Raw genomic sequence first — 113,449 nt, forward strand, 5'->3', positions numbered from 1 at the left:
GCTCCATATGTTCGAGCATAAAATATCTACAAATAATCTAAATCTCTCAATCTAGGTGTACTTATGAAGGGCCCTTGTTCCTCTATCCATTGATTTAAGTTTTATATCAATAGTTCCAGTAATTGGGGAAATATCAGCAAAAGAAAGTACGACTTGTTGTCCAAGTGCTTGCTATTTTAGCGTAATTCTGACTTTCTTTGCGCTATACGTGTGCTGTCCCGCTGAGACAAGGCTCCACATGCTCGAGCATAAAATATCTACAAATAATCTATATTTGTCAATCAAGGTGCCATTATGAAGGGCACATGTTCCTCTATCCATTGATGTAAGTTTCATATCCATACTTGCAGTACTTTGGGAAATATCAGCAAAAGAAAGTGCGACTTGTTGTCCAAGTGCTTGCTATTTTGGCGTAATTCTGACTTTCTTTGCGCTATACGGGTGCTGTCCCGCTGAGACAAGGCTGCATATGTTTGAGCATAAAATATTTACAAATTATCTAAATCTGTCAATCTAGGTGTCAGTATGAAGGGCACATGTTCCTTTATCCATTGATGTAAGTTTCATATCCATACTTGCTGTACTTCAAGAAATATCAGCAAAAGAAAGTGCGACTTGTTGTCCAACTTCTTGCTATTTTGGCGTAATTCTGACTTTCTTTGCGCTATACGGCTGCTGTCCCGCTGAGACAAGGCTCCATATGTTCGAGCATAAAATATTTGCAAATAATCTATAATTGTCAATCGAGGTGTCAGTATGAAGGGCACATGTTCCTCTATCAATTTATGTAAGTTTAATATCCATACTTGCAGTACTTTGGGATATTTCAGCAAAAGAAAGTGCGACTTGTTGTCCAACTGCTTGCTATTTTGGCGTAATTCTGAGTTTGTATCCGCTATACGGGTGCTGTCCCGCTGAGACAAGGCTCCATATCTTCGAGCAGAAAATATCTACAAATAATCTAAATCTCTCAATCTAGGTGTCAGTATGAAGGGCCCTTGTTCCTCTATCCATTGATTTAAGTTTTATATCAATAGTTCCAGTAATTGGGGAAATATCAGCAAAAGAAAGTGCGACTTGTTGTCCAACTGCTTGCTATTTTGGCGTAATTCTGAGTTTGTATCCGCTATACGGGTGCTGTCCCGCTGAGACAAGGCTCCATATGTTCGAGCATAAAATATCTACAAATAATCTAAATCTCTCAATCTAGGTGTACTTATGAAGGGCCCTTGTTCCTCTATCCATTGATTTAAGTTTTATATCAATAGTTCCAGTAATTGGGGAAATATCAGCAAAAGAAAGTGCGACTTAATGTCCAAGTGCTTGCTATTTTAGCGTAATTCTGACTTTCTTTGCGCTATACGTGTGCTGTCCCGCTGAGACAAGGCTCCATATGTTTGAGCATAAAATATTTACAAATTATCTAAATCTGTCAATCTAGGTGTCAGTATGAAGGGCACATGTTCCTCTATCCATTGATTTAAGTTTTATATCAATAGTTCCAGTAATTGGGGAAATATCAGCAAAAGAAAGTGCGACTTGTTGTCCAACTGCTTGCTATTTTGGCGTAATTCTGAGTTTGTATCCGCTATACGGGTGCTGTCCCGCTGAGACAAGGCTCCAAATGTTGGAGCATAAAATATTTAAAAATTATCTAAATCTGTCAATCTAGATGTCAGTATGAAGGGCAAATGTTCCTCTATCCATTGATAAAAGTTTCATATCCATGCTTGCAGTAATTAAGGAAATATCAGCAAAAGAAAGTGCGACTTGTTGTCCAATCAAGGTGCCATTATGAAGGGCACATGTTCCTCTATGCATTGATGTAAGTTTCATATCCATACTTGCAGTATAAAAAAATAAAAAATAAAAATAATCTATATCTGCAATCTAGGTGTCGGTATGACGGGCACATGTTCCTCTATGCATTGATGTAAGTTTCATATCCATACTTGCAGTACTTAAAGAAATATCAGCAAAAGAAAGTGCGACTTGTTGTCCAAGTGCTTGCTATTTTGGCGTAATTCTGACTTTCTTTGCGCTATACGGTTGCTGTCCCGCTGAGACAAGGCTCCACACGTTGGAGCATAAAATATTTAAAAATTATCTAAATCTCTCAATCTTGGTGTCAGTATGAAGGGCACATGTTGTTTTATCCATTGATGTAAGTTTCATATCTATACTTGCAGTACTTCAAGAAATATCAGCAAAAGAAAGTGCGACTTGTTGTCCAACTGCTTGCTATATTTTGGCGTAATTCTGACTTTCTTTGCGGTATACGGGTGCTGTCCCGCTGAGACAAGGCTCCACATGTTCGAGCATAAAATATCTACAAATAATCTATATTTGTCAATCAAGGTGTCAGTATGAAGGGCACATGTTCCTTTATCCATTGATGTAAGTTTCATATCCATACTTGCAGTACTTTGGGAAATATCAGCAAAAGAAAGTGCGACTTGTTGTCCAAGTGTTTGCTATTTTGGCGTAATTCTGACTTTCTTTGCGCTATACGGGTGCTGTCCCGCTGAGACAAGGCTCCAAATGTTGGAGCATAAAATATTTAAAAATTATCTAAATCTGTCAATCTAGGTGTCAGTATGAAGGGCACATTTACCTCTATCCATTGATGTAAGTTTCATGTTCATACTTGCAGTACTTCGGGAAATATCAGCAAAAGAAAGTGCGACTTGTTGTCCAACTGCTTGCTATATTTTGGCGTAATTCTGATTTTCTTTGCGGTATACGGGTGCTGTCCCGCTGAGAGAAGGCTCCATATCTTCGAGCATAAAATATCTACAAATAAACTAAATCTCTCAATCTAGGTGTCAGTATGAAGGGCCCTTGTTCCTCTATCCATTGATTTAAGTTTTATATCAATAGTTCAAGTAATTGGGGAAATATCAGCAAAAGAAAGTGCGACTTGTTGTCCAAGTGCTTGCTATTTTGGCGTAATTCTGACTTTCTTTGCGCTATACGTGTGCTGTCCCGCTGAGACAAGGCTCCAAATGTTGGAGCATAAAATATTTAAAAATTATCTAAGTCTGTCAATCTAGATGTCAGTATGAAGGGCAAATGTTCCTCTATGCATTGATAAAAGTTTCATATCCATGCTTGCAGTAATTAAGGAAATATCAGCAAAAGAAAGTGCGACTTGTTGTCCAACTGCTTGCTATTTTGGCGTAATTCTGAGTTTGTATACGCTATAAGGTTGCTGTCACGCTGAGACAAGGCTCCATATGTTGGAGCATAAAATATTTAAAAATTATCTAAATCTGTCAATCAAGGTGCCATTATGAAGGGCACATGTTCCTCTATCCATTGATGTAAGTTTCATATCCATACTTGCAGTACTTCGGGAAATATCAGCAAAAGAAAGTGCGACTTGTTGTTCAAGTGCTTGCTATTTTAGCCTAATTCTGACTTCCTTTGCGCTATACGGGTGCTGTCCCGCTGAGACAAGGCTCCATATGTTGGAGCATAAAATATTTAAAAATTATCTCAATCTGTCAATCGAGGTGTCAGTATGAAGGGCACATGTTCCTCTATGCATTGATGTAAGTTTCATATCCATACTTGCTGTACTTCAAGAAATATCAGCAAAAGAAAGTGCGACTTGTTGTCCAAGTGCTTGCTATTTTGGCGAAGTTCCCACTTTCTTTGCACTATACAGGTGCTGTCCCGCTGAGACAGGGCTGCACATGTTCGAGCATAAAATATTTAAAAATTATTTCAAGCTGTCAATCTAGGTGTCAGTATAAAGGGCAAATATTCCTTCATCCTATGATGTAAGTTTCATATCCATACTTGCAGTACTTAAAGAAATATCAGCAAAAGAAAGTGCGACTTGTTGTCCATTTGCTTGCTATTTTGGCGTAATTCTGACTTTCTTTGCGCTATACGGCTGCTGTCCCGCTGAGACAAGGCTCCACATGTCGGAGCATAAAATATCTAAAAATAATCTACATCTGTTATTCCAGTTGTCAGTATGAATGGCACATGTTCCTCTATCCATTGATGTAGGTTTCCAATCCATACTTGCAGTACTTCGGGAAATATAATCAAAAGAAAGTGCGGCTTGTTGTCCAACTGCTTGCTATTTTGGCGTAATTCTGACTGTCTTTGAGGTATACGGGTGCTGCCGCACTGAGACAAGGCTCCACATGTTGGACCATATAATATTTAAAAATTATCTAAATCTGTCAATCTAGGTGTCAGTATGAAGGGCAAATGTTCCTCTATCCATTGATGTAAGTTTCATATCCATACTTGCTGTACTTCAAGAAATATCAGCAAAAGAAAGTGCGACTTGTTGTCCAACTGCTTGCTATTTTGGCGTAATTCTGACTTTCTTTGCGATATACGACTGCTGTCCCGCTGAGACAAGGCTCCATATGTTCGAGCATAAAATATTTGCAAATAATCTATAATTGTCAATCGAGTTGTCAGTATGAAGGGCACATGTTCCTCTATCAATTGATGTAAGTTTCATATCCATACTTGCAGTACTTCGGGAAATATCATCCAAAGAAAGTGCGACTTGTTGTCCAACTGCTTGCTATTTTGGCGTAATTCTGACTTTGTATCCGCTATACGGGTGCTGTCCCGCTGAGAGAAGGCTCCATATCTTCGAGCAGAAAATATCTACAAATAATCTAAATCTCTCAATCTAGGTGTCAGTATGAAGGGCCCTTGTTCCTCTTTTCCATTGATTTAAGTTTTATATCAATAGTTCCAGTAATTGGGGAAATATCAGCAAAAGAAAGTGCGACTTGTTGTCCAACTGCTTGCTATTTTGGCGTAATTCTGAGTTTGTATCCGCTATACGGGTGCTGTCCCGCTGAGACAAGGCTCCATATGTTCGAGCATAAAATATCTACAAATAATCTAAATCTCTCAATCTAGGTGTACTTATGAAGGGCCCTTGTTCCTCTATCCATTGATTTAAGTTTTATATCAATAGTTCCAGTAATTGGGGAAATATCAGCAAAAGAAAGTGCGACTTAATGTCCAAGTGCTTGCTATTTTAGCGTAATTCTGACTTTCTTTGCGCTATACGTGTGCTGTCCCGCTGAGACAAGGCTCCACATGCTCGAGCATAAAATATCTACAAATAATCTATATTTGTCAATCAAGGTGCCATTATGAAGGGCACATGTTCCTCTATCCATTGATGTAAGTTTCATATCCATACTTGCAGTACTTTGGGAAATATCAGCAAAAGAAAGTGCGACTTGTTGTCCAAGTGCTTGCTATTTTGGCGTAATTCTGAGTTTGTATCCGCTATACGGGTGCTGTCCCGCTGAGACAAGGCTCCATATGTTTGAGCATAAAATATTTACAAATTATCTAAATCTGTCAATCTAGGTGTCAGTATGAAGGGCACATGTTCCTTTATCCATTGATTTAAGTTTCATATCCATACTTGCTGTACTTCAAGAAATATCAGCAAAAGAAAGTGCGACTTGTTGTCCAACTGCTTGCTATTTTGGCGTAATTCTGACTTTCTTTGCGATATACGACTGCTGTCCCGCTGAGACAAGGCTCCATATGTTCGAGCATAAAATATTTGCAAATAATCTATAATTGTCAATCGAGTTGTCAGTATGAAGGGCACATGTTCCTCTATCAATTGATGTAAGTTTCATATCCATACTTGCAGTACTTCGGGAAATATCATCCAAAGAAAGTGCGACTTGTTGTCCAACTGCTTGCTATTTTGGCGTAATTCTGACTTTGTATCCGCTATACGGGTGCTGTCCCGCTGAGAGAAGGCTCCATATCTTCGAGCAGAAAATATCTACAAATAATCTAAATCTCTCAATCTAGGTGTCAGTATGAAGGGCCCTTGTTCCTCTATCCATTGATTTAAGTTTTATATCAATAGTTCCAGTAATTGGGGAAATATCAGCAAAAGAAAGTGCGACTTGTTGTCCAACTGCTTGCTATTTTGGCGTAATCCTGAGTTTGTATCCGCTATACGGGTGCTGTCCCGCTGAGACAAGGCTCCATATGTTCGAGCATAAAATATCTACAAATAATCTAAATCTCTCAATCTAGGTGTACTTATGAAGGGCCCTTGTTCCTCTATCCATTGATTTAAGTTTTATATCAATAGTTCCAGTAATTGGGGAAATATCAGCAAAAGAAAGTGCGACTTAATGTCCAAGTGCTTGCTATTTTAGCGTAATTCTGACTTTCTTTGCGCTATACGTGTGCTGTCCCGCTGAGACAAGGCTCCATATGTTTGAGCATAAAATATTTACAAATTATCTAAATCTGTCAATCTAGGTGTCAGTATGAAGGGCACATGTTCCTCTATCCATTGATTTAAGTTTTATATCAATAGTTCCAGTAATTGGGGAAATATCAGCAAAAGAAAGTGCGACTTGTTGTCCAACTGCTTGCTATTTTGGCGTAATTCTGAGTTTGTATCCGCTATACGGGTGCTGTCCCGCTGAGACAAGGCTCCAAATGTTGGAGCATAAAATATTTAAAAATTATCTAAATCTGTCAATCTAGATGTCAGTATGAAGGGCAAATGTTCCTCTATCCATTGATAAAAGTTTCATATCCATGCTTGCAGTAATTAAGGAAATATCAGCAAAAGAAAGTGAGACTTGTTGTCCAATCAAGGTGCCATTATGAAGGGCACATGTTCCTCTATGCATTGATGTAAGTTTCATATCCATACTTGCAGTATAAAAAAATAAAAAATAAAAATATTCTATATCTGCAATCTAGGTGTTGGTATGACGGGCACATGTTCCTCTATGCATTGATGTAAGTTTCATATCCATACTTGCAGTACTTAAAGAAATATCAGCAAAAGAAAGTGCGACTTGTTGTCCAAGTGCTTGCTATTTTGGCGTAATTCTGACTTTCTTTGCGCTATACGGTTGCTGTCCCGCTGAGACAAGGCTCCACACGTTGGAGCATAAAATATTTAAAAATTATCTAAATCTCTAAATCTTGGTGTCAGTATGAAGGGCACATGTTGTTTTATCCATTGATGTAAGTTTCATATCCATACTTGCAGTACTTCAAGAAATAACAGCAAAAGAAAGTGCGACTTGTTGTCCAACTGCTTGCTATATTTTGGTGTAATTCTGACTTTCTTTGCGGTATACGGGTGCTGTCCCGCTGAGACAAGGCTCCACATGTTCGAGCATAAAATATCTACAAATAATCTATATTTGTCAATCAAGGTGTCAGTATGAAGGGCACATGTTCCTTTATCCATTGATGTAAGTTTCATATCCATACTTGCAGTACTTTGGGAAATATCAGCAAAAGAAAGTGCGACTTGTTGTCCAAGTGTTTGCTATTTTGGCGTAATTCTGACTTTCTTTGCGCTATACGGGTGCTGTCCCGCTGAGACAAGGCTCCAAATGTTGGAGCATAAAATATTTAAAAATTATCTAAATCTGTCAATCTAGGTGTCAGTATAAAGGGCACATTTACCTCTATCCATTGATGTAAGTTTCATGTTCATACTTGCAGTACTTCGGGAAATATCAGCAAAAGAAAGTGCGACTTGTTGTCCAACTGCTTGCTATATTTTGGCGTAATTCTGATTTTCTTTGCGGTATACGGGTGCTGTCCCGCTGAGAGAAGGCTCCATATCTTCGAGCATAAAATATCTACAAATAAACTAAATCTCTCAATCTAGGTGTCAGTATGAAGGGCCCTTGTTCCTCTATCCATTGATTTAAGTTTTATATCAATAGTTCAAGTAATTGGGGAAATATCAGCAAAAGAAAGTGCGACTTGTTGTCCAAGTGCTTGCTATTTTGGCGTAATTCTGACTTTCTTTGCGCTATACGTGTGCTGTCCCGCTGAGACAAGGCTCCAAATGTTGGAGCATAAAATATTTAAAAATTATCTAAATCTGTCAATCTAGATGTCAGTATGAAGGGCAAATGTTCCTCTATCCATTGATAAAAGTTTCATATCCATGCTTGCAGTAATTAAGGAAATATCAGCAAAAGAAAGTGCGACTTGTTGTCCAACTGCTTGCTATTTTGGCGTAATTCTGAATTTGTATGCGCTATACGGTTGCTGTCCTGCTGAGACAAGGCTCCATATGTTGGAGCATAAAATATTTAAAAATTATCTAAATCTGTCAATCAAGGTGCCATTATGAAGGGCACATGTTCCTCTATCCATTGATGTAAGTTTCATATCCATACTTGCAGTACTTCGGGAAATATCAGCAAAAGAAAGTGCGACTTGTTGTTCAAGTGCTTGCTATTTTAGCCTAATTCTGACTTCCTTTGCGCTATACGGGTGCTGTCCCGCTGAGACAAGGCTCCATATGTTCGAGCATAAAATATTTAAAAATAATCTATATTTGTCAGTCGAGGTGTCATTATGAAGGGCACATGTTCTTCTATCCATTAATGTAAGTTTCATATCCATACTTGCAGTTCGTCGGGAAATTTCAGCAAAAGAAAGTGCGACTTGTTGTCCAACTTCTTCCTATTTTGGCGAAGTTCCCACTTTCTTTGCACTATACAGGTGCTGTCCCGCTGAGACAGGGCTGCACATGTTCGAGCATAAAATATTTAAAAATTATTTCAAGCTGTCAATCTAGGTGTCAGTATAAAGGGCAAATATTCCTTCATCCTATGATGTAAGTTTCATATCCATACTTGCAGTACTTAAAGAAATATCAGCAAAAGAAAGTGCGACTTGTTGTCCATTTGCTTGCTATTTTGGCGTAATTCTGACTTTCTTTGCGCTATACGGCTGCTGTCCCGCTGAGACAAGGCTCCACATGTCGGAGCATAAAATATCTAAAAATAATCTACATCTGTTATTCCAGTTGTCAGTATGAATGGCACATGTTCCTCTATCCATTGATGTAGGTTTCCAATCCATACTTGCAGTACTTCGGGAAATATAATCAAAAGAAAGTGCGGCTTGTTGTCCAACTGCTTGCTATTTTGGCGTAATTCTGACTGTCTTTGAGGTATACGGGTGCTGCCGCACTGAGACAAGGCTCCACATGTTGGACCATATAATATTTAAAAATTATCTAAATCTGTCAATCTAGGTGTCAGTATGAAGGGCACATGCTCCTCTATCCATTGATGTAAGTTTCATATCCATACTTGCAGTACTTAAAGAAATATCAGCAAAAGAAAGTGCGACTTGTTGTCCAACTTCTTCCTATTTTGGCGTAATTCTGACTTTCTTTGCGCTATACGGCTGCTGTTCCGCTGAGACAAGGCTCCACATGTTGGAGCATAAAATATCTAAAAATAATCTCAATCTGTCAATATAGTTGTCATTCTGAAGGGCACATGTTCCTTTATCCATTGATGTAAGTTTCATATCCATACTTGCAGTACTTCGAGAAATATCAGCAAAAGAAAGTGCGACTTGTTGTCCAACTGCTTGCTATATTTTGGCGTAATTCTGACTTTCTTTGCGGTATACGGGTGCTGTCCCGCTGAGACAAGGCTCCATATGTTCGAGCATAAAATATATACAAATAATCTGAATCTTTCAATCTAGGTGTCATTCTGAAGGGCTCATGTTCCTCTATCCATTGATGTAAGTTTCATATTTATACTTGCAGTACTTCAAGAAATATCAGCAAAAGAAAGTGCGACTTGTTGTCCAACTCCTTGCTATTTTGGCGTAATTCTGATGTTCTTTGCGGTATAAGGGTGCTGTCCTGCTGAGATAATGCTCCATATTTTCGACAATAAAATATCTAAAAATAATCTCAATCTGTCAATCTAGTTGTCATTCTGAAGGGCACATGTTCCTTTATCCATTGATGTAAGTTTCATATCCATACTTGCAGTACTTCAAGAAATATCAGCAAAAGAAAGTGCGATTTGTTGTCCAACAGCTTGCTATTTTTGCGTAATTCTGACTTTCTTTGCACTATACGGGTGCTGTCCCGCTGAGACAAGGCTCCATATGTTCGAGCATAAAATATCTAAAAATAATCTATATTTGTCAATCGAGGTGCAGTTTTGAAGGGCACATGTTCCTCTATCCATTGATGTAAGTTTCACACCCATACTTGCAATACTTCGGGAAATATCATCAAAAGAAAGTGTTCGAACATAAAATATCTACAAATAATCTATATTGGTCAATCGAGGTGTCAATATAAAGGGCACCTGTTCCTCTATCCATTGATGTAAGTTTCATATCCATACTTGCAGTACTTCGACAAATATCAGCAAAAGAAAGTGCGACTTGTTGTCCAACTGCTTGCTATATTTTGGCGTAATTCTGACTCTAGTTGCGCTATACGGGTGCTGTCCCGCTGAGACAAGGCTCCATATGTTAGAGCATAAAATATCTAAAAATAATCTATATTTGTCAATCGAGGTGTCAATATAAAGGGCGCATGTTCCTTTATCCATTGATGTAAGTTTCATATCCATACTTGTAGTACTTCGGGAAATATCAGCAAAAGAAAGTGCGACTTCTTGTCCAAATGCTTGCTATTTTGCGTAATTCTGACTTTCCTTCCGCTATACGGGTGCTGTCCCGCTGAGACAAGGCTCCACATGTTGGAGCATGAAATATCTAAAAAATAATCTACATCTGTTAATCCAGCTGTCAGTATGAAGGGCACATGTTCCTCTATCCATTGATGTAAGTTTCATATCTATACTTGTAGTACTTTAAGAAATATCAGCAAAAGAAAGTGCGACTTGTTGTCCAACTGCTTGTTATATTTTGGCATAATTCTGACTTTCCTTGCGCTATACGGGTGCTGTCCCGCTCAGACAAGGCTCCACATGTTCGAGCATAAAATATATACGAATAATCTAAATCTGTCAATCTAGGTGTCATTCTGAAGGGCACATGTTCCTCTATCCATTGATGTAAGTTTTATATCCATACTTGCAGTACTTCAAGAAATATCAGCAAAAGAAAGTGTGACTTGTTGTCCAACTGTTTGCTATTTTGGCGTAAATCTGAGTTTGTATGCGCTATGCGTGTGCTGTCCCGCTGAGACAAGGCTCCATATGTTTGAGCATAAAATATTTAAAAATAATCTATATTTGTCAATAGAGGTGCCATTATGAAGGGCACATGTTCCCCTATCCATTGATGTAAGTTTCACACCCATACTTCCAGTACTTCGGGAAATATCATCAAAAGAAAGTGCGACTTGTTGTCCAACTGCTGGCTATCTTGGCGTAATTCTGACTTTCTTTTCGCTATACGGGTGCTGTCCCGCTGAGTCAAGGCTCCATATGTTCGAGCATAAAATATCTAAAGATAATCTATATTTGTCAATCGAGGTGTCAATATAAAGGGCACATGTTCCTTTATCCATTGATGTAAGTTTCATATCCATACTTGTAGTACTTCGGGAAATATCAGCAAAAGAAAGTGCGACTTGTTGTCCAACTGCTTGCTATTTTTGGGTAATTCTGACTTTCCTTCCGCTCTACGGGTGCTGTCCCACTGAGAAGAGGCTCCACATGTTGGAGCATAAAATATCTAAAAATAATCTACATCTGTTAATCCAGTTGTCAGTATGAAGGGCACATGTTCCTCTATCCATTGATGTAAGTTTCATATCTATACTTGCAGTACTTCAAGAAATATCAGCAAAAGAAAGTGCGACTTGTTGTCCAACTGCTTGCTATATTTTGGCGTAATTCTGAGTTTCGTTCCGCTATACGGGTACTGTCCCGCTGAGACAAGGCTCCATATGTTCGAGCATAAAATATCTAAAGATAATCTAAATCTGTCGATCTAGGTGTCATTCTGAAGGACACATGTTCCTTTATCCATTGATGTAAGTTTTATATCCATACTTGCAAGATTTCAAGAAATATCAGCAAAAGAAAGTGCGACTTGTTGTCCAATTGCTTGCTATTTTGGCGTTATTCTGAGTTTGTATGCGCTATACAGGTGCTGTCCCGCTGAGACAAGGCTCCATATGTTCGAGCATAAAATATCTAAAGATAATGTATATTTGTCAATCGAGGTGCCATTATGAAGGGCACATGTTCCTCTATCCATTGATGTAAGTTTGATATCCATTCTTGCTGTACTTCGTGAAATTTCAGCAAAAGAAAGTGCGACTTGTTGTCCAACTGCTTGCTATTTTGGCGTTATTTTGACTTTCTTTGCGCTATACGGGTGCTGTCCCGCTGAGACAAGGCTCCATATGTTCGAGCATAAAATATCTAAAGATAATCTATATTTGTCAATCGAGGTGCCATTATGAAGGGCACATGTTCCTCTATCCATTGATGTAAGTTTAATATCCATACTTGCAGTACGTTGGGAAATTTCAGCAAAAGAAAGTGCGACTTGTTGTCCAACTGCTTGCTATTTTGGCGTAATTCTGACTTTCTTTGCGCTATACAGTGCTGTCCCGCTGAGACAAGGCTCCATATGTTCGAGCATAAAATATCTAAAGATAATGTATATTTGTCAATCAAGGTGCCATTATGAAGGGCACATGTTCCTCTATCCATTGAGGTAAGTTTGATATCCATACTTGCAGTACGTTGGGAAATTTCAGCAAAAGAAAGTGCGACTTCTTGTCCAACTGCTTGCTATTTTGGCGTAATTTTGACTTTCTTTGCGCTATACGGGTGCTGTCCCGGTGAGACAAAGCTCCACATATGTTGGAGCATAAAATATTTACAAATTATCTAAATCTGTCAATCTAGGTGTCATTCTGAAGGGCACATGTTCCTCTATCCATTGATGTAAGTTTTATATCCATACTTGCAGTACTTCAAGAAATATCAGCAAAAAAAGTGCAACTTGTTGTCCAACTGCTTGCTATATTTTGGCTTAATTCTGACTTTCTTTGCGCTATACGGGTGCTGTCCCGCTGAGACAAGGCTCCATATGTTCGAGCATAAAATATCTAAAGATAATGTATATTTGTCAATCAAGGTGCCATTATGAAAAGCACATGTTCCTCTATCCATTGAGGTAAGTTTGATATCCATTCTTGCAGTACTTCGTGAAATTTCAGCAAAAGAAAGTGCGACTTGTTGTCCAACTGCTTGCTATCTTGGCGTAATTCTGACTTTCTTTGCGCTCTACGAGTGCTGTCCCGCTGAAACAAGGCTCCATATGTTCGAGCATAAAATATTTACAAATAATCTATATTTGTCAATCGAGGTGTAATTATGACGGGCACATGTTCCTCTATCCATTGATGTAAGTTTGATATCCATACTTGCAATACGTTGGGAAATTTCAGCAAAAGAAAGTGCGACTTGTTGTCCAACTGTTTGCTATTTTGGCGTAATTCTGACTTTCTTTGCGCTATACGGGTGCTGTCCCGCTGAGACAAGGCTCCATATGTTCGAGCATAAAATATTTACAAATTATCTAAATCTGTCAATCTAGGTGTCATTCTGAAGGGCACATGTTCCTCTATCCATTGATGTAAGTTTTATATCCATACTTGCAGTACTTCAAGAAATATCAGCAAAAAAAGTGCAACTTGTTGTCCAACTGCTTGCTATATTTTGGCTTAATTCTGACTTTCTTTGCGCTATACGGGTGCTGTCCCGCTGAGACAAGGCTCCATATGTTCGAGCATAAAATATCTAAAGATAATGTATATTTGTCAATCAAGGTGCCATTATGAAAAGCACATGTTCCTCTATCCATTGAGGTAAGTTTGATATCCATTCTTGCAGTACTTCGTGAAATTTCAGCAAAAGAAAGTGCGACTTGTTGTCCAACTGCTTGCTATCTTGGCGTAATTCTGACTTTCTTTGCGCTCTACGAGTGCTGTCCCGCTGAAACAAGGCTCCATATGTTCGAGCATAAAATATTTACAAATAATCTATATTTGTCAATCGAGGTGTAATTATGACGGGCACATGTTCCTCTATCCATTGATGTAAGTTTGATATCCATACTTGCAATACGTTGGGAAATTTCAGCAAAAGAAAGTGCGACTTGTTGTCCAACTGCTTGCTATTTTGGCGTAATTCTGACTTTCTTTGCGCTATACGGGTGCTGTCCCGCTGAGACAAGGCTCCATATGTTCGAGCATAAAATATCTACAAATAATCTATATTTGTCAATCAAGGTGTCAATATAAAGGGCACATGTTCCTCTATCCATTGATGTAAGTTTCACACCCATACTTGCAGTATTTCGGGAAATATCAGCAAAAGAAAGTGCGACTTGTTGTCCAACTGCTTGCTATTTTGGCGTAATTCTGACAATCCTTCCGCTATACGGGTGCTGTCCCACTGAGACAAGGCTCCACATGTTGGAGCATAAAATATCTAAAGATAATCTACATCTGTTAATCCAGTTGTCAGTATGAAGGGCACATGTTCCTCTATCCATTGATGTAAGTTTCATATCTATACTTGCAGTACTTCAAGAAATATCAGCAAAAGAAAGTGCGACTTGTTGTCCAACTGCTTGCTATATTTTGGCGTAATTCTGACTTTCCTTGCGCTATACGGGTGCTGTCCCGCTGAGACAAGGCTCTATATGTTCGAGCATAAAATATCTAAAGATAATTTATATTTGTCAATCGAGGTGCCATTATGAAGGGCACATGTCCCTCTATCCATTGATGTAAGTTTCACACCCATACTTGCAGTATTTCGGGAAATATCAGCAAAAGAAAGTGCGACTTGTTGTCCAACTGCTTGCTATTTTGGCGTAATTTTGACTTTCTTTGCGCTATACGGGTGCTGTCCCGGTGAGACAAAGCTCCACATATGTTGGAGCATAAAATATCTAAAGATAATCTACATCTGTTAATCCAGTTGTCAGTATGAAGGGCACATGTTCCTCTATCCATTGATGTAATTTTTATATCCATACTTGCAGTACGTTGGGAAATTTCAGCAAAAGAAAGTGCGACTTGTTGTCCAACTGCTTGCTATTTTGGCGTAATTTTGACTTTCTTTGCGCTATACGAGTGCTGTCCCGGTGAGACAAAGCTCCACATATGTTGGAGCATAAAATATTTACAAATTATCTAAATCTGTCAATCTAGGTGTCATTCTGAAGGGCACATGTTCTTCTATCCATTGTTGTAAGTTTTATATCCATACTTGCAGTACTTCAAGAAATATCAGCAAAAAAAGTGCGACTTGTTGTCCAACTGCTTGCTATATTTTGGCGTAATTCTGACTTTCTTTGCGCTATACGGGTGCTGTCCCGCTGAGACAAGGCTCTATATGTTCGAGCATAAAATATCTAAAGATAATCTATATTTGTCAATCGAGGTGCCATTACAAAGGGCACATGTTCCTCTATCCATTGATGTAAGTTTAATATCCATACTTGCAGTACGTTGGGAAATTTCAGCTAAAGAAAGTGTGACTTGTTGTCCAACTGCTTGCTATTTTGGCGTAATTCTGACTTTCTTTGCGCTATACAGGTGCTGTCCCGCTGAGACAAGGCTCGATATGTTCGAGCATAAAATATCTAAAGATAATCTACATCTGTTAATCCAGTTGTCAGTATGAAGGGCACATGTTCCTCTATCCATTGATGTAAGTTTCATATCTATACTTGCAGTACTTCAAGAAATATCAGCAAAAGAAAGTGCGACTTGTTGTCCAACTGCTTGCTATATTTTGGCGTAATTCTGACTTTCCTTGCGCTATACGGGTGCTGTCCCGCTGAGACAAGGCTCTATATGTTCGAGCATAAAATATCTAAAGATAATTTATATTTGTCAATCGAGGTGCCATTATGAAGGGCACATGTTCCTCTATCCATTGATGTAAGTTTCACACCCATACTTGCAGTATTTCGGGAAATATCAGCAAAAGAAAGTGCGACTTGTTGTCCAACTGCTTGCTATTTTGGCGTAATTTTGACTTTCTTTGCGCTATACGGGTGCTGTCCCGGTGAGACAAAGCTCCACATATGTTGGAGCATAAAATATTTACAAATTATCTAAATCTGTCAATCTAGGTGTCATTCTGAAGGGCACATGTTCTTCTATCCATTGATGTAAGTTTTATATCCATACTTGCAGTACGTTGGGAAATTTCAGCAAAAGAAAGTGCGACTTGTTGTCCAACTGCTTGCTATTTTGGCGTAATTTTGACTTTCTTTGCGCTATACGAGTGCTGTCCCGGTGAGACAAAGCTCCACATATGTTGGAGCATAAAATATTTACAAATTATCTAAATCTGTCAATCTAGGTGTCATTCTGAAGGGCACATGTTCCTCTATCCATTGATGTAAGTTTTATATCCATACTTGCAGTACTTCAAGAAATATCAGCAAAAAAAGTGCGACTTGTTGTCCAACTGCTTGCTATATTTTGGCGTAATTCTGACTTTCTTTGCGCTATACGGGTGCTGTCCCGCTGAGACAAGGCTCCATATGTTCGAGCATAAAATATCTAAAGATAATCTATATTTGTCAATCGAGGTGCCATTACAAAGGGCACATGTTCCTCTATCCATTGATGTAAGTTTAATATCCATACTTGCAGTACGTTGGGAAATTTCAGCAAAAGAAAGTGTGACTTGTTGTCCAACTGCTTGCTATTTTGGCGTAATTCTGACTTTCTTTGCGCTATACAGGTGCTGTCCCGCTGAGACAAGGCTCCATATGTTCGAGCATAAAATATCTAAAGATAATGTATATTTGTCAATCAAGGTGCCATTATAAAGGGCACATGTTCCTCTATCCATTGAGGTAAGTTTGATATCCATTCTTGCAGTACTTCGTGAAATTTCAGCAAAAGAAAGTGCGACTTGTTGTCCAACTGCTTGCTATCTTGGCGTAATTCTGACTTTCTTTGCGCTCTACGAGTGCTGTCCCGCTGAGACAAGGCTCCATATGTTCGAGCATAAAATATTTACAAATAATCTATATTTGTCAATCGAGGTGTAATTATGAAGGGCACATGTTCCTCTATCCATTGATGTAAGTTTGATATCCATACTTGCAGTAGGTTGGGAAATTTCAGCAAAAGAAAGTGCGACTTGTTGTCCAACTGTTTGCTATTTTGGCGTAATTCTGACTTTCTTTCCACTATACAGGTGCTGTCCCGCTGAGACAAGGCTCCATATGTTCGAGCATAAAATATCTACAAATAATCTATATTTGTCAATCAAGGTGTCAATATAAAGGGCACATGTTCCTTTATCCATTGATGTAAGTTTTATATCCATACTTGTAGTTCTACGGGAAATATCAGAAAAAGAAAGTGCGACTTGTTGTCCAACTGCTTGCTATTTTTGCGTAATTCTGACTTTCCTTCCGCTATACGGGTGCTGTCCCACTGAGACAAGGCTCCACATGTTGGAGCATAAAATATCTAAAGATAATCTACATCTGTTAATCCAGTTGTCAGTATGAAGGGCACATGTTCCTCTATCCATTGATATAAGTTTCACACCCATACTTGCAGTACTCCGGGAAATATCATCAAAAGAAAGTGCGACTTGTTGTCCAACTGCTTGCTATCTTGGCGTAATTCTGACTTTCTTTGCGCTATACGGGTGCTGTCCCGCTGAGTCAAGGCTCCATATGTTCGAGCATAAAATATCTAAAGATAATCTATATTTGTCAATCGAGGTGCCATTACAAAGGGCACATGTTCCTCTATCCATTGATGTAAGTTTCATATCCATACTTACAGTACGTTGGGAAATTTCAGCAAAAGAAAGTGCGACTTGTTGTCCAACTGCTTGCTATTTTGGCGTAATTCTGACTTTCTTTGCGCTATACAGGTGCTGTCCCGCTGAGACAAGGCTCCATATGTTCGAGCATAAAATATCTAAAGATAATGTATATTTGTCAATCGAGGTGCCATTATGAAGGGCACATGTTCCTCTATCCATTGATGTAAGTTTCACACCCATACTTGCAGTACTTCGGGAAATATCATCAAAAGAAAGTGCGACTTGTTGTCCAACTGCTTGCTATTTTGGCGTAATTCTGACTTTCTTTGCGCTATACGGGTGCTGTCCCGCTGAGACAATGCTCCATATGTTCGAGCATAAAATATCTACAAATAATCTAAATCTGTCAAATTAGGTGTCATTCTGAAGGGCACATGCTCCTTTCTCCATTGATGTAAGTTTCATATCTTTACTTGCAAGATTTCAAGAAATATCAGCAAAAGAAAGTGCGACTTGTTGTCCAACTGCTTGCTATATTTTGGCGTAATTTTCACTTTCTTTGCGCTATACGGGTGCTCTCCCGCTGAGACAAGGCTCCACATGTTCGAGCATAAAATATCTACAAATAATCTAAATCTGTCAATCTAGGTGTCATTCTGAAGGGCACATGTTCTTCTATCCATTGATGTAAGTTTTATATCCATACTTGCAGTACGTTGGGAAATTTCAGCAAAAGAAAGTGCGACTTGTTGTCCAACTGCTTGCTATTTTGGCGTAATTTTGACTTTCTTTGCGCTATACGAGTGCTGTCCCGGTGAGACAAAGCTCCACATATGTTGGAGCATAAAATATTTACAAATTATCTAAATCTGTCAATCTAGGTGTCATTCTGAAGGGCACATGTTCCTCTATCCATTGATGTAAGTTTTATATCCATACTTGCAGTACTTCAAGAAATATCAGCAAAAAAAGTGCGACTTGTTGTCCAACTGCTTGCTATATTTTGGCGTAATTCTGACTTTCTTTGCGCTATACGGGTGCTGTCCCGCTGAGACAAGGCTCCATATGTTCGAGCATAAAATATCTAAAGATAATCTATATTTGTCAATCGAGGTGCCATTACAAAGGGCACATGTTCCTCTATCCATTGATGTAAGTTTAATATCCATACTTGCAGTACGTTGGGAAATTTCAGCAAAAGAAAGTGTGACTTGTTGTCCAACTGCTTGCTATTTTGGCGTAATTCTGACTTTCTTTGCGCTATACAGGTGCTGTCCCGCTGAGACAAGGCTCCATATGTTCGAGCATAAAATATCTAAAGATAATGTATATTTGTCAATCAAGGTGCCATTATGAAGGGCACATGTTCCTCTATCCATTGAGGTAAGTTTGATATCCATTCTTGCAGTACTTCGTGAAATTTCAGCAAAAGAAAGTGCGACTTGTTGTCCAACTGCTTGCTATCTTGGCGTAATTCTGACTTTCTTTGCGCTCTACGAGTGCTGTCCCGCTGAAACAAGGCTCCATATGTTCGAGCATAAAATATTTACAAATAATCTATATTTGTCAATCGAGGTGTAATTATGAAGGGCACATGTTCCTCTATCCATTGATGTAAGTTTGATATCCATACTTGCAGTACGTTGGGAAATTTCAGCAAAAGAAAGTGCGACTTGTTGTCCAACTGTTTGCTATTTTGGCGTAATTCTGACTTTCTTTCCGCTATACGGGTGCTGTCCCGCTGAGACAAGGCTCCATATGTTCGAGCATAAAATATCTACAAATAATCTATATTTGTCAATCAAGGTGTCAATATAAAGGGCACATGTTCCTTTATCCATTGATGTAAGTTTTATATCCATACTTGTAGTTCTACGGGAAATATCAGAAAAAGAAAGTGCGACTTGTTGTCCAACTGCTTGCTATTTTTGCGTAATTCTGACTTTCCTTCCGCTATACGGGTGCTGTCCCACTGAGACAAGGCTCCACATGTTGGAGCATAAAATATCTAAAAATAATCTACATCTGTTAATCCAGTTGTCAGTATGAAGGGCACATGTTCCTCTATCCATTGATATAAGTTTCACACCCATACTTGCAGTACTCCGGGAAATATCATCAAAAGAAAGTGCGACTTGTTGTCCAACTGCTTGCTATCTTGGCGTAATTCTGACTTTCTTTGCGCTATACGGGTGCTGTCCCGCTGAGTCAAGGCTCCATATGTTCGAGCATAAAATATCTAAAGATAATCTATATTTGTCAATCGAGGTGCCATTACAAAGGGCACATGTTCCTCTATCCATTGATGTAAGTTTCATATCCATACTTACAGTACGTTGGGAAATTTCAGCAAAAGAAAGTGCGACTTGTTGTCCAACTGCTTGCTATTTTGGCGTAATTCTGACTTTCTTTGCGCTATACAGGTGCTGTCCCGCTGAGACAAGGCTCCATATGTTCGAGCATAAAATATCTAAAGATAATGTATATTTGTCAATCAAGGTGCCATTATGAAGGGCACATGTTCCTCTATCCATTGAGGTAAGTTTCACACCCATACTTGCAGTACTTCGGGAAATATCATCAAAAGAAAGTGCGACTTGTTGTCCAACTGCTTGCTATTTTGGCGTAATTCTGACTTTCTTTGCGGTATACGGGTGCTGTCCCGCTGAGACAATGCTCAATATGTTCGAGCATAAAATATATACGAATAATCTAAATCTGTCAATCTAGGTGTCATTCTGAAGGGCACATGTTCCTTTATCCATTGATGTAAGTTTCATATCCATACTTGCAAGATTTTAAGAAATATCAGCAAAAGAAAGTGCGACTTGTTGTCCAACTGCTTGCTATTTTGGCGTAATTCTGACTTTCTTTGCGCTCTACGAGTGCTGTCCCGCTGAGACAAAGCTCCACATGTTGGAGCATAGAATATTTACAAATTATCTAAATCTGTCAATCTAGGTGTCATTCTGAAGGGCACATGTTCCTTTATCCATTGATGTAAAATTGATATCCATACTTGTAGTACGTTGGGAAATATCACCAAAAGAAAGTGCGACTTGTTGTCCAACTGCTTGCTATTTTGGCGTAATTCTGACTTTCTTTGCGCTATACGAGTGCTGTCCCGGTGAGACAAAGCTCCACATATGTTGGAGCATAAAATATTTACAAATTATCTAAATCTGTCAATCTAGGTGTCATTCTGAAGGGCACATGTTCCTCTATCCATTGATGTAAGTTTTATATCCATACTTGCAGTACTTCAAGAAATATCAGCAAAAAAAGTGCGACTTGTTGTCCAACTGCTTGCTATATTTTGGCGTAATTCTGACTTTCTTTGCGCTATACGGGTGCTGTCCCGCTGAGACAAGGCTCCATATGTTCGAGCATAAAATATCTAAAGATAATCTATATTTGTCAATCGAGGTGCCATTACAAAGGGCACATGTTCCTCTATCCATTGATGTAAGTTTAATATCCATACTTGCAGTACGTTGGGAAATTTCAGCAAAAGAAAGTGTGACTTGTTGTCCAACTGCTTGCTATTTTGGCGTAATTCTGACTTTCTTTGCGCTATACAGGTGCTGTCCCGCTGAGACAAGGCTCCATATGTTCGAGCATAAAATATCTAAAGATAATGTATATTTGTCAATCAAGGTGCCATTATGAAGGGCACATGTTCCTCTATCCATTGAGGTAAGTTTGATATCCATTCTTGCAGTACTTCGTGAAATTTCAGCAAAAGAAAGTGCGACTTGTTGTCCAACTGCTTGCTATCTTGGCGTAATTCTGACTTTCTTTGCGCTCTACGAGTGCTGTCCCGCTGAAACAAGGCTCCATATGTTCGAGCATAAAATATTTACAAATAATCTATATTTGTCAATCGAGGTGTAATTATGAAGGGCACATGTTCCTCTATCCATTGATGTAAGTTTGATATCCATACTTGCAGTAGGTTGGGAAATTTCAGCAAAAGAAAGTGCGACTTGTTGTCCAACTGTTTGCTATTTTGGCGTAATTCTGACTTTCTTTCCGCTATACGGGTGCTGTCCCGCTGAGACAAGGCTCCATATGTTCGAGCATAAAATATCTACAAATAATCTATATTTGTCAATCAAGGTGTCAATATAAAGGGCACATGTTCCTTTATCCATTGATGTAAGTTTTATATCCATACTTGTAGTTCTACGGGAAATATCAGAAAAAGAAAGTGCGACTTGTTGTCCAACTGCTTGCTATTTTTGCGTAATTCTGACTTTCCTTCCGCTATACGGGTGCTGTCCCACTGAGACAAGGCTCCACATGTTGGAGCATAAAATATCTAAAAATAATCTACATCTGTTAATCCAGTTGTCAGTATGAAGGGCACATGTTCCTCTATCCATTGATATAAGTTTCACACCCATACTTGCAGTACTCCGGGAAATATCATCAAAAGAAAGTGCGACTTGTTGTCCAACTGCTTGCTATCTTGGCGTAATTCTGACTTTCTTTGCGCTATACGGGTGCTGTCCCGCTGAGTCAAGGCTCCATATGTTCGAGCATAAAATATCTAAAAATAATCTAAATCTGTCAATCTAGGTGTCATTCTGAAGGACACATGTTCCTTTATCCATTGATGTAAGTTTTATATCCATACTTGCGAGATTTCAAGAAATATCAGCAAAAGAACGTGCGACTTGTTGTCCAACTGCTTGCTATTTTGGCGTAATTTTGACTTTCTTTGCGCTATACGGGTGCTGTCCCGGTGAGACAAAGCTCCACATATGTTGGAGCATAAAATATTTACAAATTATCTAAATCTGTCAATCTAGGTGTCATTCTGAAGGGCACATGTTCTTCTATCCATTGATGTAAGTTTTATATCCATACTTGCAGTACGTTGGGAAATTTCAGCAAAAGAAAGTGCGACTTGTTGTCCAACTGCTTGCTATTTTGGCGTAATTTTGACTTTCTTTGCGCTATACGAGTGCTGTCCCGGTGAGACAAAGCTCCACATATGTTGGAGCATAAAATATTTACAAATTATCTAAATCTGTCAATCTAGGTGTCATTCTGAAGGGCACATGTTCCTCTATCCATTGATGTAAGTTTTATATCCATACTTGCAGTACTTCAAGAAATATCAGCAAAAAAAGTGCGACTTGTTGTCCAACTGCTTGCTATATTTTGGCGTAATTCTGACTTTCTTTGCGCTATACGGGTGCTGTCCCGCTGAGACAAGGCTCCATATGTTCGAGCATAAAATATCTAAAGATAATCTATATTTGTCAATCGAGGTGCCATTACAAAGGGCACATGTTCCTCTATCCATTGATGTAAGTTTAATATCCATACTTGCAGTACGTTGGGAAATTTCAGCAAAAGAAAGTGTGACTTGTTGTCCAACTGCTTGCTATTTTGGCGTAATTCTGACTTTCTTTGCGCTATACAGGTGCTGTCCCGCTGAGACAAGGCTCCATATGTTCGAGCATAAAATATCTAAAGATAATGTATATTTGTCAATCAAGGTGCCATTATGAAGGGCACATGTTCCTCTATCCATTGAGGTAAGTTTGATATCCATTCTTGCAGTACTTCGTGAAATTTCAGCAAAAGAAAGTGCGACTTGTTGTCCAACTGCTTGCTATCTTGGCGTAATTCTGACTTTCTTTGCGCTCTACGAGTGCTGTCCCGCTGAAACAAGGCTCCATATGTTCGAGCATAAAATATTTACAAATAATCTATATTTGTCAATCGAGGTGTAATTATGAAGGGCACATGTTCCTCTATCCATTGATGTAAGTTTGATATCCATACTTGCAGTACGTTGGGAAATTTCAGCAAAAGAAAGTGCGACTTGTTGTCCAACTGTTTGCTATTTTGGCGTAATTCTGACTTTGCTTCCGCTATACGGGTGCTGTCCCGCTGAGACAAGGCTCCATATGTTCGAGCATAAACTATTTACAAATAATCTATATTTGTCAATCGAGGTGTCATTATGAAGGGCACATGTTCCTCTATCCCTTGATGTAAGTTTTATATCCATACTTGTAGTACTTCGGGAAATATCAGAAAAAGAAAGTGCGACTTGTTGTCCAAATGCTTGCTATTTTTGCGTAATTCTGACTTTCCTTCCGCTATACCGGTGCTGTCCCACTGAGAAGAGGCTCCACATGTTAGAGCATAAAATATCTAAAAATAATCTACATCTCTTAATCCAGTTGTCAGTATGAAGGGCACATGTTCCTCTATCCATTGATATAAGTTTCACACCCATACTTGCAGTACTCCGGGAAATATCATCAAAAGAAAGTGCGACTTGTTGTCCAACTGCTTGCTATCTTGGCGTAATTCTGACTTTCTTTGCGCTATACGGGTGCTGTCCCGCTGAGTCAAGGCTCCATATGTTCGAGCATAAAATATCTAAAGATAATCTATATTTGTCAATCGAGGTGCCATTACAAAGGGCACATGTTCCTCTATCCATTGATGTAAGTTTCATATCCATACTTACAGTACGTTGGGAAATTTCAGCAAAAGAAAGTGCGACTTGTTGTCCAACTGCTTGCTATTTTGGCGTAATTCTGACTTTCTTTGCGCTATACAGGTGCTGTCCCGCTGAGACAAGGCTCCATATGTTCGAGCATAAAATATCTAAAGATAATGTATATTTGTCAATCGAGGTGCCATTATGAAGGGCACATGTTCCTCTATCCATTGAGGTAAGTTTCACACCCATACTTGCAGTACTTCGGGAAATATCATCAAAAGAAAGTGCGACTTGTTGTCCAACTGCTTGCTATCTTGGCGTAATTCTGACTTTCTTTGCGCTATACGGGTGCTGTCCCGCTGAGTCAAGGCTCCATATGTTCGAGCATAAAATATCTAAAAATAATCTAAATCTGTCAATCTAGGTGTCATTCTGAAGGACACATGTTCCTTTATCCATTGATGTAAGTTTTATATCCATACTTGCGAGATTTCAAGAAATATCAGCAAAAGAAAGTGCGACTTGTTGTCCAACTGCTTGCTATTTCGGCGTAATTCTGACTTTCCTTCCGCTATACCGGTGCTGTCCCACTGAGAAGAGGCTCCACATGTTGGAGCATAAAATATCTAAAAATAATCTATATCTCTTAATCCAGTTGTCAGTATGAAGGGCACATGTTCCTCTATCCAATGATGTAAGTTTCATGTCTATACTTGCAGTACTTCAAGAAATATCAGCAAAAGAAAGTGCGACTTGTTGTCCAACTGCTTGCTATATTTTGGTGTAATTCTGACTTTGTATGCGCTATACGGGTGCTGTCCCGCTGAGACAAGGCTCCATATGTTCGAGCATAAAATATCTAAAAATAATCTAAATCTGTCAATCTAGGTGTCATTCTGAAGGACACATATTCCTTTATCCATTGATGTAAGTTTTATATCCATACTTGCAAGATTTCAAGAAATATCATCAAAAGAAAGCGCGCCTTGTTGTCCAACTGCTTGCTATTTTGGCGTAATTCTGAGTTTGTATGCGCTATACGGGTGCTGTCCCGCTGAGACAAGGCTCCATATATTCGAGCATAAAATATCTACAAATAATCTATATTTGTCAATCGAGGTGTCATTATGAAGGGCACATGTTCCTCTATCCATTGATGTAAGTTTGATATCCATACTTGCAGTACGTTGGGAAATTTCAGCAAAAGAAAGTGCGACTTGTTGTCCAACTGCTTGCTATTTTGGCGTAATTCTGACTTTCTATGCGCTATACTGGTGCTGTCCCGCTGAGACAAGGCTCCACATGTTCGAGCATAAAATATATACGAATAATCTAAATCTGTCAATCTAGGTGTCATTCTGAAGGGGATATGTTCCTTTATCCATTGATGTAAGTTTCATATCCATACTTGCAGCACTTCTGGAAATATCATCAAAAGAAAGTGCGACTTGTTGTCCAACTGCTTGCTATTTTTGCGTAATTCTGACTTTCCTTCCGCTATACGGGTGCTGTCCCACTGAGACAAGGCTCCACATGTTGGAGCATAAAATATTTAAAATTTATCTAAATCTCTCAATCTTGGTGTCATTATGAAGGGCACACGTTCTTTTATCCATTGATGTAAGTTGCATATCTATACTTGCAGTACTTCAAGAAATATCAGCAAAAAAATGTTCGACTTGCTGTCCAACTGCTTGCTATTTTGGCGTAATTCTGACTTTCTTTGCGCTATACGGGTGCTGTCCGGCTGAGACAAGGCTCAATATGTTCGAGCATAAAATATCTACAAATAATCTGTATTTGTCAATCGAGGTGTCAATATAAAGGGCACATGTTCCTTTATCCATTGATGTAAGTTTCAAATCCATACTTGTAGTACACATGTTTGAGCATAAAATATCTACAAATAATCTAAATCTGTCAATCTAGGTGTCAGTATGAAGGGCACATATTCCTTTATTTATTCATGTAAGTTTTATATCCATACTTGCAGTACTTCGGGAAATATCAGCAAAAGAAAGTGCGACTTGTTGTTCAACTGCTTGCTATTTTGGCGTAATTCTGACTTTCTTTGCGCTATACAGGTGCTGTCCAACTGAGACAAGGCTCCACATGTCGGAGCATAAAATATTTAAAAATACTCTAAATCTGTCAATCTAGCTTCAATATGAGGGGCACATGTTCCTCTATCCATTGATGTAAGTTTCATATCCATACTTGCAGTACTTCAGGAAATATCAGCAAAAGAATGTGCGACTTGTTGTCCAACTGCTTGCTATTTTGGCGTAATTCTGACTTTCTTTGCGCCATACGGGTGCTGTCCCGCTGAGACAAGGCTCCACATGTTCAAGCATAAAATATATACAAATAATGCAAATCTGTCAATCTAGGTGTCATTATGAAGGGCACATGTTCCTCTATCCATTGATGTAAGGTTCATATCCATACTTGCAGTACTGCAAGAAGTATCAGCAAAAGAAAGTGCGACTTGTTGTCCAACTGCTTGCTATTTTGGCGTAATTCTGAGTTTGTATGCGCTATACGGGTGCTGTTCCGCTGAGACAAGGCTCCACATGTTAGAGAATAAAATATTTAAAAATTATCTAAATCTCTCAATCTAGGTGTCATTATGAGGGGCACATGTTCCTCTATCCATTGATGTAAGTTTCATATCTATACTTGCAGTACTTCAAGACATATCAGCAAAAGAAAGTGTGACTTGTTGTCCAACTGCTTTCTATTTTTGCGTAATTCTGACTTTCCTTGCGCTATACGGGTTCTGTCCCGCTCAGACAAGGCTCCATATGTCGGAGCATAAAATATTTAAAAATTATCTAAATCTGTCAATCTAGGTATGAATATGATGGGCACATGTTTCTCTATCCATTGATGTAAGTTTCATATCTATACTTGCAGTACTTCAAGAAATATCAGCAAAAGAAAGTGCGACTTGTTGTCCAACTGCTTGGTACATTTTGGCGTAATTCTGACTTTCTTTGCGCTATACGGGTGCTGTCCTGCTGAGACAAGGCTCCACATGTTCGAGCATGAAATATTTAAAAGTTATCTAAATCTGTCAATTTAGATGTCGGTTTCAGGGGCACATGTTCCTCTATCCATTGATGTAAGTTTCATATCCATACTTGCAGTACTTCAGGAAATATCAGCAAAAGAATGTGCGACTTGTTGTCCAACTGCTTGGTATATTTTGGCGTAATTCTGACTTTCTTTCCGCTATGCGGGTGCTGTCCTGCTGAGACAAGGCTCCATATGTTCGAGCATAAAATATCTACAAATAATCTATATTTGTCAATCGAGGTGTTATTATGAAGGGCACATGTTCCTCTATCAATTGATGTAAGTTTCATATCCATACTTGCAGTACTTCAGGAAATTTCAGCAAAAGAAAGTGCGACTTGTTGTCCAAGTGCTTTCTATTTTGGCGTAATTCTGACTTTCTTTGCGCTATATGGGTGCTGTCCCACTCAAACAAGGCTCCCCATGTTCGAGCATAAAATATCTAAAAATAATCTATATCTGTCAATCCAGGTGTCAGTATGAAGGGCACATGTTCTTCTATCCATTGATGTAAGTTTCATATCCATACTTGCAGTACTTCAGGAAATATCAGCAAAAGAATGTGCGACTTGTTGTCCAACTGCTTGCTATTTTGGCGTAATTCTGACTTTCTTTGCGCTATACGGGTGCTGTCCCGCTGAGACAAGGCTCCACATGTTCAAGCATAAAATGTATACAAATAATGCAAATCTGTCAATCTAGGTGTCATTATGAAGGGCACATGTTCCTCTATCCATTGATGTAAGGTTCATATCCATACTTGCAGTACTGCAAGAAGTATCAGCAAAAGAAAGTGCGACTTGTTGTCCAACTGCTTGCTATTTTGGCGTAATTCTGAGTTTGTATGCGCTATACGGGTGCTGTCCCGCTGAGACAAGGCTCCACATGTTAGAGAATAAAATATTTAAAAATTATCTAAATCTCTCAATCTAGGTGTCATTATGAGGGGCACATGTTCCTCTATCCATTGATGTAAGTTTCATATCTATACTTGCAGTACTTCAAGACATATCAGCAAAAGAAAGTGTGACTTGTTGTCCAACTGCTTTCTATTTTTGCGTAATTCTGACTTTCCTTGCGCTATACGGGTTCTGTCCCGCTCAGACAAGGCTCCATATGTTCGAGCATAAAATATCTACAAATAATCTATATCTGTCAATCTAGGTGTCAGTATGAAGGGCACTCGTTTCTCTATCAATTGATGTAAGTTTCATATCCATACTTGCAATAATTGGGGAAATATCAGCAAAAGAAAGTGCCACTTGTTGTCCAACTGCTTGCTATTTTGCCGTAATTCTGACTTTCTTTGCGCTATACAGGTGCTGTCCCGCAAAGACAAGGCTCCATATGTCGGAGCATAAAATATTTAAAAATTATCTAAATCTGTCAATCTAGGTATGAATATGATGGGCACATGTTTCTCTATCCATTGATGTAAGTTTCATATCTATACTTGCAGTACTTCAAGAAATATCAGCAAAAGAAAGTGCGACTTGTTGTCCAACTGCTTGGTATATTTTGGCGTAATTCTGACTTTCTTTCCGCTATGCGGGTGCTGTCCTGCTGAGACAAGGCTCCATATGTTCGAGCATAAAATATCTACAAATAATCTATATTTGTCAATCGAGGTGTTATTATGAAGGGCACATGTTCCTCTATCAATTGATGTAAGTTTCATATCCATACTTGCAGTACTTCAGGAAATTTCAGCAAAAGAAAGTGCGACTTGTTGTCCAACTGCTTTCTATTTTGGCGTAATTCTGACTTTCTTTGCGCTATATGGGTGCTGTCCCACTCAAACAAGGCTCCCCATGTTCGAGCATAAAATATCTAAAAATAATCTATATCTGTCAATCCAGGTGTCAGTATGAAGGGCACTTGTTCCTCTATCCATTGATGTAAGTTTCATATCAATAGTTTCAGTAATTGGGGAAATATCAGCAAAAGAAAGTGCGACTTGTTGTCCAACTGCTTGCTATTTTGGCGTAATTCTGACTTTCTTTGCGCTATACGGGTGCTGTCCCGCTGAGACAAGGCTCCACATGTTCGAGCATGAAATATTTAAAAGTTATCTAAATCTGTCAATTTAGATGTCGGTTTCAGGGGCACATGTTCCTCTATCCATTGATGTAAGTTTCATATCCATACTTGCAGTACTTCAGGAAATATCAGCAAAAGAATGTGCGACTTGTTGTCCAACTGCTTGGTATATTTTGGCGTAATTCTGACTTTCTTTCCGCTATGCGGGTGCTGTCCTGCTGAGACAAGGCTCCATATGTTCGAGCATAAAATATCTACAAATAATCTATATTTGTCAATCGAGGTGTAATTATGAAGGGCACATGTTCCTCTATCAATTGATGTAAGTTTCATATCCATACTTGCAGTACTTCAGGAAATTTCAGCAAAAGAAAGTGCGACTTGTTGTCCAACTGCTTTCTATTTTGGCGTAATTCTGACTTTCTTTGCGCTATATGGGTGCTGTCCCACTCAAACAAGGCTCCCCATGTTCGAGCATAAAATATCTAAAAATAATCTATATCTGTCAATCCAGGTGTCAGTATGAAGGGCACTTGTTCCTCTATCTATTGATGTAAGTTTTATATCCATACTTGCAGTACTTCGGGAAATATCAGCAAAAGAAATTGCGACTTGTTGTCCAACTGCTTGTTTTTTTGGCGTAAATCTGACTGTCTTTGCGCTATACAGGTGCTGTCCAACTGAGACAAGGCTCCACATGTCGGAGCATAAAATATTTAAAAATACTCTAAATCTGTCAATCTAGCTTCAATATGAGGGGCACATGTTCCTCTATCCATTGATAAAAGTTTCATATCCATACTTGCAGTACTTCGGGATATATCAGCAAAAGAAAGTGCGACTTGTTGTCCAACTGCTTGCTATTTTGGCGTAATTCTGAGTTTGTATGCGCTATACGGGTGCTGTCCCCCTGAGACAAGGCTCCATATGTTCGACCATAAAATAACTACAAATAATCTATATCTGTCAATCTAGGTGTCAGTATGAAGGGCACGCGTTTCTCTATCAATTGATGTAAGTTTCATATCCATACTTGCAGTACTTCAAGAAATATCAGCAAAAGAAAGTGCGACTTGTTGTCCAACTGCTTGCTATTTTGGCGTAATTCTGAGTTTGTATGCGCTATACGGGTGCTGTCCCGCTGAGACAAGGCTCCACATGTTGGAGCATAAAATATTTAAAAATTATCTAAATCTTTCAATGTAGGTGTCATTATGAGAGGCACATGTTCCTCTATCCATTGATGTAAGTTTCATATCTATACTTGCAGTACTTCAAGACATATCAGCAAAAGAAAGTGCGACTTGTTGTCCAACTGCTGGCTAATTTGGCGTAATTCTGACTTTCTTTGCGCTATACGGGTGCTGTCCCGCTGAGACAAGGCTCCACATGTTGGAGCATAAATTATTTAAAAATTATCTAAATCTGTCACTCTAGGTGTCAGTATGAAGGGCACTTGTTCCTCTATCCATTGATGTACGTTTCATATCCATACTTGCAGTACTTCGGGAAATATATGCAGAAGAAAGTGCGACTTGTTGTCCAACTGCTTCCTAATTTGGCGTAATTCTGAGTTTGTCTATTCTATACGGGCGCTGTCCCGCTGAGACAAGGCTCCACATGTTGGAGTATAAAATATCTACAAATAATCTAAATCTGTCAGTCTAGGTTTCATTATAAAGCGCACATGTTCCTCTATCAATTGATGTAAGTTTCATATCCATACTTGCAGTGCTTTAAGAAATATCAGCAAAAGAAAGTGCGACTTGTTGTCCAACTGCTTGCTATTTTTTCGTAATTCTGACATTGTTTGCGCTATACGGGTTCTGACCTGCCGAGACAAGGCTCCACATGTTGGAGCATAAAATATTTAAAGATTATCTAAATCTGTCAATGTAGGTGTCATTATGAAGGGCACATGTTCCTCTATCCATTTATGTAAGTTTCATATCAATAGTTGCAGTAATTGGGGAAATATCAGCAAAAAAAGTGCGACTTGTTGTCCAACTGCTTGCTATTTTGACGTAATTTATTTAATTATTTTGACGTAATTAAAAATTATCTAAATCTGTCAATCTAGGTGTCATTATGAAGGGCACATGTTTTTCTATCCATTGATGTAAGTCTCCTACCCATACTTGCAGTACTTCGGGAAATATCTGAAAAAGACTGTTTGAACATGCTGCTCGACTCGACACAACAGTGTGTGAAGAAATTACAATGATGGTGTTTCTCGGTAAATAAATGCGAATTCCGAGCTTTGCAAATATGTTTCTACATCCTGACTCCTTTGAAACATCATGCCAACACTATTAGCAGTTCTGTTTAGTGGAAATTGCGAAATCATGCTTATCTTTTTATATGCATCCTTGATGCCTTTAGGAGTAATGCATAGTTGTGTGAAAACATGACTTGTTTATTCTATGTTGGAATCAGAAATACGTGGATAAATGACAACATTTGCAATATTTGTAACGAAGACATCATGAAAACTGAATAAAATATTCCTTTATTACAAAAACCAACTAATACTCTGCGAACATTAAATGAGTTTCGGACAACCAAAGGAAGTTAAAAGACAAACTTACTAGCTTTTTAAAAGAAATATTTTCATTTCATGCGCGCAACTTGTGGGCGATGTCTACAAACAGCCTCCTGATCGAATGGTGCATGTCGTGCCCTTACAGCAAATACACAAGTTTTGAATGTAAAACATGACGTTGCATAAATCGTCACCGTTTTCATGAAGAGGCAAATTGGCCCCTCATGATTTTTTTTGTTCAAATTTATGTTTTTTTTTTGGAAAAATCAACCAGGCTCGTTTTGCAGTTTTCGAGAATCACTTTGACTCCGGAAATGTATAAACATACAACAACTTTCGCACCTCACACGCGCCATGTCAAAAGCGTGTACTTGTCACACAAATTTTATAGTTTTTTATGAACAGATTTTAATTGACTTTAATTGACTTAAATGCGATCGTCTCAAAACCTCGGTTTTTACTCTCCGGTGAGACGTCTATATCTTTGTAAGACTGTGACAAAATGTGCCTATTCATTGTGAGCTACAGTAATATGAATATATAGCGTCCCAACAAACCATGTACAGAGCTTACATTTAGTACCACACTTTGCATCTAGGACTTCTTCTCATATAGCTCCCAAGTGGACAGTTGAACGCACTTGTGAAGTCTTCGTTGTTTTGCAAAGGACCAATGACTCTACCATAAAAAGAAGGGAAACGTCTTTTGTCAAAAACAAAAGCTCACAAAGCTTGTGACATGTGACCTGTGCCTGTGGTTACAAAATAATTATAAATCAATTATTTATGTTATTTGAATGAATATTAGGGGGTGTGTTGGTGGAGGTATGCGGATGATTACCAACCTGAAGCGATTAGGACTGTGCACCCCGAGTTTAACCTGTTGGTCTGCCCCTGCACGCGTCGTTACACCGCACCACACCTACAAGCACAATCAGATGCTTTAAAGATCAGTCACATTGGAAATTCACAATTTGACTTCTTATGAAATTTAGTTACATCTAAAACAATCTATTACGTAACTGACGTCAAATGCACGAGTTGAAGTTCTCCTTCACATCAGGCACAATGAAACCAAAATTTGTCAGGAGCATCCAACTGTATCTTGTTTTGATGACGTCACACTGCATCGTTTATACGACTGTTTCGTTATTTGCGGGGTGAACGCGCCTGCGTGCGTGAGTGCTGTGCTTGCTCGAACCATAGATATCAGAAGAATCAAAAACTAGATCGGAATTGCGTGCTCGCAAGCCATTGCTAGTGCAGAGAATTTCTAGCTGTGCATGGACGTGGTAAAAAGTCACGTGAACAGGGCGACGGGTAATGGGCAAAACGCACTCTAGAAAAATGAAGCAAAGATAAAAAAAAAAACTGTACAATAAGTCTACATAGCACATTTTTTGGTCTTTTGGCATTCATTATATGCAGCCGATACTGCCATTTAATATTTAAATTCGATCCCTATACATGTATGTTACGGTATATATCAAAATATACAAAATAGGGCTTAGTGTAAATCTATCTTTCCTTTGTTTTACACAAGGAAATGTACACAAAAAATCTGTGAAACGGAGGGCCAAATCTAAGGTTCTTCTACTAATACTGTAACATCTCATTCTGTACAACGAACTTTTGCACAAGCGCTATATAACATTCTGTGTTTTTATTGAGTGTTGAACTTTTCTGCTAGGCATAAAATGTGAGCATACGGTATATTATGTGAATTTTAATTAGCAGTGTCACGACAATTCATCCCAGAAGTTTAAGTACACCGGCCAATTACATGGCTTGAAGTGCACCACAACTGAAAACGAAGCTTTCGGATCATTGTTGTACTCAATCAGGATTGCTTGTTGATCTCACATTGGCCAGGCCATGTTCACAAGAATAAAATCACAACAATGATAAGAAGAAACACGAACTAGTTTTCATTATGTTGAGGATCAGAACAAAAAAGCTTAATGAATGTCACTTAGACTGTATAGGTTGGATGCTGTACGAGTGGAACAAAGACTACGTGAGTATGGAGGCTTTGCTGCACCAGTTTTGCTGGAACACAGCAGAGTACAATGATGCAATGGGGATTTATTGTCTTTTGAAAAGCACCAGTTTGGAGTACAGTCGTCTGGTTTTATTTCCTTCAATGGTATGATCTGATTTTCAAGTATTGATCTGCCACTTGCCGCATCAGATCAATTCCGTGGCTGGCCTCACCAGTCAGGGCATCCCAGGCATGTTCCGAGGAAAGGTACCCATTACTTCCAACCATCTCCTGAACTGTGCGACATACCATTACGGAGAGCAGGGGCATTGAAGAGGGCCGCTTGCTGTCATACAGGCAAAACACCCTCTGCAGCTTTGCACATATGCACTACTAATACGTCTCAAGATAGGTAGATAAGGCCCCGTTATCCCTGAGATTTATCAGATGAAGATCTAAGTTGGGAGCCAGACCGATCGATTGTAGCAAAAGGGAATCCACGCACTTGACGCACTGGATCATTATGAAACCTGTGAGTGTGACCGGAGATAGAATAGCGGATGGCATAGTGGTTGAAGTATCAGGCGCTTATAAGGCAGTACCGAACTCACCATTCCGGTGTCATCTTGGCTTGTTGCATTGGTGTTGGAAGATGGGCTAATGTAACACTTCAGAAGTTGTCTATATGCATGTCTGTTCTGTGAAGCATCCCCAACGTAAGTTAAAAACCTTTAACATGCATAATAGGTTATAAATGTCTCACCTGAACTGTGCGACGGAGGAATTATTGCTGTGTCGACCTCTGCCCCTAATAGCACCAAAAAATTTAATGTGATCTTGGCTGCATTTATAGGTTAGCAGGTAACTGGAAAACAAAAACCCAACTGATGGGATAAGTTGAATTGCTTATATGACGTATTAAGGGCTAAGTCACATCAAAATATACCTGACCTAGGTACAAACACAAGTTGACGAGGTACCTGAGGTTGGTGCTGACATATGTCAGAAAACATGCCAATATGATTGATCTGTTGTTCACAAGGAAGCCAATTATTGCTGTTTTGCGAACAGTGGAACGCCATCTTTATCACCGAGTTTCATCAAGTGGTTGTTAGCCCCCTCCAGAAATGGTTGCCACAGATGTTTATTTTGTAGTGCCTTGAACCCCTTTGCAAAAGGATTCTTTACATTGTAGATATCCAACCATCCACAAAACACATACGCTTCCAGTTTAGAAAACTTAAATTTGATGTACATGTCAATCGTTGTAAAGAATTTGACGGTTGCCTCGCAGTTATGAAAGTCCCGGTGTCATAAATCTCTCATAAACTCCAAGCTCGTCGCGACAGAATTACTAAAAGTATGCACTGCCAGCGAAATCTTCACTTTTTTCTTTCCAAGTGGATATGAGCTGAAAGACATTTGTTTGCTACTCTTAGCCCTTCGTCGTGTTGGGTCTTTTCGAGGCTTTCAAGAAATTGCCAGCAAACTGATGTGAAGAAGAAAACACGAAATACTATTGCACATGGAATGCATTTTGACAATCGATCATGGATTTTGACAAACGTAAATAGTAAATCTTGCATGAGCATGAGTAAAACATTTAAGACATACAATATGAAAGAATTTCACCGTCAAGTAACACTTTCCACGAGGCAAACAAATTCCGCATCCACTTCAACATGTGACAGGCATTAAGTATAAACCATATTTTGATGTATGGCTCGCAGGGATGTGGAAACCATGGTTGAATACAACATTCAACGATGAATGCATCCTTGCGCCAAGAATTTTAACGGTTGTGAGGTTAGCATCAAATCCATCTTCTGCATTCCGAAGAGCCGAAAATGAGAAATAAAATTAACGTTCATTTGACATGACGGAAAGCTCGTCAACACTCCTCGACATGTTTAATTGCACATTTTCTGTTTTATTTTTTGGGGAGGGGGGTTGGACCTAGTAACCTACCAGTCAGGCAAACGACTGTTACACCAACATACCATAGGAGACACAGGGCCTCAGTAATGAGTTTAGCCTGGGTGTTTGCACTCTTTCCCGTTACAGTATTAATGGGTAACTTCCAGTGCCTATTCACTGCCACAACCATCAAGACAACGCACTGCGTAGCAGGCTGGGAGCTCATGCTGATTGTACCGTAGGTCTTCGTACCATGAAGGATAACATAACATGAAACTGGAATCTCAGCACAGCCCTTTTGTCGTGTGTGTGATAGAGGTCGATTGCATCTAATTTCGAAGAACAAGCATAATTGCCTACCCCACATATCTTGACCCGTCAAATTCTATCTGCTGTCGAGTGCTCATTCCATCGATCATGAGACCCACAAGTGTCTCGCTGTTAGAAGATTCTTGCTTCTCCTTTTTGCTGTTGAATGCCTTCTGGGGTTAATCCGGGGTTGGAGTCGGTCTTAGCTAACCAACTCCTAACTCTACGTACCGTTGGGAAAGGTACTGTTTTTCTTATAATTTCGTAATCTTTTGTCGAGCAGTAGTAAAGGTTCAATACAAAGTTCCTTATCTGAGGGCCATATGGTCGATTAGAGTTGGAAGAGATGAACTTTTTGCGAGTTCAAAATGCAGGTTTGTGAACTTTGACTGGATTAGTTGAACCTTGTCATCGGGAACAAGTCGTTCCTTTTTCAGACTGCGAACGATGTCCTTCACAGATGCAAACTTGGTTGTTAGCTGCAGGTTTGCCCCTCTGGAACTGCTTGTTTTCTTTCTCCAGCTGGGCGATTCGCTCCTGAGCTTGCTTAAGAATCAGCGTTTGAGGATGCATGCATGTTCAGCCATCAAGTGCTCGGGGGAGCCAGACTCCTTATCAGAGACGGGTCTTCCACAGGAGGGATTTTCGTCTTCTTCTTCTTCTTCTTCGTTGGTGGATGATGTCCAAGCTAGAGACAGTAATTTGGCTGGCAAAAAAATGACAGTTAAAGAAGGAAAACAGTGAAACTGCAAACTTTATTCCATGCTTACGTAAACATCAAATCGCATTACTTAACTAATGCGTTATTGCAAAGTACAAATTTTTATACGGGTGTATCAAGGATATTATGAAAACGACAGTTAACAGGGATGGTAAAGAACATTTGGACTGCTTGCTAATGCCTCCCATAAGCTGCGGGTTACCAAAAATATAAAGTTTAATCAGCAGAGGCTGGCAAGAAGCAAGTAAGTTGGATCGAGGTCAACAACTTGCGCATTTTTACTCAATAAGAAAACTCGAACTTACTCATGAAAGGTCAGTTTTCCTTTTGACTGTCCTCCTGGTTCTTGTCTTAGATTGCTACTGTGGGAAATTGGTGCAGCTCAATTGGCCACTGTTATTTACCATAAAACTTTATTCAGATCGCCACAATCAAAGCATTTTCTGCGCGAGAAGACCGGCACGAACGAAGCTTAGTCAAGTTAGTGGAGGCAGAGAGGACGTTCATCACGCTAGTATTCTGCTTACTTAGGATTTTAACCCTGTTCATGTGACCAATGGCCGCGCCCTGGCAAATGCGCGTATTTTACACGCTCCCGATCTAGCCGTTTATTCTTCCGATATCCATAGGCTCGAACTTAACGGTGAACTAAAAGAGATCGACTTGGATTTGCTTTACATCTGCTCTGTTTTACATGAAAAATAATCTAAAGAAACAAAATGACGATGAAATTGATATCGATCGATCATAATTCACACGTTGGACATTTAAAAAATATAATCCACGTTAACGACTGGATTGTTTTCTGTAAATCCAGAAACATCCATTCTTATTTTCAATATACACAAGCCCAAAGGCCTCAAAATTCTGTAATGGGCATTTTCCTCTTTCACTTTATAAAATTTGCATTGACACTGGAACTTCCAACTGCTTCACCATTTCATCGCAAGACAAATGTTTGGCAGTATACAGCGTCCTTGTTTACCTGAAAGAAGAATTAGAGCGCTTTTTGTCACGTTTTGAAATCATAAATCACTCCAGAAAAGTACAGCTTTTTTTCTTTTTTGACATACCTGTGCATAGGATAAGAAGAACATTTGTTCATCAGTGAGATTCTGTAGTCCAGGAAGCTGTTTCCGTACATAAGGTGCGTTATCTTCGTAAGCCTAATTAAAATGGGAAAATATAAGTGCAGGTGACTTTGAGACAACAGTTTATGTGTCCTGGGCTTCTCTCTGTGTTTAATTTTTTGCCGATATATGTTGATTCGGATTTGTCATTTCCATGAACAGCGGGTTGGAAAAACTGTGCTCGTACTTCCTTCCTTTTGGGATTTCACCAACCGAACCAAATTTTGACTGTGAGCTGACCTTGGGGTTGTTTGGGGGGGTCACCCAATTTTTCCCCCGGCTGTGCTATTACCTTGTACGCCTCTCTCAGCCCGCCATTATCAGCAGTGTTTTCTGCCTCAGTCCGCTTCCCGTTTAACTGAAGGAGAAAGGACATGTAGCTGATCTTGTTTTATGTTTCGTAACTCCTACGGTTCAGGGAATACTTGTCATGACTGTCCAGTGATGTGACGATTGGGTTAGGCGTAATGAATAAAAGACAAATGTTCGAAATTTTACTCCATGACAATACTCGATATGCCATTCATCTAATGGTCAAATGGAGCATGATAAAGCTAAGCTTAGATTTAAAGGTCAATAACTTCAACGTGTAGTGTATGCAACCCCTACAGTCCGTTTCATGGAATCCATACCCTAATTAATATCTTACATTTTTGCCGTTCTCGGGAATGACGTAGTCGGAGTACTGGTCCACCAAACAATTGGCTGCCTTTACGTAATCTAAGACAGACATGTAGCTCCACCAGACTTTGAAGTTTCCGTCTTTGTCAAAAAGTCTCCCTAGTAAAAAAAGAATCGATATCATACTACAGTGAAAGGCTCGGTTTATGAACATATTTTCAAAACGTAGCGATTCTAATTCACTGTCGACCCATACTGTGCCAGTTAGCTGACCGTGTCGGCTCATCGGCTGACCATTTTTTGTTATACGTCATCGAGCTTTCCGGTATGGCTGCTAATCGGTCAAAATTTGAAGGTTAGGCCTAAGAGGAGCCGTCCAGTGTTATAAATCGCCATATCTGCTCAGGTATCAAAGACGCTTGTATACAATTCAAACGGCTAATCCAGTTACTGTGTCTACCGTACCGCAGACTAAAGGGTCAGTCTACCTCCTGACTCTAGTCTGGGGTTGCGTGTACCCCCGTGGTTGGGTCCGAATTAATCGGTTATGACTCGAGATAGCATGCGCGTCTGTTAGTGGAAGCCGCTGGAGGAAGCATCTGCACTGTAGGTATTTCCAGTAACGAATTTAACGTATTGCGGACACTATATGAGGGCGCTGTTCGTGGGCAGATCCAGAACCATTTTTGGGGGGAGGGACAAAATTCGGGATTTTTTTTCATGTAAACATGGCCTATTTTAAGGGATGGAGCTACATTTAGGGGCTTTTCACACACTTTTGGTGAGGGAAATGAAAATAGCCCCCCCCCCAAAAAAGAAAACTTAACTCTCATTATTAACAATTATTTTCAGTTCCTTTGGGGACATCTCCCCTGGAAACGCCCTTTGGCTGTTTGGTTTGGGTAGGGTTTTTCGTATTCAATCAAACATTTAATTTCTGACTTCAAACAACGGTCTCTTATTGTCTGTCCTAACTCATACTGCAAGTGTGACTCGCTGCTCAGTGGAGCAAGTTTTAACTATACCTTTGCTGTCGAAACCATGTGTTATTTCGTGCCCGATAATCGCTCCAACGCCTGCATAATTTGAGTACCTGTGTGGAGAAAAGTACCACGAGGTATTTTTACAACAAGACGGCAAGATTTGAGGGATTCGGAACTAACACCTCCCCATGGAACCCATTCCGCACACCTACTCCTCCACCGGCGAAAATTGTTTCCAGGATGTATTTGAAAAGCGATTTGAGTGTGTGAATGTGTACTTAGAGGGGAACTGAGCGCAGAAGGGTGCCAAACGACAGCACCCTCATTTTCTCCATGCCAGCGGCCCGCCCAGGAGGAGGGTGAGAATTATATATTCCTTCCTATCTTTCCAAATAAGACGATGATGACTAGTCCTCTCAAACACATACCACGGCAGGTCCGGATGGTAGACGGGTGGTTGGAGGATACCAGCCGGGATAACTGAGGAAATAAATTAAAGATAAAAAGCCAAAAAGACCGTCCATATCAATTTGGATTATGTTTCTTACTGATTTGTCTCTCTAAAAAAATGAGTCAAGGGGTGATTTAGCAGATGTTAAAAATAGAGTGTATAATGTCTGTAAACAGTACCTATTCCGTTGTCCAAAAAACTGTAGAAGGCGTTTGTATCAGCTGGTGCAGTGTAAATCCACCTGTTATACAAATGTAAAAAGTCAAAGTCGGTGAAGGCTAACTGAATCTTCTCTCGGCAGGGAATGTACTACATGTCTATACCTTGGCATTTCCAGTTTGTCTCAGGCTATAGATGTTTTTGAAGGTAATTTACTTCAGGGGAGCACAGTGACATATAATTACGTTAAAAATGTTTTCAATTATGTTGCAGCGTTTTCTCAATCATAACTTTGAATCATATGATTTTGACACTGTTAGAAATGTTAGAATCCGATGGGACGAAAATCGTACACGTTCTTGACCTACGCCGCGTTCATTATGCCAAAATATTAACATCCAGCCTTTTGCTCTGCGGGACAAACTGCAACCATAAGGGTTCGATCTTCCTGCGCTATGTTGGTTCCCATTATGCCTTACTGAGTAGAGTCAGTTGGGGGATGGAACGAGGCTGGGTTAGAAGAATTCCCACCAGCCCGTATCTTCTTTGACGGTGAGGGTGCACTTCAATTCGGGGGTGATATAGTCAGCTTCTATTTATACTTGACGCTTTCAAAATACGAAACGCCAGTTCTTAAATCCAGCTGCAAACCCAAAATTACTGTCTTTTCTCGAAAATATACCATATTCACAAAGCTAAAGCTTCTGCGGGCTAAGTTCCAAGCACTAATCTTGAAAAATAAGAGTACATGCGCATAAGAGTACATGCACAACTGACGAAATGTCTATTCCTTAACGGAACTTGTGCAGCAAAGATCAAGTTAAGGCCAGTTCATACTTAAAGCAAATGCGAAAGCAAAACGACTTTGGCGTCACTACAAATTTGCAACAAAATCTGTTAAACTTTTACGAATTTTACGAATATTTGATCTGACACTTACAAGGATTTATCGACAGGGAGTCGCAGGCTGCCAAGTTTCCTCTGCGCTTCCCTCCTGAGATAGTTTAGAAAATTGATGAAGTACGTGTTGCTTGTGACAACTAGCTGCAAGAAATGATGCAGGAAAAATGTTGATTTTACTCTGATAAAGATCGGCTACAAGGAATTTGTTTATAAGTTAGTTGGGTTTGCAGACAATTCAATACAGGAAACAAATTGTAATTTGTAAATACTATGGATAATAATATAACTGACTCCAATCTTACTACTTGCTCTTGTCTTTTTTGCTACATAACTATCGGTGTTGAAACAGATAGGGAATATTATCGTGCGTCCAAGCTTACCAATCCGTGTGTGTAGTTAAAAAAAATTAACACCATCAAAATTTGCGATGAACAATAATACATACATCGGCAGATTTGGCATCGAGCGTAGCGTTAACCTTCAACCAATCTGGGTAGCCCACGTTGACCTTCATAGCATCAAGCTGTGTTAAAGAAAATGCATACACAGACTTGATCACAGCTGAAATGTACGGTGTGCAACGCCCAACCTTCTGGAGTCATTACTGAGGCTCCTTTTTCAGTTGGACAGGATTTTCTTTGTCACAAACCATAAAAAGGGTGTGTCCCTGTCCTCGGTGGCTATTCTATTATCCTCGGCAGTAAGTATAAAATGCATTTCTGCGGTGATATAGCAAAACACACTGTGTGTTCTAATTAATATCTTTTTTTTTGTTGCGTGTCTCTTCCTTGGTTTTTGCTTTCCCGCTTTTTTTTCTTACTTTCATTTATTCCCCAATCCCAGCCACCTGCTAAAAAGCATCAAAAATAGTGTTTTCGTAATCAGTGGTCCCAATTTTCAACAACCTTGGTAAATGGCTACATGGCTAACAAAATATTTGCGCGTAGAGCAGTAAGTACCTTTTTCTGGGTCTTCGCCCTGTCACTGTAAGACAACCAACTGACCCGCTCCTGCATGGCCCTCAGGGCTCTCCTAATGTTACTAATTATTTGCTCTATCTGGGAGAAAATGCGGTTGAAAAAAATGAGAATAATAGTAATATTTATTCATAATGCTACACAAATTTAATTTATACGTTTCATAAACAATAGAAATGCAAATTTCATGTGCCACAACCAGGTGCTTTGTTTCCTCTCTATTTTTTCAAGGGTGTACAGTCTTCTTTCCATGGAGTCACTAGGGTCGTTCTCTTCTGTTTCCTTCCTGGCGTTATCTCTTCTTCATTGATATGACCGTGGCTATATGTGTAACTGCATGATGTTGTTGCTTCCTTGCTTCCACATTGCTCCACTACCCTACCTCTCTCTTGGTGTCTAGTGTGAAGTATTCGTCCACGTACATCCTTCCAGTAGCAAATGGTAGCACGAGATTGGTTTCATCAGTGCAGTGCATCCAACGTGCACGAGCCTCCGAGAGCCCAAACGTAGCATGTAAATACTTCTGATAGATTCTGGTATACCGGTCTCCAAGAGAGGGCACCATTACGCTCACAAGTCGCCAGATCATATAGTTTGCCACCACCCTACCGTATCCGCACAAGAAAAAAAAAGCTCTCTGTCTGTCTCAATGACTGTGTGAGGCTTGATAAACCAAATGACTGTTTTTCAGTGGGTTCAAATTCTCGTTTGTGTCCTTTTTTTGAACCGTAATCTACTAATAATGTAACTCATCCAACATAATAGTTTGTTTCTGAGGAAAACTAGTAGGCCCAGGAACATTACGTGAAGGGCGATTGGCGAGATATCGGTGCTAAGTGATGCACAACTCGTGATTTTTATATCAAGGAATTATGCTAAAAAGTATTAGAACTTCAACTTTTCTGATAATACCATTCCTCTTGCAGGCAAAAAAAGTTCAGTTCTGTCATGTTTGTGTGTGAAGCACAATTACATTTTGACATGAATGTTTAACCACTTGTCCAAATATATGTACGACACACTGTTAATTGACAACTGTTTCTCTTTTTAGCCGATCGATATAAATAATAAATATTATTCACCTGTGACTCTCCGACCCCAACATTGTGTTGACAAGGTAAAGATAGGATGGGTCAACGACGACGATGGGTTCATTTCCCAAAACGGGTGGCTGCACGCTTGATGGAATGAGATGATGGTAGAGGTTTGCCCAGTTGATCTGCAAGGCAGAAAGGATTAGTGAGGCTGGTTGGTATAGTATAATGTTTTGTACTCGAGATAAAAGGGCCACGCTTAAGTCCTTTGCTCGCTTTTGTGCTCACTTGTTTTCTTTCTTTTAAATGGAGTGCCCAAACTTTCGTAATCCCGTACCCCCTTCAATTCTTTTCCGCTTGAATACGATTTCATGTTAAAACGTCTGGAGAGTAAGTTACAGCTCTCACTGAAAAGTCGACTAAGCAAAAGGGTCTCATTCAACAACCAGAATTAAAGGCCATAACTGCAGTGGCACAATGCTCGCGGACAAAGTTCCGCCCGCGATACATGCTTCTTTAGCTATAGAGTGTCGTGATTTGTCGTTAAATGCACCTGTGCGTCACGCTAAATGTGCGTGTGAGTGCAGTGCCTCCGCATTGTCCGGACATTGGTCTATGGACCTTTCCGATAAGACGCCGTAACTGCAGTGGCACCACACTCACACGCACATTCCTCGGCATGACGCGCGCGTGCATTTGGCAAATCACGACACCCCATTGGTCGAAGAGGAACGTAACATGGGCGTATCACCTGTCCACGAACGTTGCCCCGCTAAAAAGTAAAAAGGGATGCTGCAGAAAAGGTAATTTCCAAAAATTAAGCAAGAATGTGTGCTCTCTTTTCCACCATGTTATTCGTTATAAATGAGTCATTTTAGCGGTAAACCTTTGTGTAATATAACTGAAGCTCCTCCAGGGTTGTTATCTCAGGTACGTCTCTGGTAGTGGAGTAGTCAGCGTGCTGTGGGGATAAAACCGCGTTGGTACTTTGAGCCATACAATTGGGAAAAAGCAGTTGACAGAATTTGCATACAAACTGGAAAAACCGACACAGGGCAAACTTCAAAATGGAGACACTTCAGTAATTTTCTGATTCATGGGCGTAAATCACGGGGGATCGGGTTATATATCTCCACTTTTAAGGTGAGGAATGGGCCATTGAATAAAAAAAATCTAAGCAGTTTGTGAAGAATATTAAGGATTTCCCAGCGACTAAAATAACTGCAAATAGGTAAACATTTTTAAAGCCATAAATATGCCATTCTAATGAAAAGATTTTGTATAAATTTGATACACATTGCAGATATATATTTTAATCATGAGCATCGCCCCCTTTATACGTATACCCACCCCCGCTTTTCAAATTTCTATGACCAGGTAAGTCCTCCCTCCACCTTTCCCTTTCCCCCACCCCACCAATTTCCAATTGGCAGCACAGATTTACGCCTGATCCTATTGGTGGTGCACAGGGCCAGTTCATCCTTTAAGACAAAATGTCACAACCAAGGGCATTTGGCGCACGAAAAATGTTTACAGCAAAATACGCGGAGTTGAAATGTGTTCATTTCCACCTATTATGCACAACACACATATTGGGTCTGATTTCCAGTTTTATGGCGTTTATGTTGACTTTCGCAGTATGAATGGCCTTGGCATGTCCTCTGAACTCAGTAAACACATGCTATTTATTGAATTAATTAATTTATTTATTTATTTATTGGGTTTATTTATCCCAACATGTTACTGATAACGAATCACTGCCCATTGTGGGTGAATGCGATGTGTAAGTTAGTTTTAATGGACATGATAAACGGTCTTTTATGACAATTGATTTACACATGCATTGGATCATGATCAAGAAAGAGTGTTGTAATCTTACCCGCGCTAATGTCTTCTCGAACTCAAGCACATCGCTCATATCTTTCCTTGCCTCCGTTTGATCTCCGCCCAGAGCCACGGCAATGTCAACCATATACCGGAGGTAGGCTGCTCTTTGCTACAAATAAAAAGGCAATAGATTGTGCAATAAAATGTTTGCAAATACGAAAGCTACGACGGCGACGGATATCGGGGAAAATTGAAATTTCTGTCTCGAGTTGATGAACACCCTCAGGCACATTAAGAGAAGAAAGACCGGTTTTCCAACCGTGCTCGTACAAGAGCTCATATTGTATGATCACAGAACTGTTCTGTTCAGTGGTGCATGCAGGATTTGTCGTAGCGGAGTGGCTCTAACCGGGGTTTAGCCCCATATAGCTCATGAGAGAGGCCAAAGAGGACTGGGATACGGTTATATCGAAGCTAGTAAGCTAATATCTACTTATCGGTATATACTGTATCATAAAGAAAAAGTTCCGAGCCCTCCCCGCGCCACTGCGAGGACATGCCTGACTAAGCCTATGCATAGGTATATTGCATGACATCTTGGCTTGCATAAAAATCTGCATTGGATGCAAGGCTTTGCCATTTTAATTAAGGACCCGGGCAGAGAGAAAGACAAGTATGCATATGTGAATACAAATAAAACCAAACAAAAACGACCGGCGGCAATATTACACTTTCAAATTCGCTGAGCAAGAGCAGGTGTCGGCCAAAGTCGTCAGAAAGGTTCTCCGGAATCTGTCAAAGTAAATTAAAAAAACAAATAAACTGGTTACCTCAAGGAACCGCAAGCACACAACTCGGTACACACTGTAGCTCCATTTTATAGCCCCCCCCCCCATGGTCGTGCGACTTGGTGTCCAGAGATCCAAAATGAACATGTTGGTCGAGGTTGGGACTAATAGTCACCACATATAAAGACAGGATCACATTCGGTACACGATTAGTGAAATCACTGATATCTGATATCAGTCTGATATCTAGTGACTTAAATAAATTATTTCCACATCTCGGCACCGTGGTTCAAGTTGATCCACGGTTTTTGAATTTACCCCAAGAAAACTTGGTCCGATTAAGTTTCATGTTTCTTACATCTAATGATGATGATGATAACGACTAAAGAGGAAAATACAAGCGGAAACGATGGGCGATCGGAGATTTCCAGAGAAGAACCCAACTTATAGGAGGAAGCGATCAGGCTAAATTTTAGATGATTTCTTACCAAAGTGGACGATAGCTTCCGCTTGTTTGAAAGAAATTCAGAGGGCGCAGTGAATGCCGGAAATTTAATCTATCATGGATAGATAAAGAATACAAAATAACATGTTGTATGATTTGACATGCCCTTTTCTCTCTTACAATAATTATTTCACTACTGCATTATATTATGCACGTTAAATAATGTTACCCTTTCATTGAGTTAGTGCTAAATACGATAATTGTTTAGTCTGGCATATTTCTTTTTTAAAATACACAAGTCTCTTTTATCCTAAATACACAAGGTTTTTCTGAATTCCTCGAAGCTGTGGAAATCACTTTTTGACCAAATGTATCAACACTTAGACTACTATGTGTGCAGTTGTTGCAATTCACACGCTGCCCACCACGAACGCTTACACGGTGTTCCGTTTGCACCAGAGTAAGTACACAGTTGGGTTCTAAGCCAATCGGCGCTTTTTTTAATAGTGCGTGCGCGAGTATGCGCCTCCGCCTGTTTGGTTGATTTTCGACAGTAGAGTGAACGAAATGAAAGTTCTTCTTTGCTGAGTGCACTTTGCATTTTTATTTACAAAAGTGAAACAGTCTTGGAAACAGGAAATAAGAACAGAATGACGTAATTTGGCATTGCTCCAACAACAGAATATACCTTGAGAATATGTTCTCTGCTGTTACGAATATTTGTGTGGACTCCAGTTGATATGATCGCATTTATGCCAAACTGGGAACTAAGAGTTGCCCACAATCTCTCAAAGTGGTAGGAGCTTTCGAGCCAGTTACCGCCGGGCTTTGATCCGAGGACAGGCCATCCATGGACGGAGTCCAGAACGTTGATCAGCGGGGTGGCTCCCAGACTGTTAATGGTATCTGCAATTTTTTGTATCAACTGGATTACCTTCTTTATTAGAGACAGTGCAAGGAAATTTAGCTTCAAACTCATTCGATTAAGGCGTTCTGGTTTGATATTTTAAAAGAAATTCTTTGATTCATTATAAGGTAGATCTAGCTTTAAATTATACAATAGAAAATTGAAATACACGGCAGAATCGCGTTAACCGGTACCTTGGTCAAGGCATGCATTGTAGTACTTCCGGACTTGAGAGAATGATGCTGGCTCGTTTAGTTGTGGATCTCGCTCAATCAGTCCTGAATGTGGCAGATGGGAAAATGTGGCAATTCCAATAGAGAAAGAGAAACACCATAGGCCGTCGTTTATGAGTGCTTTATATGACTATCTATCTGACTGTTTAATTACAAATTTGCATGGTGTCGCTTAGGGCACGTGCATTCATCATTTTCGATATGGCGCTCATTTCATGTTAACTGGCTGCGCCTTGAAATATGCGTAGCGTGCGTGTCTTGCACAGCTCTCTCGAGTTCTCTCTGTGTGTTCTGTCTGTTCAAAAATGCAAGAAATGGCTTTTGTGCAAATTTATGTGCTCAACACATACGGCCCATCCAGCGTCAGAAGTTGCGTTGATGTTCTTTTTTCCAGTTAATTTTACACTCAAGGGAATCGGCAAATTTCAACAGTGTGAGGTTATACCTCTGAGCTTTTCTTGCAAGTCATCATGGAGCTGGGAGAGAATGCTGACACGCAGCTTGTCGCCGGGAATTACTTGTCGCTTGTTCCATCCTCCGCATGCGTAGTCAAAGAAGTTCTGGCATGGATCCTGGCTGCTATCCACGCTGCTCTGAACGAGAATGGCTATAAAAGAAGAGTACTCAGCCAATGACTAAAGGAACTATTCAGCATACATACGATTTACAAATGAAACGACCAGTTTTTTCACATAGTGTAATTAAATCGGCAACAAGTTTATCAACATTGTCTCTTCAAAAAGGAAAGGTACCTCTGCAGACTTTTAGTTTCTATTTTATACTGCGTGCGTGGGTGCACTCTGTAGAACGGCAGTTGATTCTCAATGTTTTGGCTAATGTTAATCAGATATATTAAAGTGACGATGCTACTATCTTTGTTGCTAGTGTAGCATTGGATTTTTTTGGCCAAATGTATGTCATTGTTGTTTTACCTAATGTTAGTAAACTGCAGTGCAGCGGGTAATGGTATCGGGTGGGTGGAGCACTTGCATGAAACTGTAATTATTACAGAGTAACTATACGTGATCTTACCGGATTCGTTACACTGGGCGCTAACGCAGGTGAATCTGATGACTGACCTGTGTCTGATTGTGAAAAAAACTTCCGGGAAAAAAGACCAACAAATTTATTACGTACTTAAACATTATCTTGGGATTGCACAAGGTCACTGACTCTCGCTAGCACTGAGACATTTTCCAGATATTTTCGTTACCAAGCTTGAAGAACATGAACTAAAGTCTGTGACGCTAGCCTCGGGTTTCGCATCCGTCTCGATATACAAAGATGTTTGAAACAAGAACTAGTCTTTCAAGTGAAAAATACAATAAATTTGTTGAAATTAATGACTACCACAAAATATAGCAAATAGATAAAAAAGTGTCAAATACTGTTAGACTTTTGAAAAGAAATTTAAATTTTTCCAAAGTTTTCCCGAACATTAAGTCCTTGAAAATGTTTCAAAAATGTCCTAAAGAGCAACCTTTTGGTCTTCTCAACAAATATTTTGGAACGGAGTCTTGGCAGTTTGTGCCATATTTATTAATCTCAAAATATGGAAGGCCTGACGTTTTGATCCTTGCTGAATCTTTCTCAAAGGCAAAATGTGTTTATTAATTAAAGTTGTGAATGACGTACCAGCTCCAACTACAAAGAGAAGAACCACTGCTCCAGCTATGATTATTGGCCATTTCCACGGATTCCTAGACACTGTTTCGTCATCAGCTGGTATCACTACGCCTTGGGAGCTCGTTTGCTCTTCCGTATCTAGAGTGCTTAAGGTATCGGTATCCATACTGCTCGTGCCGATCATATTGGCACTGTCAGTGCTGAAATCGACAGTTCCCATTTTTTCCCTGAACAATACACCAAACAAGCGAAGACTACAAAACATCACATTTAAGCGGCAAATTCTAGGTCAACTTCAAGATCAGTGAAGTTGACTAGATCTTTCCAGTCAAAATTATTGACTGAAAAAATTTAGTCATTTGAATTTGATTTACATCCTCCTATGTTTTCCAATTAGTCAAAAATGTTACATTTAATAACAATGAATTCCATACTTCACGTTTAATTTATTACAGTTTCCAGTTTTCGAAGGATTTATTAGTCCGAAGGATCAATGATAAAAAACACTTAACAGTACAGATTTTACTCTTTCTTCCATAAACCCCTATTCCTTAATGAATTGCATTGAAGCTCATTAATTCACAACTCTGCTTATTGTGATCTAATATCGATCTCACTATTAACGCTACAAATCGCTGAACTTGTAATAGAAGATGGGAGCAGTACATGCAAAAGGAGGAAGTTTTTGGCATTGCATATGCACCTTTCATACAAGAGGAGCTGTTATAATTGCGTAAAACGATCAACGTCTTCGCATTGTAAAAGTAACTCATTATGTCATGTTTTTCTCAGTTACTTGTTTAATTCAATTATTTCAATTAAGAGACGTCCAGAATTACTACGTTACAGGTTAAACTGTAATGGACTATCACGTACCTGCAATGTAATCACGCAGTGTGGGTGTCAGCAGGGGTCTTACAATGGCGCTAATGTAAGAAGTATAAAAGTAGCCTCGGTGAAATCTCGAAATGACCGTGCTAAAGGAGGAAACTACCCGTTTATAACTGACAAATGTATGGGCCAGTGTGAAATGAAGAGAAACATACTTCATTTTCACTTTCACACGTACAGTCTTTCCTACGAGATGTGATACGTGAGCAATGGACCCATTTCTGCAGTATATTTACCTTGAGCCAGACAAAAGTGAAACCATTTCGATTGACGTACATTTAGCAATGGCTGGCTGTACCCGGCAAACCAATAAAATGCTAGATACAAAGTAATAAATTGGTATGCACCCAAGCATGTCAAATATTATAGGCTTCGGCGTTCATCCTTCATCCTTTAGAATGCAACGCTGAAGAGTCGAGCCGCAAACTACTCGACTTGCACTGTTTTAAGTGCAAAATTCATGTTGCATGAGGGAGAGAAGTAACATCGAAAATCCTTTTCTTGTACTCCGCTCTGCAGAAGTCACCACACAGCGCTCATTCCATGACATCCAAATCATGAACTGAACGTTCCATAGTTTATTTAGCCATTGAGAAGTGAAAGGAAGAATGCAAGTTTCTTTTTTTTTCTTTTTTCTTTTTCGTAATGGATCTAAAATCTTCAACATAAACCTTGTAAAATATATGTAGCATTCATTTTCAAAATATTCCCAACAAGACGTGGTGAAGCAAGGGTATCTAAATTCATTAACAATACATCATTGATAACGCATTCACAAGTAAGAAATGCATTTTATTGATAACAAAGCAAGACAAACTCTGTTTAATCACATTATTTCGTATATTGAATAATAGAGACGACTGAATTCTTGTTAATACGAATATATACGTTTACTGCTAGTTTGTCAGCATCCATATTCCATGTTATATACAAAGACAATAAGAACTATATTTATCTCTTATTGGTGAAATATTGGGATATGCATCATCTACTGAAACTATTAGTGTCTTATCCTACTCAATCAATTTTTCTTATGTCTCGGCAAACCGTTTTTGATAGACTTGGCTTTTTGCGAATGCTGTTCACAAAATTTTAGAAACGTCTCTTCACAGGGGTTTGGGTTTAAAGGAACTCTATGTGTACAATTTAGTTTGTGTGAGTGTAAAACAAACCTGAAATATGACCCTCCTTAACTAACAGCGATGTTAACATTTTAAATGCTTCTCCGATTATGACAGGGAAGCGGGGGACATTTAACATTTTCACGGTTTTTGCTGTATCTTCGTTGCTACCCTCATTGGCCGAAAGTAAGGTGTTTCCAAATAAGCTTGCTTGTAGGAATTTTCGCTAAAGTTACTTTTAAAAGATATGTATAGTATGTATAGGGTACGAGTAATTTTTAGATAGTGTCCTTCCTTCCCAATCGCTCCTTTAAAGCTGCGCCGATTTACTTCGTTACCAGTTTGGTGTTAATACATGTAGAGAAGTTTTAAAGTGGACAAAATGGACCGGTTTACTTTCAAAAAGAGACTTTCAGTCTTGAGGGGTGCTTTTTCAAGCATCCATCTCTAATTTGCTAAAGGTTGTCCGGGCATAAAATTATTCGTAGTGAAAAAACAAGTCTCATCTTCACCAGATGCCTTATCGTCCGTGCCAACGCAGTCCATGAAGCCTTCGATTTTCATCACCTCGAAGGTGGGGTTCTCAACTTCTGTGTGGGACTTCTTCATCGAGTTTTGCAGCACGTGGTAGTATGACCTCGGTCCTTTACCCGTTGACCCCTTGGCTTCCTCCGCATCAAATTGGATGGACTCTTCGCGGCTGATTGACATCAAAAACGGGAAAGGAAAATATAATAGTTCTCGTGTCTCCAGGGAAAGACATCATGAAACAGTTGCAGAGTTGTGGCTTATTTTTAAGTGTCCTATTTCAGAAACATTAAATGTGTATTCTTGTTTAATCAAAAGTCTGCTTATTCAGACCGTATTCCTGAAAGGATTTGGGGGGTTGGAATAACGAATGTATACCAACTTACTTGTTCATGTGCCATCTTATTCCGAAGCCAATGCTCAAGACAACAAGAACAAACACACAGACGCCGACGACTAGGTACCAGTTGGATTGAATCCAGCTCTGTACCAAGAAAAGATCAAATGACATTTTCAATTTTAAGGAAGATTAAGGAATTAATTTTAAGGAAGCAAAATATTTGATTTTTTTCAAAGAATATGTAACTAGTGTTGCAAATAACCTGAGCGGGAAACCTTTGGATTTTCTTAATCGGTCCCTTCACGGGAAAAAAAGATTATATGAACTACTACTGCTGTTACCTGTTCCTCGGATCGGGGAATAGCCTCACCGTAGTAAACCTCGTAGCCAAGGTCTTTGTCTATCTCGTCCCGGTCTGCCTCCATCATCTTCTCCTCAACTGTGATTCTTGGGAGGTAGTCATCTCCTCGCTTGGCGACGTACGTGACTTGTGTGAGCGCTTCCCTGGGCAATTTCAAATATGCGTGTTAGTAGTTTGGATGAAACATGTGACAACATTTAACCCTTGCCCCACAGAGCCAAACTTCAATAGAGTTACACAAAGCTGTTTGTAGTTAGGTTCACCTGAGACGTATATAAGATAAATTTTAAATCTTCTTCTGGGCACCGATTGTCCAGACTGAACAGTCTTGTAATTTCCACACCGGATGTATTTTCCCCGCGGTAGCGTATCTGTATAATTTTTCCCCTGATTTTTCCCTGAAGATACGATCTAGTACAAAAATGTAACGTACGCTGCCTGTACAGAGTCTTTGAGTTGATGCTCAAGTGTCCAATTCATCGATCTTACCCTGTGTTAACGGCAGTGTAGTCTTCTAGCTGCACAATATCCACAGCTACGTCATCAACGCTGCGTCTGAGAGGTGACAGTAAGATCTGCAGTACTCCTGCCATGTTTGTTTCAAACTTCAGTTCGTTGACTTTACCAATGAGTATGATAATGCAGCCGTAAATTTTCAACTCTGAAAGCATCAGTAAGAAGAAATCGTGACCCAACATGTAAATTCCACAAGTACATGTAACAGTTATAAATTCATCGTCATTTCCAGGTGTATTTTGTTAAAGTCTGCAGAGAAACACAATTATTTTGATAATGCGTGACTGCTCAGGCAAGTCATGATTAACTATACATACAATCTATGGTTTCAGATTATGGCTTTCATTTTGTATGACATGGGTTATGAACAAGGTTTGGCATGCACAATCGATAATGAATAATAACTCCACTGAAACCTGCTCTGTAAATAAACCTAGTGCTTCATACCATCTTGTAGAAGTAAAGTAAAGGTCACATTGCTTGGTTGTGACAGTTAATATTGGACGAACGATAAATATTTGCTCAACCATGCCCGCCAAGGAAAGAAACCACGTTAACTTCTTGTTGAGCAATGTTGCAGGCTGCCAAAAAATGTGCTAAATTTACCACTGCACGTTTGAGTCTGAATTCGGTCACTTATCCTATTCGGGTCCAATGATATGAAACCACAGGTCCAATAGTTGCCTTTAATGTCAGGAACAGTCTCATTCTTCTTCTCTGCCGCTATATTTAAAGACCTTATCTGATAATTGGGTGACCTGTTGATGCCGTGGATGTTATGTTATAATAATAGCAGCAAGATACTTTTAAAAGTCTTACCAACACCACAGCTGTCTCCATAATAGTCGTCGAAACAAGTGCAAACGTAGCCAAGTTTGTTGTCTTTGTCTGTTTCACAGGTACCGTGCTTACAAGGTGACAGAGTGCAAGGATTGTCCACGGGATTCTCACAGTGTTTGCCCTCATGGAACGGGTCGCACTCGCAGCTGTGGAGGTAAAATGTACTCCAGTGGACCTTTGTCGTACAACAAACACAGTACGGGTGCGTGTGCTCTTTTCATTCATAAACATAAATGCAGAAAGATTTCCTCATCTTTGAGATACCTTCCGCGCAAAGTGAACATTATCCACAATTAGAATGGGCCGTCTCAAACACTCCTTATTTTATTTGAATTGCTCCACAGTGCTCTGGTCGATGGATTATTAACTCCTCTTAGGTCCGAGATTTTGGAACGAGAGGAGACCAGGAACTAAATTCTATGGGATAATGCACAAAATTCCATGGAAAAACCATGGTAGCAGGAACTGGATTTTGGAATGTAGGTACAAATTTTACCTGAATCCGTTCAGTATCGGAAGACAAGATCCTCCTGAACAGGGCGAGCTAAAGCAGAAGTCTATCTGCCTGCTGCAGTTATCACCCTCGTACCCAGCCTCGCATTGGCACAGTCCATCCTCACAGGCGCCATTCACACATTCCGGCTTTACAAAAATCAAACCAATTACACGTCTGAGCATCGTTTCAAAGAGTACAATATATATTTTAAGTACTTCTAATGTTATACAGTATATTAAACCATAGACCTATTTTGAATATAGTCCAATTACTGTAACTATATTCTCACAACATAATCTTTCCTTACCATACATTCACATCTGTATTGACCAATTCCGTCCTCGTCAACGCACGTGCCATTCAGACACGGTGAACTGTCACACGCGTTGATCAGATCCGCACACAGTATTCCCTCGTAGTCAGGCAGACACTCGCAGACGAACTCGTTGACCTGATCGAGGCACGTACCGTGCACGCAGGGTGTGCTGGCACACTCGTCTCTCTCAATCTGGCACAGCTCACCCTCGTATCCCGGCCAGCATTCGCAGGCGAACCCATCAACCTCGTCGACACACGAGCCATTCCGGCACGGGGAGCTAGCGCACTCGTCTGTGTCGATCTGGCACAGCACACCCTCAAACCCAAGCTCGCACCGACAAGCATACCCGTCCAGTTCATCTACGCATGTGCCGTGTGCACAGGGTGAGCTCCCGCATTCGTTGGTCTCAAGCTCACATGTGACACCCTCGTAACCCGCCGAACAGTTGCAGAAGAACCCGTCCAAGAGGTCAACACACGTGCCGTTGACGCAAGGGGAGCTCAGACATTCGTTTATCTCCTGCTGACACAAATCACCCTCGAACCCTGAGGAACAACTGCAGGAGAAGCCATTGATGAGGTCCACGCAGGAGCCGTGCATGCACGGCGCACTGACGCATTCATTAATGTCAGTCTGGCATCTTTGTCCCTCGAAACCATCTGTGCAATTGCAGAAGAAATTGTACGGTCCTTTATCGACGCACGTCCCGTTCACACACGGCGCGTCGGCACAGTTCTCAACCTCGCTATCGCAGAGTGTGCCTGCGAACCCAAGCTCGCACATACAGGTGAAACCATTAAGACCATCCAAACAGCTTCCGTGTACGCAAGGTAAACTAGCGCACTCGTCAGTCTCAGTCTCACACAGGCGACCTTCAAAACCGGCGGTGCAGTTGCAGCGGAACCCATCTACCAGATCAACACACGTGCCATTCGCACAAGGAGAGCTATCGCACTCTTGGATGTCATTTTGGCAGAGTGTGCCTTCAAATCCTGGCAGACAGATGCAAGAGAAGGCGTCGACGTCATCAACACATGTTCCGTGTACACATGGAAAACTGCCACACTCGTCAATGTTATGCTGACACCTCTTCCCCTCGAACCCAGGTGTGCAGTTGCAATGAAAACCATTGATGGCGTCAAAGCATGTACCATTTAGACACGGAGAGCTGCTACATTCATCAATGTCAACCTCGCACTTTGTCCCCTCGTAACCAGCACTGCACGTACAGAAGTACCCGTTTATGTAGTCGACACAGGTGCCGTGCAAGCATGGATTACTCGCGCATTCGTTTGTGTCACTATCACAAAAATCCCCTTCGTATCCCTCCGTGCAATTGCACGAGAATCCATTCACCAAATCAGCACAGGTGCCGTTCACACAAGGCGAGCTATTACACTCATCAATGTCATGCTCACAAAGTGCCCCTTCAAAGCCAGGCGTGCAGACACAGGAGAACCCGTCAATTTCGTCCTCACAGAAACCTTGCAAACATGGCGTGCTTTGACACTCATTTATTTCGTTCTCACAAAGAAGGCCATCGTAGCCTGCCGAGCAGTTACACTGGAAGGCACCAACTAGGTCCACACAAGTACCATTAAGACACGGCGAGCTGTCGCACTCGTCCATTTCATGTTCGCAAGTTGGTCCCTCGAAACCAGGAGTGCAGGTACAGGAGAACTCGTCAACGTGGTCCACGCACGTACCGTAGAAACACGGAGAACTGGCACACTCATCCTTGTCAATCTCGCACAGGATGCCCTCAAAACCAGCGGTGCAGTTGCAGACAAAGCCGTCGACAAGATCGACACATGTGCCGTTGAGACACGGGGAACTGGCACATTCTTGGGTCTCATACAGGCAAAGCTCACCCTCATAGCCAGGACTGCACGTGCAGAAAAAGCCAGCTTCCAAATCGAAGCAGGTGCCGTGAAGACAAGGAGAGCTGGAGCATTCGTCAATGTTGATCTGGCAAAGGTTTCCCTCGAACCCAGCTGAGCAGTTACAGACAAAACCATTGACGTGGTCGACACAAGTGCCATTCAGACAGGGAAAACTGGCGCATTCGTCGATGTTCAATTCACAGGTCATCCCTTCGTAGCCAGGAGAGCACGCGCAAGAGAAACTGTCGATCAGATCCACACACATACCGTTTAGACAGGGCGAGCTAGCGCACTCGTCAGTGTTGTATTGACAGTGCTCTCCTTCGTAGCCAGGGACGCAGTCACACGAAAAGCCATTGGCGTGATCGGAGCAGTTGCCATGTAGACAAGGCGTGCTGGCACATTCATCTGTGTCTACTTGGCAGAGAATTCCCTCAAACCCAGCCGAACAATTGCAATGAAAGCCATTCAGCAAGTCGACACAGGTGCCGTTGTAACAAGGAGAACTATCACACTCATTCGTCTCAAGCTCACAGTCTTTGCCCTCGTAGCCGTCCTTGCAGGTGCATCTATAAATGAATTTTAAAATAAAATACACTGCAATCAATCCTTTCACACCGATCCTTGATACAAGACCAACACAACTCAAACTTTAGGCAAAACGTTTGCCAGCATCAAAGAAAATGACTATGTCATGGAATATTTGAATTAAAAAAGTAAACCCACCCACCTGTAATCGGCTATTAAATCGTGACAAGTTGCTTCGTTCGTGCACGGACCACTCGCGCACTCGTCAGTCTCTACATCACACATGTTTCCTTCGTAGCCCTTGTCACACAGGCAATGAAACCCGTCTAGTCGGTCCACGCACGTGCCGTTGTTCGCACAAGTTTGGTTGATGCAAAAATCTATGTCAATCTGGGGAAATTATCGTGTATATAACGTTTCGGTTTTTTCTTTTTCTGAGTGCTTTTCTTTTCTTTCTTTTTTACAATAAACCCTTTGTTCAATTTCAAATCGAATGAAATGCTCTGATTTTGAGCACCAAAATAACTATGTTCTATTTTGCAGATGATCTTATTGTTTTTAAGTGAGTTACAGTCGTCCATATTTGAGAGAATAAAGTGATAGACTGACAGTATAGTGTCCTAATTTCATGCTATTAATTGTACCTCGCACAGTTCGCCAAAGTAACCAATCCCACAGCTGCATTCAAAGTAACTGAGGTGATCGACACATGTTGCATTGTTCTCACAAGGACTGCTTGCGCATTCGTCCGTTTCCACCTGGCACAGAGCCCCCTCCATCCCGGCCGGACAAAGACAGTGGAATCCGTCCACCTGGTCAACGCATGTTGCACCATCCCAACAGGGACTGGGAGAGCATTCGTCGATGTCCGTCTGGCAGTGTTCCCCCTCGAAGCCGGGCGCGCAGCTGCAGTTGAACCGACCCATCCCGTCGATGCAGGTGGCGTTGTTTCGACAGGGGCCGCTGGCACACTCGTCGATATCTGCCTCGCAGCGGTCCCCTTCGTAGCCGGTCAGGCAATCGCAGGTGAAGTTGCCGATCAGGTCGACGCAGGTGGCTCCGTTGAGGCAGGGCCGGTCGGCACAGTCGTCCATCTCGCATAACTCGTCCACGTAGGTGTAACCAGGGAAGCAGGAGCAATTGAAATACCCCAGATAGTCAATGCACGTGCCACCGTTCTTACAGGGACCAGACTCGCAATCGTTTATGTCCACATCACAGAGACGATCTGTAATTTTGATTGGGGAGGACACCTGTCTTAAAAATTGGATATTGTTTTATTAATCCTACAATGTTTCTAAGTTTATTTGTAAATAAGAAATTGAACGGAATGATTTCTGTGGCATCTGTGGTGGTACTGGTGTTTCAGCTTCCTACTCCTGTCAACGCACACAAAATCAACACACATATTTACTTCTTTGTCCCCATACACAGTAACGTGCTGACTAGAATAAGTAAAATATCTTGGCACTAGCCTGTACCTTTAAATAATATTTTGTAATGGTTTTTGAATGCTAGGTTTTGAACTCTTAGGGTTAATGTCTAACCATATTTTGTCACAGTTTCATTTAACACTGCACATAAGGAGTTTTTAATAAACTTTCCCGAAAATATCATCCGCACATTTTCTATTCCATTTTCACAATTTAATGGTCCTGTTTGGTGAGTCATTTTCCATCGTTCCATCCAGTCTAAAAATTAAATCTGGGAGCTAAAAAGTAATAAAAGTACAAATTTAAGGGTTAGACCTTACCAGTCCAGCCGATTTCACAGTCGCAAAAGAATCCTCCATCCTCATTAACACAGACACCATGGACGCAAAAGGAATTCAGGCATTCATTGATATCTGTCTGGCATGTATCCCCTGAAAAAAGCACTGTTTAATAATTTTCTTGTAGCGAGCATGGTTCTTACAGATGAACATATTGTCCTCTCAGTCTGGCATTCACTCTGACTTCATAGTAGCATAGGGTAACAGGTTTATTCATCTCAAGTCAAGTGTCAGTTTGAATAATAAAAGAACGAAATCAGGCAAAACTAGACGCTAACACTAGGCTTGAGAAAAACGTCATTTAAATTTGGGTCACTTTAATATTTTAGCCTCCGAAATGGATTACAGCCAACCCTTAATGAAAAAACGGGAAGTAAACTCGACTTCATAAAACTGTAGTACAAATACGTGAAGTTGTGAATAAGTTTTCTGTGTCCTAGGAAAGTCCAGGCGATGGGGTCAATGAATTTTTTTTATGAAAAGAAAGCCCACTCGTCGTAATCTACTACGCAGTTAGCACGGGGGGGAAGTCCAGGTCGAATTTTAGTTTTTAATTCAAAAAGATCGCACTATCGCAATGCACAACGACGGCCTGACGCGGCGCATCGTATGTGTATAAACGTACTGACAAAACGACGACGGTGCGACGTGACGGCACGACGCAAGGGAGCCGTAGTGCCACCACGTCGTCTAGTTGCGTCGCCCTGGAAGAGGCTAGAGAGAGAGGCAAAAATGTATGTCGTAAATAGTACACCATACAAATCAGCTCAACACTTACAATGAGCCAATTGCGAGTTAAATTTGAATAAAATCTGGTACACTGAGTTCTTTAAAGTCACGTGAACATAACAACTTGAATTTTCCATACTAAAACCACTATTGCTATACCTGGTGATTTGGGAAAAGCTTTTGCTTTTGCTTAGTAACGTTAGAGACGACTTGCAACAATACACCGTTCTCAATGGATAAGAACGGCACAAAGGAACCAGTCCATTCCAGAGATGGTGGTCGCTATTATACCCAGCAAGAAATGAGACCGAGGGGTACCCCCCAACATGTCCAATCCCTATACACATTCCAGACTATTGTTACTTAACACATCCCCCCCAAGATGTCTAAAAGGAATTCCCCAGATTCCTGCGAGACAATGACCAACACAAAGCAGGGGGGGTTCTCTCCGTCTCATACCTTGCTGCATATGGTCGCTATGCAAAAGCTTGCCCCGAAACACAAGGTATAGCAACAGTGTCTTTCATCTGGCAAATTCAAATTCTTATGTTTGTGTTCAATCAGGTAACTCAGTGTACCAGATTTTATTCGAATTTAACTCGCAAGTGGCTTATTCCATGCATGATTAGTTCGTGCATAGTGTTCAAATGCATTAAGTCTGTTGTTTTTTCGATAAATTGTCTAACGTAAAATTCTCTGAAAATTTTCATCTGAATTATACTAATACGAGATTCTTCTTTACATGAATTTTTTCTGCGACAGATTTTTGTGCCTCCTATAAATATGTCCTGAAAATTTACTTTCATATAACCTGCAGCTATTTCTACCTGTCCAACCCTCTGCGCAGTTGCAGGAAAATTGATTGCCTAGGTTGTTACATGTGGACCCATGAAGACACGGTGTAGACTGACATTCGTCGATATCTTCGGTGCAAGTATCTCCTGTAAGACGTTGCCATATAACAGCCAAAAAAGATATTCTTAATTAAAATTGAATGTTTGTCTTGTCTATTTGTTTATAAGAATCACTTAACAATATTAAAGACTACATAACAGGTGCACAGATACGGGCTAAAGATTGACTCTTGCTAGATTATCCCAATTTAAAAAGCCTTTGGATTATAATGAAGTGCGATGAAAATGAAGTTAAACCTGATACCTTCCCAGCCATCGTAGCAAATCTTGGCTCCTGTGGTGGCGTCGCAGGTATAATGGCCATTCTGGTTGTCCGTAGGGACACAATACACGCTGCAGTCGGACGTGTAGTAGTTCTCATTGCAGTACACCTTCACTCCATATGTGAACCTTCCAATGTGTGGAAGAAGTGGGCAAAGAAAAATACACCGAATTTCCCCGGGAATTTTTTTTCCTACCACAGGGAGTATGTTACTCTTGTAACAAATTTACATAATGTAAAAAAATCGAAAATTTGTCAAAGATTCGTCAACCACTTCAATTAGACTTGATTATACATTTTCATTAGAAGTTAACTCCTATTTTCTTCATTTCATTAAGGAAAACCCGAAAAGCTCGCTTTCTTTTCCATTGACTAGAGTTAATTCAGTTTGACCCTGTTTTTTTTTTCGAAGCTATAGGCATGCCTTAAACAGTAATTGTATTGATTAGGCATATAGCAATAATAATTTATAGCAGTGTGCTATTTAATAGTCGATTACTGAAATTCTGATTTTAGAAAATAAATTTATCTTTCCCCAGTGGTCGCAATTCGAATAGAAGTCTAATTTCAGACTTCCTTTTCAGATAGTCGGTGATGTACATACACTGAATGCGTCCCCATGGTATATACTACCGACTGGGCACCAGACTGTGAAGCAGAGGCGCTTTGGGTGATATCCTTGAAATCTTCTTCGATTTTATCGTCATCGTTGCTGTCTTCATCCCAGACCTGGAGCTTAACTCGCATTCCTCCCTGAATTAAATGTTTCAAAGAAGTATACTTATATAGCGAGAGGGAAAGAATAACTCACAATGAATGCATAGCCGGCAGGGGTGTGAGTTTATTTAACGTTTCGAGTCGGTGATTAACACTCTTTTTCAGGAGTCTATCGGTCCATCGTGTGTAAATGTGGGTGAGATGACTTATGGTTTTATGCAAGGAAACAGTTCTATTTTGTCAGAGATGGTATTTTAGAGACCTGGGCAGGTTTTGCTTATCGTCCTTTCGTAAACACTACTCTCAGGGTATAGATTGCTTTCTACGTGTGTAAGAATCACTGTATTTTGTTGATAAACCAACATCATTATTTGCATTACCCAAGCATTTGCTCTCAAGTACATGATAATAATTTCCCAAGTCTTACCAAATTTTTTTTTTAAACGCATCAGGTGTTGGATCTAATATTCGAAAGCCACTTGTGGAAGCATCACGTTTAAATCGCTGGCTAAGGCTTCATTTATTGAGCTCCCAGAAATCGTTAGTGTTACTGTCTGCAGAATTCGAAAGTTAAATTGTTCCTACCTGCCAGCTAGCGACACTTGTTTCCCGGGGATTGTGAATGTTGTTGGGTATCATTGAAGGGAAATCAAACTCATCGTCGTCGCCATATACTACAGCAGTCTCTATTGTTGTTATTCCACAGTCACTGTAATCATTCGATCTGCATTGCCATTGATATAAACGGATTCAAGTACAGATTATCTTTCCGTGACTGTACAACAGCATCACTTTTTTCCAATACCGTAACTCGCAAGATTGGGCCCAATTTCATGGCGCTGCTTACCTCAAGCAAAAAATCGGCGCTTACCGTAGCAGAAAATTCTGTGCTTAAGGCGAACGTCTTTCACAGGTTAGCGAGGAGTTGTACGTGGCTTGTGCGCATGCGTACATCCCATAACTAAGGATTCTGTGCTGAAAGGGTTAGCACAGAATTTTTCTGCTGGCGCGGGTAGCGCAGAATAGAGATCGTAATCGCCGAATTCAGCGGTTAGCAGCGCCCCAGCAGGTAGCTAAAACAAGTGGTGTATCCAACGGGGAGCGGGGGAAATACAAAATAAAGGATGTTGGGGCAGCGAGTAAGGTTTTTGATATTTTTTCTTTCCAAACATTACCGGTATGTTGGGAAACGTCGCATTCACTTTTGAATATGCCCCCCGTAAAAGCTGGATACGCCGCTGCCGAAAACCCAGCCACTGATTCTCCATCATTTCTGTTATAGATGCATTGAGTTTCACTTGATTTCGTTAAGATAATGGCAATTTGTTCTCAGTCTCCAACACTTGTAGAGGTTTTACACACCTTCTCAAACGAACTACTGTATAACCGTTGAGAATAACGTGTACCAAGCATGTGGTATTAAGGGCGTTATTTGGAGGTATGGAGTGGTCCCCGCCCCCCAAAAGTAATGCAAAAGCCATAAAATTTCCGACAATGACAAAAAGGGAGGGGCAAATTTTACGTTTTGGGGGTCCTGTATGATTTTAAAATGCAGCATCCAAATACATTGTACTTAACTTAAACATTCGTTATTTGAAAATGACTGTGATTGCTTATATTTTATAAATATTTGTTTGAGGTACGTCTGTCTAATGAATTTCTATAATTCTTTTCGAAGGTTTGTTCTTCCCAATTATTTAATCCAAGTATACAATATGTTTTTGTAATAATTGTGTAAATATAGGTTTATTTGTTTTCTCTAAAGATTTCTGCCTGCGTACATTAGACTCGAAAAAGCAGAACAAGTATTCACCCGGGAAGATCGTCGAGGCAGACGATGAAATAGTTGTCACAAGATCCACAACTCCAACCGGGATCACAGCAGCCGCCAGCCAACTCCGAGTGATCAGGGTTACTCCAACGCTGGAACTTGAACTCCACGGTGGCGCTGGATCTCACGAGGGCGAATGCCTGAGTGGAAAATGCATCAAGGTAATAGCTCTCTACACTACAAAAACTGTGGTGATAAATTACGAATTTACGTTAAATAAAGCAAGTCGCCTCAGTCAAGTCACACTAACGGCAAACTTCAGTAAATAAAGTGTGTAAAGATATTTGCAAGCTACCGCAGAGGAGAATTTCTACCGGCCTCTCCTTCAACATCCAGAATGTTAATGTCTCTATTCCTAAAACAGCTAAAGAAGTGAAATACAGATCCTTCTGTTGAGGAGAGGTAGTCTTCGTAAGGTTTCATTTGTCCGATATATGCATACACTGGACGATGCTAAAACATCAAAATAAGAAGGAAACGAACATCCATTGTGAGTTACGGCGAAAGACTCTCAAGTCCATATCAAAGAAATGTCAAACTCAAGTTGACGACTGTGGCGGTTTGACGGCCTTCAGTAATCACTTGATATTTTCCAACAGTGGATTTTAAAATTACACAAGTTGTCCCTGTTTAGTTCACGAACATCCTGTAGTTCAAACATAGCGCCCATCTCAGAAATTAATGCTACGTTTTCATCAGTACGTCCGTGACTCTTTAAATTCAAATACTGACCTGCACAGATACCCACAGAACGAGAAGGTAAAACACAGAGCCCATTTTCTAACGTGATATGGTATTCCGTCTGTGGAACCTTGTTCAAGAGTGAATTCATAAGCGTTCCTGCTCGAATCCAATATAAATTGCTCCTTCCTGTTATTGCAAAACACGTTTTAGAAAGTCCGGAAAAGTTTTTATTTACCAGCTGTATGAAATAGAGATGCCACTTGGAGGTTAAAAAAACTTTTATGGTTTATGCAAAGCGGCTGGCTTGTAAAAAGCTACTCAACTGCCCATATAATAACTTGGTTTATGACATTATAGGCTCTCATAGAAATATTGAAGAGGTGCAGGTGGTTTTCTTTACCCTTCTGGACAATTGATTTTTCACAGTGTTTGGGATATGATAGATTGCTACACTTAAACCGAATACGCAATAACAAAGGGACAAGGCCTTAGTGACAAGGCCTTGGCTTGTACTGTCGGTACATTTAAATTTTTATCAGGAACTCAGATTAGAACATGACTCGATTTTCTATTTATACGCAAAGACCATTTTGTTTCTAATTCTGTCTGGCGGGAGACAATGCAACCACTGATGAAAACTCTGGAAACGAACCAAAAAAATGGACTTCCTAAGTAATTTACGAGACATGAGTTATTTCTAACAGGTTCGTGAGGGTAGGCTGTTCTAAGTTGTTAAAGGGGTTTCCGTGAGCTTGAAAAGCAAAAGAGAATATGAGAAAATTCTTAGGGGAAAACTGCGAAAAAGGTTAACCCGTGTCCACACTTCAGTCAAAACAAATGCATATTTTACGGATGGAAACAAGATTCTTTGGGCAAAGATTCACCCGTGGGGGAATATCAAGGCTACTCAGTTCTCTTATCAAGACATACACTAAAGGCATGTCGTTTCGGGAGCTCCGTATTTGACCTGTGTTTTTATAAGAGTTCTCAGAGGTTTACAGTATTGTTGCTATGACAAATGTATCTCAAGTAAACACTTCCTTGTTTGGCCTTGAAATGGTTTTGTGCTGTAAAACGAAGATTTCAGCTCAAGGTCCGATGGAGAAGTAAGCACGAAGCGATATTATTGAGCATATTTGAACTGGGATCATAAATCATGTGACAGTCAACGTGTATTGTTTTGAAGAGAGGCTGCCAACACAAAGCAAATGGCTCTTGTGCTTTTAAGCTGATACCAGTTTTGGCAATGGTGATCTGGATGTTCTCCACTTCACCGTTATACAGTACTGGGTCTTGATAATATGGATTGCCTATTCTTTGCTGTTTTTCTAATTTTTCAGGTAAGCCCTCCTTAAATTATTCTTATTATCATCAACACCACCTCTGTTGAAGTTCTCATCATCACGTTTGTTGTTTTCACCCAAATCACGAGCATTATACTGCAACCCCAGACTCCCCATCAATTCCACCATGATCAAAACCGTCCCCGCCACCACCCCTTACATCACCATCTATTTTCATTACAGCCATCCTAGTATCAATGGCATCACCACATCCACCCTCGTATCCACCGTCATCCCCATCAACACCACCCCCATCTTCACCATCACAACTGTTGTCGTCCTTTAACCAGCACAACCACCTTAATCATTTCTCTTAACGTTATGCATTGCATTGTTGTATATAAAATAGCTTGCAAAGGGAGCGATGTGCAAAGAACAACCATTCGACTGCAATCACTATGTTTTTCCAGCTGGTGTAGCTGGTTTGGTAATCGGTAATAATTTATTATTTGAAAATGATTTGTAATCTGTCTGTCTTGTGTGACAACTTTAAAAAAATTCGGTTTGGGTCATCATTTTTGTGGTGTTGATATTTTCTTTTGAATAAAGCAACAAAATTGCCCATAGTCCAATGACCGGGGGACTTCTAAGTTTAACAAAAATACTATCAACTGAAAAATGATATTTGCATGCAGCTAATAGGAGTAACCTTGCCAGTCTTTTTCGCAGCTTCGTTGACAGCTTCGGACATGCGGGGGGGGGCTCATAATACCACTAAGGGGAGCACGTCACAAGAGCAGTAGATACAGATTCAATGCTTATGGTTTTTGCTAATGGGGGAAAGCTGCTCTTCGAGGGGGATTCCGCCCCCACCCTTAGCGACGGACCAGCGTTTGTTTTCTCTCAATATTACAACTCCAAAACATGACACCCTAACATTCTCCCTTTGCATTTTCTTTTTTGGCATGTGGGCTCCATTCTCTGATGTCGTTACAACAGAACTTTGATTTATTTCTTTGAAAAGGATTTCCAAAAAAAATTTTCTGGTTGTGACATAACCGTCAAGTAGCACATAAAGTGAATCATGCTATTTGAAGACCCTTGGTGAATTACATAGAGCAGCTTACAAGGACAAACACTGACATTTTTGGAGATATTTGCACATTTGCAAAACTATGGCAATGGTCTTATCGCCTGTTCGCTAAATTGTCAAGGCTGAGAATTCTACAATTCTATCCCTAACGAAACCCAGGTTGATACCCACTAATGTCTCTCAGGGCTATATATTTTATACTAGACGAACCTTAGGATTTTGACGATACACACTTTCACATCACGATACGCCTATATAGGAACAGAGTAAAAACAGCGTACGTGAGAACAAAAAAAATAATTTAGCTCATTACAGTTTAACGCCACAACAGGAAAGACAGTGCCATAATGCCTAGGGCGCAGTGTACAAGTCTCCAAAGTTGTTTATAAAAATGATGTTATTTGAGTCATTAGTTTTTAATTAAGAAATTACGAAAGTGGCCGTCCGCTGCTGACGGATTTGGCTTGACCCAGGGATTTTTATCATACAGTTCCCGAGCACGGACTTTAAGCACAGAAATTAATCCTTTTTATAAAATTCTGAATTAAGACAAGTCTCCATTATAGATATCATTACTTCACCGAAGGAATTTACGGTAAAAGCACCTTATTTTGCATACCGTCATTTGAGTCAAAATTTGAAAGATAAGTCCCAAAGTTTCTCTTTTCAAGGTAATCCGTTTTCGTGTTAAACTGTCAACGATAACAGCCAGGCGCGATCTAGGAGTTAAGGATCAATTACTGAGAGCAAAAGCATAATTACAACCACCCGTAGAGCCTCAATAAAGACATTTCGCCGCAAAAAAATTGTTTTTTATTCGTGGCATGTAACGCAGATGCCTCTCCAGAGATACGTTATGCTATACGTTATTGCGTTTTGCTTAGGTACCATTTCGCGATAGATACCTAGTGCAACGTTGGAGTTCAAATTCCAGAGATGGAGTAATCCGTATCTTTCGGAGTATATGACTCCACTGAGACCGGTTGCTTCAGTTTGAAGTAGATTCATAAATTTATCACCATAGTTTCTGTAGTGTTGAAATTTATACCTTGATGTATTTTCCATTCAGGCATTTGTCCTCGTGAGATCCAGCGCCACCGTGGAGTTCAAGTTCCAGCGTTGGAGTAACCCAGATCACTCGGGGTTGGCCGGCGACTGCTGTGATCCCGGATGGAACTGTGGATCTTGCGACAACTATTTCATCGTCTGTCTTGACGATCTTCCCGGGTGAGTATATTTTCTGATTTGTTGAGTCTTACATATGCAGGCCAATATCTTGAGGGTAAATAAATAAACATGTTCTTACTTTTGCGAGACACGATTATGCAGAAAACAGAGTGATCTTAGATTAGATGACGGGTCAATAACTAGTAAAAAGGAATGACTAATGAAATGAAAACTAATGACGTCGAAAGCGTATGAGGGCCACTTGCAAAAATATTTTCGAGATACTGGGTCGTATGAATAAAAAGTAGCATTTGATTTTACTACCATTTTTGAAGCATTTACTCGTGTTTGTATGAATAATAATGAAGCAAATGCTTTTACTTTAGTGTAATTGCTAAACACTAAAGATATTTCCTTTTTACTCTTTAAGCTTGTGCTTGACAATAAGCAGTTGCTATATTTTGTCTGAATAAAAATACGTTCTACAGAATTGGAGTATTTACTGGACATTTTTCAAGACTGGGTCAGGGCAAGCTTGAAAACGAGGAGCATTTACTAATGTCCAATCTGGCAGCGTTCGTGCATGTCATTCGAAAGGAAAAGCTGTATACCTTTAGGAGGGAATCTCAAGAAACCAGATGCAAGCAATTGTACCGATTTGAGAGTGGCAGAGCAATTTTCTTCATCAAGGTTTTTGCGATCCAAATTACTGGCATCGTGCTTATCTGCCATGCTGAGGTCTCAAAATACAGCACCGTGCTGCACTGTGTGTGTCTGTATGTGCAGACAGTGGAAGCCCAATTGTGCAAAACCGTTCGGCTGTGAAGTCAGCCACAAGCATAAAGCATTTGCTAATATTTGCTAAACAGTAAAAGAAACATTTTATGCATACAAATTCAAGCAATTGCTTATTCTTAATGCTTTTACTTCTCAGTAAATGCTTTTGCTGTTTGCTTGAACTTCATAGCATTTGCTAGTTTTTATTCATACGACCCATTGTCTCGCCGCGGCGAGTTACTATCTCGCTGCAGCTAATTAAATCGTTGAATGTGTATCTCGCCGCGGCGAGTTATAAGATCTTGCCGCGACCTCAAATTGATATCCCGCCGCGCCGCAACGAATATTTCAAAAGTTTCAAAGTCCTATTCGGTGCAGTGTTTTCAAATTGCAATTGAAACGAAAGGGGATGTTACATTTCATCGAAGCAAACATTTCATCCATGCAAACACAGAAGAAAACAAAAGAAATCGCTTTTGGGGTATGAATTTCCATATCCGCAAGTATAGACTACTTTGATTCCCAGGTAGGCTACCTGTTGAAAGGATTACGGTGCCTTTTCATTTTTATCTTAAATAATCCTATTTACATGAGCACCCTGAGGGGGGCCCTGAAAAGAACGGGAAAAAACAACAACAAAGAAATGAAAATTAAAAAAATGAAATAGAACTTATTTATTTGCTTGAGAAAAAAAAAGAAAATCGAAGCTCTTCCAGCAGGTAAATGTTATTGTTTTAACTAGACGGTCCCCCCCAAAAAAAGTCTGGCGACGCCCACGCATATATTTTGAGCCAAAGCGTGTTGCCATTTCGGACCAAACCTCCATGCTGATATCATTCTAAGATTGAAATCTGCTATGAATTAGGAGATTTCTTTAGGCAAAAATAAAAATGAAGTGAAATTGAAGGGAAAACTACCATACACTTTTCCATCAACTGGGTTGAAATCCCCGGCCTCCTTGACCTCACATCTATGCGTTCATTTGTCACAAACCACCCACACTGTGCATGCAGGGTGCTGGGAAGGGCAAAAACGTAACATATTTCTGTCGAGAACTTATTGGATGGAGTCTATATTATTTAACATCTGAACACGGGTCCACACTTCTGGCTTGGTGCGCATGACAAGTGTGCGCTTATATTATATTTGGTTTAAGTGTCCAAAGCTGTGAGGTATTTCATGCGTTGTGTTTTAAAGCACTGTTTTGAATCTCCCACTTTAAGTACAATAAATTAATAAATTTTGACCAATGAAAGTTCAAACTTTAATAATAACTGTCAAGTCCGCTTGCTTGTGTTTGGCATTAGGAAAATGTAGGAAGGATTTAAAACAGTTTTCCCCTTATCTGAATGTGGAAATTCACATCACAAAATAACACGGCCAGAGAGTTACTCGCCGTGGCAAGGTAGTAACTCGCCGCGGCGAGATAGTAACTCGAACAAAAATTTTTGCCAGTGGCCCTTATACGCTTCCGTAGCTTGGTATACGTTGCCTTCAATGATTATAGCAATAATTGTTCGTTTGGGGATTGATTTTAGGAATGTATAGAACAAGTATACAACCACCAAAAATTTTGCAGAGGTAGAATTGCCTTAAAATTATTTTAGCCAGTGTAAGTGAAACCAAAAACATTGTTGAAAACTGTTAATTTTGGACAGAAACTATTGAGAATCAATGTTGTTTTACGTACCTGTACAGCAATGTTTAGTAGGAAATGCATTTTACAGCTAAAATCATAGCATAGGTCAACGTTAAACGATACAACAACGTCGCCATGTATTAATGAAGGATAATCTATGCTTGAATCAGTTTATGTCAATGCAAATGCAGATCTGGTGATTTCAATGACTGTGGAATCAAATCAACAAGGACTGATGTAGTATTTGATGACAACGATGAGTTTGATTTTCCATCAACGATACCCAACAATATTGCGAATCCCCAGACAATAAGGGTCGCTAGCTGGGAGGTAGGAACAACTTGACTTCAAAAATTTCCCCCACAGTGACACTGACGAACTCGAGTGGCTTTTTGAATACTGTCATTCTTTTTTGTGAGAGTGTAAATGAATCGAAATATTTAATGTTTGAGCCAGCAATTTAAACCTGGTGCTTCCAGAACTGGCTTCTGATCTAAAAACCGCTGAAGGGTGTTGATTTTAGTATTTATTTGCAATAAAATAAGTAATGGAGAGGGAATTTGTTTAATACTATGTTTCACTATAAAGTTAATTTCGGACTTGCAACGGAATACTGTGGCTGTTACTTACAGTGACTGCTACCTAGACCATTCGAGGAAGTACTGGAGAAGTGGATGACAGAAACTGGTCTAAGTCGTTAAAATACTGCCCATGTTAATTGCTGATTTCTCTTCAAACAGTAAACCTGTAAGTCAACTCACCCAAGCATGCATACACACTAGTTTCCTGAAAAGAGCGGTTTTGCCGACTCCAAATATTGAATTAACCTACACGTACATCCCCATCCAGTACTGCACTGGTTATGAGTTACCCTCCCTCTTTAGCTATATGAGTCTAGGTGTTTTGAAAAATTCATTCAGGGAGGAATGCGAGTCAAGCTCCAAGTCTGGGATAAAGACAGCAACAGCGACAGTAAAATCGAAGAAACCTTCGAGGATATCGCCCAAAACTCCTCCGCTGCACAGTCTAGTGCCCAATGGGTGACATACACAATGGGAACACACTCACAGTAAGTGTGAAATAGCTTTTATGTGTTGTCCTCACGTCGGCGTATATTAATTAACAATGTATACTCACTGCTTGACGGGTGGGACTCGAACCCACGACCACCTGCTTACTGCTGCAGACGTCTTAACCACTCGACCACCGATATTGCCGGGGTCGGTTGGCCGTCCAAGTCAGATGTAGCAGAGGTACCGCGAAGCCATTCAAAATGAACTTTGCGTTGGAGAGATGTTAATTTTTAGTATGGGTTTTGCAAAACCCATTGACTCGGAAATAATTTTTGAAAATCAGCTTTCAGTGCTTCCGTGTTTTACCTCCCGGTTGTTGCGAGTTTCGCGAACATTTTTGGAAGCTGCCATGCTACTGCGGGAATCCTACCTAAGCGCCTACGAAATGCACAGACAAGACAGCTCAAGGTACGTACGTACTGCACTCAACATGGTGACGAGTCTGCAGGCCCAAAGGCAATGACTGTAAAGGGTAGCAAGAACCACTGTAGGAGTTTTCCTTCGCATCATGCCGAAAGCAGCCGAATCGTCCAGAAAGGTTCGGGACTTCGGGCTTAACACCGTCAGAAAGATTGAACGCTTTATAAACGTAGATGCTTTAGAAATTTGGATGTTTCTGAATTCGAATGCTTTCCGTGCTTTCTCAATTGAAATGCGATTTCGGGTAAAATGCGTGCGCAGAATGACAGCTATACGTTGGGAAAGGTGTTCCAACTTTAAATATATAAAAATACATTCAATTTTTTAAAAACGCGTTCGATTTTGAAAAAAGGTATTCCGTTTTGCAAAAGCATGTTCCAATCTTTTGACCCGAATGCTGCTTCGTAAAGTGCGAACATACCACGACCCTAACAAGGATAGGCACCTATTCTTTGTCACACACCTGACCACGTGAATTCAATTTGGGTGTTTTCTCACGGCTCGAAACAAAGTACTGGGGCTTTCAATACCTAAAGTTAGTTTCAATCTCTCATTCTACTTTACAGTTTCTTTTTCCAAGTGAGGGTGTACTGCAACGCTAACTACTATACTTCAGACTGCAGTGAGTATTGCGTCCCTACGGATGACCAGAACGGCCATTATACCTGCGACACGATCACAGGGGCTAAGATATGTCTCGATGGCTGGGAAGGTATCTGGTTTCTACAACGTGTTTCGATATTTTGTTTTAAAAGCATAAATATTTGGAGGAAATGCGTTTCTTATCTGTTGTTCCAGGACTTATGTCTGTGTCTAACGAATTTATTTATTTATATATTCATTCATTCATTATTTATTCATTTATTAATTATTCATTTAAGTAATTGGCTGCCTTTGGGACGTTTTCTTTCTGAGGATTATGAAAAACTCCAATTCGCTCTCTCTCGGGATCCAAACGTGAATGCGCCATTCGCATTAACCGGTAAAAATGTAACTATCATTGCTTTCGTAATTGTCCAGCTGTAAGCGTTTCTGTTTGTGCTGGAAAAATCAAACCCGAAAATTTAGTACAATTTTGTTGAAATTGAGAACTTTATGCTAAAATTGCATAAATTCAAAGCTCGAGAGTTTAGCAATAATGTCTTTAAGGCTACTTTAAGGCTTTAATCGCCAAACTCGAAAACCGAATCACTGGTTCCCAGAGCTGCTTTCAGTTATACGCTCATTGAGCGCAACACATCTTGCAAAATATCTTTGTTTTCTTCCACCAGGCGTTTTGTGTAATCAAGTCATTGAGGTTCTTACGTCAACCACAGCACTAGCTCCAAACAGCACAGTGCTGAGGACAATGAACACGTGGGCACCCACAGCGTTAGCACTAAAGAGCACAGTGCTGGGGACACGGAGCACGCAGGCAGCATTTGTTGTTACTACTCAGATAAGCCTCACAGAGAATTTTGTAAGCTTTACTTTTTTTCTCTTTTTGAACTTAAATAGGTGATTATCCCTATTTCTTTATGCACTTCATTACATGAAAGCGTTGTAAACAGTAAATAAACTACAACGAATCTAAAGGCATTGACAAAAATCATCATTGAATTAAAAGTCACAAATAATTAATTTTCCATTATTTGTCACCTTTACAGTCTAGCGGAGTCGGTCACTTCGCCTATTTGCCACTTCACCCACGCACCGACTCACACAATATTTCGCTTGGTAAATATTACATGCCCTGATTTCAGAGGCAGGTAGGCCTGTGATCAACAGCAAATCTCCGCATTCTTGAACAGGTTTATTTCGTGCAAAAGAAGTTTGGAAAGCATGATTCTGTCACAGTGATACGAAGTTTCGCAGCAGCGTGCACTAAGGCCTCATAAAAAGGGGGAAACTGGGTGCTAGTTCTGTGAACTAGCTCCCTGAGATATTTTTGAAGTTTCTGATTATTTTATGTCAGGTTGTCAGAATTTGGAATATACAAATGTTGTCGCTGAAGTGCCTCAGGCTTCCAGCCATTTGATTCTGTTCTCGCTATGGGCGAAGCGCCCGCTTTTCGTTTTGCATCGGTTTACATCAAATAAAACCTCAACAGTTTGAAAATCCACTATATCCTGGTATAGCTATTTTTTTTCTTTCCTAGGAGTCAGGGTGGGTTTTGGAGGATTTGGGTAATTGTTTTTATGTGTCATCCTCTCTTTTGAATTTTGCCAAACGCCATGAGCAAAAGTGGCACGCGGGCGGTGTGCCCAAGTGGCCAATGGACGAGGTGGTTAGGGTGAAGTGCTCCATGGGAAAAGTTAAATAGGTGAAGTGACTGTAAATCAGGTATTCTGGGTTAGAAATCCATCCCGATGGTATTGATATACCACAGTATGGCAAACACCAAAATCTACCCACTCAGGATATTTTAGAAATTAACTTTAAGAAATGAAAACCACGATTTGATTGAATCTGCCTACATTCACCTTTGTTACTTGTATCTATAGAGCTGGGTATCCAACCACTGGTATATCTTCCCAGTGTTATTTCTGGTGACAGTTGTAGTAGTGACCGGTGGTCTCATTATCAGATTTAAAAGGAATAAAAAGAGGTAGGTTCAATAAATCTTCGATTTATTTAGATAAGTCCTAAATTGGAGCTCAACTGTTTTGAATTGGTGGTTTCCAAGCTTCGGCGCAAGAGATCAGACATTGTTTTCCAGCAAAGCATGCTTTAACGTCTATACAATTGAAGTAGAAATCAAAGCAGTGTTGTATTCGAGTGCATCCCAAGTCCTTTCAGAAGTCCCTTCACAAGTCCAGTCACAAGTAACAGAGTGAACATTGAAAGCAAAACATTGTCACAGTTCGTTTGAATACCTTATGAATTGGCTGAAGACTGAATGACTTGTGATTGACTTGTGATGGACTTACAGAGACTTAAAGGGACTTGTAATGGACTCTGATACAATACACTGAATCCCGGTTGTGGCTGCACCGAATGGCGTTTGATTCGCCTGACTTTTCGTGGCATTGAAACGCAAACTCAACTATATCATCTTCTTCTTATCCATTCAGAAAAAGGAATGTTATTTGTCAAAGAAGAAGTTCAAAATACCAACAAAGTAATTTGAATTTCATGCGTTTGACTGAGTTCAAAAGCATCGATGCTGACAAGCCGAGGCAAGGGGGGAGCGAGAAACTCCTTGATTTCGTCTCTGGCTAACAGGTGGTCTTCCGTTATCAATGAATGTGCTACAGATTTCGTATTCCCATTCGCGAATGGTGCTCTGGACGTAATACTGGGTCTGCTAATTGCTTCAAAGTATGTACAACTAATGTGGTTGTGGTCGTCCATTATGAATAGCATATGTTGCGTTGAAACATTCAGAATGCTACACTTGTCGCCGTTTTTTCTTTTTTGTAGGATTTTTTCATGTAATTCTGTGGTATTTCGACTTGGCCAAAGCACACGTAAACCTAGACGTGCTGATTTTTTTCAGTTCCGTTGTAGGTCGTGGTGAATCTGACAAAACGCAAATACAAGTCGATGCTGACGATGCGACCTGCCTCCGCTCTGCATACAAGGTTGGCAACCAGGCGGTAACTGACGAACACGATAGTTCAGTGTTCTGCGAGGTTGACTCGGAAGTTCATGCCGTTGCTTATCGGGTTAAAAGTGACGGTGTTCCCGTTTCAGTCGACGCAGTGTACGAGGTGTGCCCTCCGGAGGGCGGGGACGAGCCCGTGTATGAGATGACTTTATGAACAGCAAAACCGCAGTCGTGCTTGTTATTAATAATAGTATACGTCCAGGGCCTTGTTCAAAATTCGCCAAGTTTGGGAAAGGATTTAGTAGCATCTTTCACTTGTCAATTGAAATAAGCGGAGAGTTTGGTATTCGCATTATCACTTGATGTCGAGGATGTAAATAAAATATCAATAGGTTGGTCGAATGAATTTCGCCTAACTGCCGTTTCAAGCGCTCTAAATACTGTTGATGACATGTATACATGTATGTCGGACAAATTTTGTTCCACTTTCTTTTTAATCGAATAGTAACTCTTGTGTCCAAACTGACAAAGTCCAAATGTTTGCCTCATTTATAAACCTTTTATTTTAGTGCTGCTCAAATCAGTGGTTTTATTTTTGTATCTGTGCGTTTATACACGAAATCCTTGTCCTGGTGAACACCACATCAAACCATTCGAAATTTTCGAGACGGTTAAAAAATTTTGATGTAGCGAAGCGTTCAGTCACTGAGATTGCCAGCTTGATCTTCGATTAGGATAGATAGGCCTCAATACACTCATTAGCTGTTTTAGTGCCTAACGAAACTAGTGGAACAAATGCTTGTTCGAATGTTAGTCATTCTTGCCGTAATGACAAACATCAAAAATAATAGATAGGCTACTTATAAAGAGTACTGGCAAATTATTAATATTTCATTGCGTTGATGTCTTCATGTAAATGACCTAAAAGAAAATGCGGGGAAATACACAGCACTTGAACCACTACTTCAGAGAGTGCGTATAAGTGTGGGAAATAAAACTTCGCCAAGCTTTAGTAAACATCTTGGTTTATCATTTAATTATTTACAACACTGAAAAGGTTGTAAACCTGTCAAAGCACATCAATAGTTCCAACAGGATTAATTTGGAACTTTTTTTAATTCTAATTAATTACACGATCCTGCGTCCATTTTTACCCGAATTTCTTTTTTTTTTTGAGATTTGTAGTCTTTATATTAGTGAAAATGTGATAAACATGGAGGGGTGTTCATTTGGGCGTGCCGTTTGGGTTAAGGGTTGCTCGTAATTATGTGTTGGTCTATATTTTTTATTTTCTTTGTTGTGCTCTGTGGGACTTGTTATCTTAACGAGTGGACATTGGCAACTGGTATTAAAGGACGATGTATAGATAGTTTTATCTAATATTTTATACAATTTTTATATGAAATGGATACTACTGCTTTGGTATAAATGTACACTGTATAGAGAACACGTTTACATTTTACCCTAGCGTGCATCCTCTCTTTGTGCTTAAAATGAAAAAATGAAATAGGAACCAACTTTTTGCAAGTCAACTTTTCAATGTGTTATAGCAAACTGACCCTGTTTAGTTACAGAGAACGTTAGCTGTCCTAGTATCGATGTGGTATAGCTCTTTTTGCGACTGCAGTCTGCTGAATGGAACTTAGGTAGTCCTTTTCTCCTTACCTGTGCCTGATCGGTTTGATGAAATTATCACTGTTTGCAGCTCATCCACTGGTCTGCAACTTAAACGGCTGTCGTACCTGACAATATTCTCACTGCAAAGAGTGAGGTGTTTAATTAAGAAACATCCAATTATACTTCATTTTCTGACCTTTCATTCTCGACTTACATTACTTCTTTTGCTTGGTTCGACGATGACTTACTTTTTGAGAAATTTTCATCTGAAGACGTTCGGCCCTTAATGCCTACACTCCATTGCAAAATTGATCCATTTGTAGGACCCTGTTCTGCCCGAGTTTCAAAAGAGAGCTAGCAGCCGAGTTCTGAAATCTTATGTTTCTGTGATTTATTAATAAGACGTGGCGCAGCTTTTACGGGGAAAATAAAATGATAGTGCTAAGTTTGACGCCATGGTTTGGCCTTGCTTCTAACATCGACAAAAAATTAATAGGTTTGAATTTCCATGGAATTATTCCTTATCTTTACCAAGGTTACTTCACATGTAAATAGCTTTACTTCCTGGTTGATTTAAATTTCCATGGTTCTTCAGTTTAATGCATGAGAAATGAAAAATAATGAAATCTAAGTTATCTTTTATTCAAAGTGGAATCTCAACTGCACAAGTTTCAAGGCACAGATCTAAATTTAGACCTTACTTGTGTTAGATCTTCAATGGCTTGACGATATCAGAGTCATACTTGATATGGTACTAAATATCAATGATATGATTTTACGCGGCTCAATAGATGTCACATAGATAGAAAAATTTGCTGATTGGTGACGTATGTTTAACTTACCTCTGAATACGAAGTTGTACCACTGAAAATGTAAGTGTAGTATCATTTTAAAAATTCAACTCGCCTTTTCCGCTTAGTTATTGGAAACTACACTTTGAGAAATGAGAACGATTCGTAGCCAGGTTTCCGCATCGATATAACAATATTCAAACGTACATTCAGGCATGGGACTGAGTCTCAAGGAAGACGTGTCAAAATCAAATAACAGTAAAAATTTTCAAGCGACAATAAAACAAGATATTTCCATTAGGTCTACTTGATACTTTCATTGAAGCTTTTTCCAGAAAGTAGTGAGAAAAACGTAAGTATGAATACTGATATTTAAATGCAACCCCCACTGGTGTGATGGCCTCTCGTGAGCTCCATAACCACCAAGCTAGCCGCTTGGTGTCACTTGGTGCTTCAGAAATATAAATACCATTGTTGTCAGCAGCTTTTACGATACATTGTCTATGTTGACAGAAGTCTTGTGAAACGTCATAAAATTTTAAACTGAAAGATTAAGTGGGAGAGGTTCGTGTATTACAATTCAATGCATGCAATAAAAATATTGCTTTTGTAAACACAAATTCTGTAAGTTGGACATTCAGACCCAGCACTCTTACAACAAAGTTGAGTTGGACTTTCATCATTGATGAATTGGGCAGACTGGATTCGATTCTCTCAGAGCCAAATTGGATTGGAAAATGGCCGCTTTTGTCTTTGTTTTGCTGGTAATCATCGTACAGGTAAGCCTTAAGTTTGTTGTAGTAACTCTATAATATAAATATTCCTTTGGTTTATGAATGCATTGTTCTAGAGAAACTAGCGAGGCCAGGGGTTGCAGGCCATAGAATGCAACAGGTTGAAGAGTTTTCAGCAAGGTCAGACAAAATCAGGACATCAAAACGGATTCAATATCTATTTGCCAAACTTGGACTGTGAAAAAAAGTGACAGAAAGTATTCCAAAATGTACTACTTTTATCTTCATTTAAGCGGCTTCATAGCCTATACTAGTTTGTATTTAAACCTAATTGGGATGGATTTCTCCTCATGCAAACAAATCCCTTGTTTTGTCACAGCACGGAAATTTCATCTTGTTAAAAGAAAATATCCTGTGAGTTTTGTAATTATGGTCATTTTATTTAAGCACAATTGTGAAGTATAGATGGTTAAATTTCAGTGGTGCTCGCCTGTGTTACCGAGCGCCACCGTGGAGTTCAAGTTCCAGCGTTGGAGTAACCCTGATCACTCGGAGTTGGTCGGCGGCTGCTGTGATCCTGGATGGAGCTGTGGATCTTGTGACAACTATTTCATCGTGTGTCTCGACGACGACGTTCCTGGGTGAGTCATTCTTGAATTAGTTTTGTATCCTCATTTTAAAATTACCTCTCCTTCTAGGGCACCAGTGTATACATATAACACTTCACTTTTGCAACAGCATTCCTGCCTCATAAGTGACATATCAAGTTGGGATGGGGGTTCAGAATATTTTGTGGTGGGCATGTGAAAGAGGAAATAAAACAAACCACGCCCCACAACACCCCAGAATTCGGACAGACATGTGTTCCAATTTTCCACTGATTGATGGGCCACGTTGTGTTGACTTTCAACGGTGAGCTGTTGCTAGAGACAGCGGCGCACCCAGGATTTGTCGTTAATGTTCAAGCCCCACCCCAGGATGCGCCACAGGAACTTGAATGTACGATTATTGTTAGAGCTAGTAGTTTTAGATGTAGGTGTATACTGTGTGTTCATTTTTTACTGTGAGTCCAGCAGAAGACCTTGTTATCATTGCTGGACATGTCCTGGAGTTTCAAAGTTTTCTTTGAGATCAATCCGTATGTGTCATTAGGGAAATTAGTCTGGTTCCCCTAACCAAGCTCTGTATATATGACAGGAAGGTCAGACAGCCTACAATCTCACCTGACCGATCCCGCAGGGAGTTATCCTGATAATCCTGAAATTAACGGACACAGAACGGCATTCAGAAGTAAATCGCATTTGTGAACTCCACGAATTTCTAATAACTTTCCTCGTCAACAACGTCAATAACGTGATAGAAAGCTCCTAAAAGGTTCAGAAACCTTCATATTAATGCCTTTGCCCTCTCTTCCAGGACGAACGATTTCAACGATTGCGGGCTAGCATACATTGTGACAGGTGTTGTGTTTGATGACAACGATGAATTTGACTTTCCTTCGACCATTCCGAGCGGCATTCAAAATCCTAAATCGGTGCCCGTTCTCAGTTGGCAGGTGAGATACTGTTCAAAACAGATAATTCTACTTTGCAAAAATCACTTGGTGTTTAATTTCACAGCTTCATTTTTCTTTTCTCTTTCCCACTTTAGGGAAAGATGCGAGTTAAACTTCGTGTTTGGGATGAGGACAGTAACGCTGACGATCTAATCGAAGAAGCTTTCACAAATATCGTTCAGAGCTCCTCCGCTTCACAGTCTGGTGCCCAGTGGCAGACCTACACGATGGGAACACACTCGGAGTACGTATACATGCCAAACCTCAGTGTAAGGTTTTCAACGATTACCTTAAAAGACCATGCTCCTTTCTACCCGAGTTTCCTCTAGTCATCATTATTTTGGATAAATAGAAAAAAAAACTCATAATCTAGAGCAAGTGGGACCTAAGGAAAGGAAATTGTGCTGTTAGCACTTCAATTGTCCCAACCAAAGTGGTTCATCAGATTGGTGTTTATCTCTGATTTCCACGGTGTATCCAAAGGAGAATACTTCTATCAACCCCCTTTTCAATTCATGTCAGTTTAATAATTGCGGGCTATCCCTTGCATATCGAATTTCATTAACCCTCCTTGCTCCAGGGTGCGGACGGGCAAACGGGGATATAGTGGCTTGCCCAAGACCACAAAATAATGAATTCAACCCCGACCCTGTTACAGAGGGACGCAAACTCTGACAGCCATATGGCCACAACGCCGCAATGTTTTATTAGTACGCTGTGTATAATCTACGGTCTTCTTCAAACTTCTTTCACTGTTTTCCGGTAGTTTCACTTTCCGAGTGAGGGTGTACTGCAACCCTAACTACTACACTTCAGACTGCAGCGTATATTGTGTCCCTACGGATAACCATAATGGACATTATACCTGCGATCAGACGACAGGGGCAAAAATATGCAACGATGGTTGGGAAGGTACTTGTTCGTATCAGTTTTTGATTGTAGTCACCACGGTGAGAGATTACCCGATTACCGTTTCTTTTGTGTGATTGAAATGTCCACTCTAATATTGGACCTTTTGGGGCTGATTTCTTGATAGTGTATTAAAACATGAAGATTAATTAAACAGCCTCGATTCTTGATTATCAGTAGGTAAGTTCAGTACTATTGTATCCTTACTTCTTCGTGTGACTCGTCGTTCTGGGTAATTTCAGGAATTGACTGCAATGAGGACATAGACGAATGTCAGACTGGTCCCTGCCTACATGGAGCTACCTGCCACAACGGGATGAATCAGTTTTCGTGTTTCTGCACGGACGGCTGGACAGGTGAGTTGAGAGATGCCAGACCTTGGGCACGAGGAAAATGAGCTGACTTAATAGGCCCTGTTCTAACGATGCTCTGACCAAATACAATTAAGATTTCGCCACCAAAACGTCAATCAGTACTTACGCACCCAACCAACGTAGGGACGCGCGTGTCTAGAGCCCACGCATCGTTGAATTGCAAGGGTGATGGTGTGTACATGCGTATCGGATTGGCTGGAATACCCGGTAAAAATTGCATTTCATGTTTGGTGCAAAGAGAGTGGAGTTTGGAATCAAATTGGGTGGTCCGTCAGTAGCTTGTTCAGTAGAATGGCTGTTACGTCAAACTCATACAAGGGCGTGAGCTGGGAAGTGGCATGTTCGATCTTCAGAGTCGGTCAAACGAATGGATTGTGCCTGTCTTTTAAACAAATATTTACAATGAACGGCCATCATTTGATTTCTCTAAAAAAATGGAAAGGCGACTGTCCTGAATGTGATTTTGATAGAAATTATGTAATATGACGTCCACTAGGGCCTACAACAAAATCACATCCGAGCCAGAAATTACAGTATTATATGTCGTCAATGTCCAATATCACATTCTGTGTTAGTGCCTTGCCAAAATTACATCCAGTCTCTGGCCATTTACCAAAATCATTATCCTGGCTGTGATTTGTGGCTCAGATATGATGTTACACGTTGCCTGCTAAAATCAGATTCTATCTCCAATATAACATCCACCCATATCGTCTTTCCGTTTTGGTAAATTACATCCAGACCGTTCACAGTGTTAATGGGAAGGCCTCAGTCAATGGAATATTTCAGTTGTATCCAAATGAAGCTCTTTAAATTTTCTCTTCATGAAGGTAATCGTTGTGAAATTGATGTGGATCAGTGTGAGACCAACCCCTGCCACAACAATGGCACGTGCTACGACTTCCCTGGTTTCTTCAACTGTTCCTGTGACCGCAACTTCTCATACCTTAGCGATTTGTGTGATATAGACTATTGCGCTGATCGGCCTTGCCTGAACGGCTCAACCTGTCTCGTCCACCACAGCAACTTCTCCTGTGTTTGTGCGCCTGGATTTGAAGGGTCTTTGTGCGACGTGGACATTGACGAGTGTGCAGACGAGCCTTGCCAAAATGGCGGCAACTGCACTCAGGGCTTAGGTTGGTTCAACTGCACGTGTCCACTCGGCTATGAAGGAGAGCTCTGCGAGACAAATATCGACGAGTGCCAGTCTACTCCGTGTTCCAATAGCGCAACTTGTGAAGACCTTGTTAACGCTTTCCAATGTTACTGTCCCGTCGGATTTGAGGGAACACTTTGCTTGGACGAAATAGATGAGTGCTCACCAAACCCTTGTCAGAACAACGCCACGTGCATTGACCACGTGGGGTATTTTGAATGCAGTTGTTCAGTTGGCTTTTATGGAGATGTGTGTCAGGTAAATTTTTTAAACGAAGTTGGCCTGACTGAAACAGCTAAAAAGCTGCACAAACATGTTAATGGTGATATTTTTAAGCATTTGACGCTGCTCAAAATGTCAACATTGCTTCTATTACAGGTTGACATCGATTACTGCATCAACCAAACCTGCACGAATAACGGCACGTGCGTAGACCGACTGGATGGGTTTCACTGTCTTTGTGAAACGGGGTACGAAGGTGTTTTGTGTGACGTTGAAACAGACGAATGTGCCAATGATCCATGCCTGCACAACGGAACGTGCCACGACCTTATCGGACACTACAGGTTGGTTTTTGCTACAAAACAACGATTGCAATTTTGCCACTAAGGTTTAGAGAACATTTTTCTACGTAGGATTATTTATGCGTGTTTCTTACCACAAGGTGTACATGCGGAGATGGATACGAAGGTGTGGATTGCGAGAAAGAAATTGACGAGTGTCAGAGTTCTCCGTGTAAAAACGGCTCAACATGTATCGATGGGCTCGCTGGTTTTGACTGTCAGTGTGCTGCTGGCTTCGAAGGCACCTTGTGTGACGTTGAAACAAACGAATGTCAGAGCTTCCCCTGCTATGATAACGAAACATGTATCGATATTCTCGATGGTTTTAGGTGAGTTTCTTTCTAAAAAGCATTATTTTTCAAGTTTTCCTCTTTATCTGTGTTTATCTTGATCCAATTTTTCGAAGTATGTTGATAGAAAAATCTGAAGAATATAGAAAAGATTTTATAATATCCGGATATCTTTCCGGTTTGTGGAATAAAGGTTGAGTGATTTTCCTTTCAGGTTTTGGGATCCAGCCATTATTGTTATTAACTCAAAAAGAAAAGAATTTTACAACTTCAGTGTTTTGTATTTGTTGCATCAAACGAAATGAATTCCATTGTTTACCGCCAAATGGTTCTTCGTTTCTTTTGCAGGTGCGTGGATGGAGTAGATATGTGCGAGAATCACTTTTGCCAAAACAACGCCACTTGTCACGACAACGACAGAGGGCCCGGATACAGTTGCAAGTGTCCGCCTGGGTACGACGGGCTCCTGTGCGAGACGGAGAAGGACGAGTGCGGAAGCTCTCCTTGCCTGTACGGCACGTGTCGAGATCATGTGGACGCCTTCTCCTGCGACTGTGCCCCTGGCTACGAGGGAATTCGGTGCGAGAATGATACGGATGAATGCGCCAGCGCGCCCTGTGTGCATGGCAAGTGTGTCGACTTTGTTAACGGCTTTGAGTGCATCTGCGCGGTAAGAAGTAGAAGTAGTAATAGTAGTAGTTTCTTCTTCAAGAATTTCACGAAACTGATATTTGGAAATAACTCAAAAAGGGGAAATTTTTGTTTGGTAAAAATCCGTCACAAATTGAAGTGTTTTATATAAGGGACATACGGTTGAAATTTCAACCCAGGAAAGTGAATTTGGTTTAAATTGGAGTGATTTGAAATTTTTTGCATGTTGTGTGGGAGTTTTGTACACGAGAACAAAGGAAATGCCCCACAAGTATAGCTGTGTAAGGATGGGTGTGTGTGAGTTTGTTTCTGCATTCAATAGGGGACCCTGAACAATAGAGGACAATAAGGTCCCCCATTGACAGAGGTTCCCCGATTGACAACTGTGTACAAAACATATGGGTGGTCTTGTAAAAAAAGTTAAAGTACAAACAAAAGAGGAACAATAGGGGGTCCCCAGTTGCAGGCAAATACACACTTACGTGTGTATGTGTTGTACTGGGGTTTCCATGTTTTCCAAGGAAGCAGTATTTCTGACAACCGGGGACAAGTCTATTGCCACCATCGTTCATACCTAGTTCCTACCAGAGATATCTGGGCATACACTCCCAGGGCTGTAAACGACTCAGTCAAACGTTTTTGTAACAACTGCAGCAGTCCTGGGAGACGTCTTAAAGGGGTCATTTTGGTAGAGGTGGATAATGGACCTTGAGCTGGACCAAGAGAGGGCGCAAGTTTACTGCGCTTCGCTGGCTCATTAACGACTATGAAGTACAAACGTTGCAGTTGCATCAGTACCAACAAAATGAACACGCCCAACCACAAGTGCTCTTTTCAACCGATGAGGGGGTGCTTCTGCTGAGAGCGAATAAATCTGTTGATCGGATTTCAAATGGCACCAAGGCCTGTCACAGGAGGGTATGAATAAGTGGATGAGGTCTCTCGTTCTAAACAGAAGAACGCCCTGCGTCCCTCTCTTTTTCCTGTTTTCTGCGTAATAACAGCTGGAGTGTACAAACGGTCGCTGTGAGGACGGCGTTTGCCTTTGCACTAATGGCTTCGAAGGGGAGGACTGCAGCGTCGAGACGGACTACTGTAAGAGCTCTCCCTGCTCCAAGGGAACATGTGTCCCGTTATTTAACAGTTTTAGGTCAGTATAGTATATAATACCCATCCGGATCTCAGTGCATTATGTATGAGAACGAGCCAATTGCTGAAGCAATAAAACGGTCGAATGATACATAATGGGAATAAGTTCGACAAGCAGCACATCTGAAAAACATGTTCATGTTGCTAGTTGTTTTGCTCTATCTTTTTCTTTGCCTCTCTTCACTCTACGGTTCTAGTTCCATAAGGAGCATGGTCAACATGCGGTGTTTCTGCGCTAGATTTAATAGGAAAGTTAACTTCTTTACAAAGTTTTGTATTTGCAATTACAACTAAATGTATGCGAAACAACATCCCGCAAGTTGAGCCCAATACAACAATGAAGGGAACAAACAAGCGACCAAGAAGAATAAATTAATAAACAGCTCAAACATTCGAACAGTAACGAACTCTAAAGGCACGGTACTTGAGCCAAGTTTTTCTGTATGTGAAATAACTCTAGCTTGTAAACAAATCCCGTTCATGTTTCGTATTTATTGTTCGATTAGATGCGAGTGTGATCCCTTCCACGAGGGAGAATACTGCAAGCAACTGATCGAGAATCCGTGTTCCCAATCACCATGTAACAAGAACAGCCAGTGTTCGCTGTCTGCAGACGAGCCTGATGGGTACCAGTGTATCTGTAACGACGACTTCTACGGAGATAAATGTGATATAGGTATGCGATATGACATGTAGGCTTATAGTAGGAAAGTGCAGAAGCTAGCGCTTACACTTGAGAGTACTGACTCTCGAAAGTAACTTACGGCAGTCGGTTGAAAGATATTTTCAGGAAGTGGTTAAAGTTTCACCTGAACACATTTAGCAGTTTTTTCTGTTTAGTCTTAAAGGCTCAATTGAATGTTTTGACCCGTGGCGGATGCAGCGTGGGGGGGGATTAGGAACATGCTACCAATTGACTTTAGAAACGGTACGAAGATCTTCCATCGAAGGAGGAGGATTCCTCCTTTTGCGCATGCATGAAAAACGACTTGGACAGCTGATCTGAGCACCCATCACTGTTGATAAACCGGGCTATTACAGAACGAAAAATTCCATGGTGTCAGATGTGCTGGTAATATATTAACCCTCCTTTTGCTGCAACAGTCACAGACAGTCAAAAATTCCTTCCACTTCCCCTGTACAGTACATAGACACATCATATGTCACTTGACTGATTTTGACTGATATGAGACAACTGTGTTGAGAATGCGTCTTTGCATCTGAATTAAGTAAAAAGCGTTTTGACAGGAAAACGTCTACTTCAAGGCGTTAACATTGAAAGTCGCTTATTGGCTTGGCACATATAATACATAATATGATGATATATTACTCTCATGTTTCGGCCAAAGTAGTCTCTTTCATTAAGGGAAGTGGATACTTGACATGACGAACATGTTTGTAAGATGTTATTTGATTGCTTTCTTTCCAGCGTTGAAAGAGTACGGTTGCAGTATTTTCATAGTGGGGAAGCTAACAGACCTTGCAAATTTCAAGAGTCATATGGCCAGCTTCTTGAAGTTGCTGCTGTCTTCGACGGCTGCGCGAAAAGTCCAGAACTTGACAGTCGAAGTTGTTAGAACTGAAGACTACATCAAGTCTAATACCGGGTAACACCGACATTGAATGAAGGAACATGTTTGTGTCAGTTCTTATACAGGTTTTAACATTTTTCAGTGAGCTGGAAAGTTTGCTTTACGCACCCAGAAAGCATAATTGACACTAATTCTTGTATAAAACTCATTTTGTTGGATCAAGTCCCACTTGTTTTACCAAAAAGAAAACAAACGAGACAACAAACTTCACATATTTAGCGATGAGGAAGGATTGAAGTAAGACCCAATTCCAAGTAATTAGTTGACAAAACTAATGCAACATCTGGATCTTGTGTCCTGCACGGTTAAGTCTAGGTTTTTGGTTTGGTTTCAAAAGCATGAGAGCAAGCTACCAAAAGACTTACAGCCCTCGCTTTTGAAGAGTGTTTCGGATTTGGATTTCACTCCCAATCATACCCGAAATCCAGAACATATAGAGAGAGTAGCACTAACTTCAGACTTTGAAACCAAAAAGGCTGTCACTTTTATGTGCAATACAGCAGCATCTATTGCTTGCTGATTGTCCATGTGCACTGACGCATAATCTATCATTTTGGTTCGAACAAGTGAGACACTTATGTCGCAACTCCCTCTAAACAGCTCTGTTAAAATCCATCTTTCGACATTTCAAATCTTCCGTTATGCCCTCTTTCGTCTGTTCATTCAACACCGCAGCTGGGCAGAGTATACATTCTTTATAGAGCGGTTTGACGACGGGAAAGCCTGTTGATACCAGTTTTCAGTACCAAATAACTTCTTCTGTTGATACCGCAGGGAACCGCTTACCCGCGTCACCTACGTGGTTTGGTCAACCTCTACAGCAGTGCAGCCCCTCCCTAAGGCGGAGGTGGAGAAGGCGGTGAACGAGGCTTCTCTCTCCGAGGTGAAGGAACAGCTTGGCTACGATGTCTTTCGTGGAAAGGCCGAGCCGAAGCCCCCATTGTCAGATAACCAGGTGAGATGATGGAATTCAAGAGGACTTCCAGTTGTCCTTAAATTCTTTTTTTTTCCCTTGTGCTGCTTTGGATGTGATTCGCACTACAATTCCAAATGAGGACAAGTTGTCCTAGTGTGTAATTATATGTTTTCAATATACACAAAAACACGTCGTACTCTGTACCCAATCAATCAACATTTAACTTCACATCGGTATCCCCAGTAACTTGACGATAACGATACGTACTCACGTACATATACTTGTAAAGTACAACACTTTTTACATAGATGAAGTACATAAAAGCACTGAAATGTGAGTATTGAATGAATAAAGAAAGTAAAGAGCCGTTTTCAACGTTCAATTTTATTGTAAGATCTGGTACAGTATATTTTATAATGACTAGTCTTGCTAACCATAAGATTTGATAATGATATTCTGAATTTCTTGGTAAATGAAATAACAGTAGTTTTTCTAATCCTGTATTAAGCTTATTCCAGTATGTAACACCACTTGAATGAAATGTTTCTAAAAACAAAACCTCTAATTTGTGTTACAAATATTGCTACAATGCAATATGATTGACTGAGGGGATTATTTAGAAATTGACTCCATTTCTTTCACAAAACAGCATGTCAAATTACTCTATAGGCCTGCTATCGAGTTCGACAGTATCTTCAGAGAAGCCTTTAATTCTGAAGTAATCAGTGTCTAATTTTCCCTCAGTGAGTTTTACCATTCGTTTCCTTGTGTCATTGCTCTTTTCTCCGTGAATCGAAAATTATTCTTCGAAACCACTTTTGAACTGAATAAATCATCTATTGGTCATTTTCCAACTAGAACTGGGCAGCCTCTCACTGGTACGTCTTTCTCATCATCACCCTGGTAGTGGTGCTCGCTGTGGCGACGGCTGTTGCTCTCAGAATCAAGCATACGAGACGGTAAAGAGATTTATACTTTCCATAAATTCCTCAGAAAAACCCATTCAGTGTCGCGGATTTGAGAACGCTGCACAGATTCCTCTTTTTTAATTGTTATGAACGAATCTTTTCTTCACGACACTTCCTATTTTCTTCTAGTCCGTAATGGGATCTTGCACCAGTTTTCCGGGAGAGGACGAAAATTGTTTTGGAGGCAAAAAAGTCTTTTATGTAACCTTTTACTGTTGATGTGTTTGGAAATATTTTAGGCCTTATTTACATGCCTTAAAATGAAGGAAAGGATACAGCCCAGAATTGCCTCTACCTCGTTATTTTCAAAACGTAAAGAAAATCTCCCTGGGCCATATCCCCTGTCCCCCCTCCCCCATTTAGCGTTTCAACTGACCAAACCCTTTTTGTGTCCGCTGTGGAACAATGCAGAAAACACAACTGCATACTCTTAATGTTTCTGTCTCGTGGTTTTTTTTTTCAGCATCCTTCAGGTGAGCCGACCATCAGGGGCATTGGAGTTGCAGGAAGATCTGGAGGATGACGGACTCTACAATGTCTTGGCAGAGATGGATGTGAACACGAAGAGGCAGATCGCTGATGGCGCCGCCCCGGCTGCGTCCTGCGCAGTTTCAGTGCCTGTGAAGGACGGCCCCGGCGAATATGCCGAGACGGCTGTTGACCATATCTATTACGAGACTCCGTATGGCATAAAGCCACTTGAAAAATAGATCAATCCCCTCCTTCCGCTTCCATCCCGACACGAGTCCGCCAACAGAGGGCGACAAACCTCTGAATGTATTGTTGCATCCGATGTTCTTTCATTACCTTTTAATCCATGAAAACAAACATTTAGTTTTATTTCAAAAGTCTAATTATTTTTGACGCTCAGTTTCGTTTGAAGGCCGATTCATACTTGGCACAAAAGCGAGCAGGAACTATCGCGTTGCGAATTCGTAAAAGTCTAACACATTTATCTCGTGAGAGAAATTTTGGTGCAAATATTCAAGATGTCAACTTCACTTTGTTTTCGCTTTCGCCTGAAGTTGGAATCGGTCTTAACGCGAAAACAATTCACCCTCATATTACCTGTTCATTTATTATGCATGCAGTTTCCAGACAAATATTTTAAACAAATTAAAACCAAATTATAATACTTCCAAATAGGTACATGTTAACGTGGCAACTGTGCCTGTGCTATTTCACAAATTCCGTGCTTTAAAGCGCATACATAACTGAAATCTGCATTCTAATTAAAACACAGCCTTTTTAACATTACAGTCTCCTGATTTTAAGAATCATAAGATATTACGATAAAGTCAAAGCAAAACAAATCGTCGAAAGGACTTAGAAACGATACAATTTGCCCCAAAAGTTTAATTTGAAGTGTTGACTGATAACTAGAAAACTTTGAGGAGCAACATGTATGTTGGATTAAGTGCATGTGCAAGTTACGAAAACAGAGACTCAGTGCCAAGTAATAGTTTTCAAACCAAAGAGTGAGATTCAAGAATAATCTTCGTTTCATTAGCACTTATGGGATTCGTAACGCTGCTACTTATAAACAGTGTTAATTTTTGCAGCATAATCCACAGATTTACTGCGAAAATTGTGTGTAGCAGTTTGTTGAGACTTTTCTAACGATTCCTGCCCTCAGAGGGTGAGTACATGTCTAAATACTAGACATATTGAGACTATTTGATGGACAGTTTTCAAGCACATGAACATTAGGAACTGAACATGTAATGTGTAGTTTCTAAATGTTTCTTAAAAGTGACAGCAACTTGAAGATAAGGCTTAAATGCTAACTGTGGGCTGATTTCTTGCTTTTACACATAAAAACTTCGCAGATAAATGCATACAGTGCGAAAGCGTGCCCTTTTTCCTTTACCATCAAAAGTTTATAAAAGTGCCAGATAAAATAATGCATCACTTGCAGTATTCTGGCGTTTACTTCGACTTAATCACAATATTAGATTCCTCCACTTGGGTTACCATTACACGGAGACGATTGATGCAGGCATGAGGAAAACGTCTGCAGTTTGCAAGTGAAGATATAACTGAGTTCAAGGTATTGTACTGTTTGATTTTATTCAGGTCAACAGAGCAAAGGAGTGCTGTTAGTCTCAACCATTACATCAGTTGTGTTTTATAATATTTAATTGAAGTACGTTAACCAGCTCTGGAGCATGGTGTTAATAGCTGAATAGAAAAATCAATGATGAACCCCCATGACAATCGTACATCACAAATTAATTGACCATCAAATGTTTTCCCATCATCCGTTAAAACTTTCCTTTCTTGAAGGCTTGTTTTAACGTTATTTTTTCCATGTGCAGAAGGCTTCTATGAAAACATCGTGTGCAATCACGTGGTTAACCTCAAGTTTACAAACGTTTCTCGGCTTTATACCCGGCTTCATTGATTTGTCCTTCGAAGAAGAACTGAAAAAACAACCGTCAGTAGGCCTAATGGGAGCAGTGACCACCCTGCCCCCCGTTTTTTTCCTGACAAAAGAAGATACAATACATATAAACCTCTACATCCTAACACAATGAGCTCTGTATCCGAAATTTCAGTCCCGTGTAGACAACGGGGGGTGCTTGAAATCGTTAGCTATTTTATGGGTGAATTCTGGTCTGAGCCCCCCCCCCGACAAATCCCAGGTGCACCACTGAAAAGGGGCAGTTCTGTGTGTGGTAGTGCGCACCTCGGCACTGTAATCACTTCCGAGGAAGCCACCAATCCATTTCCCTTTAATAATTCCCAACACCTACCCACGCAAAAGAGAGCGAAATCCTAAATTGAACACAAAATATGTATTCTAAGTCGCAGGTTATCAGGCTTCAGTGCCCACTGAAAAAGTGTTTGCACCCCAGCGCCCCCAAAAGTCACCCCAATAATGCCACTAGTTGACAATAATGTGCTAAAGGCTGGATTCGGGGGGGGGCAAAAAACTTGGATCTTTTTTATGAAACCTTTCATTGCCGTAAGTGGTGAGGCTACGTTTAAGGGCTTTTTACACGCTTTTGAAAGGAAGGGGAGTGAAATAGACCCCCCCCCCCAAAAAAAATAGTGGCCTTTCTCTACTAATTTTCCCAAAAATAAACAATGGGCTCTTTAGGGTTTCAGTCCTTAACTGATGCTGTGGGTTTGCCAGGAATATTTTTCCAGGGTTTTCCTCCCGCCTCTAAAGTTGAACATTTCTTCAATGTCTTTCCCCCTCTGCTGGGGCCGTTGGAGAGAGCAGTATGTAATTGACAAGGCTTTACACTGGTTGTACAAGGAAATAATTAACGGCTACTGACTGCTTCGATGTGGGCTATAATGTTTAAACAAGCGAGGTACTCACAGTGCCCGCTCGCAGGTCACTGTATAAATCAATTTGTTGAGCCCAGAAATTCGTTTCAAACAGTTGAAAGAGAATAAATGAAAGCAACATCTGAGTGAATATGCAATAATGTTCGAATAAAACAGCACATTCAACTCATAGCTCTGTCTACCTGTAGGGTGTAAATGTAGAAGTTACCCCCCCCAAAAAAAAAAGCCTCCACATGACATACGTTTGAAGGGAGACATTCGCTGTTGGGTTTCCCTAACTCATTGCCCTATAATTTATGGAGGCATAGCAAAACTCAATTTGGCGTAGAGGCCCGTTTCAGACGTCGTGCTTCTGCCGTGTCGAACTAAATTGAACTTGGCGCGGCAATAGCGCTGCATAAGCACGGGGGTGGTTTCAAACGTCAACTTAATTTAAACTATCTAGTCGAGCTTAAATGCATCCAATATGGCGGACCAACACGGCAGAAAGCGTGACTTTTCTCTCTTACATAAGATTCGAGCTGCTAGAAGACAAAGAATTTTGCTGCAGCAGACACTTCTCAATCAGGTACTGGTTTCCCGCAGAAGAGCCCTTATATCGTGTGCAGTTTGCTGACATTGCCGTGAGAGAACGTGGCAGTGCCTCAATCCTGCCGACGCCTCAATAGAAACATAACCAGATGGTTTGATTTCATTAAGGAGTCGTACTCCAACAGGAGGTTCAAGAAAACCTTTCGTGTATCAAAGGCCACTTTTCACTTCATCTTGTCTCACATCAGATACGAACTGAAAAAGGAAACTGTAACTGAAATCCCTATTTCACTCGAATTCAGACTAGCAATCTGCCTATATCGCCTGGGAAGAGGGGATTATCACTACACAAAATATCTTTATTATCACTACTTTGCATTTCTCTGGTCTTTCCTTCCTCCAACCCATTGTGCAGCTTTTTTCTTCCTACTCTTTGTTCCCACACACTCCTTTGTCACTCTTCCTTGACCTATCACCTTTCATCTTTACCAACTTTTCCCACTTGGCCTTCCTTAATATCCCTTGCGGTTTGTCCTTCTCTCTCTGTCCTTTTGTCCATGTCCCACCCTTTCATGTTCTGGGCTTTTTGGGGAGACTTTCCATTCCCCTTCGTGTTTCTCCCTTCAGCTCTGCCTGTTTATGTTCACATTGCATGTCCAGTGCTGTAACCCAGCCATTTGTCTCTTAGCCCTTGAAGAAGAACTTGCCAAGTTCGAAATGTCAGGACGCACTATTTTTGATTGATCCATTCATAACTGATTAGAATGTTCGCGATTAATGCAGAGCTCAAACGAGAAACATAAAAACTGTACACTTTTTATAAGTCCATATCAATATCAAAAACAGAGCTCCGTATAAAGAATGATAGTGTTGAAGCAGAGGGAAGGGTAAGGGGAAACTGCATTCTGTGCCCCCTTGCCCTCGCTGAGAAGAGCCTGGATAAGTAACGGGGGAGGCAAGTGACCCCTTGCGAGAACATTTGCCCCCATCTTAGCTACGCCACTGAAGAATATCGACTCATTGGCAGGCAGAGGTGACATAGATGTCTCAGAACCAGCACAAAGGTACTTCGTCGGAAAATAACAGGAACTTCTGTTACCTGATAAAGTTGTGATTTAATCAGCCATCGCATGTTTAAGGTGACTCGAGCAAGGGTTGGCCGTTGTTCTTGTCGACTCGACTACAAATGTTGATTGGTTTAATCGAAAGTTTACAAATAGTGCGTGTCACATCATCCGTCTATACTTTTATCCAGGGTTGTTAGCGTGCAGTGTTAGAGATTCAAGTTTCCAGAGTGTCTCTGATCAAAAGTTTGTGTCAACGTACCAAATTACCTTGACTTCCGGCCAACGGACATGAAGAGCATTCTAGCAGCTAATACCTGTTTACAGTGCATGGGTAAGGGGTAACTCGTACGAGAGTTAACCAGGGACAAGGTGACTCGGTTATTTGGTGACTTGCCCTGCTCATAATAAATGCACCTGTGTGTGTCAGTGAGTGAGATAACACGAGTTTAGGCAACAACATGTCCAGCCAACATCCACCAATAAGACTCAACCAATATGAAGTGTGCTGGTGATGTATGCGAGTTGCGACGTGCAGGGACCAATCACAAACCAGGCCAAGTTCACCAGTCACTGCTTGGGAAACGGCTGGTCAGCTTAATAAAGATACGAGCGGCCGCTCCAATCCTCAGAACGACCACTGCTGAACGACCATCTTCAGCCAGCAACACACTGAAAAAGAAGATTGTCAGCAAGAGATTGCCAGGTGAGTAATATTTTCGGAACAGATTTCTTAATAATGCACGTGTACAATCTTGAAATTGTGAATTCAAGCAAGGTGCCGTTACTTCGCTCCTAAGTTCCAAATGTTGGCTGGAAGCACAGTCCCCGGGGCAAATTCTGTGGTTATTTGAATTAGTACGATTTACATTCTGCAAGACATCGCCGAAAACGAAGGGAAACAAGGCAGGGCGTGGTTGTGTTGGTGAAAAACTCGATGTGATCAGTCTATATCGATTTCCTATTTGACGAAGAGAAAAGTTTTGCTTGGCATTGCAAAAGCTATTTTTGTGTCTCTGTTTATGGGAGAGAAATCAGAAGTACGTGTATATTGAAGGAAAAGGAAACGAACGTCGTATTTGTTACGAGATAAATATTGAGCTGTTCCGGATTTTTTTCTTTCGGTTTTATATTTAACAATGGTGTATTTTTGTGCTCGCTATTCTCAAGCAAGCCCCGTTAAACGGAACAGGCAATTTAAGTGACAAATGGCTTCATCATCATAACATCACAATAACGAAACATGTTTGAGTTGCAGTTGCTTGAAACGAACAGCACATGGCATTTTACAGTGAATGGAGTCGATCATTTTGATCCATGATTGCAGAGCTACAGAGCGCTACATAATTATTTCCAACCTGTCTCCTTTTCGTTTCCTCCGTTTTAAAGTTTTGAAGCCGATTCCAATAAACCATTGCGACGTCTGCTTTGAGATTTCGTCTTAGACCCAAACGTAAAGCAGACTCTTCAAGGTGAGAGCTTTTTTTTCTTCTTCTTTTTAGAAAAACCAAATTCCGGATCACCCAAGGTTTTGGACGCCTAATACCTCAATTTGCATCAACATGTACGCCTAACCTGATCTGTCTTTTGGATTGAAAAATTAAAAATTCTTTTGTCTGAGTTAATGACGATATATCTGAATATACTTTCCTGATTTACTTTTTCAAAATGCTATTTTTATGCAGTTCCACAAGGGATTAAAGGGTAGCTGTAATTTGTTTCGATACAAACCTTCAAATGTACGTTTGCGTCTCAGTTAACCTCATTTACAACCTTTGTTTCAGTATTTCAAAGGGTATTTAACGGCCTGTTTAGTTTTTATCCTATAAGTAATATCAATATTCATGAGCAAATCTGTGATGTGATCCCAGGAAGCCTCAATGTTGCATTTGTTTGTACACAAAAAGTCCTTTTTTAGATTTTCCTGGACTCAGTTTTTTTCTTTTTTGCTGATTTATTAATTGATGCTCATGTGCGTAGAAATAATCAAGTGTCAATCTCTCTCTCAAAAATGTTTTCAGTAAGTAGATTCTGGGTTCACAATTTCAACAGAAACACCTATAGTATGCACTGAACCATATGCAAGTCACTACACCAAATACGCGCCGATTGAAAACAGTGCAAAATCGGACCGAAATACCGCCGCCTGTTGACTCTCGTGAAGAGGTCGGCCTCCGTTTTTTCACTGGAAATTCAAGATGGTGGCCAGAAGATCCCTTTTCGTTTCAATTTCATGGGGATTAGCCACGAATTTTTTTTATTAGCCTTTGAACGAAGATGCCCCAAAATAGCAGTAAAACTAAGCGCTCATTTCTGAATGTAGCCACCCGCCTCTATCCAAAATAGGTCCGCAATTTTAATTGAAAAGTAGGGCGGGGCGATACCATATACACTACATAGAGGCAAGGTTCACTATAAAGATATATATCTGTAATGTGTATCATATTCATGCAGATTCTTACATCAAAATGGCTTATGTATTGATATTTATGTTTTATTTAAGTTATTAAATTATTAATTGTGAGTTATTATTGTTTATTATTCCTTTTTACTTTTTATTACTTCAGTGTTATTATTATAACTTACAGATGCAAATGCGTTTTGCAACAATCCTTTGCCTTGCCATCCTTCTGTGTCACTCTGGCAAACTCTGCGCTCAAACTGGCGAGCCTGTTCCCACTGAAGCTGACTGTACTGAGTCTCAGGCGTGTCGAGCGTGCTGCCAGGGACCCCCTGCTGGGGTGCCCGGCATGCCAGGCTTGCCGGGCAGCCCAGGTGCTTGTGGACCCAGAGGGCCCAGAGGAGACGCAGGTGAGTCAGGTGAAAAAGTGAGATAGGTGCAGTGGGTACTGTGGTTGAGTAGCGAGCCCCCCCCCCAACCCTGGGCCTATTGGAGACGATAGAAGGCTTGCTACTGCGGTAGAAAAAGGTGCACAGTAGTCCGGTGATTCTGGTAATCAATGTTCTTTTTGGGGGGGTCGGGATTGTTCCCTTTAAAGGCAGGCATTTGAAATGTACAGGTCAGCATCCTAGAGGTTTGATTGCACTAGAAATTAACTCTTACGAAGAAGAGCGAATAGCAAATAACTACATCGAGGTAAAATAAAGAATAAAATTAAACAGGATAATACACACGAATGAATGAGCTAAAAACTCACAACAGTTAAAAATACACGAAAATTAATTGGAAAAAGATATCAATATGACAGTCAGTCTTATGACCATTTCACAACCAAACAGAAAATGCTTATTCAGCAGGTTTGTTATACTCAAAATACTGTTATTTATGTATCTGTGTCGTGTACAGTTTACATGAGTCTACATAACAGTAGTCAACTGGCTGGAATTTCTTTAGTCGGTGGTGGTCATTTATGCAAACCAGTCTCAAATCTGTTTGAACCAAGAACAGACTCGCCAAAATTGAGAGTAAAATGCTCCAGTCTCTTTGATATTAAAGTGATATTCAGTTCACAGCATATTCATGCAATAATTATGAATAAGAACGGTTCTTCGGGTTTGACATGTCACTCGATCACGATTGTCTCTCTGCACCTAGGTACCTGGGAGGGTGAATAACAATTGAATCACTGTCGAGCTGTCTTACACAAACTTCTCTCATGTCCTATCTGTAACAGCAGGATAGCCAATCTCGTGCCTCAGTAATAACTGTTGGGAAACGCTTTGATACTTTTGCGACAAACAATGATAAAGTGCCTTATTGGCCTAAGTATTATTATGACTTTTATTTTTGTCAGGTCCAATAGGACCGCCTGGTTTGGGTGGTCTACACGGGGGAGATGGTGCTAAAGGTCAAAAGGGTGAGCCAGGGGAGTCTCCAGATGTTTCCACCCACCGGGTTGCATTTACGGTGAGAAGGACGACCTCCTCGGATGTCTCTTCGAGCGACAACACTCCTTTGGCCTTCCAGGAGGCCGAGACGCTTCTGCCGGGCACCATCTTTGATTTAGCGACTGGTACATTCACTTGTGATGTGCCGGGCACCTACATGTTTATGTTTTATGTCCTCAGATATTCTGCCAGTGCCCACACAGACGTTCATCTTAGGAAGAACAGCGAATGGATCGTCTCAAGCTTTACGCCCACTGATGGCCAAGCGTCTGGCGGTGCATTGTTGGGTCTACAGAGAGGAGACACAGTGTATCTAACTGTGAGAGGTAGGGCCTGGAGCGAGTCAGTCCAACATTACACCTCTTTCAGTGGTTTTCTCCTTTTCGCCAACTAAACCAACCGACAATGGATATTTGACCGTGAACCGATCCTGATTGCTAATTGCTTCTTTTCTTAATACTGGCCCAACACCGAAGATGCGAAGTACGTGTTCTTGTAGCGCTTCGAAATTATACACTGACGAATCTTTTGCCTTGTTTCCAAAGTTGCATAGACTAATCCGAAGAGCCACCCATAATTAGGTGGCACCAAGTCCACGCATGTGTTCTTAAAAATTGACGCACATGTGCATTTTGGCAAGACACGTTGACCCTATTCGTCACCCAAATGTGATGAATACTATATCGCTGCCATGCCAGGCATTTCGGTCATTTCTCCATACCGAGAAATGCCAAGACGAAAATCCGGAAATTAGAATGTTTATTAGAATTTCTCGATGAGATGTGGCATATGACAAAAATTTCTTTTTTGCTAGACTTTTGCATTGTTAGTTTTTGCAGTATTTAATCAATTACCAGTTTATAGTGTTACATAAAGTATTTACCAAGTTTATTCTTTTAATTATTAAATATAGACCATTTTCGATGAAGTTTTAAAACAGTCAGAACTTTGAAATGCTGGCAGATGTATTTCAGCTTCGAAATGTTTTGTGCTGCGAATAACTGGGCTTTATTATAACACTCTTAAAGTATCAACTTTCGATTTGAAAGTGTGATGGGCCCTTTAAACAGATATAAAGGTGACATCCTTTATCATCTAATCACACAAAGTAAAGATACGTCAAAAATCCACATTATTTTGTTTTTTACGATTTTGTTCATTTTACCTTATGTTTTGTGGCGTACCCCTCTAGCCTTATCGGTGGTGTGTGGGACAAGCAGTATTAAAGCTTCGTTATACGGCAGTTAAGGTGCTTTGCGTGTGCTTCGCAATATGACGTAGACATTACGCCTTATTTACCAGTCGGCTATCTTGCAAGGAAGGAGAAGCAATATCTGTCAACATTTTTTTCCAAAAACGTAACATGTTGGGACGAAGATGAGATTACCATCCTTGTGATCCGATTGATGGTTCAAAATCATGGAAATAAGGACATGTATTTTTGGTCCAAATGAAAACAATATTTTCAAAGTTAGGCTGTACTTGTAACCATATGGCAAAATAGTCAGGATTTGTTTCCGTTATAAGTGTTCAGTAAATAAATGGTTGTATGGAGCACACTTTGATATGACCAACTTTTGAATATTAAAAGCCTATTTCGAATCGAGAAGTCAAGGGGCATGTTTTTTGCCATCGTGACCAAACGCACATTTCTGCTTTGGTCATTGCTTGCCACGTTTTTGTAACTTCAGTTACGACTATGTGACGTCACTGTTCTACCAAACGAGAACCAAAGTTTGGGAGTTAGTTCATCGCTGGTTCAGTATGGTGAAAAATAAGGAGACAGTTTTTGTTGTCTCCCAAATAAATGAATTATTTATCCCTTAATTTGTTTTGCGAACCGAAATTGGTGTTGTTTTCTACAACGTGAACAGTAGCAATGAAAAACCTGAAAAATGACGTTCATCGATAAGGTCGTCTGCTCCATTGTGCCTTGTCTCTGTCGGGTGAAGTAATCATTTCTGGATCTTCGTTTTTGCAGGATAAACGTGTTTCTTAATGGATGGATTAATGGGTAAGGTTCGCCGAAACACGCCCCAGACTCGTTGGTTACATTGTGCATGCTTAAGTGACGATGACTGTCATGAGTGTATAATAGAGTCCACAAAATACAGTCAAACTTTCATGTCAAATCGGGAAAGTGTGTTAACTAACTGGTATTTTTGTCATCTAATAAAAATCTTCCACATGATGGACGTCGACCAATATGACTGGGTGAACCGTCTTAGGTACTTATGAATAATTAATGTAATGGTCTCGTAGTTGTATCATTATTAATCATTTTTGCTCATTATGCTAAAAAGAATCGGTTTAAAAAAGCCAAGATTTGTTTACAGTATCATGAAATTATACTCTTTTATCTGCGAATGGAAAACGATACATCTCATACTGTGACAGAGCAATCTAGTTTAATAGAATAAACCATTTATATTTTGAAGCGCAAACGATATGTGTCCAGGCATATTTTATATTATTAATGGTGTGAAACCTACAGAAGGACGGTTCCAGCATTTCCAAGGGGATTGGTATGACATCAAACGGAGGAATCAAATGGAACCGAACTCGAATACATGAAGGGACAGATAAATTTTTGGTGAAATTTTCTTATGGTGAAGGTATTTCAAAAAACAAATAGCCAGTTCACAGCTAAAGGGGAAACAATGGAAATGGTATTTCGCTTCAAAAATCTGATAGCCCGGTAGTGTGCAGTACATGACATAGATGATACTAAAGTGTCGAGAATGAAGTCTTACGCGGCATTTCGCTTTTAGTTATACCGTGTAAAATAGTGAGCATGATTAATAATCCGATAACATTAATCCGTTTTACTCCTCGAAACTGTTCTGTTTGTTTTGTTTTTGTTCTTGTTTGTGTGTTTAGCAGCTGAAAAGAAAAACACTTTATAAACGGTGGAGGATACTTTTACTGATCAGATGTGTGGACCGTCGTTTTTTGGAAAAACATCATTTTTTCCACCGACCCAAGACCTAGACATGTAATTGTCTGGCAACCCCATGTTGCTTGTCGTGATTGAAATTTTAACACTTGTGTTAAACCGTTTGACCCGTTGTCATGCATGGATCAGGACAACCTTTTATGAAAATAAATCAATCAGATAGCATATTACATTTGATTTATGAAATAAAGTCAACTTGCAGCTAGCCATTCAAAAATATTTATTGATTGGTGCACTGAACTAAATCAAGCTCCATTGAAAACAGTGTAAAATCAATAAAGTTTGGAGCCCAGTGGCAGGCTACTGAAGTCCCTGAGGCCTCTCAAACAAAACCAGTGTGTTGTTTGGTCCTTCAAATTTTTATTGGTTTTCAAATTTCAGTGGGTTAACCAATGAAGTTTTAAATTATCCGCCCAAAACAAACTCATCCCCCAAAAAGTGAACGTTCGCAGGTCTTCTCAGCAGCCATTTTTCAAACGTCATACCCACCTTTCTCGGGCTCTCCTGACAATTTTTTAATCACATTTTTGTCCGCTTTGCCCCCAGTTGGGTGCCCCTGAATCAACAGAGATGATTCTGGGCCGTACTTACACAATTTATTGGCCCACACAGACCCTAATTTCGAAACAATTTGAAGGGGGACTTTTTAAGCGCCTTATCTGACAGAGAATTTCCTTGATTTGGAACAGTGCACCTTTATGAACTCTCCGCATCTGTGTTATAGCGCCATCCCTTGATAAAAATTGGTAAGTCCTGGTCCAGCTGTTTTCTGCTGTTAGTGTCGGTGTCGCTTCAGCTTCTGTCCAGGTAAGCGTCAAATCACTCTCGTACTAGAAAGCAGCCAGATGTCTGTACTGAGTACCAATAGTGAGCATGTGAAATAATTTCAAACTAGAAGAAAGCAGCAGTGTTTGAAGAAGGAATGTGATTATGGTTCTTTTTCGTGCATGTCGTGGGTCGTCTAGAAGTGACGCGTCAGTGCGCGTCGTTTGCGTTCTGTGCAAAGTCTAATTTACAGGCCCAGGCGTACGTGGGACTGGGACGTAAGTGGGAGTCGCCGAACTTTTGTAATGTATTGTTGCTTTAGGCTTAATGCAATTATGTGGAAGGCACATATAAACAAGGGGATTATATTTTTACATTTAGGGCACCTCTACTTGTTTGACTCAGTTGTTCAACATCTTCCAGCTTGTATTGTCAGATTGTAGTCCTATTTATTACTCCTAAGTTAACTATTGCTGCTAATTAAGCGTGGGCTTTTTTTCAGTGTTAGATTAACAGATTGGCATTGTTTATAATAATATTTAGGAGAACACACATAAAAGAGAAAATCTGAAATGTTCACATGGTTATTGGTTAGGGCTAGGGTGAGGAGGGTTGTGTCATCAAGTAGCTCTTGAAGGTTTGCATGGTGGAATACGATAAGGTAGAGGGTATGCGGATACACCATGTGGAAAATATCTCTTTTGAGTATGTGTGGTTCTGAAAAGAATCGGTTAGGCCTACTTGACATTTCGGACAGTGAGTGCTCTGTCCATCTTCAGGACTGCCGTGATCCATCGTGCTGCTGCTTATATGCTGTGGGTGACCACTGAGACGTGGGAATTGGGATCCTAGCTAAGGTTGTGTCATGTTCTCTGAGTTACTGGCATGACAGGTCATTGGGTGGGTGGCATTCAGTGAATTTCGTATTGTAAAAAGGTGGCATGAGGATACTACATCCTTCCTATGAAGTGCATGTACATGTACATCTTATTCCAGCCTTTGCTCTCATTATTTCTCCACTAGTATATGGTCTCGTGTTAGACCTTAATTAACAGGTAAGGCTACTTAAAAAAAAAGGATAATTTAGCATCAGTTGTATGTGCAAAAAATGAGGAGGGAGGAGGTTTTGGTGTTTTGATGCAAGTTGATCTGGACTGCCGCAACCACGGATCAAAAGTGCCATGTTCACTTCAGACTTGTGCACAGAAGTGCACATGACATTGTGTGCATGTACTCACGTCGCATGGTGTGCGTGCACAAGGTAGTGTGGGCGTTGTTGAAACTACAGGGGACAGCTAAGGACTTAAGAAAAGACAACTTTTATAGAAGAAAATAAAAAAACCAAGCGGCAAGTTTTTTGGAGGCGGGCGCTGATGCTAAACTAATTATTTTTCATGTGGCCTAACTAGGACTCTAGAATTTGCCCCCTTTGGTGTTTGGTCATGATCTGGCAATAGCAGGGACACAATATGACCAAATGTTAAAATGGGCAATTTGTAAATCTGAAGCCAAACGGGTTTAGTTTTTGGTCCATTGTAACACGTGCAACAGAGGACCAAATTTTTAAAAGGGAGCACAACTTCCCAGTTACTGGTTCTCAAGTGGCAGAATTGTACCACTTGATCAGCAGTTTGAATTTTGATGATATCTTGTTGAAAGTCTCATCATATTATTTTGCAGCACCGTTCAGAAAATAGCATGGCGCATGAAACAGCGAATGGAATAATTGCCAGAATGAATCAGACATTGTTGGCAGTTTTCCATTAGTCATTTTACCCATCAGGTTGCTAATTCTGCCTTGTTGTGTTTTGCTGCACGGGGGCAAAACTTACCTGTGAACCTGGGCATTCTTTAAATATCTGTGCTTTTTCATTTTCTTTTAACTCCATTCATATGCATTCCAGGCTCTCCAAATTAAGCATGAAGTGTGTGAGCAGTGCAGACGGAGTCTTCCATTATGTTCTGGGGGAGCTGTCTTATGATGACTTTGACAAATCAGGTAATAAGAGTGAAGGTTTTTGTGGGTAGTGCAGTTTCTTTTTGTGGTTTTTTGCAGGGTTTTGCTTTCAAATTGTCATGTAATTGCTCTGAACTGCCAGAATGATATCTTCAGAGTTTGAGGTGCTGCTATTAATAAATGAAGATTGTCAAATATTTGACTTGAAAAGACTGAACCTTTTTATCTCATTCCAAAGAAAACTCAACTTCATAACTCTTTTTTCAAAGAAGGCATTTTGCTAACCTGTCATAAATATAGTGAGTCTGAATTACATACAAGTAGAATCGGTATCTTTAATTGTTGTGCCAGGGAGAATAAGCATGTGGAAGCTGTCGAAACTGGTGGAAGGAGCCCGCCGTGCAAGAAACCAATCTGTCGGTCCCCACTGGGGAGAATTGGACATGCTGGTATTCATGCGGTCCCAATACTTTCAGATTCACCCAGCCTTCCACAATGTCAAGCTCACGCAAAACCACTCTGTGGAGCTGACTTGTACCATGAGTCACCTTGGGCAGACATCGTATTGTTTAGAGTGCAAAGTGTGGGATCTGACCGTGAACAAGCTCTTGGCCACCGTCAGCACCCACGCCGTGTTCATTTCACAGCAGACGCGCCGCCCTATTCCTGTGGCAGCCGAGGCAATGCGGTTGTCCAAGACAGTACCCTCGAGTGAAAAGAGGCCCATTTCTGGGCCCCAGTTTCCAGCACGGCCTGTCCGGTGCTTCAGCCAGACCAGAGCCGTCATGCCTAGTGACACGGATTCCAATCAGCATCTCAATCAAGCCATGTTCATTCGCTTCTGCTTCGACTGTGCCGGCTCTGCTGCCTTGCAAGGAAAGCTATCCGCCTTTAGGAATGACGTCCTCTACGCTGACGCCAAAAGGCTGTGGATCTTGTACATACGCGAGGCCAGGGTCGGTGAGAAGTTGACCCTGTTCTGTTGGGAAGACAGTGATCTGAATCGAACCATTTGGGTTGAAATATGTCTAGAATTCCAGGTTATTGGCCAGTGTCAGATACAATTTTATGAAGGACTCTGGTGCACAAATTCTGAAGGTGACCATGACAAAGGGTCACCTTTAGCAAAATTGTGAATGTGTGAGAGGACTAAAAAATTCTGCCGCACTGAAAAGGCATTAGCAGAAATATTGTTGCTCTAATTTGATGTATTTGAATGTGATATGTTTAATTTGCAATTTCTACTTTTTTCAGTTCTCATCTTTTGATGGCATAATGTCTTTTTAAGTCCACTTTAAAACAAGACAAATTATAGTTTTTATCTGAAATATTAATTATGGAGTATCAAGTTCAGTACTGCTTTATTTGATTAAATGTGAAAAGAAAGTGGTTTGGCAAAATCAGTCCATTTTGCCAATTTTGAGGAAAACATTGAAATGCAAAACAATGGCAAATTTGAGTCACAATAATTGTCCGAAAAAGCCGAAGCGTACAATACGGGCGATTCACAATAGTGCACCTCCAAGAGTTTGCCAACGTGTTGGCCAATCACGATGCATGAAATCTGTTGACCCAATGCGCATTTGAAAAAGGTCGACAGATTTCGTGTGTTGTGATTGGCCAGTGTATTGCAAACTCTTGGAGGCGCACTGTTGTGAATCACCCGTATTGCTAGACAAGTTTTGAGTGTGAAAGTGTCACTGTGAACAGCCCCCCCCCCACAAAAAAGGGCTAGCCTTAAATTGCTAAAAATTTAGAGAATTGTGTTTAAACCTAGCGTAAGCATATTAGCAATGCACATAATTTTTATAAGGAATTGTTTCGTACAATCTGCAGTCCAGTCTGAAGCATCCATCAGTAGGTGGGTTTTTTAGGGGTGTGGGGGGTGTGTGTGTGCAGGCGTGGCATACATATTGTGGACCTCTGCACAAAAGAAGTCAACATATTGTAGGGTGCGATGGTGTTGTGTGGACTCGCACACGTCCACACAGTGTTTCCCCCTCTGACAGTTTCAGAGGTATTTTGGGGTCAAGGTTATCGTCGGCAAAATGAAGAGGAACAGTCCAAGTAAAAAATCCAGCTTGAAGGAGTTATCCTGGTGGGAGAAAAAGGAGCATTTTCTTCAAGTTTCCGTAAGCACAGGAGAACAAAGGAATGTCCACACTTTGCATATAAACCCCCAAACAAAGCTATGTCTCCACGAGGATGCAAATTTTGGGATGGGGTATACATTTGTGTGTGTGTACGTAACAGCGCTTTAGGGCATGAATTTATTGCCAAGTGTTTATTTAGATTTATCTCAAATTTTCTTTAAAGAAGGAATTAATGACCTATATGTATCTACTTTTATATGAGCAATGATTGTCTTGTAATAATGGCAGTATAAAAATAAATGGTTATGTTAAATTGGAAATAAATGCCAGCATTTTTACAGGCATCAAAATCAAACCCAATCACTGCGCCTTTTTCTACTTCATCAGGTGGTTTTTCGTTTTTTTGGTTTGGTTTAGTTAGGTTTGGTTTTTGTGTGTGTGTGTGTTTTTCCTCTAATTTTTTCTTTAAACGTTTTACATACTTGAGTCCAATCACATGATTAACAGGATGAACAATGATAAAGGATTTCTTTTATCACGTTTGATTTAAATAGCTTGTGTCTTGGTTTAAATTAAGACTGGATAACTTGGCATCGACTTAAGGACTCGGCTAGAGACCTACATGCACTTGAGTCCCATAAGGGGCCCAGTGTCAAAAATTAAAGTGAAAGGAAAAATTGATACAGTTTGCTCCAAGTTGGGACTTGATCTAACCAGGGCATGTAATGATGTAATTCATTCCATTCGGTGAAACAACCGGGAACTTTCCAGAGACTTTCTCCACTCGGATTCACCATGAACATGTACTATTTTTAGATATACAGGCACTTTTACGGGGGGGAGGCTATTACTGTGGTCGCAGACGCTGGAAATTCTCTTGGCATGAATTCAGCTCGGTGTTACTCATGCCATGGACGCTTGACTTTATAGTGCCGCGCCACCACTCGTCGGAAATTATGTTGAATACAAGTAAAAAATTGGCTGACCGGTTATTAAGGTTGCAGGCCAGTAAATGCATGTACATGAACGTCCAAAATTGCGTGCACAGACCGAATCACGATTCGTAGGCTGTCAAATTCTCTACTATTGAGCGTTTCGAGGCACGTGGACTGGGTGGTTTGTTAAAATGGTGGATGAAATCCCGGGGCAGGACTGCCAGCTTGTATTTCCGAAAGTATCGGACCAAACGGGACCCTCCAAATTGCTCTATTTTGCAATGGAGTGCAGACACCAATTTTAACATGGCGATGGGCCTCGTGGCTGTTTTGAGGGGTGATATTTTCTCTGGAGAGAAATACCTTCAAAAGTCATCAGTTAAGCCACTAAAAATTGAAAGGAAATGAAAGATGAGGAAGTGAGCTTTGTTTTGATATGTGTCTTGAACACCTATGAAACCTTTGAGTATTTTGCCTGATTTTTGGAAGTGAGGATTTATCACTGTTGTCAATGGCAGTTTAATAACTGGTCTGTATCCTGAACACTGGTCAACACAATAAGGTCAGGTCAGTGAGGTCATGGTCGTACTAGTTCGTTCGCCGTGGGTTTTGGCTTGCAGTTTGTGTCCGTCCTTCCTCCATAGTTGTACTAGCCTGATGCTATGCAATTGTAATACTTGGGGCGGCCGCGGTTGGAAGTTTTCCTTCATGAACGAGCTGCCTCGCTTTTTATTTTAAGCTGGTGTAATTTACGGTAAGTATACCTAGCCTATTTGGGAAGGAAGGTGGGAACGACTCGTACAGTGATTTAGAGGGGTCTCCTAACCACTTGACTAATTGGACCATGGACACGATGGAGTTTGTGTCCTTCCTCCATGCTCTATATGCAAGGAGTAGGACTCGACGAATCGCCTCTCTTTATAATTTGGACATGTTCAGTGAGTAGATTCAGTCATGTCAGTTAGGGAATAGTACTCGGACCATAATGTCAGACTGCAACTAGTAGTAGTACTTGAACTCTTTTTATTGCCAGATCTCACGGAAATGATTTTAAGAAGCATAAACATGTTAAAGTACTAACGTGACTAAGTAGGGTCGAAGTTACTCAGACCATGCTCAGACTGTTCATTTTACTATTATGTAGCTACAGGCCCTTCTGAAATTATTTGGTTGAGATTTTGAAAGAATTCCATATAGGCCTACACAGTATGTAGCCTGACATACCTCACAGGACACCCTGTGCTCAGACTCTAATGCGAGGTCGCCAGGTCCCCAATTTTCATGTTACCTTATTCCCTGTTCTCTAGCAATCATGAAGGGAGGGTATGGCTCAGATGGACTCTTCCATTGCGTAGCAGGGGAGCTGCGTTATGATGACTTTGATAAGGCGGGTAAGCTTTGGTATCTTTTATCTGAGTTTGGTTATTTCAGTCCATTTTTAATGTAGTATTTTGTTATTTGAGGCCCATTGTTCTTATGAAGTTAAGATAATGAAAATTATAAACTGTGCCCGGTTTTCAGGGCCATGGAGCCAGACATTGAAATATTTCTCAAGGTGTATGAGTCTGTTTTTCTTTCAAAGATTTTATGCAATTAATTGGTTGACTTCTTTTTTTGTGTGTACACTTTTATCCCACAGGAAAAATTGGCCCCTGGAAAGTGTCCAAGATATTGGAAGGCGTTCGCATGGCTCGTGTCAAAGAACACTTTTCCTCCCTGAAGCAGGATCAGGGCCCAGTGATTATGTTTGTTCGTTCTCATTGGTTCAAAATCTATCCCTCCTTTCACACTCGGCTAGATGAAGATGTGTCTTTGAAATTCAGCAGCTTCACAAGTCACATCGGGAGGACGTCATTCTGCGTGGATGCCAATGTCTGCAGCCTGATCACGGGGGAGTTGATGGCTACCGTCAGTACTCATTCTGTCATGGTCTCTGTGGAAACGCGTCGGCCGACACCAATCCCACCCGAGTTGGTCCAGGTGCAGCAAGTGATCCCACCCAAGGAAAAGCGCCCAGTGTCCGGACCGGAATTCCCACCGCGACCCTCCACCTGCTTCACCCAGAAGAGAACGGTGTTGCCCTCTGACACCGACGCCAACAACCACCTGAACCAGGCGGTGTTCATCCGCTTTTGTTTTGATTGCGCTGGCATGGCGGCCATTGAAGGGAAGTTGCCAAGCTTCGTGGATGACATCATCTACTCCAACACCAAGTCAGTTTGGGTCTTGTATGTTCATGAGGCTGAAGTTGGGGAAGAATTGGCCCTGTCTTGCTGGGAAGACAGTGCTTCGAAGCAAACCATTTGGGTTGAAATCTATCAAGAGTCGCAAGTAGTTGGACAATGCCAAATGCAATTTTATGAAGATGAACTGAACAACTCTACCTCTGAGAGCAAAGAAGTACTTGCAGTTTCAAAACTTTAATTTACTTACATTTCTAGAACTCTAGTGTCGTACAGGTAGTGCAGTGCAGTTTGTAACTGGCTCATGTTTTTATGGGCCTGTTTGTTTTACGCTTATCGAGATCGCGATCAGTGATCTGACATTGGTTCACTGACATCAGAACCCGCCTAATGGATAACGCAAATCATGTTTTGGATCAATAATCGTGATCCAGATCCATGTGAAACAAACAGACCCTATACTAATATTAAATTGTGCTCTGTTTTTCTAAGCTATAATTTGATTCAGCTTTTTGACAACGGGTGCTTAAATCCTCAGGTTTCTAATCTCCAATGTGTCTGCTAAACTGAGTATTCAAGGGGTGTGTCTAACTATTCTTAAAAGTAAAGTAAATATACATGTAACTTCATGTATGAGTTGAAGAGTAGGTAAGTATTGGTAAAAGAGTGGCCCATGCTCGTGGGTTAGTTTGTGCATAAGCATTCTTTCTGCAGGACAATTGGTGTCCTTGCTGATGTAGTTACTGGAACATTAATATGCATTGGAACATGATTGCATTTGGAGTCTAATTTACTAAGGTTCTAATATGAATCATGTAACTTAATTGCATGGTAAAACTTATTTTCTCCATTTGAAAAGAGGCAATAAAAGTGAGTTTTCATGACAAACTACGTGTATTCCGTAACTTTATTCACGTGAAAATCGGGTAAATCTCCTCAAGGTGATAAAGCTGAATTTATACATAGCAGTATACTCCTCGGTACTAACTGTCGATCTCATTCCATGCAACTCACAGTTCAGGAGGTAACTACTGGGAGCGAGATCTAATACTTGGAACTATTACAAAATATTCTTCATCACTGCCGCCCCCCAAACTGTCGTACATGTACAAAGAATAGTTTTGGGATGGACCATTCACCTTAGAATGGTTTTGTTGCTAGTCTTCACGAGCAAGAGTTCCATATGTTGACGCCACTTGACACCTCGTGTAATAAAACCCTTTGAGACCAGTCCGAAAAATTCTAAATGTTTTCTATTTGTAAGAGACTCGGTATTTTACCTCTTAAATTGAACTTTTCTGGACATGTTTTTGCTTTCTGATGGCCAAAAGGTCATTATAAGGAATAATTACTGGTGTCGGTATATGGAACGTTTTCCTCCTCACGCTTTGCTGAAGCTATTTCCCCTGTTGAAATGTCGCACTTTGAAAAAATCACAAGCAGATTTCGTTCAGAAATAGCAGTGTGGGGTGCAGACCACTAATTCAAGTTAGAATTTCTGACCAGCTCATTAGCATTAAAAGTGCCCCCGCAGTATCTTTTGAAAAAGGAGATTGTTTGGCCCCCAAAATGGTGAGATTGTGTAAATCGTTGCCAGGATCAACTCCCTGGGTCTTTGAGCTTTCATATGAGAGCAGAAGTGCTAAAAACTAGGGTTGAAAAATTGTCCTAAGCGCCCCAGAAAGTTGAGGGTTGCCACTTGAAAAATGGCTGCAATCAGACTCCGGAAAAATCACTTTTTGGGGGGTGATTTTGTTTTGTGGGAATAATTAAAAATGTAATTGGTTAACCCACAAAAAAATGAAAAGAAATTGAAAGATAAGTGACCAGACAAGAATTTCATTTGTGTTTCAGAAATCTCAGGGATGTTGGCGTGCATGCTACTGGGCCCTGAACGGTGCTGATTTTACACTGTTTTCAATGGGGCTTGAATTAGTGGACTGGGCCCTGTGGAGATTAAGTTCGACCGCCCAGCGGAGACTGTCGCCCGTCGGGTTGATTAACCCCGGCTCACTTACGTAAGCAGTACATGCACAAAATGTAGCTAGGGTACCAGGCAAAATAGGCTGTGTCGAAATACTTGGCTGCGACTTAAAATCGCACACGATATAATAGGAAGTGCGTAATTTCAAGCCCCAGCCCAGTATTTGGGACACGGCTAAAGTCCATGCTTGACTGCCGGCCCGCCTCCCCAGTAGGAGCATGCACTGTGTTACTACTATTTTCGTTGTTTGTCAGCGTCTGTCTGATGATGTGAACTTTAGTTCCCGGTTTAAAAGATGAAGTTTGCGTTTCACAATGACCACTGTTACTACATATTGGAGGAATTACCGCATCATGAGGGATTCGATAAAGCAGGTAGGTTATACTATCCTACCTCCATGGCATAGATAGTTTAGTAAGACTACACTGTACATCGAACCATGTACAAATGTAGGTACATGTAGGAAAAGACCGGTCCGGACCATGAAGGAAGGATTAAACTGAAACATGTCAAACATTTGTCCAACAGTCACCTCGGGCCCACTTCCTGAAGGCACTCGGTTCAGGAAGTACCCCGGGCTTGGGTACCCCAGAACTGTGGGGTTCATTACAAGTTTAGCACCCTGTTCCTATTAAAGGAACAAATTATACTTTTTTGAAATTACTTATCTACATGTAAACAAGCAGTTGGTGGTGTCCTCTTTAATATCAGAAAGAAGAGAACAGGGCTTTTGGTTTTGAGGAAAATTTTGGGGTAAAACGGCAGCGTACCGTGAAGAGCTGTGAATAACAAATAAGTGAATATAGTCTGTTTCCTTGACCAGGATGGAGATTTGTTTTGATGAATCCAAAAAGCCTGAGTCGGGTAGCCAGACGAAAAAGAAAATGGTGTGGTTCGACCAAGTGAGTGGTTGTCTTTGGCCAAACCCGGGTTAGGAATTTGAAGTTTTCTTGCATAAATATTGTAAAAAGTTACCTAAACTAGGGCAATCAGGATTGAGTAATGGTTCCTTAAGGTCAAAATGTTAGTATGAGAAAGTGGACTTTGCTTCCTTATAGGAACAGGGTGCTAATAGTAATGAACCCCAGAACTGTGAGGACGTTGGACCCTATAGTTCTGGGGGTAGTGCCTGGGTACATGACACCCCTCTCGTTCATATAACTTTACTTTACCTTGGACCCTCTATACTCCTTAGCCAAAGGGCCCTGTTTAGGGCCTCGTCGAGCAAACGCCTTTAGTAATTCCCTTTTTATCAAATATAAATCTGCTTATAGGACACCTTACCCACAGACATGACAAATGTCACAGACAGCTGTCTCCTCCTTGGTCTCAAGTCATTTATCTTTGAACTTAAAGCACATTGGTTAATGTCTGGAGTTGACTCAGGCAAGTTTGCGTAGTGTTTCTTTCTTCGCCTGCTGACTTTGGGGTTTTCCCCTGAAACAATTGTCCGGGGTTTTCCTGAACTTAACTGAAACTGAACATTTCTTTGTTGTCCTCTTCACTCATTATCATCCTGTAATTGGCACGGAATGCGCCGTTGGAAGAACAGAAAAATAAGTCGATCAATCAGATATAAATAAAGTTCCTGATGTTAACCCCTGTTCCATTTCCTCTCACAGTCCTGACAGTCGTATGTTATCTGTTTGTTCATTTGTTTGCCTACTTATCTACATGTACTTTGTTATCGTAGTGTCACATGCCCATTGCATCTAAGTTTAATGTGTATTGTTTTGTGTGGTTTGTAATTTAGTTCTTACTCTTTAGTGATCCTGCAGGGGTGCAATTTTACTTCTTTAGTCTTATGTCCTCTAATTTTGATCTTGGTGTATTTTATCAGTCTTTCTGTACCTTTTAATGTTATTGTTTGGATTGCTCTTTTTAATTCCTCCAAAATAATAAATAAAACAAAAATGCTCTCAAAACAATTAATGGTCATTCCAACAATGCATTTGAAGATACATTTTGGAAAATTGAAATTGCCATGAGACAGGCACAAGCATTGAGACAGCACACATATACATGGGGTTGCTATAAACAATTTGTTGGTTTGTTGCATGGCATCACATACCTGAATTTCATTGAACGTGACTATTAAGAATTACTAAGATTTATTAAGCTTCTCTTGGTGTTTCACAGATAAAATGACATTATGGCAGCTTGGGAAACTTCTAGAAGGCGGTCGGAAACAGAGAGGATTACATGGTCCTGAAGCCAAGTGGGCCAGTCAGTACCTGCTATTCCTCCGCTCTCAGACATACCAGATATGTCCAGCGTTTTATTCGAAAATGAGCCAGAACCGGTCGGTCAAGGTGGTCTCCTGTCTCAGCTATATCGGGAAGACATCCTACTGTGTGGACGAGGTGCTTCTTGACCTGTTAACCAACGAGCCCCTGGTCCAAACCTGCTACCATGCCGTGGTTGTGTCTAAAGAGACACGTCGGCCAGTGGCTGTTCTCCAAGAGTTGGCCAAGGCCAACGTGGTGACTGAGCCCCAGGAGGGCAAACGCCCTCTACCAGACCTGATGTTCCCAAGGAGACCCACAAAGCATTTTACTCACCGGAGGATTGTGATGGCGACTGACACCGACAGTAACCAGCACCTCAACCAGGTAGGGTATCTACGATTCAGCCTGGACTGTGTCAGTGCGGCGGCTGTAACAGGTGCACTGTCCGCCTTCAAAAGAGACATCGTTTACTATAACGCCAAAAGGGTGTGGGTCCGATTTGTTGGTGAAGCAACTGCTAGAGAGGAGGTCACCATCTCCTGTTGGGAAGATGACAAGTGTTGCCATGTAATTTGGGTTGAACTGTCAAAAGGCTCACAGGTCATAGGCCATTGTCAGCTACAGTTTTATGCAGATAAAAAAGAGAAAGACGTAGAATCATTGTCACAGGCAAAGTTATAGGTGGATTTGAAGTGCTGAATTGAAAAATCAAGAAGAACACAGTAAAGACTGGTGAATTCTTAATATTGCAAACCTGGAAAATTATTACCTCATCTTTGTGCCGTTTGTTTTCATTTTCAGTCTTTGTAAAGTTTTAAAGGTGTTTCCAGATGATTTTTTAACTTGTCTATCCAAATTTCCACGTTCTTGAATCAACTTGGCGATGTCATCCTAGGCAGGGGCTTCAAAGAGTGCACCGATAAGTTTATGTAGATGTAGACTTGCACCAAAGTGATCGATTTATCAAATTGTGCACTCATAATATTTTGTGCATATTGTAAGTATTTGGTATAGCACAATACAAGTGATCAGACCTGTCTCGTAGATACAGTTTCAAATTATGCGAACAAGAGAGCCAGTGGTTTCCTTTGGTGGAATGTACATATAAAAAGTGATAGCAAAATTACTGTTGCAAAGTTTCTCCTCTCCCCTGTCCTCACTTCTTGTTTCTCTCTTTTTTTTTTACATCCAGACTCTCTCTCTCTCTCTTTCGTCCATCCCGTGAACAAAACATTCTGAACGTTAGAATTCACGCCAGCTAATCTGGGATGCTGTTTCATTTCTTGCTTCTACGAAAGCATGTGATTTTCAATGGAAATGCACATTTATTCAGTGTATTGCTTGTTAATCTCAGACATATTTTCTTTTAGCATATTTTAACAAGGCTGATACATTTCGATGAAAACAGAACGTGACAAACTTGCCATCAATTAATGATTTCTTATTCCTGACGGGGTGTAGATAATCCTTATTTTGCAGAATGCTAACTGAAATCCTAATTGAAATAATGCATTCATTGTCAAGAAAATTGAAACGATTTTTGTGAAGTGGATTAAAAGAAAGTCTACTTCCAATAGCTTTCACCAAACTGTGGAATCCTTTGAAGTGTCAACTTTCAGTGGCTTTTTTCACCTTAACTAGTCAGTGAAGTGTCAAATGAGGGCAGGGTACCAGTGACCCCAAAACATTCATTTTGCCCCCCCCCCCAAAAAAAACCAAGACATGAATGTGTCACTGTTTGTACTTTGGTTTTGATCTCACAAAGTGCCCCTTATATTGAACTTAAAACAGTGGTACACACCGTATTTGTCACGGGCCTCAGACCGGAATTAATCCCGAAAGTAGCTCATAATGCTCAAGCCCCTCCCCCTTCCCTTCGAGCCACACGGGCCTGGGATGTAT

The 113,449-nt window shown here is 40.5% G+C and overlaps 7 protein-coding genes across 9 annotated transcripts; 5 read left to right on the forward strand and 2 right to left on the reverse strand.

Moving 5' to 3' along the window:
• Window positions 1-30,991: 30,991 nt before the first annotated feature.
• Window positions 30,992-49,734, reverse strand: LOC110990188 (membrane metallo-endopeptidase-like 1). Its single transcript, XM_022255055.2, has 23 exons — window positions 49,602-49,734; window positions 48,735-48,952; window positions 48,132-48,200; window positions 47,545-47,706; window positions 47,061-47,144; window positions 46,648-46,865; window positions 46,003-46,071; window positions 45,456-45,518; window positions 44,779-44,895; window positions 43,786-43,860; window positions 42,948-43,084; window positions 42,248-42,470; window positions 41,848-41,946; window positions 41,334-41,411; window positions 40,926-41,029; window positions 40,006-40,067; window positions 39,804-39,855; window positions 39,418-39,485; window positions 38,421-38,551; window positions 38,064-38,129; window positions 37,715-37,807; window positions 32,559-32,635; window positions 30,992-32,392 (listed from the first exon to the last, which is right to left on the reverse strand). The coding sequence occupies exons 2-23, from the start codon at window positions 48,943-48,945 to the stop codon at window positions 32,290-32,292; spliced, it is 2,361 nt and encodes a 786-aa protein (XP_022110747.2). The 5' UTR covers window positions 48,946-48,952; window positions 49,602-49,734; the 3' UTR covers window positions 30,992-32,289.
• Window positions 49,169-63,643, reverse strand: LOC110990186 (uncharacterized). The gene is made up of 16 exons (XM_022255053.2): window positions 63,505-63,643; window positions 62,755-62,912; window positions 61,527-61,665; window positions 60,829-60,977; window positions 60,207-60,352; window positions 59,876-59,989; window positions 58,302-58,412; window positions 57,193-57,776; window positions 56,751-56,938; window positions 54,126-56,589; window positions 53,819-53,964; window positions 53,302-53,468; window positions 52,456-52,627; window positions 51,947-52,109; window positions 51,652-51,749; window positions 49,169-51,437 (listed from the first exon to the last, which is right to left on the reverse strand). Exons 1-16 carry the CDS (start codon window positions 63,547-63,549, stop codon window positions 51,185-51,187), a joined length of 5,097 nt encoding a protein of 1,698 aa, XP_022110745.2. The 5' UTR covers window positions 63,550-63,643; the 3' UTR covers window positions 49,169-51,184.
• A 952-nt stretch (window positions 63,644-64,595) lies between these two features.
• On the forward strand, window positions 64,596-91,173 carry LOC110990187 (uncharacterized). Its single transcript, XM_087139993.1, has 23 exons — window positions 64,596-64,796; window positions 66,902-67,059; window positions 69,607-69,745; window positions 70,336-70,484; window positions 71,475-71,530; window positions 72,180-72,367; window positions 73,392-73,495; window positions 77,564-77,624; window positions 78,045-78,220; window positions 78,996-79,134; window positions 79,230-79,378; window positions 79,901-80,046; window positions 80,286-80,399; window positions 81,248-81,831; window positions 81,952-82,139; window positions 82,238-82,465; window positions 82,775-83,096; window positions 84,082-84,227; window positions 84,733-84,902; window positions 85,656-85,833; window positions 86,593-86,773; window positions 87,593-87,693; window positions 88,166-91,173. The coding sequence occupies exons 1-23, from the start codon at window positions 64,758-64,760 to the stop codon at window positions 88,410-88,412; spliced, it is 3,963 nt and encodes a 1,320-aa protein (XP_086996119.1). The 5' UTR covers window positions 64,596-64,757; the 3' UTR covers window positions 88,413-91,173.
• Window positions 91,174-93,172: 1,999 nt separating this feature from the next.
• Window positions 93,173-98,890, forward strand: LOC110990181 (caprin-2-like). Its single transcript, XM_022255046.2, has 4 exons — window positions 93,173-93,303; window positions 93,987-94,069; window positions 95,186-95,408; window positions 96,353-98,890. The coding sequence occupies exons 3-4, from the start codon at window positions 95,186-95,188 to the stop codon at window positions 96,838-96,840; spliced, it is 711 nt and encodes a 236-aa protein (XP_022110738.2). The 5' UTR covers window positions 93,173-93,303; window positions 93,987-94,069; the 3' UTR covers window positions 96,841-98,890.
• A 1,225-nt stretch (window positions 98,891-100,115) lies between these two features.
• LOC110990195 (uncharacterized) lies at window positions 100,116-104,572 on the forward strand. 2 transcript variants are annotated; one of them, XM_022255061.2, is made up of 3 exons: window positions 100,116-100,209; window positions 102,072-102,166; window positions 102,476-104,572. In XM_022255061.2, the coding sequence occupies exons 2-3, from the start codon at window positions 102,088-102,090 to the stop codon at window positions 103,258-103,260; spliced, it is 864 nt and encodes a 287-aa protein (XP_022110753.1). In that variant the 5' UTR covers window positions 100,116-100,209; window positions 102,072-102,087; the 3' UTR covers window positions 103,261-104,572. The 2 variants fall into 2 exon arrangements, with proteins under 2 accessions (XP_022110753.1, XP_086996615.1); XM_087140489.1 differs by lacking the exon at window positions 100,116-100,209 and adding an exon at window positions 100,216-100,445.
• A 657-nt stretch (window positions 104,573-105,229) lies between these two features.
• Window positions 105,230-108,193, forward strand: LOC110990185 (uncharacterized). Of its 2 annotated transcripts, none has more exons than XM_022255051.2 (3): window positions 105,230-105,906; window positions 106,460-106,543; window positions 106,792-108,193. In XM_022255051.2, exons 2-3 carry the CDS (start codon window positions 106,465-106,467, stop codon window positions 107,574-107,576), a joined length of 864 nt encoding a protein of 287 aa, XP_022110743.1. In that variant the 5' UTR covers window positions 105,230-105,906; window positions 106,460-106,464; the 3' UTR covers window positions 107,577-108,193. The 2 variants fall into 2 exon arrangements, with proteins under 2 accessions (XP_022110743.1, XP_086996319.1); XM_087140193.1 differs by lacking the exon at window positions 105,230-105,906 and adding an exon at window positions 105,919-106,090.
• Window positions 108,194-109,483: 1,290 nt separating this feature from the next.
• Window positions 109,484-113,143, forward strand: LOC110990194 (uncharacterized). Its single transcript, XM_022255060.2, has 2 exons — window positions 109,484-109,693; window positions 111,459-113,143. Exons 1-2 carry the CDS (start codon window positions 109,615-109,617, stop codon window positions 112,226-112,228), a joined length of 849 nt encoding a protein of 282 aa, XP_022110752.1. The 5' UTR covers window positions 109,484-109,614; the 3' UTR covers window positions 112,229-113,143.
• Window positions 113,144-113,449: the final 306 nt, after the last annotated feature.

This window comes from Acanthaster planci, linkage group LG08 (genome assembly GCF_054643075.1).
Source record: "Acanthaster planci isolate LZ-2023a linkage group LG08, COTS_SCS, whole genome shotgun sequence".
Lineage (NCBI taxonomy): Eukaryota > Metazoa > Echinodermata > Asteroidea > Valvatida > Acanthasteridae > Acanthaster > Acanthaster planci.

Bases quoted from the DNA above. Each gene is read 5' to 3' on its own strand.
- LOC110990185 (XM_087140193.1), top strand. From the start codon at position 105,997: ATGGACACGATGGAGTTTGTGTCCTTCCTCCATGCTCTATATGCAAGG. The intron at 106,091-106,459 runs GTGAGTAGATTC...CCTGTTCTCTAG, and splicing joins TTATAATTTGGACATGTTCA to CAATCATGAAGGGAGGGTAT. The intron at 106,544-106,791 runs GTAAGCTTTGGT...TTTATCCCACAG, and splicing joins TGATGACTTTGATAAGGCGG to GAAAAATTGGCCCCTGGAAA.
- LOC110990194 (XM_022255060.2), top strand. From the start codon at position 109,615: ATGAAGTTTGCGTTTCACAATGACCACTGTTACTACATATTGGAGGAA. The intron at 109,694-111,458 runs GTAGGTTATACT...GGTGTTTCACAG, and splicing joins TGAGGGATTCGATAAAGCAG to ATAAAATGACATTATGGCAG.
- LOC110990187 (XM_087139993.1), top strand. From the start codon at position 64,758: ATGGATTGCCTATTCTTTGCTGTTTTTCTAATTTTTCAG. The intron at 79,135-79,229 runs GTGAGATACTGT...TTCCCACTTTAG, and splicing joins TGCCCGTTCTCAGTTGGCAG to GGAAAGATGCGAGTTAAACT. The intron at 80,047-80,285 runs GTACTTGTTCGT...GGGTAATTTCAG, and splicing joins ATGCAACGATGGTTGGGAAG to GAATTGACTGCAATGAGGAC.
- LOC110990181 (XM_022255046.2), top strand. From the start codon at position 95,186: ATGCAAATGCGTTTTGCAACAATCCTTTGCCTTGCCATCCTTCTGTGT. The intron at 95,409-96,352 runs GTGAGTCAGGTG...TATTTTTGTCAG, and splicing joins AGGGCCCAGAGGAGACGCAG to GTCCAATAGGACCGCCTGGT.
- LOC110990186 (XM_022255053.2), bottom strand. From the start codon at position 63,549: ATGGGCTCTGTGTTTTACCTTCTCGTTCTGTGGGTATCTGTGCAG. The intron at 52,628-53,301 runs GTAAGACTTTTA...TGATGCTTTCAG, and splicing joins TGGAGACAGCTGTGGTGTTG to AGTTGAAAATTTACGGCTGC. The intron at 51,750-51,946 runs GTAACAGCAGTA...TTCTTGGTACAG, and splicing joins TTCCCCGATCCGAGGAACAG to AGCTGGATTCAATCCAACTG.
- LOC110990195 (XM_022255061.2), top strand. From the start codon at position 102,088: ATGAAGTGTGTGAGCAGTGCAGACGGAGTCTTCCATTATGTTCTGGGG. The intron at 102,167-102,475 runs GTAATAAGAGTG...TTGTTGTGCCAG, and splicing joins TGATGACTTTGACAAATCAG to GGAGAATAAGCATGTGGAAG.
- LOC110990188 (XM_022255055.2), bottom strand. From the start codon at position 48,945: ATGGGAACTGTCGATTTCAGCACTGACAGTGCCAATATGATCGGCACG. The intron at 47,145-47,544 runs GTATAACCTCAC...TGCCACATTCAG, and splicing joins CTTGCAAGAAAAGCTCAGAG to GACTGATTGAGCGAGATCCA. The intron at 32,393-32,558 runs GTTGGTAATCAT...TTTTTATGGTAG, and splicing joins CACAGTCCTAATCGCTTCAG to AGTCATTGGTCCTTTGCAAA.